Source organism: Calonectris borealis, chromosome 23 (assembly GCF_964195595.1).
Source record: "Calonectris borealis chromosome 23, bCalBor7.hap1.2, whole genome shotgun sequence".
NCBI lineage: Eukaryota > Metazoa > Chordata > Aves > Procellariiformes > Procellariidae > Calonectris > Calonectris borealis.
Window position 1 is genome coordinate 7462739 of NC_134334.1, and position 136243 is coordinate 7598981.

The 136243-nt window shown below is 53.2% G+C and overlaps 9 protein-coding genes across 12 annotated transcripts in view; 2 read left to right on the forward strand and 7 right to left on the reverse strand.

Annotated features, from left to right (window-relative positions):
• Positions 1 to 784: 784 nt before the first annotated feature.
• LOC142092214 (coiled-coil domain-containing protein 30-like) lies at positions 785 to 14012 on the forward strand. 4 transcript variants are annotated; one of them, XM_075171997.1, is made up of 13 exons: positions 785 to 1089; positions 1931 to 2748; positions 3787 to 4033; positions 5697 to 5870; positions 6199 to 6408; positions 7047 to 7204; positions 7741 to 7888; positions 8476 to 8597; positions 9690 to 9831; positions 10407 to 10543; positions 10829 to 10943; positions 12673 to 12740; positions 13466 to 14012. In XM_075171997.1, the coding sequence occupies exons 2-13, from the start codon at positions 2669 to 2671 to the stop codon at positions 13677 to 13679; spliced, it is 1815 nt and encodes a 604-aa protein (XP_075028098.1). In that variant the 5' UTR covers positions 785 to 1089; positions 1931 to 2668; the 3' UTR covers positions 13680 to 14012. The 4 variants fall into 4 exon arrangements, with proteins under 4 accessions (XP_075028098.1, XP_075028101.1, XP_075028100.1 ...); XM_075171998.1 differs by lacking the exon at positions 785 to 1089 and having other exon boundaries at positions 2711 to 2770; XM_075172000.1 differs by lacking the exons at positions 785 to 1089; positions 3787 to 4033 and having other exon boundaries at positions 2630 to 2748; positions 6269 to 6408.
• Positions 14013 to 20093: 6081 nt separating this feature from the next.
• LOC142092241 (uncharacterized) lies at positions 20094 to 23691 on the reverse strand. Its single transcript, XM_075172054.1, has 5 exons — positions 23530 to 23691; positions 22486 to 22698; positions 21903 to 22135; positions 21126 to 21250; positions 20094 to 20284 (listed from the first exon to the last, which is right to left on the reverse strand). Exons 2-5 carry the CDS (start codon positions 22696 to 22698, stop codon positions 20199 to 20201), a joined length of 657 nt encoding a protein of 218 aa, XP_075028155.1. The 5' UTR covers positions 23530 to 23691; the 3' UTR covers positions 20094 to 20198.
• A 17364-nt stretch (positions 23692 to 41055) lies between these two features.
• LOC142092218 (uncharacterized) lies at positions 41056 to 46741 on the reverse strand. The gene is made up of 7 exons (XM_075172009.1): positions 46461 to 46741; positions 45763 to 46242; positions 44649 to 44801; positions 43610 to 43822; positions 43027 to 43259; positions 42249 to 42373; positions 41056 to 41407 (listed from the first exon to the last, which is right to left on the reverse strand). The coding sequence occupies exons 1-7, from the start codon at positions 46608 to 46610 to the stop codon at positions 41286 to 41288; spliced, it is 1476 nt and encodes a 491-aa protein (XP_075028110.1). The 5' UTR covers positions 46611 to 46741; the 3' UTR covers positions 41056 to 41285.
• A 4880-nt stretch (positions 46742 to 51621) lies between these two features.
• On the reverse strand, positions 51622 to 57199 carry LOC142092221 (uncharacterized). Its single transcript, XM_075172012.1, has 7 exons — positions 57010 to 57199; positions 56312 to 56791; positions 55198 to 55350; positions 54156 to 54368; positions 53573 to 53805; positions 52795 to 52919; positions 51622 to 51953 (listed from the first exon to the last, which is right to left on the reverse strand). The coding sequence occupies exons 1-7, from the start codon at positions 57157 to 57159 to the stop codon at positions 51832 to 51834; spliced, it is 1476 nt and encodes a 491-aa protein (XP_075028113.1). The 5' UTR covers positions 57160 to 57199; the 3' UTR covers positions 51622 to 51831.
• Positions 57200 to 62198: 4999 nt separating this feature from the next.
• On the reverse strand, positions 62199 to 66033 carry LOC142092234 (uncharacterized). The gene is made up of 5 exons (XM_075172043.1): positions 65788 to 66033; positions 64744 to 64956; positions 64161 to 64393; positions 63383 to 63507; positions 62199 to 62550 (listed from the first exon to the last, which is right to left on the reverse strand). Exons 2-5 carry the CDS (start codon positions 64954 to 64956, stop codon positions 62429 to 62431), a joined length of 693 nt encoding a protein of 230 aa, XP_075028144.1. The 5' UTR covers positions 65788 to 66033; the 3' UTR covers positions 62199 to 62428.
• A 6670-nt stretch (positions 66034 to 72703) lies between these two features.
• Positions 72704 to 78389, reverse strand: LOC142092222 (coiled-coil domain-containing protein 144A-like). Its single transcript, XM_075172013.1, has 7 exons — positions 78109 to 78389; positions 77411 to 77890; positions 76297 to 76449; positions 75253 to 75465; positions 74675 to 74907; positions 73897 to 74021; positions 72704 to 73055 (listed from the first exon to the last, which is right to left on the reverse strand). Exons 1-7 carry the CDS (start codon positions 78256 to 78258, stop codon positions 72934 to 72936), a joined length of 1476 nt encoding a protein of 491 aa, XP_075028114.1. The 5' UTR covers positions 78259 to 78389; the 3' UTR covers positions 72704 to 72933.
• A 6083-nt stretch (positions 78390 to 84472) lies between these two features.
• LOC142092206 (coiled-coil domain-containing protein 30-like) lies at positions 84473 to 112041 on the reverse strand. The gene is made up of 18 exons (XM_075171965.1): positions 111809 to 112041; positions 107007 to 107160; positions 105216 to 105287; positions 104079 to 104194; positions 99228 to 99326; positions 98449 to 98589; positions 95736 to 95893; positions 94451 to 94697; positions 92614 to 92787; positions 92076 to 92285; positions 91280 to 91437; positions 90596 to 90743; positions 89887 to 90008; positions 88654 to 88795; positions 87942 to 88078; positions 87542 to 87656; positions 85743 to 85810; positions 84473 to 85019 (listed from the first exon to the last, which is right to left on the reverse strand). The coding sequence occupies exons 1-18, from the start codon at positions 111971 to 111973 to the stop codon at positions 84806 to 84808; spliced, it is 2640 nt and encodes an 879-aa protein (XP_075028066.1). The 5' UTR covers positions 111974 to 112041; the 3' UTR covers positions 84473 to 84805.
• Positions 112042 to 120362: 8321 nt separating this feature from the next.
• PPCS (phosphopantothenoylcysteine synthetase) lies at positions 120363 to 123517 on the reverse strand. Its single transcript, XM_075172041.1, has 3 exons — positions 123022 to 123517; positions 122046 to 122149; positions 120363 to 121019 (listed from the first exon to the last, which is right to left on the reverse strand). The coding sequence occupies exons 1-3, from the start codon at positions 123500 to 123502 to the stop codon at positions 120696 to 120698; spliced, it is 909 nt and encodes a 302-aa protein (XP_075028142.1). The 5' UTR covers positions 123503 to 123517; the 3' UTR covers positions 120363 to 120695.
• The window catches only part of ZMYND12 (zinc finger MYND-type containing 12), a gene marked incomplete at its 5' end in the record, with an annotated part of 14648 nt that continues 1909 nt past the window's right edge, over positions 123505 to 136243 (forward strand). Inside the window, 10 exon segments of the mRNA XM_075171911.1 lie at positions 123505 to 123534; positions 123536 to 123586; positions 123589 to 123680; positions 124811 to 124952; positions 129532 to 129703; positions 130683 to 130852; positions 132234 to 132356; positions 133226 to 133346; positions 134331 to 134476; positions 135659 to 135813. Of these exon segments, the coding sequence (XP_075028012.1) occupies positions 123505 to 123534; positions 123536 to 123586; positions 123589 to 123680; positions 124811 to 124952; positions 129532 to 129703; positions 130683 to 130852; positions 132234 to 132356; positions 133226 to 133346; positions 134331 to 134476; positions 135659 to 135778 (1167 nt within the window).

Here is a 136243-nt window from a genome sequence, read left to right on the forward strand (position 1 = left end):
GGCAGAAAGGAGGTTTTTTGTGAGGGCTGGGCATTGCCTTTTTCTTCCCGTTTCTTGAAGTTGTATCTTCTGCTTTAGACACAGGCAGCCGCTCGAGCCAAAATAGAAGAGATCAACACCACCAGTGCCTCTTGGAGAAAGCTGCTGGAGCAGAGGATCAGAACTCTGGAAGCGGAGCTGGAGAGAGCACGGAGCACGCAGGAGGCGAACGCGCTGCAACTGGCATGGGCGCAGGCGGAAATAAAAAGCTCCGAAAAGCGCTCCGTGGTGGACATGGAAATTAAAAGACACCTCACAAAGAAATTACAGAAGTAAGTCCAGACGTTTTCTTTCCCCCCCACGTAACACCACACGACCCTTTTCATCGCGGCTTTTCCATCCCACGTCCCTTTCTTGGCTCTGCTCAGCACGAGGTGTGCCCCTTCAAGACCGCGTACTTCCCAGAAGAGTACCCCTTGGGCTCGCCCATCACGGAGGCCTGTTTTCGGTTCTCTTTACTCACCCTGAAGGAGCAAAACTCGTCGGGCCTCTCTGGAGGATGTTTTAGTTCGTCTTCTTCTAACACTTCTCTGTAGCCATCTCCTCTTCCTGCATGCGTGGTGGAAAAGAGGAGCTTCACTTCTGCGGCTGTTATCCTCCAGCTTCGGACAGACACAGTGGGAAAGGCAGAGGGGACAGAAGAGGGGCCTGGGAGGCAAAAATCCTCTGTTCAGCTGCCGTTGTGACGGGGCATCTTCAGTCTGAGGTTACACTGGGAGGAGGGGAAGAGCCCGGGGTCCTCACCACCTTCTAGGAAAGGTCCCGCAAAGACGTAACAGCGACTGCTCGGCAGCCTGAGGAGCGGCGCATTTGCACGGCTCGGAAGTCTATGTGCATACGTCCGACAGCGTGCTGCCGCGCTTGGGGAACGTCTCTGTGCCAGCGGGAGCAACAGTCGTTCCTGCAGCTCCTGCATTTTCCACAGGGCTAACGAGATGCTAGCGGAAGCCAGAGCTAAGAGCGCTCCGGAGCAGCGGCGCAGGGTCTTCAGGCGCCAGGCAGAGAGTCTGAGCCGGAGCAGGGGACAGAGCGGACACCCATCGGGCTCCGGTAAGCGGCTCCAGATGTGATTCCCCAGCGGTCAGGTGGGTTCGGGATTACGGTTGGGTTTTGCCCGTGATGCTGAAATAGGGGAAGTCTTTTCCGTGTAACTCCTGGCCGGCGGAACTAGAGGAAGGAAGTTGCTTGCTTACCGTGCCCAGCACAAAGCAGGTCCTGTTAGGTGGCAACCCAAAAATCCACGTAGCCAGTTCTCCGGAGAAGAACTGAGCCTATTTCATGGCCATTGTTCCTCTGGAGTCCCCAGGTCCCAAGTCGCTGATTTGCTTCTGAGGCTTTGTCTGAATACGGTGGCTGTAGAAAGAAAGTGTTCTGGCAGGACGAGTCCTCTCTCTCTCCACCCGGGAAGGATGGGTCTGGGCTGTGCTGGGAGATTTCCTTGGCCTGGCCTCGGCAGAGCAGCTTGGCCTGATCAAAGACAGACGACCCCGTGCTTTGGTGGGGAGGCATGCAGAAGCTGGTGGAAAACCTTGTGCTCCACCGAAGCCTCTTTTGAACTCCCAAGGACAAGGGGGCACTTGAAGGCAAAGAGGTCTCGGGGGTCTCACGTGTAAGCCGGTGCCGTTTGTGAGGTGTGCGCGGGTTTATTTGTTGTGCGCAGCCTCTGGAATTTCCTTCTCGGGCTTTAGAAAGCTCGTTGCCTGATGGTCGAACGTGGAGAATCTTATTTCTTCCTTTGCGCGTGTCCCTTCCATCCTTTGTTTCCCCGGGTGGGCTTAAATCTCTCCAGATCTTTACAGTGTCCTGTCACAGTGACAGCTGTCCGTGGACTTCTTGGCTAGGTCTGCTGCAGAACTAACACTGGATCTTGCTTTTTCTCTCCCTGCCACAGATGAATGTAAAGCTGGATCTGCTGGCGATTCTTCCTGGACAACTCCTGCTCGTCCGCCAAATGTAAATAAAGCCCAGGATGTCCCCCCTTCGGAGCAGCACCGCCCAAGCACGATGCGTTGAGGGAGCAGTACTAAACTGGTGGAAAGCCTGGTGCCTTCCCTTCTTGCCCCTTTTATTTTCTTGGCATCTTCTCTTCATGTCTCAGGTTTTGGGTCTGCCATTGCCTGGCGTTAAGGCATTAAGTGACGTTGAAAGTGGAGAGCAGCCATCCGTAGAAAGTTGTTTTGGGTTGACTTGGATGGAGGATGCTCTCTGTGTGAGACAGCTGAATACATACCTTGTACTCTTCCCATTTTTCCAAGAATTGCTAGTTTTGTAAAGAAATATAGCACATGATATAAAGCCCTGAGAACTACAGATGGGCAACAGAAAGATGAAATCAAGCAAATAAATGTGATTTGGTGATAGTTTATACGCAGCTACGTCCCATGCAGAAAAAAGGATTTGCACGTGTATCTTCAAGGGTGAAGAACTACAATAATTTAGCTACAGAATCTCAAGCCATGTCTTGATGAAGCCCCCAGACTGCCTTGTACTGCTCAAAAGGTTTCCGTGAGACCAAAGAAAATCAAAGTTGTGGTGTCTTCTGACCTTACAGGTCTCTGAACTCCTACAAGAAAGAGAACAGATTAACAAACTCGAGCAGAAACATGAAGATCTATGTACAGATGAAAGGATGTATGAAGAACAGATGGCTAAAGTAGTATTTTTGGAAGAACAGATCAAAAACTTGAGGGATGAACAAGAACTGCTCTGGTAAACCTTAACAAAGCCTGTGGTACTTTCTGCTCCTTATCTTTGCTGACTAGTTTTTTAGTCTTTTAAAAATCCCCATAGGGCTGCTTCTGGCAAAAATGGGCACAGCAGCTTTGTGTTTTCCTTACCGGGTAATTGTCTCTCTGTAGAGATTTTGGTGAATAAGCATTTCCCTTAGTGACATCATGATCAGTCAGGAGTAAACCTTTTTTTTTCCTGCAGCTATTCCAGATTCTGAACGGCATAAATGAGAGCTGTCCTTAGGGAGGAGGCTGCTTCTCTTGGAGTGAGGAAGTATTTGGACGGTCCCAAAAAGCTCCCATCATGGGCTAGGGCTCCCTGGGGCTAAGTGCTCCAGCAGCTGGTGATATACATCCTGCTGTGGATTTTGGTTGTCCTTGGAGGCAGGTGTCAGCAGGCGTTGGGGTTGTAAACGAAGCTCTTACAGGTCCCCTGACTCCCTTTTTTCAGTAGAGCAATACAAATTTGGAGTTGGAGCATCCATGCCCAGGCTCTCATTAAGTAAAAGCTTGAATTAAATCCAGTGTAGTTACAGTTATCTCAATTACCTGGATAACTAGGTACTGAGGTAAAGTAAACCCGGGATAAGACAGGTAGGCTAGCTTATAGGGGCATACAGTTTGGATTGAGAGAAGTGAGACAGCTTGACTGAGAGCCCTGAGCCCCTTCTTCCATACGGTGGGGCGTTGTGCAAGTGCTTCTGCGCCGCTCGTGAGCGCAGACCAGCTCACGTGGCCCCACGCGAGTGCTTCCTTAGCCAGCAGTTAACCTACTCGTGAACGACTGAGAGCTGACCCTTTGGACACAGGTTTTTCTGTGGGTCAGTGTCCAGGGGGGACTGACCCTTGCCCAGAACTGCTAGATCCAGGATGAAATCCCCTTTGGAGCCTCCCGAGACACTTGAGCGTTGCCTTGAGGATTTCACTGGACTCTCGTATCCCAAGTTTTTCCCCTTCAGAGAGTGGTTTCCCTTGAATGTGTATAGTTATCTCTCTCCTTTACTATTTCTCCTTCAAGTTCTGAATTACTAGAAAGCAACAAGAAGAGGGAGGAGCTAGAAAAGCAGCTAAAAGAGAGCAATGAAGAAAAACGGTTGTTACTGGAAGAAATTGCCCAGCTAAAACAAGATATCCTGACTACCCGGGAGCAGGGCGACGGCATGCTTGAAGAGATTTTGAGGATGAATCAAGGCATGGCGCATAGAGAGAACAGGTTTCTCGTGTCGCAGAGCTCTGCAGGCAGTTTAGATGGGAGCGTTAAACAGGTATGGGCAGCTTTGCCATCCTCACTGTACTTTTTTTCACTAATTTAGTGGCAAAACCTAATTAAAGTGGACTGGAAGCCAGTCCTTGTAGTGTTAGCATGCTGGGGGAGATGAGAGGCTGACTGATTTGCTTGGGGAAAATGTTTGGAAATTAGGAATGTCATCATTTCCTTCCGTCATGTTTTTGGACATAGTGGGAACTTGGATAAACGGAATGACCGCCTTAGTACACATGAAAGAAATAAGTTATACAGTCCTTAAATGATGTTTTAAACCTTTGGGAGCTCTTTCTCAGCTCCTTTTTGGAGTGTGAGCAATAGAGCTGGCTTGCTATTCCCACAACAGTCTTGCTCTTGCTGTAGGCAGAAGCTGTTCCTCTTCCCGGCTCCTCTTCGGGGTTTTCTGCTCTTGCACTCCAGTGCTTGATCTTATCCCACAGCTGCTGCCCTGCAGCGGCAGCGCACAGGCAGCTGGGTTTTGCTGCAGCCGGTGTCTGGGTTACTGCTCTCCGATTGCTCTACCAGCTGGCGGGCAGGACCCCTATTTGTCACTAGGTTTAGCTGTGTTTTAAATGCAATTTGTTCACCTTTCTTACCGTGCGATATAAAAAAGAAGGGGAAGACCTGCTAGCCCTGCCAAAAGGGGAAGAAATGATGAAGGTACCCAGGACGGGGAGTCTGAGGAGGAGCAAGGATTATATGCAAGAGTTTGAAGAAAAGAGAGGACAGGGTGGCCTGTAGGCAGGAGTGGGAATGGAAAGGAGAGGATCAGAGTCGTGCTGATACCAAGCAGCAGCAAATTGTACAGTTAGAGCAGACCAAAGCAAGATACAAGGTGTAGAGGGGATGCTGAAAAGGATCCTGGTAGAAGCAGGTGGAGAAAAAAATCCACAAAACCTAACTGAGGACAAATGACATTGCCAGATCCCACAGTGCTGGATCGAGACTTCCCAGCTTGAGAATTTATCTGGGGATTTATCTGAGAAGGGAAGCTTGATCTTCAGTGGATTTCATCTGGTCCCAAGAACAGGGGGTGAAGACGCAAAGTGGGAATGCAGACCAACAGATGGCTGAAAGTGATGCTGGGAAGAAGGGTTTTGGTACACCAAACATGGAAAGAACTTTTGGTCTGTGTACAAGGCACTTGCAGGAAGATGGGTGAACCAAAGAGCTCAATTATCTTCTGAAAGCCATCATAGACCATTGGTGACCACCTCATGGTGTCCAGGCTGCTGTCACATTGTGCCAGCGTGTTCTGTACCGCTGCCAGGACTCGCTTTGTTCCTGCCACCTCTGGGAGTTGCGGCTGGCCGTGCTTAGTTGCCTTAGTGAGACTCTGGCACAAGAGTTAGGAGTAACCTAGGTGGTTTTGCTTTTGTTTGACAGGGATTTGTTCCCTCATCCAGGTTATTGCATCTTCTCCCTCGACCTCAAGAGTTGTATCGGCTTCTCTGAGGGGATGGACAGGGTAGGGAGCAGGACATAGTGTCGGGGCAGAAAAATCGCTTGCCTGGCTTTACCTGTCTTCCTACTTAAGGAAGGGGTAAATTAATTTAAATTCCTGTAAATCCTACTGGCATACCTCTACCTTTCTTAATTACCAGTCTTTATCTTTCCTTGAAGTTCATTTCCATTTAACCTTTGTCGTTTTACTGTTCCTGCAGAGTCTGTCCGACGAGAGATTCCAGCAGCAGGAGGAAAAAATGCAGCAATTGCGGCAGGACTTGCGTCGCGTTCAGAACTTGTGCAGCTCAGCCGAGAGGGAGCTGAGATACGAAAGGGAGAAGAACGTCGACTTACAAAAGCAAAACCTCTTGCTCCAACAAGAATGCACCAAGGTGGGAGCACAGCAGGGAGAACTGTTTAAAGACAGCATCACATCGTTTTACAAGCTATGGGAGGTCTGAGGTGCTGGATATCAACAGAACGGACCTCGTTTAGATTTGACTGTACAGTACCTGGGGCTCTCAAGCGTGCTCTGCCGCAGCTTCATGGAAATCGCACTGCCTCCAAATAAAGCTTTGAGCGTGCGCTGTACTTGCTCCCTGTATTTCTCTCTTATTCTTGTTCACTCTCTGGTAATCCTGTTGCCCCTTTCCTAATCAAGACATTTCAGGTGATACATGTTGAAGTGCAAACTTGATTTCTTTTTCTTTTGAAACTCAGGTCAAAGCTGAGCTGAAGCAAGCCCGGGCAAAACTCTCGGACACAACTGAAACATGCTCCTCTCTCTCAGCACAGTGGGAAAAAAGCCAGCAGAAGGTCAAAGAACTCGAACAAGAGCTCTCCAAGTGCTCCCAGGCTGACAAACTGCAGAGCAGTCTGCAAGAGAAACTTGCACAGGAGAAATCCAAAGTATGCGAAGCTCAAAAAAAGGTAACTCGCCAGCGTGAACTAAGTTAACAGGAGGTATGTTTTTAGCAGTTTTGTGCAGCTGTAGTTCAGAAAACAGAAGCACTAGCAGCTCATGAATCGGTTCCTGAAGTCCATTTTGCTAATCCATTTTGAGATCGCTTGGCTAAATATTTTGGAAAAATGTCTGTTATTAGTGGGAGCATAATCAAGGCAGTAGAAGCCAAATCTGATGGCTCAACTCCTGTCTCTAAAGCTCAGTATCTTCGAGAACACTGGTGGTAGGGCTGGCAGGCGCAGGGAGCCCAGATCACGTTCTTGCCGGGGAGATTTGCTGCTGTTTGCTATCTGGTAAATTGCAAAAGCTTGTGTTTTCCATGGCATCGATTCTGCCATGTTCCTGCACTGATCGTTGGATTTGGTTTTGAAGAGCGCAGGATCAAATTAGGTGCAAAAAGGATTGTTGCGAATTCAGGACACAGTATCTGATCCAAAATCTGGTAGCCGTTGGAAAGGTTTTACTTTTAATGGACTTTGACACAGAGACATGCAGAAGTACTTTTGAGTAGAAGCAAGCTAATCTTTCATTCCCTTAACTCCCTTGGATTCAGATACTGGCCTATAATTCAGAAAGTTTAATCCGTGTCCAATTTTTATCTGAGATTTCAAAACTCCAGCAAAAGCTAAAAGATTCCCAACACCAACTCCTGCTGGTAGAGGCCCGTGTTTCAGACAAGAAACTCCTGGAGGAGGAATTGAAGGAGGCTCGAGAAAATGAAGCCCGTGTGCAGCAAGAACTTCACGAGGAGCAGCTGAAAAGGTACCCAGAGCTGGGTAAGACCTGTTCTGCGTGCGGAGGGCAGGTGTGTGCCAGCAAATGCTGCTGTGCCAGCCTGCCCAGCTACCTCCTGCAGCTCCATGCCTGGCCCTCGGTGGCCTCGCAGTCATTGCACCCCTGGTTTCGCTTCCTATCTCTCCTTTTGACCTGCCAGTGTGCCTGGCAGAGGTCCACAGGATCCCCTCTTTGAGATTTAAAAGATTTTTGGAGTCTTCAGCTGCCTCAGAAGGTGCGTGGCCCCTCCTGCCAGCCCAGTGATTTGGTTTACCCTCTAGATGCCAGCACTCCCCTTTCTTGTGCAGCTGGGATTGATGATCCCAGATACATCATGCACCTTTTCACGTCCCACGGGGACAACCAGGACGTACTGATTTCTTTCTGCCCCCAGTGTTGCCCAGGGCGGGTGCAGAGCAGTGTGATGTTGTTTTTAGATCGCAGCCAGCCTTGAAAATTCACGGTGGCACATCACGGGCTGGTCTCCACGTCAGTGTCTCACTGTCACACCAACGTGCTTTTAGGAAGCTCCTGGAGCAGCAGGTGGAGGAGCTGCGGCAGCAGCTCCGGCATTCGCGGGAGACGGAGGCGTCGCTGGCCAAGATGCACAAGGAGCTGCAGGCCAAGACTCTGCACGTCCTAGAAGATGAGAGGAAAACTGACTCGTGCGAGGTGAGCTGCAGCACGGATGGGTCCTCGTCACCCAAGGGGGATGCTGTGCTGGTGGCTGACTCCAGAGCAGACCACTGAGCTCTAGGGGGAAATGGGACCGTGCCAGTGTGAAATCCGTGCCTGGGAACTGCTGAAATAGGGTCAAATCCAGCCAGGTGCTGAGCCCTTGCAGATCCCACTGATTTAAACAGGAGCTGGAGGAAAAGCACTATCCCATCCTGTGTAGGATTCCTGGGGATGCAGCTCTGAGGGCACAGGAGGAGGACTTGATGGCTTCTTCCCCACTCCCTTCCCCTTTTCTGGCAGAGCATGGAGCTTTTTGCAGGAAAATTTTGGCAGAGTCCGCTGTCTGGGAGGATGCATTACCTCTCTCTGCCCTGTTGAAGCCTACAGCAGCACAGACACCCACACCCCCCCTCTCTAAAGGGAGGAGGCAGTGGCCTTGGGGGGCAGAAGGGATGGATATTATCTGTAGTGGGCACCACTAGGATTTGTGACAGAGAAACATTGGAGACCAGACTGAAAGGAGGCAGAGGGACCCCTACAGCTGAGGACACGCACACAAATAAAAAATAGATGTTTTCCAGCACCTCCAGTGTCAGAAGGAGAACCAGAAGCTTTCAGAGCAACTTTCACTGCTGAAGGAGGAAAACAAAGCCCTTTACGAGGAAGGAGTCCGTCTCCTGAACCAGAAGGACCTGTGTGTCAGGTAATGACTGAAGCCGCAGGGGATATGTAAACACACAAAAACCTCCCCAGGAATTGCCGTTTATGTGACTGGCAGTGACACCGGATTTGACTGTTCTGTAGCCTTTCTCGTCTCTCCTGTTCAAGGCATTGAGCACGGAGAGATCTGCCTTAACCTGACAGCCCTGCGTGCATTTATGTTATGCATCGCACGTCTGCTGCCATGTTCTGCTTGGCAGCTGAAGGCAGCGCAGAAAACGAGGGGGTGCCTAGGGAGGGCTGCGGGTGCTGCTGTGTAGGGTCTGGCATTGGCAGAGATGCTCCACGGAGCTGCTCGTTGTACTTTTGATCTAATTTGAAGCACAGTAGCCTTTTTGTCATGAGTTTTAAGCAAACGTGGGCAGATGTCCTTTATATGGTAGAGATTTCTCTTTTTTTTTTGACATTATTTTCCCTTCTATCCCAACTGGATAAAAATAAACAAGAGCACTGCCTGAATGAGACAAGTTTGAGGGGAAGAGCAACGATCGCAAGTCTCAGTAGACAAAAATAATTAACCCCAGTGTCGCAGCTCTAAGAAGCGCCCACTGAAGTAGCTCTTTCTGCAACCTGTTTGCCTGACCCATGCTGTTTAGGATTCTTCTTTGTTTGCCTTTCTGCCCCCATACTTCCCCTTAACCACCCATGTCCCCACCCACCCAAACAGCTTGCTCCCATTTACCCCTTCCCTGTTACTTCCAGTTTCGGTGACGTTATAACCCTGTTTGGTATAAAGAGCTGAGAGGAGCGAGCACAAGGATTTGTAAAGCTGGGAATCAGTTTTGGGAATGCTTTGGGTCCCTTTCCCTCAATCGATTGCCATTTGGTTGACACTTAACAATATAACTTTTGCAACAAAAAAACCCCAAACTGATCAGTGAAAAAGACATAGCCCGGAAAGTCAGTGTGCTCATTCTGCCTTTAGCTGCGCAGCCAAAAGGAGCTGGGGAGATGGCTGAGGCTCCCAGTTCAGGCTTTGAAGAGCCTGAATAAATACAGGATATCTCCTGCCTTGCTCTTGACCCAGAACACAAAAGCATTTCACAGCCTGATATTTGTCTCTCTGCCTCCTCAGGAAATACAACGAAATGCAGCTCCGCCACAAAGACAAGATCCGCAGAGCCAAAGAGACCTTTATCCACGAGGTGAAGCAAAGGGACAGCAGGATTAAGCAGCTTGAAAATGAGCTCAGTGAGTCAAAGCTCCAAGTGGAAAAGGTGAGAGGATGCATCAAGGGCTTCTCCCACGAGGGAAGGCAGGGGAGCAGGCTCGGGTGTGTCTGCAGGAGCATCCCTTCTTCCAAAAAGAAACGCAGTTCAGGAAAAAAGGAAATGAGGTTTAGGAGTAGCTGGTTTCAGGCAACGGGATAGCACTGTTAAACACCCAGACAGTTGGAGCACGGAGAGCTCTGCCTGATGTGCTGCTCCTGCTCTCTGCGCAGGACTGACGCTGCCCTGGGAAACGGCTGCGTTGCCAAGGGCCACCGGCCCGTCCTTGTAGGAACAAAAAGCCAAAAGGAAATTCTTGGCTCAAGTTTGCCCTCGGGGGGAACCCGTGTCCTCAAATCCCATTCAGGAACTACCTAAGCTCCATCTTCTTTTGCCTCAGAAATATTACTGCTGGGAAGTGACTGAAAAGCTGCTTTTTGGGGTATGTTACCTCAAATAGTATATCACTTCTAGGAGTGAACATGCTTGGTGGTGACCTCTCTGGTAAAGCACTCTAAGGTTTACAGAGGACAGAGAAGAGCGAAGCATAACCGCTGGTTATTTCCTTCCGCAACACTGCTCAGGGGAAGGTGCTGATTGCACAGATCACTGCTGAGAATGAGAAATTACTCCAGGAAAGCAGACGGCTCCTCCAGAAGATCACTGACCAAGAGGAGACCCCTTGGAGCAACCGGTCTACGATTGCCACCCTGCAGAACAGGTAGGCACTCAGTGATGTCCACACCTCTTCCCAGCGCTTCTCTGGTTTTATGCCTATTTCTCTTAAGAAATCCAGAGGAAAACCTGAACTGTGCCCCAGTCACTAGTGCTGTGGCTTTTAATTGCTGTGGGATGTAATTAGCTCCTTTCCCCATCAAAGCTCTCAGCATGCAGCTGAAGGCTGTGGAGGCCAAAGGGTCCGAGGTTGAAAAAGAAGATGCCCTTTTGAAAACGTAGCGTGGCCGGAAGAAACATAACTTGTGCCTTGTATGTGTGATGTGTTTAGAGTGAAGATCCTGGACGAGGAGAACGTGCGGCTGCACGAGAGCAAACTCCAGCTCTCCGGCCACATGCCCACCTCGCAGCGCGTGCCGAGGAGCATCCACGCTCCCAACACGGAGGTGAGACTCTGAGAGGGCTTGGTCTCAGCAGACAGGTTGCAGGAGCTGATGACTCCTGTGAATGAATCACAGAATCATAGAATATGTCAAGTTGGAAGGGACCCATAAGGATCGAGTCCAACTCCCTGTTCCTCGCAGGACTTCCTAAAACTAAACCATATGACTAAGAGCATCGTCCAGGCGCTCCTTGAACTCTTGAATGAGGGTTGGTGCTTGTAGCTGCAGCTGAGGGTGCCGGAGAAGAGCTGAATCGATCCTTCGGTTGGGATGGAAAGGGGCACCAAACACACGGTAGATTGGAACCGCTCTGTCCGTGAGGAGGGACTTTGTGGGGAGCTGAAAGCTCAATGCAGTTGCCAGACCAGCCCCATCCCCAAGCTGCTGTGAGATGAGATCCTTTCCGCAAGGACAGAAATTTTACTTTGGCTCTTTGGGGGTGCTGATTGACAGCCGGCTGAACATGAGCCGGCAGTGTGCTCAGGTGGCCAAGAAGGCCAACGGCATCCTGGCCTGTGTCAGAAATAGCGTGGCCAGCAGGAGTAGGGAGGTGATCATGCCCCTGTACTGGGCACTGGTGAGGCCGCACCTCGAATCCTGTGTTCAGTTTTGGGCCCCTCACCACAAGAAGGACATTGAGGGGCTGGAGCGCGTCCAGAGAAGGGCAACGAAGCTGGTGAAGGGCCTGGAGCACAAGTCTGATGGGAAGCGGCTGAGGGAACTGGGGGTGTTTAGTCTGGAGAAGAGGAGGCTGAGGGGAGACCTCATCGCTCTACAACTCCCTGAAAGGAGGTTGTAGCGAGGTGGGGGTCGGTCTCTTCTGCCAAGTAACAGCGATAGGACGAGAGGAAATGGCCTCAAGTTGCGCCAAGGGAGGTTTAGATTGGACATTAGGAGAAATTTCTTTACTGAAAGAGTGGTCAGGCCTTGGAACAGGCTGCCCAGGGAAGGGGTTGAGTCCCCATCCCTGGAGGTATTTAAAAGACGTGTAGATGAGGCGCTTAGGAACATGGTGTAGAGAGCATGGTGGTGTTGGGTTGACGGTTGGACACGATGATCTTAGAGGTCTTTTCCAACCTGTATGATTCTATGATTCTATGATTCTATGATTTTGCAGATTTAGAGTCATTAAAAGACCTTAGTTTTAAAGTTAGCTCTAAAATTAGGAGAAATAACCCAGAGCAGTGTGGTTGGGAATGTTACTCCTGTAAGCCAAGAAACCTCAGAGGAAGCTGACCGATAATATTGACTACATTGAACTGAATGAAGATATGCCTTACCTAAAAATTCAGTTTCGGATTACCCAAGTTAATAAAGAACTTTGGGGGGAGAAATGGAGAAAAATCCAGGAAAATCAAAGATTGTGTTTCCACAACTCTTCAAATAAAGCAAGTGGATTTGGAAGTTTATTAGTACATTTTGAAATCTGGAGGGAACCCAATTGAGTTGGAAATGAGCTGTTGAGGATGGAAGTGGTGTTTGGGCTGGCAGAAAGAGCTGTTTGTGTGTTCCACTGTGTTTTATTTCTTTCTCTTTGTTTCACCTGGGCTAGTTAGGGGTTCTTTTAGTTTAAATTCAGACCCAAAGGACAAATCTATGATTAGTACCTCTGTGTGGCTGGAGTTCTTGGGGAGAACTGTCAGTGGAGTTGGGGGCACCTTGAAGACCAAGACTGTATGTTGAAATTCAGGGTCTGACATGCACCTTTGAAAGTCTCTGTTCCTCCTTCCAGGACTCGAAGAGTGTTAACTTCTCCGAACGCCAACTACAGAGTAAGGTGTTGCCATCTCCCCGTACCAGGTACTGTGGGGTAAAAGGAGGAGGCAGGGAATGCCTCTCTGCATGTGGTGAGGGAGAAGTTGAGCATTTTGGCTGCTGCACCCTGTGCTTTCACCTCCAAGGGTCTTTTTTTGTTGTTGTTGTTTCTTTTTGTCAGATTATAGGGAAAATGGTATTAAAAAGACTTTATGAAACTAATGGGATGGAGAAGTAAAATTTTCAAAATATGTTGGGGAACGCTGTGGGATTTAGAAATCAGCTTGGTGCCCAGAGTTTTGGAGGAGTGTCTTTACACAAGAGGTTATGAGGCTTAGAGGACCATGCTGCCTGGAGCTGTATGACCCACGTCCCAGGCTATGGGGCAGGAGGGAGCTTGAGCTCTTTCTCCACCTCTGTAGCCAGAAGCACCACAATCCGTGCCAAAACGGGCAAGGGGGAGGCAAAGAGACTCTGCAGCTCTGGTCTCTGCTTGCTGGAGACCCAGCCCAGCGGGCTTGCTTACAGCCTTCGGGTGCTGTGGAGGGTGACAGACCGTCTGTGGCAAATCAGAGTAGGTTCTGGGGTAGATGGGGGCTGTCAGCTACTTGGCTGGAGGAAGACTATCGGAGCTGTAGTCCAAGTGAAAGGCATTGACCGTAGCCCTGCACTGCCTCGCGGAGGTGTTGGGAGGAGCGTTGGGGCTGTGCAGGTGGCAGAGGGTCAGATGGAGTTTGCAGAATGATTTGAGAGAGGAAATTTGTTTTCAGCTTCCCATCACAAGAACCGCCAGACTCCCTCAGCACCCTGAAGGCCACGCAAGACACGAAGCCTGAAGGAGAAGCTGAAAGCCAAGACTCCTCCTTTTGCTTATCCCCCTCTCAACCTTCTGAGATCGGGTACTTAAATGTGGCTTCGCCTGGAGACACCACAGCCTCCCAGCTGCAGGAGGAGAGTCAGAGCATCAGCTCTGAGAACTTCTAAACGGGGAGAGATGTTTGTAAAATGCCAGCGGGACTGCAAGGTTTTGGGCTCCTGTTGCTGTGGGATGACAAGGACTGCAGGGGGAGAATTGCCAAATGGACTGACCTGGTGATTTCTGTGATATATTTCAACTAAATTATTCAACAGCTTTTTTAGAACTTACCCAACTGTAGATGTGTGTGTCTGTCATCCCAGATCCACCTGGAGGCTGGAAACCGTAGATAAATTCAGTAAAGTGGAAGAAGGGTGGGGTGAAGCGTTATCTTCCCCTGAACCCTAATTCCTTGTCCAGTCAAAACCTACAAGCTTTGTAAATAAAACTCAGAAAAGTTCCCTTCCGCACTCTGATCCCGACCGTTCCCTGCCATGTGCCCACTTTTCTCCGTTCCCCTCGGTCTGTGCACGTGAAGGGAGATGGAGGGGACGAGGGAAACGGAACAGGAGCATGGGTGGAGAAAAAAGGAGGAGATCTGAACATCCGGAGGAGGAAAGAGGGTAGATCTTAGAATCATAGAATCATAGAATCATACAGGTTGGAAAAGACCTCTAAGATCATCGAGTCCAACCGTCAACCCAACACCACCATGCCCACTACACCATGTCCCTAAGGGCCTCATCTACACGTCTTTTAAATACCTCCAGGGATGGTGACTCAACCCCTTCCCTGGGCAGCCTGTTCCAAGGCCTGACCACTCTTTCAGTAAAGAAATTTCTCCTCATGTCCAATCTAAACCTCCCTTGGCGCAACTTGAGGCCGTTTCCTCTTGTCCTGTCGCTGTTACTTGGGAGAAGAGACCGACCCCCACCTCGCTACAACCTCCTTTCAGGGAGTTGTAGAGCGATGAGGTCTCCCCTCAGCCTCCTCTTCTCCAGACTAAACACCCCCAGTTCCCTCAGCCGCTCCCCATCAGACTTGTGCTCCAGGCCCTTCACCAGCTTCGTTGCCCTCCTCTGGACGCGCTCCAGCACCTCCATGTCCTTCTTGTGGTGAGGGGCCCAAAACTGAACACAGTATTCGAGGTAAGCATCTTGAATGCTTACTAACAGTGATCGAGGGTCTATGAGGACGCTTGGGAAGCAGATCACGCAGAACAGGGGTGTGGAGGGGATCTGTGTATGCAGAGAGGGAAGCAGAGAGGATCAGTGTGAGCAGTGGGGAAGAGAAGGGATCTGAACGCACGTGAGTGGGTATGGAAGAGACCTGTGCGTACCGAGGAGGACGTGAGATGAATAGGAATCACGGTTTGCATGAGGGGGAACCAAGGAAATCTGAGTGCTCCGAGGAGGAAGGGGAGAGGGTCCTCAAAAATAATGAATCAGCCTGGAGGGCATCTGAGCGTGCCTGGAGGGGAACGGAGGGGATCTGAACTGGCACAGAGGGCCACGGTGGGGATAAGAGCGGTCCCCAGTGGGAAGAGAGCAGATCTCCCAAGGGAGGGAACAGAGGATCTCTGAGGAGAGTGAAGAGGATCTGAGCACACATCAGTTGAGGTTTATTCAAAGCCTACTTGGCTCCAATTGCAATTCCAAAAAAATATAATTTTTTTTTCCCAGTCTACCATGCTCTTTTGTATCTGTGCTGAAATCCAGTGTTAAAGATATTTGCTTGGAATTTGTCGTCTTGCTCTCCACTCAGGCTACACTTTATACCCATCTCAAAACAATTTTGAGCAACCTTTTCCGAAAGCACGTGGTCCCCTGCATTTAGACGTTCTCTGCTTGTGCGACTTGGGAGCAAGGGCTCCTGAAACTTAAGCTATCTTTGAGGGTTTTTTTATTTTCAACTTGATTTTCTTCACCCTTCAAGTCTCTTAATCTTGTTTCTCTGGAATCGTGTTTGTGTCTGCTCAGGTGAGGTTCAACAGTGCTTGTCCGTGACAATTTGGGTCTCCCTGTGGAGAGGGCATGGGTAGATGGGGGACAGCTCCCCAAAATGCCCCCCGTGAAACGGGCTCACTGTGACACCTTTTCTCTCCGCACGGCGCCCCAACCCGCGCTTCCCTGCGAGTCAGGGACGAGCCCAGGCGTGGGGGCTGCTCTCACCACCGCTTTGCAGCCGGGAGGAGAAGGCGGAGGCAGGCAGTGCCGTAGCGCCGGGGCTGTTCGGTGAGGTGGAGAGGAGTGAAGGAGCTCGGCCAGGAGGAGCTGCAACCATGGAGTGCTTCTCCTCTGCTTTCCTCCATGCGCTGTCTCCACACCTCAGGGATCTCACAAAGAAGGGTAAGTCCTGCCAGAAGGTCCCGTCCTCAAGACGGATCGCTATGAACTCGGAGACGCCTTCCCATCGTGGATGGAAGGACGTCCTTGTGCAAAGCCTTCTCATGTCTTTATTTCAAGTACAGACCTCTGTCCCCAGCACGGGAGGTCTTCTCATGGGGACACAGTTCAAACTCAGCTCTGCAGGTCAATTCCTGCATGGGTGATTTCAGGGGGAGGCGGTGGTGTAGGATGATGCCTGTATCTGCTGGCTGGGCAAGGTGGTGAGCTTATTGACTTCAAGCATGGCCCGTCTTCTTCTTCCCCAGAGATCGCAAACATTTGGGACAGCGTGTCGGAGTGCTACCGCCAAGAAGAACAAGGTGGGGCTGCTTTCCTCGTCCTCCCTCAGACCCATGTGTCCTGACCCCTCCCCCTGCCCTTTATTCCTCCCCCAGCTTAGAAAGCAGAAAAAATGCCCCAGAAGGACACTGCAGTGGAGAGCTTTGCCAGAGAGCAACTTTTGGGTGAACGGAGAGAAAAAGCAAAGCTTTAGATGAAGATGATGATGGGCTTTCTTCTTTGGAGTCTTCCCTAGCCCTGCTGGCAGGGTGTCATGACCAGGCAGAGAGCTCAGGGCTTTTCCCAGGGGTTGGCACTCCTCGGACCTTCTCGGGCTCCAGGTGGTGTGTCCTGCTTCTCCTTCACCTTGCGTGCCCTGGGAAGAGGGTGGGAGGGTGAAGAGGAGAGAGAGGGGGGAACAATCTGGAGGGCAAGGCTCTTCTCCAAAGCTTTCCAACGTTCCCCACCTTGTCCCTGGGGACCGCAGGGGTGGACAGGCCAAGGGTTAAGCCTTAGCATGCCCAGACAAGTCTTCACGCTGTTCTCCCATCAGAAAAACTCCAACTTCTGTTTCTTTCTCACCCTTGTTTGCAGACTACCAGACTAATGGGCATGGGCACCGTCTGCATCAGGGAAGAGGACTTCTGTAATGGGAACAAGGCAAGTTTCAAGGTCCAGAGACCCATGTTCCACCTGGACAAGCCAGTTCTGGTGGGGACCAAGCCCTGCTATGAGACCAGATCATGGCCTGCTAAGAAGAGACCTTTGGACCTCTGCTTCCCCCTTCCTCGTGATGGAGGGTTTCCCCTCCATCTCTGCCTTGATAGGGGCAGCAGTCTGCGTGGGGACAGGGTCCCCCAAAGACCGGCTGCTTGCTGCTGAATGGGGAGTCGGTGGGGTGGCAAGAGGGTTGGTGGGCTCTTGAAGGGTCCTTGTGCTGAAAGGTGATGTGAGACTGTCCCTCCTCTGCCAGGGCATCCGCACCCAGGCACCTTGCCTGGAGGGCCGTACCTGTCCCCTCCCAGGTCTCAGCCCCGAGCTGTGGAGCGGGGGGTGTCTCAGAGTCCACAGAAAGCCTCCAGGACCAGACCTGGTGGGCAGGAGGTCTCTGCCCTCCTCTCTATACATCCAACTGAACCGCTTTTGGTTTCTCCTTTAGCTCTGTGTAATGGAGCACTGAGACCTCAAAGAAAAGCAGGAGGCCATCCCCACAACGCTGTGTTCCTCCCAGAGATGCCAAATAAAGATGCCGGGGGCCTGCTGCCAGCTGGTAACAACGAACGAGGAGAAGGCTGAGGTACTCAACAACTTTTTTGCCTCAGTCTTCACTGGCAGCCTCTCGTCCCACACCTCTTGAGTGGATGGACCACAAGACAGGGACTGGGGGAGCAAAGTCCCTCCCACTGAAAGAGAAGATCAACTTTGAGACCACCTGAGGAACCTGAACATACGTAAGTCTATGGGACCTGACGGGATGCATCCCAGGGTTCTGAGGGAACGGGCTGATGTAGTTGCCAAGCCACTCTCCATGATATTTGAAGTCGTGGCAGTCAGGTGACGTCCCCGGTGACTGGAAAAAGGGAAACATTGGACCTGTTTTTGAAAAGGGTAGAAAGGAGGACCCTGGGAACTACCGACCTGTCAGCCTCACCTCTGTGCCCGGGAAGATCATGGAACAGATCCTCTTAGAAGCTGTGCTAAGGCACGTGGAGGACAGGGAGGTGATTTGAGACAGCCAGCCTGGCTTCACCAAGGGCATGTCCTGCCTGGCCAACCTAGTGGCCTTCTATGATGGAGCGACTATATCAGTGGACATGGGAAGAGCTATGGATGTCGTCTATCTGGACCTCTGTAAGGCCTTTGACATGGTCCCCCACAGCATCCTTCTCTCTAAAATCGAGAGGTATGGATTTGACGGGTGGACTGTCTGGTGGGTGAGGAATTGGTTGGATGGTCGCATCCAGAGAGTAGTGGTCAACGGCTCAATGTCCAGATGGAGATCAGTGACAACTGGTGTCCCTCAGGGGTCCATACTGGGACCAGTACTGTTAAATATCTTCATCAGTGACATGGACAGTGGGATCGAGTGCACCCTCAGCCAGTTTGCAGATGACACCAAGCTGAGTGGTGCGCACGACACGCCTGAGGGACGGGATGCCATCCAGAGGGACCTGGACAAGCTGGAGAAGTGGGTCTGTGTGGACCTCAGGAGGTTCAACAGGGCCAAGTGCAAGGTCCTGCACCGGGGTCGGGGCAACCCCCGGTACCAGCACAGCCTGGGGGATGAAGGGGTGGAGAGCAGCCCTGCCCAGAAGGACTTGGGGAACCGGTGGAGGAAAAGCTGGACATGAGCCGGCAATGTGCGCTCGCAGCCCAGAAGGCAACCGTGTCCTGGGCTGCCTCACCAGCAGTGTGGCCAGCAGGGCGAGGGAGGGGATTCTGCCCCTCCGCTCTGCTCCGGTGAGACCCCCCCTGCAGGGCTGCGTCCAGCTCGGGGGTCCTCAGCACAGGACAGACATGGACCTGTGGGAGCGGGTCCAGAGGAGGCCACAGAAGTGATCAGGGGATGGAACAGCTCTGCTGTGAGGACAGGCTGAGAGAGTTGGGGTTGTTCAGCCTGGAGAAGAGAAGGCTCCGGGGAGACCTTATTGCGGCCTTTCAGTACTTGAAGGGGCTTATGAGAAAGATGGGGACAGACTTTTTAGCAGGGCCTGTTGTGACAGGACAAGGGGGAATGGTTTTGAGCTAAAAGAGGGGAGATTCAGACTAGATGTAAGGAAGAAATTTTTTACACTGAGGTGTAAACCCTGGCACAGGTTGCCCAGAGAGGTGGTGGATGCCCCATCCCTGGGAACATTCCAGGTCAGGTTGGACGGGGCTCTGAGCAACCTGATCTGGTTGAAGATGTCCCTGCCCACGGCAGGGGGGTTGGACTAGATGGCCTTTGAAGGTCCCTTCCAACCCAAACATTCTATGAGTCTATGATTCTTTTCTCCCCTGCCAAGCCTGGACTTGGGAGGCTTCTACCCAACTGTTAAATTTCTGTTACCAGCCACATCAATTCACCAGCAAGCTGTTTCTTTCTTCCTTTCCCTGTTGCAGCAATGATGTCACTTTTGTAGAGTCTGTCCTTGTCAGGATTCACTTTTTGAAGTTCTTCAGGGTAAAACGGCCCCTCAATTGCTTCGTGATCATTAACCAGTGCACAGGTATCCGTCCTCTTCTCACAATTTCAACTACTCTGAATGTTTCGTTTGTCAACGTCTGTTCATAACCCTTCTCAAATCTCTCTTTCATTCTAGACACCCTGACACGGTCTCCCTTTTTGAGCAGAGGTGTGGAGTCTTTAAAAGACTGCCGTGCACGCTTCTCTAAACCCTTGATGAGTTTGAAGCGTTACGTCTGCAGGCCCGGCTCTGGTAGTGCTGCAGAAGCTCTGGTTATAGCTCTTTATGAACTCCGACAGCAAATAATGTAGCAAAAAGTGTAATGTGCTGTACAATACCTCCACATCTCTGTTCTGAGCATCCCGTTAAAATGCTCGATGACAGAGGCTTTTCCTTCATTATAAAATCTCTGTGAAACTCGATCAAACGTATGGATCAAAATCATAGCTGTAAATCCAGTTTGTATTTCAACCCAGGGAAAAGCTGCTTGGTTTTTTGAAAGCAAGCACGCCTTTCAAGCCTTTGCCTCCCCCAAACACCCCCATCCCAGCGAGAGCCCCTAGGGACCCCCACCCTGCCCTGGGACTGGGACTGGGCCCAGACACCCCCGGCCCGGCAGCAGTCTGCGGGCGGAGGGAATGGCCCAGCCCCAGCCCTGCGGCCGCCTGAGGAACAGCGATGGGAAACCACGCGAAGATCGGGGTAGACGAAGAATTTTCACAACTTTCGTGAGTATTTCATTCCAGTTTAATAATTTTTGTTCTAAGCATCATGATCGGGCGGTGTTGCCCTGGAAGGGGGGACATCCTGGACTTCATTTAATTTGGCGGACGAGCAGGAGAGAATCGCCAGGGAGAATCGTCCAGGAAGAATCGCCAGCAGATCCAGCTTTACATTCATCTGTGGCAGGGAGAGAAAAAGCAAGATCCAGTGTTAGTTCTGCAGCAGACCTAGCCAAGAAGTCCACGGACAGCTGTCACTGTGACAGGACACTGTAAAGATCTGGAGAGATTTAAGCCCACCCAGGGAAACAAAGGATGGAAGGGACACGCGCAAAGGAAGAAATAAGATTCTCCACGTTCGACCATCAGGCAACGAGCTTTCTAAAGCCCGAGAAGGAAATTCCAGAGGCTGCGCACAACAAATAAACCCGCGCACACCTCACAAACGGCACCGGCTTACACGTGAGACCCCCGAGACCTCTTTGCCTTCAAGTGCCCTCTTGTCCTTGGGAGTTCAAAAGAGGCTTCAGTGGAGCACAAGGTTTTCCACCAGCTTCTGCATGCCTCCCCACCAAAGCACGGGGTCGTCTGTCTTTGATCAGGCCAAGCTGCTCTGCCGAGGCCAGGCCAAGGAAATCTCCCAGCACAGCCCAGATCCATCCTTCCCGGGTGGAGAGAGAGAGGACTCGTCCTGCCAGAACACTTTCTTTCTACAGCCACCGTATTCAGACAAAGCCTCAGAAGCAAATCAGCGACTTGGGACCTGGGGACTCCAGAGGAACAATGGCCATGAAATAGGCTCAGTTCTTCTCCGGAGAACTGGCTACGTGGATTTTTGGGTTGCCACCTAACAGGACCTGCTTTGTGCTGGGCACGGTAAGCAAGCAACTTCCTTCCTCTAGTTCCGCCGGCCAGGAGTTACACGGAAAAGACTTCCGCTATTTCAGCATCACGGGCAAAACCCAACCGTAATCCCGAACCCACCTGACCGCTGGGGAATCACATCTGGAGCCGCTTACCGGAGCCCGATGGGTGTCCGCTCTGTCCCCTGCTCCGGCTCAGACTCTCTGCCTGGCGCCTGAAGACCCTGCGCCGCTGCTCCGGAGCGCTCTTAGCTCTGGCTTCCGCTAGCATCTCGTTAGCCCTGTGGAAAATGCAGGAGCTGCAGGAACGACTGTTGCTCCCGCTGGCACAGAGACGTTCCCCAAGCGCGGCAGCACGCTGTCGGACGTATGCACATAGACTTCCGAGCCGTGCAAATGCGCCGCTCCTCAGGCTGCCGAGCAGTCGCTGTTACGTCTTTGCGGGACCTTTCCTAGAAGGTGGTGAGGACCCCGGGCTCTTCCCCTCCTCCCAGTGTAACCTCAGACTGAAGATGCCCCGTCACAACGGCAGCTGAACAGAGGATTTTTGCCTCCCAGGCCCCTCTTCTGTCCCCTCTGCCTTTCCCACTGTGTCTGTCCGAAGCTGGAGGATAACAGCCGCAGAAGTGAAGCTCCTCTTTTCCACCACGCATGCAGGAAGAGGAGATGGCTACAGAGAAGTGTTAGAAGAAGACGAACTAAAACATCCTCCAGAGAGGCCCGACGAGTTTTGCTCCTTCAGGTGAGTAAAGAGAACCGAAAACAGGCCTCCGTGATGGGCGAGCCCAAGGGGTACTCTTCTGGGAAGTACGCGGTCTTGAAGGGGCACACCTCGTGCTGAGCAGAGCCAAGAAAGGGACGTGGGATGGAAAAGCCGCGATGAAAAGGGTCGTGTTGTGTTACGTGGGGGGGAAAGAAAACGTCTGGACTTACTTTTGTAATTTCTTTGTGAGGTGTCTTTTAATTTCCATGTCCACCACGGAGCGCTTTTCGGAGCTTTTTATTTCTGCCTGCGCCCATGCCAGTTGCAGCGCGTTCGCCTCCTGCGTGCTCCGTGCTCTCTCCAGCTCCGCTTCCAGAGTTCTGATCCTCTGCTCCAGCAGCTTTCTCCAAGAGGCACTGGTGGTGTTGATCTCTTCTATTTTGGCTCGAGCGGCTGCCTGTGTCTAAAGCAGAAGATACAACTTCAAGAAACGGGAAGAAAAAGGCAATGCCCAGCCCTCACAAAAAACCTCCTTTCTGCCATTTTTATAGGAAAGCTAGTATTAAACAGCCTGCAACGCTACACGGACAGGACGAGGACAAGGCTGCAGGTTTTTCCTGCTCACAGGTCCCACCGCACACACAGAAGCGCTCTGACGCAGCCTTTTGCAGCTCCCCCGCTCCCCGACAGGAAAGCCAAACCCACGGCGCTAACAGAGAGCGCCAGATGCCCCGGCAAAACACCCAAAAGCCACGACCACCACCGCAAATGAAGGCAACGCCGACTACAGATACAAATGGTCCCTAAACTGACCTGCAAAAGGAGGCTGTGATACTGCTCCTCTCTCGCGTCTTGCGCTCGCCGCTCGCACTCCTTCCCGTAAGGCGCTGCTGGGGTATGACCCGCCCCAGGAGTCGCCGAGCCATGTGGCAGAAGAGCCACCAGCCTTCTCAGCTCCTGATTCCTAGCTTCGAGCTGCAGAGACTTTTGGGACTCCAACTCCAGCTGCGCGGAGACTTCACACATCTGGATGCAGGGAAGAAACAATCCGTCTTAAGGAGAGGGCTCTCAGATCTCTGGGAAACTCAACCGAACGTAAGGATCGAGATCATAGCTGTAAGCCACCGAGTTTGTATTTCGACCCAGGGAAAAGCCGCTTGGATTTCGAAGGTCAGAACGCTTTCGGGCCCTTGCCGAAAAGACTGCTCCAGCTTCCATCCGTCCTCCTTTCCAAAGGGCACCGTGGCAAAGGCACTCGACTCCTTCTGCAGCATCACACAGCTTCCCTGCCCGGGAAGACGCGCTTTTGCATTTCGGCGCGTTCACCGCGTTTCGTTTCCCTTCCGTCGCGCTCCTGTTCTGCCCCGTTCCTTCTCGTACGCACCCCCCCGTGCTAATGCCTGGGGCGGAGGGCGTGGGGGGCAGAGACAAGAGGTTCAAGGCCTTAGAGGGAGGGTGAAGCCTGGCTTACGAGACAAAGGGAAGCCAAAGGTCTCTTTCCTTCCCCAAAAACACCCCTACCAGGGAGCTAGACACCATCTTTGCGCAGAGGCCGAGAGCAGAAAAACCTTGCAAAGAAAGCAGCCAAGCCCAAAGACATTTGGGAGCGCGCGGCTTGCGGTATCACATCATGGCCACAACTTTTGGACGGTGTCGGAACAGAAGCGAGGAGGCAGGGAGGAGAAAGGAGCTAAAAGCACCCTCTAGTCTGGAAAAGAGTTGTTAAAGACGTTGAAGCTCATAATGTCCTCAGAGAAACCTCTCCTGTATTTGTTCCCAGAATATGTTCTTCTCTTCTGGCCACTGAAGGAAAAGAACGGCTTCATATCTACTGACACGTTTACAGACTTCGTGTACCTTGGCCTTGGTCTTGTCCAAGTCCTCTTGCAAGCGGGAGTTCTCTTTCGTCAGGTAATCGCACTGGCGTGTAGAAGCTTTCAGTGAGGTTTCTGCTATAAAATGCTGCTTGAAAGCATCAGCGAGCTCTGCTTGCAGCTGTCCCACTGCTCTCTGGGGAGACAAGAAATGTCACCTCTTAGTGACGATGTCGGTATCCCAGCACATAAAGAAAGGCGAAGCATTATCCATCCCAGCTCCAGCCCCCCGAGCATCTTTGTGGCCTCCTCCGGACCCGCTCCAACAGGTCCGTGTCCTTCTGATGCCGTGGGCCCCGCAGCTGGACGTGGTGCTCCAGGGGGGGTCTCACCAGAGCCGAGCAGAGGGGCAGAATCCCCACCCTCCACCTGCTGCCACGCTGCGGGTGATGCAGCCCAGGATGCACTCGGCTTTCTGGGCTGCGAGCGCACGTTGCCGGCTCACGTCCAGCTTTTCATCCACCAGTGCCCCAAGTCCTTCTCGGCGGGGCTGCCCTCAAGCCACGCATCCCCCAGGCTGTGTCCGTGCTTGGGACTGCCCCCACCCCGGTGCAGCACCTTGCACTTGGCCTTGTTGCACCTCATGGCTTCCCACGGGCCCGCCTCTCCGGCCTGCCCAGGTCCCTCTGGATGGCACCCCTTCCCTCTCGGTATCAACCGCCCCGCTCAGCGTGGTGTCACCCGCAAACCTGCGGCGGGTGCGCTCGATCCCACCGTCCCTGTCCCCGACAAAGGTGTTAAATAACACTGGTCCCAGTACGGACCCCTGCGGGACACCACTCGTCACTGGTCTCCACCCAGACATCAGGCCCTTGACTGTAGCTCTTTGAGTGCCACCATCCAGCCAATTCCTTATCCACCGCGTGCTCCACCCGCCAAATCCATGTCTCCCCGTTTTAGAGACAAGGACGTTGGGCGGGACAGTACCAAATGCTTTGCACAAGTCCAGGTAGATGACGGTAGATACATACATATACGTACAGACGTATAAGCGTGTCTGAAGGCTTGCCGCAACCTTCTGCATTTCCAACAAAACCGGAACAAAACTGGTCACCTTTTTCTACTCTGTTGGCCTCGCACGTAAAGGCATCACTCACCATTTGTCCTTGGGCGCTCTTGTTCCGCGCGGCTTCCAGCTGCTGACGGAGTGAAAGGTTTTCACTTTGGAGCTGGGCCAGTTGTTCCTGCAGCCCTTCTGCCTTCTTGATGGCATCTTTCCTCGCTTGGTCTTTCTCAAGGTGTAGATCTTGCTGCTCCTTTGCCTGCCTCTGGGCCTGGCGTAACTCCCGTTCTGCCATTTCTAAAGCCAATGTTTTTTCCGTGAGGGCTTTTTTCAGTTGCTTCACTTCCTTTTCCAGCCCGCTGGCTTTTCTTTCGGCATCGCTCAGCTGCTGAGACAAGCGCTTGTTGGTGTCCACCACCCGAGACGTCTGCTCGTGCACACTAAGCCGTCGGTCACATTCGTTCAGAAAACTCTGCACCTCGATACTCTCCGACGTCTGTTGAGTTCCAGAGCTCAGGTGGGAAGGGGATGAATCGGACCCTGCCGTCGGTATTTGGGCTCTGACATCTTCTGCCTGTTCAAGTGAAAGAATAAAAATTGACAAAACTTAGGAAATCAGCTCAAAGCAGGAGACAGTGGCAGCACGTCCTATAACCAACCTGACGTCAGATTAGAAAAGAGTTGTCAACAACTCTGCGTTAGACGTTATTCATGGAAAAGTCTTATTTCGCGTTAGCGTGCGATATAATCCCAGAGCGGAGACTCCAGATTAAAACCCTGGGGTTTACGTACCTCCCCACCAGAGCTCTCGCTCGCCCTGACAGCTTCTCGACACAGCCCCTCCCGGCCCTGCGGCCGGAGCTCATCGCCACCGCTGCTCCCGGAGGCCGCGGGGCCCTCCCGCGCCCTCCTGCTCCGCAGGAACCGCCAAGCCCTCTTCATGGCACCGCCGCGCCGCGCCTCTCCCCGGGGAGCGGTGGCAGGCAGGGCTTGGCGGGCGCTGCCGGGGGCCGGCTGCGAACTGAGGAGCCGAGCCCCGAGGGGCGGCAGGGCACGGGCAGCTGCCTACGGGCCGAGCCACCACCAGCAGCACCGGCACCACAGCACCAGCTCCACCGGCAGCACCGGCACCACAGCACCAGCTCCACCGGCAGCACCGGCACCACAGCACCAGCTCCACCGGCAGCACCGGCACCACCAGCACCAGCTCCACCGGCAGCACCGGCACAGCACCAGCACCAGCAGCAACCACTAGCACCAGCACCACCAACACAGCACCAGCAGAACCAGCACAGCACCAGTTCAGCACCAGCACAGCACCAGCACTGCACCAGCAGCACCACCAGGTACTGTGTGTGCAAGGCCTGCGCCAGCGCCCCAGGTCTAGTGAACGTGTGCTGATGTCATGAATGGCTCAGTGACATCATAAGGTGGTGGGGGCTGGGTGGGGCCAGGGGCAGAGGCCGGCGGGGTGGTGGCTGGACGCCCCCATGTGCCTTTTTGTGCTCCCTGGGCTCTCGATGTGCATTTGGGGCACCCTGGACCCCGTGGTGTGCCCCTCTCTGCATCCCTGGAGCCCCGAGTGTCCCTTTGAGGGCACCCCAAGCCCCCGGTGTCCGTTTTGGGACGCCCCTAAGCCTTGATTTGCTTCCCGGAGTGCCCGGTCCCCCTGAGTGTGCTTTTTGCTGCACCCTGCACCCTGGGTGTGCCTGTTGGGTCTCCCCGCACCCCAGGGCAATCGGTGGGCCTTTTGGGGCACCCCTGGTCTCAGTGCATCCCGTGCCCCTCGGCATCCCTTTTGGCACGCCCTGGACCCCTTCCCGATCCCATCTGTCTTCTTTCGGGGGCATCCTGAACCCCTTGGTGTGCTTCCTGGGGGTTCCTGGAACCCTCCGTGTGGCTTTCAGGGTGCCCTGGACTCCTCCATGTACCTTTAGGGGCATCCTGGTCACCATGATGTGCCATTTGGGACAGCTCAGTGTTCCTTCTGGTGCACCCACAACCCCCTGGATGTGTCTTTTTGAGCACCCCAAGGCATCCTGGGGGCATCCTAGAATCATAGAATAGTTTGGGTTGGAAGGGACCTTTAAAGGCCATCTAGTCCCACCCCCTGCCATGGGGGAGATGGGGTGCAGGAAAAAGCACACCGAGGGGCCTGGAGATGCACCCAAAGGCACACCAAGGAGTTGGGGTAGCCCAAAACGCACACCGAGGGGCCTCGGGGGGCTCAGAAAGGCATCCTTAGGGGCTCCCAGCAGCCTGAGTCGCACACCGATTGCCCTGGAGAGCACTGAAACTCACACAGAGGGGACCGGGGCACCCGAAAGGCACAGCCAGGGCTCGCGGGAGCATCAAAAGGCAGACTGACACGTGCAGGGGAACCCCAAAAGGCTGACCAAGGGTCTCGGAGCACCCCAAAATGTACACGGAGGGGTCTGGGGCGGCCCTCTGGCAGACAGAGGGCTCCAGGGCGCACCAAAGGGCACACCGAGGGGTTTCGGGTGCACTGAAAGGCACGTTGAGGGGTGCGGGACATCTTCAACCAGATCAGGGTGCTCAGAGCCCCGTCCAACCTGACCTGGAACGTTCCCAGGGATGGGGCATCCACCACCTCTCTGGGCAACCTGTGCCAGGGTTTACACCTCAGTGTAAAAAATTTCTTCCTTACATCTAGTCTGAATCTCCCCTCTTTTAGCTCAAAACCATTCCCCCTTGTCCTGTCACAACAGGCCCTGCTAAAAAGTCTGTCCCCATCTTTCTCATAAGCCCCTTCAAGTACTGAAAGGCCGCAATAAGGTCTCCCCGGAGCCTTCTCTTCTCCAGGCTGAACAACCCCAACTCTCTCAGCCTGTCCTCACAGCAGAGCTGTTCCACCCCCTGATCACTTCTGTGGCCCCCTCTGGACCCGCTCCCACAGGTCCATGTCTGTCCTGTGCTGAGGACCCCCGAGCTGGACGCAGCTCTGCAGGGGGGGTCTCACCGGAGCAGAGCGGAGGGGCAGAATCCCCTCCCTCGCCCTGCTGGCCACGCTGCTGGTGATGCAGCCCAGGACACGGTTGCCTTCTGGGCTGCGAGCGCACATTGCCGGCTCATGTCCAGCTTTTCCTCCACCGGTTCCCCAAGTCCTTCTGGGCAGGGCTGCTCTCCACCCCTTCATCCCCCAGCCTGTGCTGGTACCGGGGGTTGCCCCGACCCAGGTGCAGGACCCTGTACTTGGCCCTGTTGAACCTCCTGAGGTTCACACTACCCACTTCTCCAGCTTGTCCAGGTCCCTCTGGATGGCATCCCGTCCCTCAGGCGTGTCGTGCGCACCACTCAGCTTGGTGTCATCTGCAAACTGGCTGAGGGTGCACTCGATCCCACTGTCCATGTCACTGATGAAGATATTTAACAGTACTGGTCCCAGTATGGACCCCTGAGGGACACCAGTTGTCACTGATCTCCATCTGGACATTGAGCCGTTGACCACTACTCTCTGGATGTGACCATCCAGCCAATTCCTTATCCAAAAGAAGGGTGGCAGATGTGAGTTTGTACATCACACTACCCAGCAATGCCAGAGCCTTTCCACAAAAACATAATAAAATCCTTGAACTTGACCATACTTGACCAGGGGAGGCCCCCGGAGCTCTCCGGTAATGAGAGGTGGAGCTGGTGGAAAAACAGGACCCACACAGCTGGAATGGCATCAGCAAAGACACCATGTCTGAAATAGCACTGCAGGGAAAGACACGGCAGTCTGCTTTGCAGAAAGGCTGCTATCCCTCCTTCTCCATCTTGACGGAATATAGGAATCATCCTCTTAACCCCCACAACAAAGCTCCAGCTCTCAACTCTCCACAGTGACAAGGAAAACAGAGCTCCAAATGGATGAAAAGTCTCACACTTCTTCTACGACTGGGGATCTGGCACACAGTTTGCGGGGTTCTCTGGAGGGTTTAAGTGTACCTCTACACAGATCTGGGGTATATACCAGGTTTTTGGAGACTTTGCTGTGTTCCGACTGGTGGTAATAACAAAATCCTGACAGTGATAAGCCACGCTACTTGCTGGTGAACTGAACCTCATACAGTTGGCCTTGGCCCATCGATCCAGCCTGTCTAGATCCTCTGTAGAGCTCTCCTACCCTCAAGCAGATCCCCTCGTCCAGATCGTTGATAAAGATATTAAACAGAACGGGCCCCAACACTGAGCCCTGGGGAACACCACTCCTGACCGGCCGCCAACTGGAGTCAACTCCATTCACCACAACTCTTTGGGCCCGGCCGTCCAGCCAGTTTTTTACCCAGTGAAGAGTTCGCCCACCCAAGCCATGAGCGGCCAGTTTCTGCAGGAGAACGCTGTGGGAAACGGCGTCAAAGGCTTTACTAAAGTCTAGGTGGACAACATCCACAGCATCTCTCTCACCACTGAGCAGGTCACCTTGTCATGGAAGGAGATCAGGAGAGTCAAGTGGGACCTGCCTTTCATGAACCCATGCTGACTGGGCCTGATCACCTGGTTGTCCTGTACGTGCTGTGTGATGGCACTCAAGATGATCTGCTCCGTAAGCTTCCCTGGCAGTGACGTCAGGCTGACAGGCCTGTAGCTCCCCAGATCCTCCTACCGGCCCTTCTTGTAGATGGGCGTCACATTTGCTAACCTCCGGTCAACTGGGACCTCCCCAGTTAGCCAGGACTGCTGATAAATTAAATCCAGTTGTACGCACTGCTCATCGCAATAATAACGGCCCGTTATTATCCACCTTTCCGTATTTACAGTGAACTGCAAAAGAGCAGCACACACTTCCTAGCAGATACTTAAATATATTTTCACTGTGTGCTACAATTTACCAACAAGCACTTCCTCAAACCAAGGCTCCTAGGAGACACGAGGCGTGGGGAAAACATCTTTGGTTTCCCTGCAGAAACCCTGAAGCAGGCTTTACCCCTGATGACAGCCCGTGACAGACCCAGGCACCCTTTTGTCCTGCTTCCAGGTGGATTGCTTCCTTACTCGCAACCGAAACCCGTTGGGTTTTGGACGTTTCAGATAAAAGCACAATCTCTTTGGGAAAAGGATCATGAACGACGTTGTCACCTGCAAAGTCCTGAAACAAATCTCTCCTGTATTTCCTCCCAGAACATTTTCTACTCTTGTAGCATTCAGAGCAGCAGAAAAGCCTCAGCTCTATGAACACAGAGACCGTGTCTGTGCAGCGTGGCGTTAGCCCCGTCTACCAGGGTGCTGGGGAGAACCCTGCCCGGTCGGGGGCGGACTCCTTGCCAAGGCCGTGTCCGTCCTTCCCCTCATCTCCCGCGCTTCCCAAGCAGCGGACGCAGCAGCCAGGGCCGGCAAACACCTCCCCGGGAAGCGCTTCTGTTGGCGAGGCTGCTCTAAGCGCCTCCGGGCCGGGCCGGCACAGGCCCCTGCCCTCGGGCCCCCTTGGCTGGCCTGGGAGGCCGTCTCCGCTCCGGAGGATCCTGTGTCCGCCTCCAAGCCCCGGCTCCCAGCATGCCCCGGGGCGAGGGCGGGGCCCCGGCTCCCAGCATGCCCCGGGGCGAGGGCGGGGCCCCGGCTCCCAGCATGCCCCGGGGCGAGGGCGGGGCCCCGGCTCCCAGCATGCCCCGGGGCGAGGGCGGGGCCCCGGCTCCCAGCATGCCCCGGGCCCCACACACGCACACTGACCCCCGGACACCCCCAGGCCGGGCCGGGCCCTCTTCCGGGCCGCTCTCCATGGCTCCCCCGCCCTGCCCAGGCCCCCCGCCCCGCAGGAGGGAGCAGCTCCGGGCAGGGCCGCGCTGCCCCGGCCCCAGGGAGAGCCCCCAGGTCCCCACCCCGCCCCGGTACCGGGACTGGGCCTCCCCCCGACACCCCCGGCCCGCAGCAGGCTGCGGGCGGAGGGAGGGGCCCTGCCCGCCCCCGTGGCCCGGCCCCCAGCACCGCTGCCGGGCTGAGCAGAGTCCCGCAGGCCTCGCCAGCCCCCCCGAGCCGGGACGGCACCTGCAGCCCCTCCAGCAGCCCTGAGACCCCCGTCGGGGGGGAGGCCGGGAAGGGGAGGTGTCCAAGGGCTTCGCCCTCCCCAGCCACTGAACCCTGCTGAGCCCGACGCGGTGGTGGCGCAGAGGGGACAGCGGTGGGAACGCACGGGAGTCGGCGTAGACAAAGAATTTCCACAAGCTTTCGTCAGTGCTTTCCACCAGTTTAGTACTGCTCCCTCAACGCATCGTGCTTGGGCGGTGCTGCCCCGAAGGGGGGACATCCTGGGCTTTATTTACATTTGGCGGACGAGCAGGAGTTGTACAGAAAGAATCGCCAGCAGATCCAGCTTTACATTCATCTGTGGCAGGGAGAGAAAAAGCAAGATCCAGTGTTAGTTCTGCAGCAGACCTAGCCAAGAAGTCCACGGACAGCTGTCACTGTGACAGGACACTGTAAAGATCTGGAGAGATTTAAGCCCACCCAGGGAAACAAAGGATGGAAGGGACACGCGCAAAGGAAGAAATAAGATTCTCCACGTTCGACCATCAGGCAACGAGCTTTCTAAAGCCCGAGAAGGAAATTCCAGAGGCTGCGCACAACAAATAAACCCGCGCACACCTCACAAACGGCACCGGCTTACACGTGAGACCCCCGAGACCTCAAGTGCCCTCTTGTCCTTGGGAGTTCAAAAGAGGCTTCGGTGGAGCACAAGGTTTTCCACCAGCTTCTGCATGCCTCCCCACCAAAGCACGGGGTCGTCTGTCTTTGATCAGGCCAAGCTGCTCTGCCGAGGCCAGGCCAAGGAAATCTCCCAGCACAGCCCAGATCCATCCTTCCCGGGTGGAGAGAGAGAGGACTCGTCCTGCCAGAACACTTTCTTTCTACAGCCACCGTATTCAGACAAAGCCTCAGAAGCAAATCAGCGACTTGGGACCTGGGGACTCCAGAGGAACAATGGCCATGAAATAGGCTCAGTTCTTCTCCGGAGAACTGGCTACGTGGATTTTTGGGTTGCCACCTAACAGGACCTGCTTTGTGCTGGGCAGGGGAAGCAAGCAACTTCCTTCCTCTAGTTCCGCCGGCCAGGAGTTACACGGAAAAGACTTCCACTATTTCAGCATCACGGGCAAAACCCAACCGTAATCCCGAACCCACCTGACCGCTGGGGAATCACATCTGGAGCCGCTTACCGGAGCCCGATGGGTGTCCGCTCTGTCCCCTGCTCCGGCTCAGACTCTCTGCCTGGCGCCTGAAGACCCTGCGCCGCTGCTCCGGAGCGCTCTTAGCTCTGGCTTCCGCTAGCATCTCGTTAGCCCTGTGGAAAATGCAGGAGCTGCAGGAACGACTGTTGCTCCCGCTGGCACAGAGACGTTCCCCAAGCGCGGCAGCACGCTGTCGGACGTATGCACATAGACTTCCGAGCCGTGCAAATGCGCCGCTCCTCAGGCTGCCGAGCAGTCGCTGTTACGTCTTTGCGGGACCTTTCCTAGAAGGTAGTGAGGACCCCGGGCTCTTCCCCTCCTCCCAGTGTAACCTCAGACTGAAGATGCCCCGTCACAACGGCAGCTGAACAGAGGATTTTTGCCTCCCAGGCCCCTGTTCTGTCCCCTCTGCCTTTCCCACTGTGTCTGTCCGAAGCTGGAGGATAACAGCCGCAGAAGTGAAGCTCCTCTTTTCCACCACGCATGCAGGAAGAGGAGATGGCTACAGAGAAGTGTTAGAAGAAGACGAACTAAAACATCCTCCAGAGAGGCCCGACGAGTTTTGCTCCTTCAGGGTGAGTAAAGAGAACCGAAAACAGGCCTCCGTGATGGGCGAGCCCAAGGGGTACTCTTCTGGGAAGTACGCGGTCTTGAAGGGGCACACCTCGTGCTGAGCAGAGCCAAGAAAGGGACGTGGGATGGAAAAGCCGCGATGAAAAGGGTCGTGTGGTGTTACGTGGGGGGGAAAGAAAACGTCTGGACTTACTTTTGTAATTTCTTTGTGAGGTGTCTTTTAATTTCCATGTCCACCACGGAGCGCTTTTCGGAGCTTTTTATTTCTGCCTGCGCCCATGCCAGTTGCAGCGCGTTCGCCTCCTGCGTGCTCCGTGCTCTCTCCAGCTCCGCTTCCAGAGTTCTGATCCTCTGCTCCAGCGGCTTTCTCCAAGAGGCACTGGTGGTGTTGATCTCTTCTATTTTGGCTCGAGCGGCTGCCTGTGTCTAAAGCAGAAGATACAACTTCAAGAAACGGGAAGAAAAAGGCAATGCCCAGCCCTCACAAAAAACCTCCTTTCTGCCATTTTTATAGGAAAGCTAGTATTAAACAGCCTGCAACGCTACACGGACAGGACGAGGACAAGGCTGCAGGTTTTTCCTGCTCACAGGTCCCACCGCACACACAGAAGCGCTCTGACGCAGCCTTTTGCAGCTCCCCCGCTCCCCGACAGGAAAGCCAAACCCACGGCGCTAACAGAGAGCGCCAGATGCCCCGGCAAAACACCCAAAAGCCACGACCACCACCGCAAATGAAGGCAACGCCGACTACAGATACAAATGGTCCCTAAACTGACCTGCAAAAGGAGGCTGTGATACTGCTCCTCTCTCACGTCTTGCGCTCGCCGCTCGCACTCCTTCCCGTAAGGCGCTGCTGGGGTATGACCCGCCCCAGGAATTGCCGAGCCACGTGGCAGAAGAGCCACCAGCCTTCTCAGCTCCTGATTCCTAGCTTCGAGCTGCAGAGACTTTTGGGACTCCAACTCCAGCTGCGCGGAGACTTCACACATCTGGATGCAGGGAAGAAACAATCCGTCTTAAGGAGAGGGCTCTCAGATCTCTGGGAAACTCAACCGAACGTAAGGATCGAGATCATAGCTGTAAGCCACCGAGTTTGTATTTCGACCCAGGGAAAAGCCGCTTGGATTTCGAAGGTCAGAACGCTTTCGGGCCCTTGCCGAAAAGACTGCTCCAGCTTCCATCCGTCCTCCTTTCCAAAGGGCACCGTGGCAAAGGCACTCGACTCCTTCTGCAGCATCACACAGCTTCCCTGCCCGGGAAGACGCGCTTTTGCATTTCGGCGCGTTCACCGCGTTTCGTTTCGCTTCCGTCGCGCTCCTGTTCTGCCCCGTTCCTTCTCGTACGCACCCCCCCGTGCTAATGCCTGGGGCGGAGGGCGTGGGGGGCAGAGACAAGAGGTTCAAGGCCTTAGAGGGAGGGTGAAGCCTGGCTTACGAGACAAAGGGAAGCCAAAGGTCTCTTTCCTTCCCCAAAAACACCCCTACCAGGGAGCTAGACACCATCTTTGCGCAGAGGCCGAGAGCAGAAAAACCTTGCAAAGAAAGCAGCCAAGCCCAAAGACATTTGGGAGCGCGCGGCTTGCGGTATCACATCATGGCCACAACTTTTGGACGGTGTCGGAACAGAAGCGAGGAGGCAGGGAGGAGAAAGGAGCTAAAAGCACCCTCTAGTCTGGAAAAGAGTTGTTAAAGACGTTGAAGCTCATAATGTCCTCAGAGAAACCTCTCCTGTATTTGTTCCCAGAATATGTTCTTCTCTTCTGGCCACTGAAGGAAAAGAACGGCTTCATATCTACTGACACGTTTACAGACTTCGTGTACCTTGGCCTTGGTCTTGTCCAAGTCCTCTTGCAAGCGGGAGTTCTCTTTCGTCAGGTAATCGCACTGGCGTGTAGAAGCTTTCAGTGAGGTTTCTGCTATAAAATGCTGCTTGAAAGCATCAGCGAGCTCTGCTTGCAGCTGTCCCACTGCTCTCTGGGGAGACAAGAAATGTCACCTCTTAGTGACGATGTCGGTATCCCAGCACATAAAGAAAGGCGAAGCATTATCCATCCCAGCTCCAGCCCCCCGAGCATCTTTGTGGCCTCCTCTGGACCCGCTCCAACAGGTCCGTGTCCTTCTGATGCCGTGGGCCCCGCAGCTGGACGTGGTGCTCCAGGGGGGGTCTCACCAGAGCCGAGCAGAGGGGCAGAATCCCCGCCCTCCACCTGCTGCCACGCTGCGGGTGATGCAGCCCAGGATGCACTCGGCTTTCTGGGCTGCGAGCGCACGTTGCCGGCTCACGTCCAGCTTTTCATCCACCAGTGCCCCAAGTCCTTCTCGGCGGGGCTGCCCTCAAGCCACGCATCCCCCAGGCTGTGTCCGTGCTTGGGACTGCCCCCACCCCGGTGCAGCACCTTGCACTTGGCCTTGTTGCACCTCATGGCTTCCCACGGGCCCGCCTCTCCGGCCTGCCCAGGTCCCTCTGGATGGCACCCCTTCCCTCTCGGTATCAACCGCCCCGCTCAGCGTGGTGTCACCCGCAAACCTGCGGCGGGTGCACTCGATCCCACCGTCCCTGTCCCCGACAAAGGTGTTAAATAACACTGGTCCCAGTACGGACCCCTGCGGGACACCACTCGTCACTGGTCTCCACCCAGACATCAGGCCCTTGACTGTAGCTCTTTGAGTGCCACCATCCAGCCAATTCCTTATCCACCGCGTGCTCCACCCGCCAAATCCATGTCTCCCCGTTTTAGAGACAAGGACGTTGGGCGGGACAGTACCAAATGCTTTGCACAAGTCCAGGTAGATGACGGTAGATACATACATATACCTACAGACGTATAAGCGTGTCTGAAGGCTTGCCGCAACCTTCTGCATTTCCAACAAAACCGGAACAAAACTGGTCACCTTTTTCTACTCTGTTGGCCTCGCACGTAAAGGCATCACTCACCATTTGTCCTTGGGCGCTCTTGTTCCGCGCGGCTTCCAGCTGCTGACGGAGAGAAAGGTTTTCACTTTGGAGCTGGGCCAGTTGTTCCTGCAGCCCTTCTGCCTTCTTGATGGCATCTTTCCTCGCTTGGTCTTTCTCAAGGTGTAGATCTTGCTGCTCCTTTGCCTGCCTCTGGGCCTGGCGTAACTCCCGTTCTGCCATTTCTAAAGCCAATGTTTTTTCCGTGAGGGCTTTTTTCAGTTGCTTCACTTCCTTTTCCAGCCCGCTGGCTTTTCTTTCGGCATCGCTCAGCTGCTGAGACAAGCGCTTGTTGGTGTCCACCACCCGAGACGTCTGCTCGTGCACAGTAAGCCGTCGGTCACATTCGTTCAGAAACCTCTGCACCTCGATACTCTCCGACGTCTGTTGACTTCCAGAGCTCAGGTGGGAAGGGGATGAATCGGACCCTGCCGTCGGTATTTGGGCTCTGACATCTTCTGCCTGTTCAAGTGAAAGAATAAAAATTGACAAAACTTAGGAAATCAGCTCAAAGCAGGAGACAGTGGCAGCACGTCCTATAACCAACCTGACGTCAGATTAGAAAAGAGTTGTCAACAACTCTGCGTTAGACGTTATTCATGGAAAAGTCTTATTTCGCGTTAGCGTGCGATATAATCCCAGAGCGAAGACTCCAGATTAAAACCCTGGGGTTTACGTACCTCCCCACCAGAGCTCTCGCTCGCCCTGACAGCTTCTCGACACAGCCCCTCCCGGCCCTGCGGCCGGAGCTCATCGCCACCGCTGCTCCCGCAGGCCGCAGGGCCCTCCCGCACCCTCCTGCTCCGCAGGAACCGCCAAGCCCTCTTCATGGCACCGCCGCGCCGCGCCTCTCCCCGGGGAGCGGTGGCAGGCAGGGCTTGGCGGGCGCTGCCGGGGGCCGGCTGCGAACTGAGGAGCCGAGCCCCGAGGGGCGGCAGGGCACGGGCAGCTGCCTACGGGCCGAGCCACCACCGGCAGCACCGGCACCACAGCACCAGCTCCACCGGCAGCACCGGCACCACAGCACCAGCTCCACCGGCAGCACCGGCACCACAGCACCAGCTCCACCGGCAGCACCGGCACCACCAGCACCAGCTCCACCGGCAGCACCGGCACAGCACCAGCACCAGCAGCAACCACTAGCACCAGCACCACCAACACAGCACCAGCAGAACCAGCACAGCACCAGTTCAGCACCAGCACAGCACCAGCACTGCACCAGCAGCACCACCAGGTACTGTGTGTGCAAGGCCTGCGCCAGCGCCCCAGGTCTAGTGAACGTGTGCTGATGTCATGAATGGCTCAGTGACATCATAAGGTGGTGGGGGCTGGGCGAGGCCGGGGCAGAGGCCGGCGGGGCGGTGGCTGGACGCCCCCATGTGCCTTTTTGTGCTCCCTGGGCTCTCGGTGTGCATTTGGGGCACCCTGGACCCCGTGATGTGCCCCTCTCTGCATCCCTGGAGCCCCGAGTGTCCCTTTGAGGGCACCCCAAGCCCCCGATGTCCGTTTTGGGACGCCCCTAAGCCTTGATTTGCTTCCCGGAGTGCCCGGTCCCCCTGAGTGTGCTTTTTGCTGCACCCTGCACCCTGGGTGTGCCTGTTGGGTCTCCCCGCACCCCAGGGCAATCGGTGGGCCTTTTGGGGCACCCCTGGTCTCAGTGCATCCCGTGCCCCTCGGCATCCCTTTTGGCACGCCCTGGACCCCTTCCCGATCCCATCTGTCTTCTTTCGGGGGCATCCTGAACCCCTTGGTGTGCTTCCTGGGGGTTCCTGGAACCCTCCGTGTGGCTTTCAGGGTGCCCTGGACTCCTCCATGTACCTTTAGGGGCATCCTGGTCACCATGATGTGCCATTTGGGACAGCTCAGTGTTCCTTCTGGTGCACCCACAACCCCCTGGATGTGTCTTTTTGAGCACCCCAAGGCATCCTGGGGGCATCCTAGAATCATAGAATAGTTTGGGTTGGAAGGGACCTTTAAAGGCCATCTAGTCCCACCCCCTGCCATGGGGGAGATGGGGTGCAGGAGAAAGCACACCGAGGGGCCTGGAGATGCACCCAAAGGCACACCAAGGAGTTGGGGTAGCCCAAAACGCACACCGAGGGGCCTCGGGGGGCTCAGAAAGGCATCCTTAGGGGCTCCCAGCAGCCTGAGTCGCACACCGATTGCCCTGGAGAGCACTGAAACTCACACAGAGGGGACCGGGGCACCCGAAAGGCACAGCCAGGGCTCGCGGGAGCATCAAAAGGCAGACTGACACGTGCAGGGGAACCCCAAAAGGCTGACCAAGGGTCTCGGAGCACCCCAAAATGTACACGGAGGGGTCTGGGGCGGCCCTCTGGCAGACAGAGGGCTCCAGGGCGCACCAAAGGGCACACTGAGGGGTTTCGGGTGCACTGAAAGGCACGTTGAGGGGTGCGGGACATCTTCAACCAGATCAGGGTGCTCAGAGCCCCGTCCAACCTGACCTGGAACGTTCCCAGGGATGGGGCATCCACCACCTCTCTGGGCAACCTGTGCCAGGGTTTACACCTCAGTGTAAAAAATTTCTTCCTTACATCTAGTCTGAATCTCCCCTCTTTTAGCTCAAAACCATTCCCCCTTGTCCTGTCACAACAGGCCCTGCTAAAAAGTCTGTCCCCATCTTTCTCATAAGCCCCTTCAAGTACTGAAAGGCCGCAATAAGGTTTCCCCGGAGCCTTCTCTTCTCCAGGCTGAACAACCCCAACTCTCTCAGCCTGTCCTCACAGCAGAGCTGTTCCACCCCCTGATCACTTCTGTGGCCCCCTCTGGCCCCGCTCCCACAGGTCCATGTCTGTCCTGTGCTGAGGACCCCCGAGCTGGATGCAGCTCTGCAGGGGGGGTCTCACCGGAGCAGAGCGGAGGGGCAGAATCCCCTCCCTCGCCCTGCTGGCCACGCTGCTGGTGATGCAGCCCAGGACACGGTTGCCTTCTGGGCTGCGAGCGCACATTGCCGGCTCATGTCCAGCTTTTCCTCCACCGGTTCCCCAAGTCCTTCTGGGCAGGGCTGCTCTCCACCCCTTCATCCCCCAGGCTGTGCTGGTACCGGGGGTTGCCCCGACCCCGGTGCAGGACCTTGCACTTGGCCCTGTTGAACCTCCTGAGGTTCACACTACCCACTTCTCCAGCTTGTCCAGGTCCCTCTGGATGGCATCCCGTCCCTCAGGCGTGTCGTGCGCACCACTCAGCTTGGTGTCATCTGCAAACTGGCTGAGGGTGCACTCGATCCCACTGTCCATGTCACTGATGAAGATATTAAACAGTACTGGTCCCAGTATGGACCCCTGAGGGACACCAGTTGTCACTGATCTCCATCTGGACATTGAGCCGTTGACCACTACTCTCTGGATGTAACCATCCAGCCAATTCCTTATCCAAAAGAAGGGTGGCAGATGTGAGTTTGTACATCACACTACCCAGCAATGCCAGAGCCTTTCCACAAAAACATAATAAAATCCTTGAACTTGACCATACTTGACCAGGGGAGGCCCCCGGAGCTCTCCGGTAATGAGAGGTGGAGCTGGTGGAAAAACAGGACCCACACAGCTGGAATGGCATCAGCAAAGACACCATGTCTGAAATAGCACTGCAGGGAAAGACACGGCAGTCTGCTTTGCAGAAAGGCTGCTATCCCTCCTTCTCCATCTTGACGGAATATAGGAATCATCCTCTTAACCCCCACAACACAGCTCCAGCTCTCATCTCTCCACAGTGACAAGGAAAACAGAGCTCCAAATGGATGAAAAGTCTCACACTTCTTCTACGACTGGGGATCTGGCACATAGTTTGCGGGGTTCTCTGGAGGGTTTAAGTGTACCTCTACACAGATCTGGGGTATATACCAGGTTTTTGGAGACTTTGCTGTGTTCCGACTGGTGGTAATAACAAAATCCTGACAGTGATAAGCCACGCTACTTGCTGGTGAACTGAACCTCATACAGTTGGCCTTGGCCCATTGATCCAGCCTGTCTAGATCCTCTGTAGAGCTTTCCTACCCTCAAGCAGATCCCCTCGTCCAGATCGTTGATAAAGATATTAAACAGAACGGGCCCCAACACTGAGCCCTGGGGAACACCACTCCTGACCGGCCGCCAACTGGAGTCAACTCCATTCACCACAGCTCTTTGGGCCCGGCCGTCCAGCCAGTTTTTTACCCAGTGAAGAGTTCGCCCACCCAAGCCATGAGCGGCCAGTTTCTGCAGGAGAACGCTGTGGGAAACGGCGTCAAAGGCTTTACTAAAGTCTAGGTGGACAACATCCACAGCATCTCTCTCACCACTGAGCAGGTCACCTTGTCATGGAAGGAGATCAGGAGAGTCAAGTGGGACCTGCCTTTCATGAACCCATGCTGACTGGGCCTGATCACCTGGTTGTCCTGTACGTGCTGTGTGATGGCACTCAAGATGATCTGCTCCGTAAGCTTCCCTGGCAGTGACGTCAGGCTGACAGGCCTGTAGCTCCCCAGATCCTCCTACCGGCCCTTCTTGTAGATGGGCGTCACATTTGCTAACCTCCGGTCAACTGGGACCTCCCCAGTTAGCCAGGACTGCTGATAAATTAAATCCAGTTGTACGCACTGCTCATCGCAATAATAACGGCCCGTTATTATCCACCTTTCCGTATTTACAGTGAACTGCAAAAGAGCAGCACACACTTCCTAGTAGATACTTAAATATATTTTCACTGTGTGCTACAATTTACCAACAAGCACTTCCTCAAACCAAGGCTCCTAGGAGACACGAGGCATGGGGAAAACATCTTTGGTTTCCCTGCAGAAACCCTGAAGCAGGCTTTACCCCTGATGACAGCCCGTGACAGACCCAGGCACCCTTTTGTCCTGCTTCCAGGTGGATTGCTTCCTTACTCGCAACCGAAACCCGTTGGGTTTTGGACGTTTCAGATAAAAGCACAATCTCTTTGGGAAAAGCATCATGAACGACGTTGTCACCTGCAAAGTCCTGAAACAAATCTCTCCTGTATTTCCTCCCAGAACATTTTCTACTCTTGTAGCATTCAGAGCAGCAGAAAAGCCTCAGCTCTATGAACACAGAGACCGTGTCTGTGCAGCGTGGCGTTAGCCCCGTCTACCAGGGTGCTGGGGAGAACCCTGCCCGGTCGGGGGCGGACTCCTTGCCAAGGCCGTGTCCGTCCTTCCCCTCATCTCCCGCGCTTCCCAAGCAGCGGACGCAGCAGCCAGGGCCGGCAAACACCTCCCCGGGAAGCGCTTCTGTTGGCGAGGCTGCTCTAAGCGCCTCCGGGCCGGGCCGGCACAGGCCCCTGCCCTCGGGCCCCCTTGGCTGGCCTGGGAGGCCGTCTCCGCTCCGGAGGATCCTGTGTCCGCCTCCAAGCCCCGGCTCCCAGCATGCCCCGGGGCGAGGGCGGGGCCCCGGCTCCCAGCATGCCCCGGGGCGAGGGCGGGGCCCCGGCTCCCAGCATGCCCCGGGGCGAGGGCGGGGCCCCGGCTCCCAGCATGCCCCGGGCCCCACACACGCACACTGACCCCCGGACACCCCCAGGCCGGGCCGGGCCCTCTTCCGGGCCGCTCTCCATGGCTCCCCCGCCCTGCCCAGGCCCCCCGCCCCGCAGGAGGGAGCAGCTCCGGGCAGGGCCGCGCTGCCCCGGCCCCAGGGAGAGCCCCCAGGTCCCCACCCCGCCCCGGTACCGGGACTGGGCCTCCCCCCGACACCCCCGGCCCGCAGCAGGCTGCGGGCGGAGGGAGGGGCCCTGCCCGCCCCCGTGGCCCGGCCCCCAGCACCGCTGCCGGGCTGAGCAGAGTCCCGCAGGCCTCGCCAGCCCCCCCGAGCCGGGACGGCACCTGCAGCCCCTCCAGCAGCCCTGAGACCCCCGTCGGGGGGGAGGCCGGGAAGGGGAGGTGTCCAAGGGCTTCGCTCTCCCCAGCCACTGAACCCTGCTGAGCCCGACGCGGTGGTGGCGCAGAGGGGACAGCGGTGGGAACGCACGGGAGTCGGCGTAGACAAAGAATTTCCACAAGCTTTCGTCAGTGCTTTCCACCAGTTTAGTACTGCTCCCTCAACGCATCGTGCTTGGGCGGTGCTGCCCCGAAGGGGGGACATCCTGGGCTTTATTTACATTTGGCGGACGAGCAGGAGTTGTCCAGGAAGAATCGCCAGCAGATCCAGCTTTACATTCATCTGTGGCAGGGAGAGAAAAAGCAAGATCCAGTGTTAGTTCTGCAGCAGACCTAGCCAAGAAGTCCACGGACAGCTGTCACTGTGACAGGACACTGTAAAGATCTGGAGAGATTTAAGCCCACCCGGGGAAACAAAGGATGGAAGGGACACGCGCAAAGGAAGAAATAAGATTCTCCACGTTCGACCATCAGGCAACGAGCTTTCTAAAGCCCGAGAAGGAAATTCCAGAGGCTGCGCACAACAAATAAACCCGCGCACACCTCACAAACGGCACCGGCTTACACGTGAGACCCCCGAGACCTCTTTGCCTTCAAGTGCCCCCTTGTCCTTGGGAGTTCAAAAGAGGCTTCGGTGGAGCACAAGGTTTTCCACCAGCTTCTGCATGCCTCCCCACCAAAGCACGGGGTCGTCTGTCTTTGATCAGGCCAAGCTGCTCTGCCGAGGCCAGGCCAAGGAAATCTCCCAGCACAGCCCAGATCCATCCTTCCCGGGTGGAGAGAGAGAGGACTCGTCCTGCCAGAACACTTTCTTTCTACAGCCACCGTATTCAGACAAAGCCTCAGAAGCAAATCAGCGACTTGGGACCTGGGGACTCCAGAGGAACAATGGCCATGAAATAGGCTCAGTTCTTCTCCGGAGAACTGGCTACGTGGATTTTTGGCTTGCCACCTAACAGGACCTGCTTTGTGCTGGGCAGGGTAAGCAAGCAACTTCCTTCCTCTAGTTCCGCCGGCCAGGAGTTACACGGAAAAGACTTCCACTATTTCAGCATCACGGGCAAAACCCAACCGTAATCCCGAACCCACCTGACCGCTGGGGAATCACATCTGGAGCCGCTTACCGGAGCCCGATGGGTGTCCGCTCTGTCCCCTGCTCCGGCTCAGACTCTCTGCCTGGCGCCTGAAGACCCTGCGCCGCTGCTCCGGAGCGCTCTTAGCTCTGGCTTCCGCTAGCATCTCGTTAGCCCTGTGGAAAATGCAGGAGCTGCAGGAACGACTGTTGCTCCCGCTGGCACAGAGACGTTCCCCAAGCGCGGCAGCACGCTGTCGGACGTATGCACATAGACTTCCGAGCCGTGCAAATGCGCCGCTCCTCAGGCTGCCGAGCAGTCGCTGTTACGTCTTTGCGGGACCTTTCCTAGAAGGTAGTGAGGACCCCGGGCTCTTCCCCTCCTCCCAGTGTAACCTCAGACTGAAGATGCCCCGTCACAACGGCAGCTGAACAGAGCATTTTTGCCTCCCAGGCCCCTGTTCTGTCCCCTCTGCCTTTCCCACTGTGTCTGTCCGAAGCTGGAGGATAACAGCCGCAGAAGTGAAGCTCCTCTTTTCCACCACGCATGCAGGAAGAGGAGGTGGCTACAGAGAAGTGTTAGAAGAAGACGAACTAAAACATCCTCCAGAGAGGCCCGATGAGTTTTGCTCCTTCAGGGTGAGTAAAGAGAACCGAAAACAGGCCTCCGTGATGGGCGAGCCCAAGGGGTACTCTTCTGGGAAGTACGCGGTCTTGAAGGGGCACACCTCGTGCTGAGCAGAGCCAAGAAAGGGACGTGGGATGGAAAAGCCGCGATGAAAAGGGTCGTGTGGTGTTACGTGGGGGGGAAAGAAAACGTCTGGACTTACTTTTGTAATTTCTTTGTGAGGTGTCTTTTAATTTCCATGTCCACCACGGAGCGCTTTTCGGAGCTTTTTATTTCTGCCTGCGCCCATGCCAGTTGCAGCGCGTTCGCCTCCTGCGTGCTCCGTGCTCTCTCCAGCTCCGCTTCCAGAGTTCTGATCCTCTGCTCCAGCAGCTTTCTCCAAGAGGCACTGGTGGTGTTGATCTCTTCTATTTTGGCTCGAGCGGCTGCCTGTGTCTAAAGCAGAAGATACAACTTCAAGAAACGGGAAGAAAAAGGCAATGCCCAGCCCTCACAAAAAACCTCCTTTCTGCCATTTTTATAGGAAAGCTAGTATTAAACAGCCTGCAACGCTACACGGACAGGACGAGGACAAGGCTGCAGGTTTTTCCTGCTCACAGGTCCCACCGCACACACAGAAGCGCTCTGACGCAGCCTTTTGCAGCTCCCCCGCTCCCCGACAGGAAAGCCAAACCCACGGCGCTAACAGAGAGCGCCAGATGCCCCGGCAAAACACCCAAAAGCCACGACCACCACCGCAAATGAAGGCAACGCCGACTACAGATACAAATGGTCCCTAAACTGACCTGCAAAAGGAGGCTGTGATACTGCTCCTCTCTCACGTCTTGCGCTCGCCGCTCGCACTCCTTCCCGTAAGGCGCTGCTGGGGTATGACCCGCCCCAGGAGTCGCCGAGCCATGTGGCAGAAGAGCCACCAGCCTTCTCAGCTCCTGATTCCTAGCTTCAAGCTGCAGAGACTTTTGGGACTCCAACTCCAGCTGCGCGGAGACTTCACACATCTGGATGCAGGGAAGAAACAATCCGTCTTAAGGAGAGGGCTCTCAGATCTCTGGGAAACTCAACCGAACGTAAGGATCGAGATCATAGCTGTAAGCCACCGAGTTTGTATTTCGACCCAGGGAAAAGCCGCTTGGATTTCGAAGGTCAGAACGCTTTCGGGCCCTTGCCGAAAAGACTGCTCCAGCTTCCATCCGTCCTCCTTTCCAAAGGGCACCGTGGCAAAGGCACTCGACTCCTTCTGCAGCATCACACAGCTTCCCTGCCCGGGAAGACGCGCTTTTGCATTTCGGCGCGTTCACCGCGTTTCGTTTCGCTTCCATCGCGCTCCTGTTCTGCCCCGTTCCTTCTCGTACGCGCCCCCCCGTGCTAATGCCTGGGGCGGAGGGCGTGGGGGGCAAAGAGGTTCAAGGCCTTAGAGGGAGGGTGAAGCCTGGCTTACGAGACAAAGGGAAGCCAAAGGTCTCTTTCCTTCCCCAAAAACACCCCTACCAGGGAGCTAGACACCATCTTTGCGCAGAGGCCGAGAGCAGAAAAACCTTGCAAAGAAAGCAGCCAAGCCCAAAGACATTTGGGAGCGCGCGGCTTGCGGTATCACATCATGGCCACAACTTTTGGACGGTGTCGGAACAGAAGCGAGGAGGCAGGGAGGAGAAAGGAGCTAAAAGCACCCTCTAGTCTGGAAAAGAGTTGTTAAAGACGTTGAAGCTCATAATGTCCTCAGAGAAACCTCTCCTGTATTTGTTCCCAGAATATGTTCTTCTCTTCTGGCCACTGAAGGAAAAGAACGGCTTCATATCTACTAACACGTTTACAGACTTCGTGTACCTTGGCCTTGGTCTTGTCCAAGTCCTCTTGCAAGCGGGAGTTCTCTTTCGTCAGGTAATCGCACTGGCGTGTAGAAGCTTTCAGTGAGGTTTCTGCTATAAAATGCTGCTTGAAAGCATCAGCGAGCTCTGCTTGCAGCTGTCCCACTGCTCTCTGGGGAGACAAGAAATGTCACCTCTTAGTGACGATGTCGGTATCCCAGCACATAAAGAAAGGCGAAGCATTATCCATCCCAGCTCCAGCCCCCCGAGCATCTTTGTGGCCTCCTCTGGACCCGCTCCAACAGGTCCGTGTCCTTCTGATGCCGTGGGCCCCGCAGCTGGACGTGGTGCTCCAGGGGGGGTCTCACCAGAGCCGAGCAGAGGGGCAGAATCCCCGCCCTCCACCTGCTGCCACGCTGCGGGTGATGCAGCCCAGGATGCACTCGGCTTTCTGGGCTGCGAGCGCACGTTGCCGGCTCACGTCCAGCTTTTCATCCACCAGTGCCCCAAGTCCTTCTCGGCGGGGCTGCCCTCAAGCCACGCATCCCCCAGGCTGTGTCCGTGCTTGGGACTGCCCCCACCCCGGTGCAGCACCTTGCACTTGGCCTTGTTGCACCTCATGGCTTCCCACGGGCCCGCCTCTCCGGCCTGCCCAGGTCCCTCTGGATGGCACCCCTTCCCTCTCGGTATCAACCGCCCCGCTCAGCGTGGTGTCACCCGCAAACCTGCGGCGGGTGCACTCGATCCCACCGTCCCTGTCCCCGACAAAGGTGTTAAATAACACTGGTCCCAGTACGGACCCCTGCGGGACACCACTCGTCACTGGTCTCCACCCAGACATCAGGCCCTTGACTGTAGCTCTTTGAGTGCCACCATCCAGCCAATTCCTTATCCACCGCGTGCTCCACCCGCCAAATCCATGTCTCCCCGTTTTAGAGACAAGGACGTTGGGCGGGACAGTACCAAATGCTTTGCACAAGTCCAGGTAGATGACGGTAGATACATACATATACGTACAGACGTATAAGCGTGTCTGAAGGCTTGCCGCAACCTTCTGCATTTCCAACAAAACCGGAACAAAACTGGTCACCTTTTTCTACTCTGTTGGCCTCGCACGTAAAGGCATCACTCACCATTTGTCCTTGGGCGCTCTTGTTCCGCGCGGCTTCCAGCTGCTGACGGAGAGAAAGGTTTTCACTTTGGAGCTGGGCCAGTTGTTCCTGCAGCCCTTCTGCCTTCTTGATGGCATCTTTCCTCGCTTGGTCTTTCTCAAGGTGTAGATCTTGCTGCTCCTTTGCCTGCCTCTGGGCCTGGCGTAACTCCCGTTCTGCCATTTCTAAAGCCAATGTTTTTTCCGTGAGGGCTTTTTTCAGTTGCTTCACTTCCTTTTCCAGCCCGCTGGCTTTTCTTTCGGCATCGCTCAGCTGCTGAGACAAGCGCTTGTTGGTGTCCACCACCCGAGACGTCTGCTCGTGCACAGTAAGCCGTCGGTCACATTCGTTCAGAAACCTCTGCACCTCGATACTCTCCGACGTCTGTTGACTTCCAGAGCTCAGGAGGGAAGGGGATGAATCGGACCCTGCCGTCGGTATTTGGGCTCTGACATCTTCTGCCTGTTCAAGTGAAAGAATAAAAATTGACAAAACTTAGGAAATCAGCTCAAAGCAGGAGACAGTGGCAGCACGTCCTATAACCAACCTGACGTCAGATTAGAAAAGAGTTGTCAACAACTCTGCGTTAGACGTTATTCATGGAAAAGTCTTATTTCGCGTTAGCGTGCGATATAATCCCAGAGCGGAGACTCCAGATTAAAACCCTGGGGTTTACGTACCTCCCCACCAGAGCTCTCGCTCGCCCTGACAGCTTCTCGACACAGCCCCTCCCGGCCCTGCGGCCGGAGCTCATCGCCACCGCTGCTCCCGGAGGCCGCGGGGCCCTCCCGCGCCCTCCTGCTCCGCAGGAACCGCCAAGCCCTCTTCATGGCACCGCCGCGCCGCGCCTCTCCCCGGGGAGCGGTGGCAGGCAGGGCTTGGCGGGCGCTGCCGGGGGCCGGCTGCGAACTGAGGAGCCGAGCCCCGAGGGGCGGCAGGGCACGGGCAGCTGCCTACGGGCCGAGCCACCACCAGCAGCACCGGCACCACAGCACCAGCTCCACCGGCAGCACCGGCACCACAGCACCAGCTCCACCGGCAGCACCGGCACCACAGCACCAGCTCCACCGGCAGCACCGGCACCACCAGCACCAGCTCCACCGGCAGCACCGGCACAGCACCAGCACCAGCAGCAACCACTAGCACCAGCACCACCAACACAGCACCAGCAGAACCAGCACAGCACCAGTTCAGCACCAGCACAGCACCAGCACTGCACCAGCAGCACCACCAGGTACTGTGTGTGCAAGGCCTGCGCCAGCGCCCCAGGTCTAGTGAACGTGTGCTGATGTCATGAATGGCTCAGTGACATCATAAGGTGGTGGGGGCTGAGTGGGGCCAGGGGCAGAGGCCGGCGGGGCGGTGGCTGGACGCCCCCATGTGCCTTTTTGTGCTCCCTGGGCTCTCGGTGTGCATTTGGGGCACCCTGGACCCCGTGGTGTGCCCCTCTCTGCATCCCTGGAGCCCCGAGTGTCCCTTTGAGGGCACCCCAAGCCCCTGGTGTCCGTTTTGGGACGCCCCTAAGCCTTGATTTGCTTCCCGGAGTGCCCGGTCCCCCTGAGTGTGCTTTTTGCTGCACCCTGCACCCTGGGTGTGCCTGTTGGGTCTCCCCGCACCCCAGGGCAATCGGTGGGCCTTTTGGGGCACCCCTGGTCTCAGTGCATCCCGTGCCCCTCGGCATCCCTTTTGGCACGCCCTGGACCCCTTCCCGATCCCATCTGTCTTCTTTCGGGGGCATCCTGAACCCCTTGGTGTGCTTCCTGGGGGTTCCTGGAACCCTCCGTGTGGCTTTCAGGGTGCCCTGGACTCCTCCATGTACCTTTAGGGGCATCCTGGTCACCATGATGTGCCATTTGGGACAGCTCAGTGTTCCTTCTGGTGCACCCACAACCCCCTGGATGTGTCTTTTTGAGCACCCCAAGGCATCCTGGGGGCATCCTAGAATCATAGAATAGTTTGGGTTGGAAGGGACCTTTAAAGGCCATCTAGTCCAACCCCCTGCCATGGGGGAGATGGGGTGCAGGAGAAAGCACACCGAGGGGCCTGGAGATGCACCCAAAGGCACACCAAGGAGTTGGGGTAGCCCAAAACGCACACCGAGGGGCCTCGGGGGGCTCAGAAAGGCATCCTTAGGGGCTCCCAGCAGCCTGAGTCGCACACCGATTGCCCTGGAGAGCACTGAAACTCACACAGAGGGGACCGGGGCACCCCGAAAGGCACAGCCAGGGCACGCGGGAGCATCAAAGGGCAGACTGACACGTGCAGGGGAACCCCAAAAGGCTGACCAAGGGTCTCGGAGCACCCCAAAATGTACACGGAGGGGTCTGGGGCGGCCCTCTGGCAGACAGAGGGCTCCAGGGCGCACCAAAGGGCACACCGAGGGGTTTCGGGTGCACTGAAAGGCACGTTGAGGGGTGCGGGACATCTTCAACCAGATCAGGGTGCTCAGAGCCCCGTCCAACCTGACCTGGAATGTTCCCAGGGATGGGGCATCCACCACCTCTCTGGGCAACCTGTGCCAGGGTTTACACCTCAGCGTAAAAAATTTCTTCCTTACATCTAGTCTGAATCTCCCCTCTTTTAGCTCAAAACCATTCCCCCTTGTCCTGTCACAACAGGCCCTGCTAAAAAGTCTGTCCCCATCTTTCTCATAAGCCCCTTCAGGTACTGAAAGGCCGCAATAAGGTCTCCCCGGAGCCTTCTCTTCTCCAGGCTGAACAACCCCAACTCTCTCAGCCTGTCCTCACAGCAGAGCTGTTCCACCCCCTGATCACTTCTGTGGCCCCCTCTGGACCCGCTCCCACAGGTCCATGTCTGTCCTGTGCTGAGGACCCCCGAGCTGGACGCAGCCCTGCAGGGGGGGTCTCACCGGAGCAGAGCGGAGGGGCAGAATCCCCTCCCTCGCCCTGCTGGCCACGCTGCTGGTGATGCAGCCCAGGACACGGTTGCCTTCTGGGCTGCGAGCGCACATTGCCGGCTCGTGTCCAGCTTTTCCTCCACCGGTTCCCCAAGTCCTTCTGGGCAGGGCTGCTCTCCACCCCTTCATCCCCCAGGCTGTGCTGGTACCGGGGGTTGCCCCGACCCCGGTGCAGGACCTTGCACTTGGCCCTGTTGAACCTCCTGAGGTCCACACTACCCACTTCTCCAGCTTGTCCAGGTCCCTCTGGATGGCATCCCGTCCCTCAGGCGTGTCGTGCGCACCACTCAGCTTGGTGTCATCTGAAAACTGGCTGAGGGTGCACTCGATCCCACTGTCCATGTCACTGATGAAGATATTAAACAGTACTGGTCCCAGTATGGACCCCTGAGGGACACCAGTTGTCACTGATCTCCATCTGGACATTGAGCCGTTGACCACTACTCTCTGGATGTAACCATCCAGCCAATTCCTTATCCAAAAGAAGGGTGGCAGATGTGAGTTTGTACATCACACTACCCAGCAATGCCAGAGCCTTTCCACAAAAACATAATAAAATCCTTGAACTTGACCATACTTGACCAGGGGAGGCCCCCGGAGCTCTCCGGTAATGAGAGGTGGAGCTGGTGGAAAAACAGGACCCACACAGCTGGAATGGCATCAGCAAAGACACCATGTCTGAAATAGCACTGCAGGGAAAGACACGGCAGTCTGCTTTGCAGAAAGGCTGCTATCCCTCCTTCTCCATCTTGACGGAATATAGGAATCATCCTCTTAACCCCCACAACAAAGCTCCAGCTCTCAACTCTCCACAGTGACAAGGAAAACAGAGCTCAAAATGGATGAAAAGTCTCACACTTCTTCTACGACTGGGGATCTGGCACACAGTTTGCGGGGTTCTCTGGAGGGTTTAAGTGTACCTCTACACAGATCTGGGGTATATACCAGGTTTTTGGAGACTTTGCTGTGTTCCGACTGGTGGTAATAACAAAATCCTGACAGTGATAAGCCACGCTACTTGCTGGTGAACTGAACCTCATACAGTTGGCCTTGGCCCATCGATCCAGCCTGTCTAGATCCTCTGTAGAGCTCTCCTACCCTCAAGCAGATCCCCTCGTCCAGATCGTTGATAAAGATATTAAACAGAACGGGCCCCAACACTGAGCCCTGGGGAACACCACTCCTGACCGGCCGCCAACTGGAGTCAACTCCATTCACCACAACTCTTTGGGCCCGGCCGTCCAGCCAGTTTTTTACCCAGTGAAGAGTTCGCCCACCCAAGCCATGAGCGGCCAGTTTCTGCAGGAGAACGCTGTGGGAAACGGCGTCAAAGGCTTTACTAAAGTCTAGGTGGACAACATCCACAGCATCTCTCTCACCACTGAGCAGGTCACCTTGTCATGGAAGGAGATCAGGAGAGTCAAGTGGGACCTGCCTTTCATGAACCCATGCTGACTGGGCCTGATCACCTGGTTGTCCTGTACGTGCTGTGTGATGGCACTCAAGATGATCTGCTCCGTAAGCTTCCCTGGCAGTGACGTCAGGCTGACAGGCCTGTAGCTCCCCAGATCCTCCTACCGGCCCTTCTTGTAGATGGGCGTCACATTTGCTAACCTCCGGTCAACTGGGACCTCCCCAGTTAGCCAGGACTGCTGATAAATTAAATCCAGTTGTACGCACTGCTCATCGCAATAATAACGGCCCGTTATTATCCACCTTTCCGTATTTACAGTGAACTGCAAAAGAGCAGCACACACTTCCTAGTAGATACTTAAATATATTTTCACTGTGTGCTACAATTTACCAACAAGCACTTCCTCAAACCAAGGCTCCTAGGAGACACGAGGCATGGGGAAAACATCTTTGGTTTCCCTGCAGAAACCCTGAAGCAGGCTTTACCCCTGATGACAGCCTGTGACAGACCCAGGCACCCTTTTGTCCTGCTTCCAGGTGGATTGCTTCCTTACTCGCAACCGAAACCCGTTGGGTTTTGGACGTTTCAGATAAAAGCACAATCTCTTTGGGAAAAGGATCATGAACGACGTTGTCACCTGCAAAGTCCTGAAACAAATCTCTCCTGTATTTCCTCCCAGAACATTTTCTACTCTTGTAGCATTCAGAGCAGCAGAAAAGCCTCAGCTCTATGAACACAGAGACCGTGTCTGTGCAGCGTGGCGTTAGCCCCGTCTACCAGGGTGCTGGGGAGAACCCTGCCCGGTCGGGGGCGGACTCCTTGCCAAGGCCGTGTCCGTCCTTCCCCTCATCTCCCGCGCTTCCCAAGCAGCGGACGCAGCAGCCAGGGCCGGCAAACACCTCCCCGGGAAGCGCTTCTGTTGGCGAGGCTGCTCTAAGCGCCTCCGGGCCGGGCCGGCACAGGCCCCTGCCCTCGGGCCCCCTTGGCTGGCCTGGGAGGCCGTCTCCGCTCCGGAGGATCCTGTGTCCGCCTCCAAGCCCCGGCTCCCAGCATGCCCCGGGGCGAGGGCGGGGCCCCGGCTCCCAGCATGCCCCGGGGCGAGGGCGGGGCCCCGGCTCCCAGCATGCCCCGGGGCGAGGGCGGGGCCCCGGCTCCCAGCATGCCCCGGGCCCCACACACGCACACTGACCCCCGGACACCCCCAGGCCGGGCCGGGCCCTCTTCCGGGCCGCTCTCCATGGCTCCCCCGCCCTGCCCAGGCCCCCCGCCCCGCAGGAGGGAGCAGCTCCGGGCAGGGCCGCGCTGCCCCGGCCCCAGGGAGAGCCCCCGGGATCCCCACCCCGCCCCGGTACCGGGACTGGGCCTCCCCCCGACACCCCCGGCCCGCAGCAGGCTGCGGGCGGAGGGAGGGGCCCTGCCCGCCCCCGTGGCCCGGCCCCCGGCACCGCTGCCGGGCTGAGCAGAGTCCCGCAGGCCTCGCCAGCCCCCCCGAGCTGGGACGGCACCTGCAGCCCCTCCAGCAGCCCTGAGACCCCCGTCGGGGGGGAGGCCGGGAAGGGGAGGTGTCCAAGGGCTTCGCTCTCCCCAGCCACTGAACCCTGCTGAGCCCGACGCGGTGGTGGCGCAGAGGGGACAGCGGTGGGAACGCACGGGAGTCGGCGTAGACAAAGAATTTCCACAAGCTTTCGTCAGTGCTTTCCACCAGTTTAGTACTGCTCCCTCAACGCATCGTGCTTGGGCGGTGCTGCCCCGAAGGGGGGACATCCTGGGCTTTATTTACATTTGGCGGACGAGCAGGAGTTGTCCAGGAAGAATCGCCAGCAGATCCAGCTTTACATTCATCTGTGGCAGGGAGAGAAAAAGCAAGATCCAGTGTTAGTTCTGCAGCAGACCTAGCCAAGAAGTCCACGGACAGCTGTCACTGTGACAGGACACTGTAAAGATCTGGAGAGATTTAAGCCCACCCAGGGAAACAAAGGATGGAAGGGACACGCGCAAAGGAAGAAATAAGATTCTCCACGTTCGACCATCAGGCAACGAGCTTTCTAAAGCCCGAGAAGGAAATTCCAGAGGCTGCGCACAACAAATAAACCCGCGCACACCTCACAAACGGCACCGGCTTACACGTGAGACCCCCGAGACCTCTTTGCCTTCAAGTGCCCCCTTGTCCTTGGGAGTTCAAAAGAGGCTTCGGGGGAGCACAAGGTTTTCCACCAGCTTCTGCATGCCTCCCCACCAAAGCACGGGGTCGTCTGTCTTTGATCAGGCCAAGCTGCTCTGCCGAGGCCAGGCCAAGGAAATCTCCCAGCACAGCCCAGATCCATCCTTCCCGGGTGGAGAGAGAGAGGACTCGTCCTGCCAGAACACTTTCTTTCTACAGCCACCGTATTCAGACAAAGCCTCAGAAGCAAATCAGCGACTTGGGACCTGGGGACTCCAGAGGAACAATGGCCATGAAATAGGCTCAGTTCTTCTCCGGAGAACTGGCTACGTGGATTTTTGGCTTGCCACCTAACAGGACCTGCTTTGTGCTGGGCAGGGTAAGCAAGCAACTTCCTTCCTCTAGTTCCGCTGGCCAGGAGTTACACGGAAAAGACTTCCACTATTTCAGCATCACGGGCAAAACCCAACCGTAATCCCGAACCCACCTGACCGCTGGGGAATCACATCTGGAGCCGCTTACCGGAGCCCGATGGGTGTCCGCTCTGTCCCCTGCTCCGGCTCAGACTCTCTGCCTGGCGCCTGAAGACCCTGCGCCGCTGCTCCGGAGCGCTCTTAGCTCTGGCTTCCGCTAGCATCTCGTTAGCCCTGTGGAAAACGCAGGAGCTGCAGGAACGACTGTTGCTCCCGCTGGCACAGAGACGTTCCCCAAGCGCGGCAGCACGCTGTCGGACGTATGCACATAGACTTCCGAGCCGTGCAAATGCGCCGCTCCTCAGGCTGCCGAGCAGTCGCTGTTACGTCTTTGCGGGACCTTTCCTAGAAGGTGGTGAGGACCCCGGGCTCTTCCCCTCCTCCCAGTGTAACCTCAGACTGAAGATGCCCCGTCACAACGGCAGCTGAACAGAGGATTTTTGCCTCCCAGGCCCCTCTTCTGTCCCCTCTGCCTTTCCCACTGTGTCTGTCCGAAGCTGGAGGATAACAGCCGCAGAAGTGAAGCTCCTCTTTTCCACCACGCATGCAGGAAGAGGAGATGGCTACAGAGAAGTGTTAGAAGAAGACGAACTAAAACATCCTCCAGAGAGGCCCGACGAGTTTTGCTCCTTCAGGGTGAGTAAAGAGAACCGAAAACAGGCCTCCGTGATGGGCGAGCCCAAGGGGTACTCTTCTGGGAAGTACGCGGTCTTGAAGGGGCACACCTCGTGCTGAGCAGAGCCAAGAAAGGGACGTGGGATGGAAAAGCCGCGATGAAAAGGGTCGTGTTGTGTTACGTGGGGGGGAAAGAAAACGTCTGGACTTACTTTTGTAATTTCTTTGTGAGGTGTCTTTTAATTTCCATGTCCACCACGGAGCGCTTTTCGGAGCTTTTTATTTCTGCCTGCGCCCATGCCAGTTGCAGCGCGTTCGCCTCCTGCGTGCTCCGTGCTCTCTCCAGCTCCGCTTCCAGAGTTCTGATCCTCTGCTCCAGCAGCTTTCTCCAAGAGGCACTGGTGGTGTTGATCTCTTCTATTTTGGCTCGAGCGGCTGCCTGTGTCTAAAGCAGAAGATACAACTTCAAGAAACGGGAAGAAAAAGGCAATGCCCAGCCCTCACAAAAAACCTCCTTTCTGCCATTTTTATAGGAAAGCTAGTATTAAACAGCCTGCAACGCTACACGGACAGGACGAGGACAAGGCTGCAGGTTTTTCCTGCTCACAGGTCCCACCGCACACACAGAAGCGCTCTGACGCAGCCTTTTGCAGCTCCCCCGCTCCCCGACAGGAAAGCCAAACCCACGGCGCTAACAGAGAGCGCCAGATGCCCCGGCAAAACACCCAAAAGCCACGACCACCACCGCAAATGAAGGCAACGCCGACTACAGATACAAATGGTCCCTAAACTGACCTGCAAAAGGAGGCTGTGATACTGCTCCTCTCTCACGTCTTGCGCTCGCCGCTCGCACTCCTTCCCGTAAGGCGCTGCTGGGGTATGACCCGCCCCAGGAATCGCCGAGCCACGTGGCAGAAGAGCCACCAGCCTTCTCAGCTCCTGATTCCTAGCTTCGAGCTGCAGAGACTTTTGGGACTCCAACTCCAGCTGCGCGGAGACTTCACACATCTGGATGCAGGGAAGAAACAATCCGTCTTAAGGAGAGGGCTCTCAGATCTCTGGGAAACTCAACCGAACGTAAGGATCGAGATCATAGCTGTAAGCCACCGAGTTTGTATTTCGACCCAGGGAAAAGCCGCTTGGATTTCGAAGGTCAGAACGCTTTCGGGCCCTTGCCGAAAAGACTGCTCCAGCTTCCATCCGTCCTCCTTTCCAAAGGGCACCGTGGCAAAGGCACTCGACTCCTTCTGCAGCATCACACATCCCCTGCCCGGGAAGACGCGCTTTTGCATTTCGGCGCGTTCACCGCGTTTCGTTTCGCTACCATCGCGCTCCTGTTCTGCCCCGTTCCTTCTCGTACGCACCCCCCCGTGCTAATGCCTGGGGCGGAGGGCGTGGGGGGCAGAGACAAGAGGTTCAAGGCCTTAGAGGGAGGGTGAAGCCTGGCTTACGAGACAAAGGGAAGCCAAAGGTCTCTTTCCTTCCCCAAAAACACCCCTACCAGGGAGCTAGACACCATCTTTGCGCAGAGGCCGAGAGCAGAAAAACCTTGCAAAGAAAGCAGCCAAGCCCAAAGACATTTGGGAGCGCGCGGCTTGCGGTATCACATCATGGCCACAACTTTTGGACGGTGTCGGAACAGAAGCGAGGAGGCAGGGAGGAGAAAGGAGCTAAAAGCACCCTCTAGTCTGGAAAAGAGTTGTTAAAGACGTTGAAGCTCATAATGTCCTCAGAGAAACCTCTCCTGTATTTGTTCCCAGAATATGTTCTTCTCTTCTGGCCACTGAAGGAAAAGAACGGCTTCATATCTACTGACACGTTTACAGACTTCGTGTACCTTGGCCTTGGTCTTGTCCAAGTCCTCTTGCAAGCGGGAGTTCTCTTTCGTCAGGTAATCGCACTGGCGTGTAGAAGCTTTCAGTGAGGTTTCTGCTATAAAATGCTGCTTGAAAGCATCAGCGAGCTCTGCTTGCAGCTGTCCCACTGCTCTCTGGGGAGACAAGAAATGTCACCTCTTAGTGACGATGTCGGTATCCCAGCACATAAAGAAAGGCGAAGCATTATCCATCCCAGCTCCAGCCCCCCGAGCATCTTTGTGGCCTCCTCTGGACCCGCTCCAACAGGTCCGTGTCCTTCTGATGCCGTGGGCCCCGCAGCTGGACGTGGTGCTCCAGGGGGGGTCTCACCAGAGCCGAGCAGAGGGGCAGAATCCCCGCCCTCCACCTGCTGCCACGCTGCGGGTGATGCAGCCCAGGATGCACTCGGCTTTCTGGGCTGCGAGCGCACGTTGCCGGCTCACGTCCAGCTTTTCATCCACCAGTGCCCCAAGTCCTTCTCGGCGGGGCTGCCCTCAAGCCACGCATCCCCCAGGCTGTGTCCGTGCTTGGGACTGCCCCCACCCCGGTGCAGCACCTTGCACTTGGCCTTGTTGCACCTCATGGCTTCCCACGGGCCCGCCTCTCCGGCCTGCCCAGGTCCCTCTGGATGGCACCCCTTCCCTCTCGGTATCAACCGCCCCGCTCAGCGTGGTGTCACCCGCAAACCTGCGGCGGGTGCACTCGATCCCACCGTCCCTGTCCCCGACAAAGGTGTTAAATAACACTGGTCCCAGTACGGACCCCTGCGGGACACCACTCGTCACTGGTCTCCACCCAGACATCAGGCCCTTGACTGTAGCTCTTTGAGTGCCACCATCCAGCCAATTCCTTATCCACCGCGTGCTCCACCCGCCAAATCCATGTCTCCCCGTTTTAGAGACAAGGACGTTGGGCGGGACAGTACCAAATGCTTTGCACAAGTCCAGGTAGATGACGGTAGATACATACATATACGTACAGACGTATAAGCGTGTCTGAAGGCTTGCCGCAACCTTCTGCATTTCCAACAAAACCGGAACAAAACTGGTCACCTTTTTCTACTCTGTTGGCCTCGCACGTAAAGGCATCACTCACCATTTGTCCTTGGGCGCTCTTGTTCCGCGCGTCTTCCAGCTGCTGACGGAGTGAAAGGTTTTCACTTTGGAGCTGGGCCAGTTGTTCCTGCAGCCCTTCTGCCTTCTTGATGGCATCTTTCCTCGCTTGGTCTTTCTCAAGGTGTAGATCTTGCTGCTCCTTTGCCTGCCTCTGGGCCTGGCGTAACTCCCGTTCTGCCATTTCTAAAGCCAATGTTTTTTCCGTGAGGGCTTTTTTCAGTTGCTCCACTTCCTTTTCCAGCCCGCTGGCTTTTCTTTCGGCATCGCTCAGCTGCTGAGACAAGCGCTTGTTGGTGTCCACCACCCGAGACGTCTGCTCGTGCACAGTAAGCCGTCGGTCACATTCGTTCAGAAACCTCTGCACCTCGATACTCTCCGACGTCTGTTGACTTCCAGAGCTCAGGTGGGAAGGGGATGAATCGGACCCTGCCGTCGGTATTTGGGCTCTGACATCTTCTGCCTGTTCAAGTGAAAGAATAAAAATTGACAAAACTTAGGAAATCAGCTCAAAGCAGGAGACAGTGGCAGCACGTCCTATAACCAACCTGACGTCAGATTAGAAAAGAGTTGTCAACAACTCTGCGTTAGACGTTATTCATGGAAAAGTCTTATTTCGCGTTAGCGTGCGATATAATCCCAGAGCGGAGACTCCAGATTAAAACCCTGGGGTTTACGTACCTCCCCACCAGAGCTCTCGCTCGCCCTGACAGCTTCTCGACACAGCCCCTCCCGGCCCTGCGGCCGGAGCTCATCGCCACCGCTGCTCCCGGAGGCCGCGGGGCCCTCCCGCGCCCTCCTGCTCCGCAGGAACCGCCAAGCCCTCTTCATGGCACCGCCGCGCCGCGCCTCTCCCCGGGGAGCGGTGGCAGGCAGGGCTTGGCGGGCGCTGCCGGGGGCCGGCTGCGAACTGAGGAGCCGAGCCTCGAGGGGCAGCAGGGCACGGGCAGCTGCCTACGGGCCGAGCCACCACCGGCAGCACCGGCACAGCACCAGCACCAGCTCCACCGGCAGCACCGGCACCACAGCACCAGCTCCACCGGCAGCACCGGCACCACAGCACCAGCTCCACCGGCAGCACCAGCACAGCACCAGCACCAGCAGCAACCACTAGCACCAGCACCACCAACACAGCACCAGCAGAACCAGCACAGCACCAGTTCAGCACCAGCACCACCAGCACAGCACCAGCACTGCACCAGCAGCACCACCAGGTACTGTGTGTGCAAGGCCTGCGCCAGCGCCTCAGGTCTAGTGAACGTGTGCTGATGTCATGAATGGCTCAGTGACATCATAAGGTGGTGGGGGCTGGGCGAGGCCGGGGCAGAGGCCGGCGGGGCGGTGGCTGGACGCCCCCATGTGCCTTTTTGTGCTCCCTGGGCTCTCGGTGTGCATTTGGGGCACCCTGGACCCCGTGGTGTGCCCCTCTCTGCATCCCTGGAGCCCCGAGTGTCCCTTTGAGGGCACCCCAAGCCCCCGGTGTCCGTTTTGGGACGCCCCTAAGCCTTGATTTGCTTCCCGGAGTGCCCGGTCCCCCTGAGTGTGCTTTTTGCTGCACCCTGCACCCTGGGTGTGCCTGTTGGGTCTCCCCGCACCCCAGGGCAATCGGTGGGCCTTTTGGGGCACCCCTGGTCTCAGTGCATCCCGTGTCCCTCGGCATCCCTTTTGGCACGCCCTGGACCCCTTCCCGATCCCATCTGTCTTCTTTCGGGGGCATCCTGAACCCCTTGGTGTGCTTCCTGGGGGTTCCTGGAACCCTCCGTGTGGCTTTCAGGGTGCCCTGGACTCCTCCATGTACCTTTAGGGGCATCCTGGTCACCATGATGTGCCATTTGGGACAGCTCAGTGTTCCTTCTGGTGCACCCACAACCCCCTGGATGTGTCTTTTTGAGCACCCCAAGGCATCCTGGGGGCATCCTAGAATCATAGAATAGTTTGGGTTGGAAGGGACCTTTAAAGGCCATCTAGTCCCACCCCCTGCCATGGGGGAGATGGGGTGCAGGAGAAAGCACACCGAGGGGCCTGGAGATGCACCCAAAGGCACACCAAGGAGTTGGGGTAGCCCAAAACGCACACCGAGGGGCCTCAGGGGGCTCAGAAAGGCATCCTTAGGGGCTCCCAGCAGCCTGAGTCGCACACCGATTGCCCTGGAGAGCACTGAAACTCACACAGAGGGGACCGGGGCACCCCGAAAGGCACAGCCAGGGCACGCAGGAGCATCAAAGGGCAGACTGACACGTGCAGGGGAACCCCAAAAGGCTGACCAAGGGTCTCGGAGCACCCCAAAATGTACACGGAGGGGTCTGGGGCGGCCCTCTGGCAGACAGAGGGCTCCAGGGCGCACCAAAGGGCACACCGAGGGGTTTCGGGTGCACTGAAAGGCACGTTGAGGGGTGCGGGACATCTTCAACCAGATCAGGGTGCTCAGAGCCCCGTCCAACCTGACCTGGAATGTTCCCAGGGATGGGGCATCCACCACCTCTCTGGGCAACCTGTGCCAGGGTTTACACCTCAGTGTAAAAAATTTCTTCCTTACATCTAGTCTGAATCTCCCCTCTTTTAGCTCAAAACCATTCCCCTTGTCCTGTCACAACAGGCCCTGCTAAAAAGTCTGTCCCCATCTTTCTCATAAGCCCCTTCAAGTACTGAAAGGCCGCAATAAGGTCTCCCCGGAGCCTTCTCTTCTCCAGGCTGAACAACCCCAACTCTCTCAGCCTGTCCTCACAGCAGAGCTGTTCCACCCCCTGATCACTTCTGTGGCCCCCTCTGGCCCCGCTCCCACAGGTCCATGTCTGTCCTGTGCTGAGGACCCCCGAGCTGGACGCAGCTCTGCAGGGGGGGTCTCACCAGAGCAGAGCGGAGGGGCAGAATCCCCTCCCTCGCCCTGCTGGCCACGCTGCTGGTGATGCAGCCCAGGACACGGTTGCCTTCTGGGCTGCGAGCGCACATTGCCGGCTCATGTCCAGCTTTTCCTCCACCGGTTCCCCAAGTCCTTCTGGGCAGAGCTGCTCTCCACCCCTTCATCCCCCAGGCTGTGCTGGTACCGGGGGTTGCCCCGACCCCGGTGCAGGACCTTGCACTTGGCCCTGTTGAACCTCCTGAGGTCCACACTACCCACTTCTCCAGCTTGTCCAGGTCCCTCTGGATGGCATCCCGTCCCTCAGGCGTGTCGTGCGCACCACTCAGCTTGGTGTCATCTGAAAACTGGCTGAGGGTGCACTCGATCCCACTGTCCATGTCACTGATGAAGATATTAAACAGTACTGGTCCCAGTATGGACCCCTGAGGGACACCAGTTGTCACTGATCTCCATCTGGACATTGAGCCGTTGACCACTACTCTCTGGATGTAACCATCCAGCCAATTCCTTATCCAAAAGAAGGGTGGCAGATGTGAGTTTGTACATCACACTACCCAGCAATGCCAGAGCCTTTCCACAAAAACATAATAAAATCCTTGAACTTGACCATACTTGACCAGGGGAGGCCCCCGGAGCTCTCCGGTAATGAGAGGTGGAGCTGGTGGAAAAACAGGACCCACACAGCTGGAATGGCATCAGCAAAGACACCATGTCTGAAATAGCACTGCAGGGAAAGACACGGCAGTCTGCTTTGCAGAAAGGCTGCTATCCCTCCTTCTCCATCTTGACGGAATATAGGAATCATCCTCTTAACCCCCACAACAAAGCTCCAGCTCTCAACTCTCCACAGTGACAAGGAAAACAGAGCTCCAAATGGATGAAAAGTCTCACACTTCTTCTACGACTGGGGATCTGGCACACAGTTTGCGGGGTTCTCTGGAGGGTTTAAGTGTACCTCTACACAGATCTGGGGTATATACCAGGTTTTTGGAGACTTTGCTGTGTTCCGACTGGTGGTAATAACAAAATCCTGACAGTGATAAGCCACGCTACTTGCTGGTGAACTGAACCTCATACAGTTGGCCTTGGCCCATCGATCCAGCCTGTCTAGATCCTCTGTAGAGCTCTCCTACCCTCAAGCAGATCCCCTCGTCCAGATCGTTGATAAAGATATTAAACAGAACGGGCCCCAACACTGAGCCCTGGGGAACACCACTCCTGACCGGCCGCCAACTGGAGTCAACTCCATTCACCACAACTCTTTGGGCCCGGCCGTCCAGCCAGTTTTTTACCCAGTGAAGAGTTCGCCCACCCAAGCCATGAGCGGCCAGTTTCTGCAGGAGAACGCTGTGGGAAACGGCGTCAAAGGCTTTACTAAAGTCTAGGTGGACAACATCCACAGCATCTCTCTCACCACTGAGCAGGTCACCTTGTCATGGAAGGAGATCAGGAGAGTCAAGTGGGACCTGCCTTTCATGAACCCATGCTGACTGGGCCTGATCACCTGGTTGTCCTGTACGTGCTGTGTGATGGCACTCAAGATGATCTGCTCCGTAAGCTTCCCTGGCAGTGACGTCAGGCTGACAGGCCTGTAGCTCCCCAGATCCTCCTACCGGCCCTTCTTGTAGATGGGCGTCACATTTGCTAACCTCCGGTCAACTGGGACCTCCCCAGTTAGCCAGGACTGCTGATAAATTAAATCCAGTTGTACGCACTGCTCATCGCAATAATAACGGCCCGTTATTATCCACCTTTCCGTATTTACAGTGAACTGCAAAAGAGCAGCACACACTTCCTAGCAGATACTTAAATATATTTTCACTGTGTGCTACAATTTACCAACAAGCACTTCCTCAAACCAAGGCTCCTAGGAGACACGAGGCGTGGGGAAAACATCTCTGGTTTCCCTGCAGAAACCCTGAAGCATGCTTTACCCCTGATGACAGCCCGTGACAGACCCAGGCACCCTTTTGTCCTGCTTCCAGGTGGATTGCTTCCTTACTCGCAACCGAAACCCGTTGGGTTTTGGACGTTTCAGATAAAAGCACAATCTCTTTGGGAAAAGGATCATGAACGACGTTGTCACCTGCAAAGTCCTGAAACAAATCTCTCCTGTATTTCCTCCCAGAACATCTTCTACTCTTGTAGCATTCAGAGCAGCAGAAAAGCCTCAGCTCTATGAACACAGAGACCGTGTCTGTGCAGCGTGGCGTTAGCCCCGTCTACCAGGGTGCTGGGGAGAACCCTGCCCGGTCGGGGGCGGACTCCTTGCCAAGGCCGTGTCCGTCCTTCCCCTCATCTCCCGCGCTTCCCAAGCAGCGGACGCAGCAGCCAGGGCCGGCAAACACCTCCCCGGGAAGCGCTTCTGTTGGCGAGGCTGCTCTAAGCGCCTCCGGGCCGGGCCGGCACAGGCCCCTGCCCTCGGGCCCCCTTGGCTGGCCTGGGAGGCCGTCTCCGCTCCGGAGGATCCTGTGTCCGCCTCCAAGCCCCGGCTCCCAGCATGCCCCGGGGCGAGGGCGGGGCCCCGGCTCCCAGCATGCCCCGGGGCGAGGGCAGGGCCCCGGCTCCCAGCATGCCCCGGGGCGAAGGCGGGGCCCCGGCTCCCAGCATGCTCCGGGGGAGGGCGGGGCCCCGGCTCCCAGCATGCCCCGGGGCGAGGGCGGGGCCCCGGCTCCCAGCATGCCCCGGGCCCCACACACGCACACTGACCCCCGGACACCCCCAGGCCAGGCCGGGCCCTCTTCCGGGCCGCTCTCCATGGCTCCCCCGCCCTGCCCAGGCCCCCCGCCCCGCAGGAGGGAGCAGCTCCGGGCAGGGCCGCGCTGCCCCGGCCCCAGGGAGAGCCCCCGGGATCCCCACCCCGCCCCGGTACCGGGACTGGGCCTCCCCCCGACACCCCCGGCCCGCAGCAGGCTGCGGGCGGAGGGAGGGGCCCTGCCCGCCCCCGTGGCCCGGCCCCCAGCACCGCTGCCGGGCTGAGCAGAGTCCCGCAGGCCTCGCCAGCCCCCCCGAGCCGGGACGGCACCTGCAGCCCCTCCAGCAGCCCTGAGACCCCCGTCGGGGGGGAGGCCGGGAAGGGGAGGTGTCCAAGGGCTTCGCTCTCCCCAGCCACTGAACCCTGCTGAGCCCGACGCGGTGGTGGCGCAGAGGGGACAGCGGTGGGAACGCACGGGAGTCGGCGTAGACAAAGAATTTCCACAAGCTTTCGTCAGTGCTTTCCACCAGTTTAGTACTGCTCCCTCAACGCATCGTGCTTGGGCGGTGCTGCCCCGAAGGGGGGACATCCTGGGCTTTATTTACATTTGGCGGACGAGCAGGAGTTGTCCAGGAAGAATCGCCAGCAGATCCAGCTTTACATTCATCTGTGGCAGGGAGAGAAAAAGCAAGATCCAGTGTTAGTTCTGCAGCAGACCTAGCCAAGAAGTCCACGGACAGCTGTCACTGTGACAGGACACTGTAAAGATCTGGAGAGATTTAAGCCCACCCAGGGAAACAAAGGATGGAAGGGACACGCGCAAAGGAAGAAATAAGATTCTCCACGTTCGACCATCAGGCAACGAGCTTTCTAAAGCCCGAGAAGGAAATTCCAGAGGCTGCGCACAACAAATAAACCCGCGCACACCTCACAAACGGCACCGGCTTACACGTGAGACCCCCGAGACCTCAAGTGCCCCCTTGTCCTTGGGAGTTCAAAAGAGGCTTCGGTGGAGCACAAGGTTTTCCACCAGCTTCTGCATGCCTCCCCACCAAAGCACGGGGTCGTCTGTCTTTGATCAGGCCAAGCTGCTCTGCCGAGGCCAGGCCAAGGAAATCTCCCAGCACAGCCCAGATCCATCCTTCCCGGGTGGAGAGAGAGAGGACTCGTCCTGCCAGAACACTTTCTTTCTACAGCCACCGTATTCAGACAAAGCCTCAGAAGCAAATCAGCGACTTGGGACCTGGGGACTCCAGAGGAACAATGGCCATGAAATAGGCTCAGTTCTTCTCCGGAGAACTGGCTACGTGGATTTTTGGGTTGCCACCTAACAGGACCTGCTTTGTGCTGGGCAGGGGAAGCAAGCAACTTCCTTCCTCTAGTTCCGCCGGCCAGGAGTTACACAGAAAAGACTTCCACTATTTCAGCATCACGGGCAAAACCCAACCGTAATCCCGAACCCACCTGACCGCTGGGGAATCACATCTGGAGCCGCTTACCGGAGCCCGATGGGTGTCCGCTCTGTCCCCTGCTCCGGCTCAGACTCTCTGCCTGGCGCCTGAAGACCCTGCGCCGCTGCTCCGGAGCGCTCTTAGCTCTGGCTTCCGCTAGCATCTCGTTAGCCCTGTGGAAAATGCAGGAGCTGCAGGAACGACTGTTGCTCCCGCTGGCACAGAGACGTTCCCCAAGCGCGGCAGCACGCTGTCGGACGTATGCACATAGACTTCCCAGCCGTGCAAATGCGCCGCTCCTCAGGCTGCCGAGCAGTCGCTGTTACGTCTTTGCGGGACCTTTCCTAGAAGGTGGTGAGGACCCCGGGCTCTTCCCCTCCTCCCAGTGTAACCTCAGACTGAAGACGCCCCGTCACAACGGCAGCTGAACAGAGGATTTTTGCCTCCCAGGCCCCTCTTCTGTCCCCTCTGCCTTTCCCACTGTGTCTGTCCGAAGCTGGAGGATAACAGCCGCAGAAGTGAAGCTCCTCTTTTCCACCACGCATGCAGGAAGAGGAGGTGGCTACAGAGAAGTGTTAGAAGAAGACAAACTAAAACATCCTCCAGAGAGGCCCGATGAGTTTTGCTCCTTCAGGGTGAGTAAAGAGAACCGAAAACAGGCCTCCGTGATGGGCGAGCCCAAGGGGTACTCTTCTGGGAAGTACGCGGTCTTGAAGGGGCACACCTCGTGCTGAGCAGAGCCAAGAAAGGGACGTGGGATGGAAAAGCCGCGATGAAAAGGGTCGTGTTGTGTTACGTGGGGGGGAAAGAAAACGTCTGGACTTACTTTTGTAATTTCTTTGTGAGGTGTCTTTTAATTTCCATGTCCACCACGGAGCACTTTTCGGAGCTTTTTATTTCCGCCTGCGCCCATGCCAGTTGCAGCGCGTTCGCCTCCTGCGTGCTCCGTGCTCTCTCCAGCTCCGCTTCCAGAGTTCTGATCCTCTGCTCCAGCAGCTTTCTCCAAGAGGCACTGGTGGTGTTGATCTCTTCTATTTTGGCTCGAGCGGCTGCCTGTGTCTAAAGCAGAAGATACAACTTCAAGAAACGGGAAGAAAAAGGCAATGCCCAGCCCTCACAAAAAACCTCCTTTCTGCCATTTTTATAGGAAAGCTAGTATTAAACAGCCTGCAACGCTACACGGACAGGACGAGGACAAGGCTGCAGGTTTTTCCTGCTCACAGGTCCCACCGCACACACAGAAGCGCTCTGACGCAGCCTTTTGCAGCTCCCCCGCTCCCCGACAGGAAAGCCAAACCCACGGCGCTAACAGAGAGCGCCAGATGCCCCGGCAAAACACCCAAAAGCCACGACCACCACCGCAAATGAAGGCAACGCCGACTACAGATACAAATGGTCCCTAAACTGACCTGCAAAAGGAGGCTGTGATACTGCTCCTCTCTCACGTCTTGCGCTCGCCGCTCGCACTCCTTCCCGTAAGGCGCTGCTGGGGTATGACCCGCCCCAGGAATCGCCGAGCCACGTGGCAGAAGAGCCACCAGCCTTCTCAGCTCCTGATTCCTAGCTTCGAGCTGCAGAGACTTTTGGGACTCCAACTCCAGCTGCGCGGAGACTTCACACATCTGGATGCAGGGAAGAAACAATCCGTCTTAAGGAGAGGGCTCTCAGATCTCTGGGAAACTCAACCGAACGTAAGGATCGAGATCAGAGCTGTAAGCCACCGAGTTTGTATTTCGACCCAGGGAAAAGCCGCTTGGATTTCGAAGGTCAGAACGCTTTCGGGCCCTTGCCGAAAAGACTGCTCCAGCTTCCATCCGTCCTCCTTTCCAAAGGGCACCGTGGCAAAGGCACTCGACTCCTTCTGCAGCATCACACAGCTTCCCTGCCCGGGAAGACGCGCTTTTGCATTTCGGCGCGTTCACCGCGTTTCGTTTCGCTTCCGTCGCGCTCCTGTTCTGCCCCGTTCCTTCTCGTACGCACCCCCCCGTGCTAATGCCTGGGGCGGAGGGCGTGGGGGGCAGAGACAAGAGGTTCAAGGCCTTAGAGGGAGGGTGAAGCCTGGCTTACGAGACAAAGGGAAGCCAAAGGTCTCTTTCCTTCCCCAAAAACACCCCTACCAGGGAGCTAGACACCATCTTTGCGCAGAGGCCGAGAGCAGAAAAACCTTGCAAAGAAAGCAGCCAAGCCCAAAGACATTTGGGAGCGCGCGGCTTGCGGTATCACATCATGGCCACAACTTTTGGACGGTGTCGGAACAGAAGCGAGGAGGCAGGGAGGAGAAAGGAGCGAAAAGCACCCTCTAGTCTGGAAAAGAGTTGTTAAAGACGTTGAAGCTCATAATGTCCTCAGAGAAACCTCTCCTGTATTTGTTCCCAGAATATGTTCTTCTCTTCTGGCCACTGAAGGAAAAGAACGGCTTCATATCTACTGACACGTTTACAGACTTCGTGTACCTTGGCCTTGGTCTTGTCCAAGTCCTCTTGCAAGCGGGAGTTCTCTTTCGTCAGGTAATCGCACTGGCGTGTAGAAGCTTTCAGTGAGGTTTCTGCTATAAAATGCTGCTTGAAAGCATCAGCGAGCTCTGCTTGCAGCTGTCCCACTGCTCTCTGGGGAGACAAGAAATGTCACCTCTTAGTGACGATGTCGGTATCCCAGCACATAAAGAAAGGCGAAGCATTATCCATCCCAGCTCCAGCCCCCCGAGCATCTTTGTGGCCTCCTCCGGACCCGCTCCAACAGGTCCGTGTCCTTCTGATGCCGTGGGCCCCGCAGCTGGACGTGGTGCTCCAGGGGGGGTCTCACCAGAGCCGAGCAGAGGGGCAGAATCCCCGCCCTCCACCTGCTGCCACGCTGCGGGTGATGCAGCCCAGGATGCACTCGGCTTTCTGGGCTGCGAGCGCACGTTGCCGGCTCACGTCCAGCTTTTCATCCACCAGTGCCCCAAGTCCTTCTCGGCGGGGCTGCCCTCAAGCCACGCATCCCCCAGGCTGTGTCCGTGCTTGGGACTGCCCCCACCCCGGTGCAGCACCTTGCACTTGGCCTTGTTGCACCTCATGGCTTCCCACGGGCCCGCCTCTCCGGCCTGCCCAGGTCCCTCTGGATGGCACCCCTTCCCTCTCGGTATCAACCGCCCCGCTCAGCGTGGTGTCACCCGCAAACCTGCGGCGGGTGCGCTCGATCCCACCGTCCCTGTCCCCGACAAAGGTGTTAAATAACACTGGTCCCAGTACGGACCCCTGCGGGACACCACTCGTCACTGGTCTCCACCCAGACATCAGGCCCTTGACTGTAGCTCTTTGAGTGCCACCATCCAGCCAATTCCTTATCCACCGCGTGCTCCACCCGCCAAATCCATGTCTCCCCGTTTTAGAGACAAGGACGTTGGGCGGGACAGTACCAAATGCTTTGCACAAGTCCAGGTAGATGACGGTAGATACATACATATACGTACAGACGTATAAGCGTGTCTGAAGGCTTGCCGCAACCTTCTGCATTTCCAACAAAACCGGAACAAAACTGGTCACCTTTTTCTACTCTGTTGGCCTCGCACGTAAAGGCATCACTCACCATTTGTCCTTGGGCGCTCTTGTTCCGCGCGGCTTCCAGCTGCTGACGGAGAGAAAGGTTTTCACTTTGGAGCTGGGCCAGTTGTTCCTGCAGCCCTTCTGCCTTCTTGATGGCATCTTTCCTCGCTTGGTCTTTCTCAAGGTGTAGATCTTGCTGCTCCTTTGCCTGCCTCTGGGCCTGGCGTAACTCCCGTTCTGCCATTTCTAAAGCCAATGTTTTTTCCGTGAGGGCTTTTTTCAGTTGCTTCACTTCCTTTTCCAGCCCACTGGCTTTTCTTTCGGCATCGCTCAGCTGCTGAGACAAGCGCTTGTTGGTGTCCACCACCCGAGACGTCTGCTCGTGCACACTAAGCCGTCGGTCACATTCGTTCAGAAACCTCTGCACCTCGATACTCTCCGATGTCTGTTGACTTCCAGAGCTCAGGAGGGAAGGGGATGAATCGGACCCTGCCGTCGGTATTTGGGCTCTGACATCTTCTGCCTGTTCAAGTGAAAGAATAAAAATTGACAAAACTTAGGAAATCAGCTCAAAGCAGGAGACAGTGGCAGCACGTCCTATAACCAACCTGACGTCAGATTAGAAAAGAGTTGTCAACAACTCTGCGTTAGACGTTATTCATGGAAAAGTCTTATTTCGCGTTAGCGTGCGATATAATCCCAGAGCGAAGGCTCCAGATTAAAACCCTGGGGTTTACGTACCTCCCCACCAGAGCTCTCGCTCGCCCTGACAGCTTCTCGACACAGCCCCTCCCGGCCCTGCGGCCGGAGCTCATCGCCACCGCTGCTCCCGGAGGCCGCGGGGCCCTCCCGCGCCCTCCTGCTCCGCAGGAACCGCCAAGCCCTCTTCATGGCACCGCCGCGCCGCGCCTCTCCCCGGGGAGCGGTGGCAGGCAGGGCTTGGCGGGCGCTGCCGGGGCCCGGCTGCGAACTGAGGAGCCGAGCCTCGAGGGGCGGCAGGGCACGGGCAGCTGCCTACGGGCCGAGCCACCACCGGCAGCACCGGCACCACAGCACCAGCTCCACCGGCAGCACCGGCACCACAGCACCAGCTCCACCGGCAGCACCAGCACCACAGCACCAGCTCCACCGGCAGCACCGGCACCACCAGCACCAGCTCCACCGGCAGCACCGGCACAGCACCAGCACCAGCAGCAACCACTAGCACCAGCACCACCAACACAGCACCAGCAGAACCAGCACAGCACCAGTTCAGCACCAGCACAGCACCAGCACTGCACCAGCAGCACCACCAGGTACTGTGTGTGCAAGGCCTGCGCCAGCGCCCCAGGTCTAGTGAACGTGTGCTGATGTCATGAATGGCTCAGTGACATCATAAGGTGGTGGGGGCTGGGTGGGGCCAGGGGCAGAGGCCGGCGGGGCGGTGGCTGGACGCCCCCATGTGCCTTTTTGTGCTCCCTGGGCTCTCGATGTGCATTTGGGGCACCCTGGACCCCGTGGTGTGCCCCTCTCTGCATCCCTGGAGCCCCGAGTGTCCCTTTGAGGGCACCCCAAGCCCCGGGTGTCCGTTTTGGGACGGCCCTAAGCCTTGATTTGCTTCCCGGAGTGCCCGGTCCCCCTGAGTGTGCTTTTTGCTGCACCCTGCACCCTGGGTGTGCCTGTTGGGTCTCCCCGCACCCCAGGGCAATCGGTGGGCCTTTTGGGGCACCCCTGGTCTCAGTGCATCCCGTGCCCCTCGGCATCCCTTTTGGCACGCCCTGGACCCCTTCCCGATCCCATCTGTCTTCTTTCGGGGGCATCCTGAACCCCTTGGTGTGCTTCCTGGGGGTTCCTGGAACCCTCCGTGTGGCTTTCAGGGTGCCCTGGACTCCTCCATGTACCTTTAGGGGCATCCTAGTCACCATGATGTGCCATTTGGGACAGCTCAGTGTTCCTTCTGGTGCACCCACAACCCCCTGGATGTGTCTTTTTGAGCACCCCAAGGCATCCTGGGGGCATCCTAGAATCATAGAATAGTTTGGGTTGGAAGGGACCTTTAAAGGCCATCTAGTCCAACCCCCTGCCATGGGGGAGATGGGGTGCAGGAGAAAGCACACCGAGGGGCCTGGAGATGCACCCAAAGGCACACCAAGGAGTTGGGGTAGCCCAAAACGCACACCGAGGGGCCTCGGGGGGCTCAGAAAGGCATCCTTAGGGGCTCCCAGCAGCCTGAGTCGCACACCGATTGCCCTGGAGAGCACTGAAACTCACACAGAGGGGACCGGGGCACCCGAAAGGCACAGCCAGGGCTCGCGGGAGCATCAAAAGGCAGACTGACACGTGCAGGGGAACCCCAAAAGGCTGACCAAGGGTCTCGGAGCACCCCAAAATGTACACGGAGGGGTCTGGGGCGGCCCTCTGGCAGACAGAGGGCTCCAGGGCGCACCAAAGGGCACACCGAGGGGTTTCGGGTGCACTGAAAGGCACGTTGAGGGGTGCGGGACATCTTCAACCAGATCAGGGTGCTCAGAGCCCCGTCCAACCTGACCTGGAATGTTCCCAGGGATGGGGCATCCACCACCTCTCTGGGCAACCTGTGCCAGGGTTTACACCTCAGTGTAAAAAATTTCTTCCTTACATCTAGTCTGAATCTCCCCTCTTTTAGCTCAAAACCATTCCCCCTTGTCCTGTCACAACAGGCCCTGCTAAAAAGTCTGTCCCCATCTTTCTCATAAGCCCCTTCAAGTACTGAAAGGCTGCAATAAGGTCTCCCCAGAGCCTTCTCTTCTCCAGGCTGAACAACCCCAACTCTCTCAGCCTGTCCTCACAGCAGAGCTGTTCCACCCCCTGATCACTTCTGTGGCCTCCTCTGGCCCCGCTCCAGCAGGTCCATGTCTGTCCTGTGCTGAGGACCCCCGAGCTGGACGCAGCCCTGCAGGGGGGGTCTCACCGGAGCAGAGCAGAGGGGCAGAATCCCCTCCCTCGCCCTGCTGGCCACGCTGCGGGTGATGCAGCCCAGGACACGGTTGCCTTCTGGGCTGCGAGCGCACATTGCCGGCTCGTGTCCAGCTTTTCCTCCACCGGTTCCCCAAGTCCTTCTGGGCAGGGCTGCTCTCCACCCCTTCATCCCCCAGGCTGTGCTGGTACCGGGGGTTGCCCCGACCCCGGTGCAGGACCTTGCACTTGGCCCTGTTGAACCTCCTGAGGTTCACACTACCCACTTCTCCAGCTTGTCCAGGTCCCTCTGGATGGCATCCCGTCCCTCAGGCGTGTCGTGCGCACCACTCAGCTTGGTGTCATCTGAAAACTGGCTGAGGGTGCACTCGATCCCACTGTCCATGTCACTGATGAAGATATTAAACAGTACTGGTCCCAGTATGGACCCCTGAGGGACACCAGTTGTCACTGATCTCCATCTGGACATTGAGCCGTTGACCACTACTCTCTGGATGTAACCATCCAGCCAATTCCTTATCCAAAAGAAGGGTGGCAGATGTGAGTTTGTACATCACACTACCCAGCAATGCCAGAGCCTTTCCACAAAAACATAATAAAATCCTTGAACTTGACCATACTTGACCAGGGGAGGCCCCCGGAGCTCTCCGGTAATGAGAGGTGGAGCTGGTGGAAAAACAGGACCCACACAGCTGGAATGGCATCAGCAAAGACACCATGTCTGAAATAGCACTGCAGGGAAAGACACGGCAGTCTGCTTTGCAGAAAGGCTGCTATCCCTCCTTCTCCATCTTGACGGAATATAGGAATCATCCTCTTAACCCCCACAACAAAGCTCCAGCTCTCAACTCTCCACAGTGACAAGGAAAACAGAGCTCCAAATGGATGAAAAGTCTCGCACTTCTTCTACGACTGGGGATCTGGCACACAGTTTGCGGGGTTCTCTGGAGGGTTTAAGTGTACCTCTACACAGATCTGGGGTATATACCAGGTTTTTGGAGACTTTGCTGTGTTCCGACTGGTGGTAATAACAAAATCCTGACAGTGATAAGCCACGCTACTTGCTGGTGAACTGAACCTCATACAGTTGGCCTTGGCCCATCGATCCAGCCTGTCTAGATCCTCTGTAGAGCTTTCCTACCCTCAAGCAGATCCCCTCGTCCAGATCGTTGATAAAGATATTAAACAGAACGGGCCCCAACACTGAGCCCTGGGGAACACCACTCCTGACCGGCCGCCAACTGGAGTCAACTCCATTCACCACAACTCTTTGGGCCCGGCCGTCCAGCCAGTTTTTTACCCAGTGAAGAGTTCGCCCACCCAAGCCATGAGCGGCCAGTTTCTGCAGGAGAACGCTGTGGGAAACGGCGTCAAAGGCTTTACTAAAGTCTAGGTGGACAACATCCACAGCATCTCTCTCACCACTGAGCAGGTCACCTTGTCATGGAAGGAGATCAGGAGAGTCAAGTGGGACCTGCCTTTCATGAACCCATGCTGACTGGGCCTGATCACCTGGTTGTCCTGTACGTGCTGTGTGATGGCACTCAAGATGATCTGCTCCGTAACCTTCCCTGGCAGTGACGTCAGGCTGACAGGCCTGTAGCTCCCCAGATCCTCCTACCGGCCCTTCTTGTAGATGGGCGTCACATTTGCTAACCTCCGGTCAACTGGGACCTCCCCAGTTAGCCAGGACTGCTGATAAATTAAATCCAGTTGTACGCACTGCTCATCGCAATAATAACGGCCCGTTATTATCCACCTTTCCGTATTTACAGTGAACTGCAAAAGAGCAGCACACACTTCCTAGTAGATACTTAAATATATTTTCACTGTGTGCTACAATTTACCAACAAGCACTTCCTCAAACCAAGGCTCCTAGGAGACACGAGGCATGGGGAAAACATCTTTGGTTTCCCTGCAGAAACCCTGAAGCATGCTTTACCCCTGATGACAGCCCGTGACAGACCCAGGCACCCTTTTGTCCTGCTTCCAGGTGGATTGCTTCCTTACTCGCAACCGAAACCCGTTGGGTTTTGGACGTTTCAGATAAAAGCACAATCTCTTTGGGAAAAGGATCATGAACGACGTTGTCACCTGCAAAGTCCTGAAACAAATCTCTCCTGTATTTCCTCCCAGAACATCTTCTACTCTTGTAGCATTCAGAGCAGCAGAAAAGCCTCAGCTCTATGAACACAGAGACCGTGTCTGTGCAGCGTGGCGTTAGCCCCGTCTACCAGGGTGCTGGGGAGAACCCTGCCCGGTCGGGGGCGGACTCCTTGCCAAGGCCGTGTCCGTCCTTCCCCTCATCTCCCGCGCTTCCCAAGCAGCGGACGCAGCAGCCAGGGCCGGCAAACACCTCCCCGGGAAGCGCTTCTGTTGGCGAGGCTGCTCTAAGCGCCTCCGGGCCGGGCCGGCACAGGCCCCTGCCCTCGGGCCCCCTTGGCTGGCCTGGGAGGCCGTCTCCGCTCCGGAGGATCCTGTGTCCGCCTCCAAGCCCCGGCTCCCAGCATGCCCCGGGGCGAGGGCGGGGCCCCGGCTCCCAGCATGCCCCGGGGCGAGGGCGGGGCCCCGGCTCCCAGCATGCCCTGGGCCCCACACACGCACACTGACCCCCGGACACCCCCAGGCCGGGCTGGGCCCTCTTCCGGGCCGCTCTCCATGGCTCCCCCGCCCTGCCCAGGCCCCCCGCCCCGCAGGAGGGAGCAGCTCCGGGCAGGGCCGCGCTGCCCCGGCCCCAGGGAGAGCCCCCGGGATCCCCACCCCGCCCCGGTACCGGGACTGGGCCTCCCCCCGACACCCCCGGCCCGCAGCAGGCTGCGGGCGGAGGGAGGGGCCCTGCCCGCCCCCGTGGCCCGGCCCCCAGCACCGCTGCCGGGCTGAGCAGAGTCCCGCAGGCCTCGCCAGCCCCCCCGAGCCGGGACGGCACCTGCAGCCCCTCCAGCAGCCCTGAGACCCCCGTCGGGGGGGCGGCCGGGAAGGGGAGGTGTCCAAGGGCTTCGCTGTCCCCAGCCACTGAACCCTGCTGAGCCCGACGCGGTGGTGGCGCAGAGGGGACAGCGGTGGGAACGCACGGGAGTCGGCGTAGACAAAGAATTTCCACAAGCTTTCGTCAGTGCTTTCCACCAGTTTAGTACTGCTCCCTCAACGCATCGTGCTTGGGCGGTGCTGCCCCGAAGGGGGGACATCCTGGGCTTTATTTACATTTGGCGGACGAGCAGGAGTTCTCCAGGAAGAATCGCCAGCAGATCCAGCTTTACATTCATCTGTGGCAGGGAGAGAAAAAGCAAGATCCAGTGTTAGTTCTGCAGCAGACCTAGCCAAGAAGTCCACGGACAGCTGTCACTGTGACAGGACACTGTAAAGATCTGGAGAGATTTAAGCCCACCCAGGGAAACAAAGGATGGAAGGGACACGCGCAAAGGAAGAAATAAGATTCTCCACGTTCGACCATCAGGCAACGAGCTTTCTAAAGCCCGAGAAGGAAATTCCAGAGGCTGCGCACAACAAATAAACCCGCGCACACCTCACAAACGGCACCGGCTTACACGTGAGACCCCCGAGACCTCTTTGCCTTCAAGTGCCCCCTTGTCCTTGGGAGTTCAAAAGAGGCTTCGGGGGAGCACAAGGTTTTCCACCAGCTTCTGCATGCCTCCCCACCAAAGCATGGGGTCGTCTGTCTTTGATCAGGCCAAGCTGCTCTGCCGAGGCCAGGCCAAGGAAATCTCCCAGCACAGCCCAGATCCATCCTTCCCGGGTGGAGAGAGAGAGGACTCGTCCTGCCAGAACACTTTCTTTCTACAGCCACCGTATTCAGACAAAGCCTCAGAAGCAAATCAGCGACTTGGGACCTGGGGACTCCAGAGGAACAATGGCCATGAAATAGGCTCAGTTCTTCTCCGGAGAACTGGCTACGTGGATTTTTGGGTTGCCACCTAACAGGACCTGCTTTGTGCTGGGCAGGGTAAGCAAGCAACTTCCTTCCTCTAGTTCCGCCGGCCAGGAGTTACACGGAAAAGACTTCCACTATTTCAGCATCACGGGCAAAACCCAACCGTAATCCCGAACCCACCTGACCGCTGGGGAATCACATCTGGAGCCGCTTACCGGAGCCCGATGGGTGTCCGCTCTGTCCCCTGCTCCGGCTCAGACTCTCTGCCTGGCGCCTGAAGACCCTGCGCCGCTGCTCCGGAGCGCTCTTAGCTCTGGCTTCTGCTAGCATCTCGTTAGCCCTGTGGAAAATGCAGGAGCTGCAGGAACGACTGTTGCTCCCGCTGGCACAGAGACGTTCCCCAAGCGCGGCAGCACGCTGTCGGACGTATGCACATAGACTTCCGAGCCGTGCAAATGCGCCGCTCCTCAGGCTGCCGAGCAGTCGCTGTTACGTCTTTGCGGGACCTTTCCTAGAAGGTAGTGAGGACCCCGGGCTCTTCCCCTCCTCCCAGTGTAACCTCAGACTGAAGACGCCCCGTCACAACGGCAGCTGAACAGAGGATTTTTGCCTCCCAGGCCCCTCTTCTGTCCCCTCTGCCTTTCCCACTGTGTCTGTCCGAAGCTGGAGGATAACAGCCGCAGAAGTGAAGCTCCTCTTTTCCACCACGCATGCAGGAAGAGGAGATGGCTACAGAGAAGTGTTAGAAGAAGACGAACTAAAACATCCTCCAGAGAGGCCCGATGAGTTTTGCTCCTTCAGGGTGAGTAAAGAGAACCGAAAACAGGCCTCCGTGATGGGCGAGCCCAAGGGGTACTCTTCTGGGAAGTACGCGGTCTTGAAGGGGCACACCTCGTGCTGAGCAGAGCCAAGAAAGGGACGTGGGATGGAAAAGCCGCGATGAAAAGGGTCGTGTGGTGTTACGTGGGGGGGAAAGAAAACGTCTGGACTTACTTTTGTAATTTCTTTGTGAGGTGTCTTTTAATTTCCATGTCCACCACGGAGCGCTTTTCGGAGCTTTTTATTTCTGCCTGCGCCCATGCCAGTTGCAGCGCGTTCGCCTCCTGCGTGCTCCGTGCTCTCTCCAGCTCCGCTTCCAGAGTTCTGATCCTCTGCTCCAGCAGCTTTCTCCAAGAGGCACTGGTGGTGTTGATCTCTTCTATTTTGGCTCGAGCGGCTGCCTGTGTCTAAAGCAGAAGATACAACTTCAAGAAACGGGAAGAAAAAGGCAATGCCCAGCCCTCACAAAAAACCTCCTTTCTGCCATTTTTATAGGAAAGCTAGTATTAAACAGCCTGCAACGCTACACGGACAGGACGAGGACAAGGCTGCAGGTTTTTCCTGCTCACAGGTCCCACCGCACACACAGAAGCGCTCTGACGCAGCCTTTTGCAGCTCCCCCGCTCCCCGACAGGAAAGCCAAACCCACTAACAGAGAGCGCCAGATGCCCCGGCAAAACACCCAAAAGCCACGACCACCACCGCAAATGAAGGCAACGCCGACTACAGATACAAATGGTCCCTAAACTGACCTGCAAAAGGAGGCTGTGATACTGCTCCTCTCTCACGTCTTGCGCTCGCCGCTCGCACTCCTTCCCGTAAGGCGCTGCTGGGGTATGACCCGCCCCAGGAGTCGCCGAGCCATGTGGCAGAAGAGCCACCAGCCTTCTCAGCTCCTGATTCCTAGCTTCGAGCTGCAGAGACTTTTGGGACTCCAACTCCAGCTGCGCGGAGACTTCACACATCTGGATGCAGGGAAGAAACAATCCGTCTTAAGGAGAGGGCTCTCAGATCTCTGGGAAACTCAACCGAACGTAAGGATCGAGATCATAGCTGTAAGCCACCGAGTTTGTATTTCGACCCAGGGAAAAGCCGCTTGGATTTCGAAGGTCAGAACGCTTTCGGGCCCTTGCCGAAAAGACTGCTCCAGCTTCCATCCGTCCTCCTTTCCAAAGGGCACCGTGGCAAAGGCACTCGACTCCTTCTGCAGCATCACACAGCTTCCCTGCCCGGGAAGACGCGCTTTTGCATTTCGGCGCGTTCACCGCATTTCGTTTCGCTTCCATCGCGCTCCTGTTCTGCCCCGTTCCTTCTCGTACGCACCCCCCCGTGCTAATGCCTGGGGCGGAGGGCGTGGGGGGCAGAGACAAGAGGTTCAAGGCCTTAGAGGGAGGGTGAAGCCTGGCTTACGAGACAAAGGGAAGCCAAAGGTCTCTTTCCTTCCCCAAAAACACCCCTACCAGGGAGCTAGACACCATCTTTGCGCAGAGGCCGAGAGCAGAAAAACCTTGCAAAGAAAGCAGCCAAGCCCAGAGACATTTGGGAGCGCGCGGCTTGCGGTATCACATCATGGCCACAACTTTTGGACGGTGTCGGAACAGAAGCGAGGAGGCAGGGAGGAGAAAGGAGCTAAAAGCACCCTCTAGTCTGGAAAAGAGTTGTTAAAGACGTTGAAGCTCATAATGTCCTCAGAGAAACCTCTCCTGTATTTGTTCCCAGAATATGTTCTTCTCTTCTGGCCACTGAAGGAAAAGAACGGCTTCATATCTACTGACACGTTTACAGACTTCGTGTACCTTGGCCTTGGTCTTGTCCAAGTCCTCTTGCAAGCGGGAGTTCTCTTTCGTCAGGTAATCGCACTGGCGTGTAGAAGCTTTCAGTGAGGTTTCTGCTATAAAATGCTGCTTGAAAGCATCAGCGAGCTCTGCTTGCAGCTGTCCCACTGCTCTCTGGGGAGACAAGAAATGTCACCTCTTAGTGACGATGTCGGTATCCCAGCACATAAAGAAAGGCGAAGCATTATCCATCCCAGCTCCAGCCCCCCGAGCATCTTTGTGGCCTCCTCTGGACCCGCTCCAACAGGTCCGTGTCCTTCTGATGCCGTGGGCCCCGCAGCTGGACGTGGTGCTCCAGGGGGGGTCTCACCAGAGCCGAGCAGAGGGGCAGAATCCCCGCCCTCCACCTGCTGCCACGCTGCGGGTGATGCAGCCCAGGATGCACTCGGCTTTCTGGGCTGCGAGCGCACGTTGCCGGCTCACGTCCAGCTTTTCATCCACCAGTGCCCCAAGTCCTTCTCGGCGGGGCTGCCCTCAAGCCACGCATCCCCCAGGCTGTGTCCGTGCTTGGGACTGCCCCCACCCCGGTGCAGCACCTTGCACTTGGCCTTGTTGCACCTCATGGCTTCCCACGGGCCCGCCTCTCCGGCCTGCCCAGGTCCCTCTGGATGGCACCCCTTCCCTCTCGGTATCAACCGCCCCGCTCAGCGTGGTGTCACCCGCAAACCTGCGGCGGGTGCACTCGATCCCACCGTCCCTGTCCCCGACAAAGGTGTTAAATAACACTGGTCCCAGTACGGACCCCTGCGGGACACCACTCGTCACTGGTCTCCACCCAGACATCAGGCCCTTGACTGTAGCTCTTTGAGTGCCACCATCCAGCCAATTCCTTATCCACCGCGTGCTCCACCCGCCAAATCCATGTCTCCCCGTTTTAGAGACAAGGACGTTGGGCGGGACAGTATCAAATGCTTTGCACAAGTCCAGGTAGATGACGGTAGATACATACATATACGTACAGACGTATAAGCGTGTCTGAAGGCTTGCCGCAACCTTCTGCATTTCCAACAAAACCGGAACAAAACTGGTCACCTTTTTCTACTCTGTTGGCCTCGCACGTAAAGGCATCACTCACCATTTGTCCTTGGGCGCTCTTGTTCCGCGCGTCTTCCAGCTGCTGACGGAGAGAAAGGTTTTCACTTTGGAGCTGGGCCAGTTGTTCCTGCAGCCCTTCTGCCTTCTTGATGGCATCTTTCCTCGCTTGGTCTTTCTCAAGGTGTAGATCTTGCTGCTCCTTTGCCTGCCTCTGGGCCTGGCGTAACTCCCGTTCTGCCATTTCTAAAGCCAATGTTTTTTCCGTGAGGGCTTTTTTCAGTTGCTTCACTTCCTTTTCCAGCCCGCTGGCTTTTCTTTCGGCATCGCTCAGCTGCTGAGACAAGCGCTTGTTGGTGTCCACCACCCGAGACGTCTGCTCGTGCACAGTAAGCCGTCGGTCACATTCGTTCAGAAACCTCTGCACCTCGATACTCTCCGATGTCTGTTGACTTCCAGAGCTCAGGTGGGAAGGGGATGAATCGGACCCTGCCGTCGGTATTTGGGCTCTGACATCTTCTGCCTGTTCAAGTGAAAGAATAAAAATTGACAAAACTTAGGAAATCAGCTCAAAGCAGGAGACAGTGGCAGCACGTCCTATAACCAACCTGACGTCAGATTAGAAAAGAGTTGTCAACAACTCTGCGTTAGACGTTATTCATGGAAAAGTCTTATTTCGCGTTAGCGTGCGATATAATCCCAGAGCGGAGACTCCAGATTAAAACCCTGGGGTTTACGTACCTCCCCACCAGAGCTCTCGCTCGCCCTGACAGCTTCTCGACACAGCCCCTCCCGGCCCTGCGGCCGGAGCTCATCGCCACCGCTGCTCCCGGAGGCCGCGGGGCCCTCCCGCGCCCTCCTGCTCCGCAGGAACCGCCAAGCCCTCTTCATGGCACCGCCGCGCCGCGCCTCTCCCCGGGGAGCGGTGGCAGGCAGGGCTTGGCGGGCGCTGCCGGGGGCCGGCTGCGAACTGAGGAGCCGAGCCCCGAGGGGCGGCAGGGCACGGGCAGCTGCCTACGGGCCGAGCCACCACCGGCAGCACCGGCACCACAGCACCAGCTCCACCGGCAGCACCGGCACCACAGCACCAGCTCCACCGGCAGCACCGGCACCACAGCACCAGCTCCACCGGCAGCACCGGCACCACAGCACCAGCTCCACCGGCAGCACCGGCACCACCAGCACCAGCTCCACCGGCAGCACCGGCACAGCACCAGCACCAGCAGCAACCACTAGCACCAGCACCACCAACACAGCACCAGCAGAACCAGCACAGCACCAGTTCAGCACCACCACAGCACCAGCACTGCACCAGCAGCACCACCAGGTACTGTGTGTGCAAGGCCTGCGCCAGCGCCCCAGGTCTAGTGAACGTGTGCTGATGTCATGAATGGCTCAGTGACATCATAAGGTGGTGGGGGCTGAGTGGGGCCAGGGGCAGAGGCCGGCGGGGTGGTGGCTGGACGCCCCCATGTGCCTTTTTGTGCTCCCTGGGCTCTCGGTGTGCATTTGGGGCACCCTGGACCCCGTGATGTGCCCCTCTCTGCATCCCTGGAGCCCCGAGTGTCCCTTTGAGGGCACCCCAAGCCCCTGGTGTCCGTTTTGGGACGGCCCTAAGCCTTGATTTGCTTCCCGGAGTGCCCGGTCCCCCTGAGTGTGCTTTTCGCTGCACCCTGCACCCTGGGTGTGCCTGTTGGGTCTCCCCGCACCCCAGGGCAATCGGTGGGCCTTTTGGGGCACCCCTGGTCTCAGTGCATCCCGTGCCCCTCGGCATCCCTTTTGGCACGCCCTGGACCCCTTCCCGATCCCATCTGTCTTCTTTCGGGGGCATCCTGAACCCCTTGGTGTGCTTCCTCGGGGTTCCTGGAACCCTCCGTGTGGCTTTCAGGGTGCCCTGGACTCCTCCATGTACCTTTAGGGGCATCCTGGTCACCATGATGTGCCATTTGGGACAGCTCAGTGTTCCTTCTGGTGCACCCACAACCCCCTGGATGTGTCTTTTTGAGCACCCCAAGGCATCCTGGGGGCATCCTAGAATCATAGAATAGTTTGGGTTGGAAGGGACCTTTAAAGGCCATCTAGTCCCACCCCCTGCCATGGGGGAGATGGGGTGCAGGAGAAAGCACACCGAGGGGCCTGGAGATGCACCCAAAGGCACACCAAGGAGTTGGGGTAGCCCAAAACGCACACCGAGGGGCCTCGGGGGGCTCAGAAAGGCATCCTTAGGGGCTCCCAGCAGCCTGAGTCGCACACCGATTGCCCTGGAGAGCACTGAAACTCACACAGAGGGGACCGGGGCACCCGAAAGGCACAGCCAGGGCTCGCGGGAGCATCAAAAGGCAGACTGACACGTGCAGAGGAACCCCAAAAGGCAGACTGACTTGGGTCTCGGAGCACCCCAAAATGTACACGGAGGGGTCTGGGGCGGCCCTCTGGCAGACAGAGGGCTCCAGGGCGCACCAAAGGGCACACCGAGGGGTTTCGGGTGCACTGAAAGGCACGTTGAGGGGTGCGGGACATCTTCAACCAGATCAGGGTGCTCAGAGCCCCGTCCAACCTGACCTGGAATGTTCCCAGGGATGGGGCATCCACCACCTCTCTGGGCAACCTGTGCCAGGGTTTACACCTCAGTGTAAAAAATTTCTTCCTTACATCTAGTCTGAATCTCCCCTCTTTTAGCTCAAAACCATTCCCCCTTGTCCTGTCACAACAGGCCCTGCTAAAAAGTCTGTCCCCATCTTTCTCATAAGCCCCTTCAAGTACTGAAAGGCCGCAATAAGGTCTCCCCAGAGCCTTCTCTTCTCCAGGCTGAACAACCCCAACTCTCTCAGCCTGTCCTCACAGCAGAGCTGTTCCACCCCCTGATCACTTCTGTGGCCTCCTCTGGACCCGCTCCCACAGGTCCATGTCTGTCCTGTGCTGAGGACCCCCGAGCTGGACGCAGCTCTGCAGGGGGGGTCTCACCGGAGCAGAGCAGAGGGGCAGAATCCCCTCCCTCGCCCTGCTGGCCACGCTGCTGGTGATGCAGCCCAGGACACGGTTGCCTTCTGGGCTGCGAGCGCACATTGCCGGCTCATGTCCAGCTTTTCCTCCACCGGTTCCCCAAGTCCTTCTGGGCAGGGCTGCTCTCCACCCCTTCATCCCCCAGGCTGTGCTGGTACCGGGGGTTGCCCCGACCCCGGTGCAGGACCTTGCACTTGGCCCTGTTGAACCTCCTGAGGTTCACACTACCCACTTCTCCAGCTTGTCCAGGTCCCTCTGGATGGCATCCCGTCCCTCAGGCGTGTCGTGCGCACCACTCAGCTTGGTGTCATCTGCAAACTGGCTGAGGGTGCACTCGATCCCACTGTCCATGTCACTGATGAAGATATTAAACAGTACTGGTCCCAGTATGGACCCCTGAGGGACACCACTTGTCACTGATCTCCATCTGGACATTGAGCCGTTGACCACTACTCTCTGGATGCGACCATCCAACCAATTCCTCACCCACCAGACAGTCCACCCATCAAATCCATACCTCTCAATTTTAGAGAGAAGGATGCTGTGGGGGACCATGTCAAAGGCCTTACAGAGGTCCAGATAGACGACATCCATAGCTCTTCCCATGTCCACTGATATAGTCGCTCCATCATAGAAGGCCACTAGGTTGGCCAGGCAGGACATGCCCTTGGTGAAGCCAGGCTGGCTGTCTCAAATCACCTCCCTGTCCTCCACGTGCCTTAGCACAGCTTCTAAGAGGATCTGTTCCATGATCTTCCCGGGCACAGAGGTGAGGCTGACAGGTCGGTAGTTCCCAGGGTCCATCCTTTCTACCCTTTTCAAAAACAGGTCCAATGTTTCCCTTTTTCCAGTCACCGGGGACGTCACCTGACTGCCACGACTTCAAATATCATGGAGAGTGGCTTGGCAACTACATCAGCCCGTTCCCTCAGAACCCTGGGATGCATCCCGTCAGGTCCCATAGACTTACGTATGTTCAGGTTCCTCAGGTGGTCTCAAAGTTGATCTTCTCTTTCAGTGGGAGGGACTTTGCTCCCCCAGTCCCTGTCTTGTGGTCCATCCACTCAAGAGGTGTGGGACGAGAGGCTGCCAGTGAAGACTGAGGCAAAAAAGTTGTTGAGTACCTCAGCCTTCTCCTCGTTCGTTGTTACCAGCTGGCAGCAGGCCCCCGGCATCTTTATTTGGCATCTCCGGGAGGAACACAGCGTTGTGGGGATGGCCTCCTGCTTTTCTTTGAGGTCTCAGTGCTCCATTACACAGAGCTAAAGGAGAAACCAAAAGCGGTTCAGTTGGATGTATAGAGAGGAGGGCAGAGACCTCCTGCCCACCAGGTCTGGTCCTGGAGGCTTTCTGTGGACTCTGAGACACCCCCCGCTCCACAGCTCGGGGCTGAGACCTGGGAGGGGACAGGTACGGCCCTCCAGGCAAGGTGCCTGGGTGCGGATGCCCTGGCAGAGGAGGGACAGTCTCACATCACCTTTCAGCACAAGGACCCTTCAAGAGCCCACCAACCCTCTTGCCACCCCACCGACTCCCCATTCAGCAGCAAGCAGCCGGTCTTTGGGGGACCCTGTCCCCACGCAGACTGCTGCCCCTGTCAAGGCAGAGATGGAGGGGAAACCCTCCATCACGAGGAAGGGGGAAGCAGAGGTCCAAAGGTCTCTTCTTAGCAGGCCATGATCTGGTCTCATAGCAGGGCTTGGTCCCCACCAGAACTGGCTTGTCCAGGTGGAACATGGGTCTCTGGACCTTGAAACTTGCCTTGTTCCCATTACAGAAGTCCTCTTCCCTGATGCAGACGGTGCCCATGCCCATTAGTCTGGTAGTCTGCAAACAAGGGTGAGAAAGAAACAGAAGTTGGAGTTTTTCTGATGGGAGAACAGCGTGAAGACTTGTCTGGGCATGCTAAGGCTTAACCCTTGGCCTGTCCACCCCTGCGGTCCCCAGGGACAAGGTGGGGAACGTTGGAAGGCTTTGGAGAAGAGCCTTGCCCTCCAGATTGTTCCCCCCTCTCTCTCCTCTTCACCCTCCCACCCTCTTCCCAGGGCACGCAAGGTGAAGGAGAAGCAGGACACACCACCTGGAGCCCGAGAAGGTCCGAGGAGTGCCAACCCCTGGGAAAAGCCCTGAGCTCTCTGCCTGGTCATGACACCCTGCCAGCAGGGCTAGGGAAGACTCCAAAGAAGAAAGCCCATCATCATCTTCATCTAAAGCTTTGCTTTTTCTCTCCGTTCACCCAAAAGTTGCTCTCTGGCAAAGCTCTCCACTGCAGTATCCTTCTGGGGCATTTTTTCTGCTTTCTAAGCTGGGGGAGGAATAAAGGGCAGGGGGAGGGGTCAGGACACATCAGGGTCTGAGGGAGGACGAGGAAAGCAGCCCCACCTTGTTCTTCTTGGCGGCAGCACTCCGACACGCTGTCCCAAATGTTTGCGATCTCTGGGGAAGAAGAAGACGGGCCATGCTTGAAGTCAATAAGCTCACCACCTTGCCCAGCCAGCAGATACAGGCATCATCCTACACCACCGCCTCCCCCTGAAATCACCCATGCAGGAATTGACCTGCAGAGCTGAGTTTGAACTGTGTCCCCATGAGAAGACCTCCCGTGCTGGGGACAGAGGTCTGTACTTGAAATAAAGACATGAGAAGGCTTTGCACAAGGACATCCTTCCATCCACGATGGGAAGGCGTCTCCGAGTTCATAGCGATCCGTCTTGAGGACGGGACCTTCTGGCAGGACTTACCCTTCTTTGTGAGATCCCTGAGGTGTGGAGACAGCGCATGGAGGAAAGCAGAGGAGAAGCACTCCATGGTTGCAGCTCCTCCTGGCCGAGCTCCTTCACTCCTCTCCACCTCACCGAACAGCCCCGGCGCTACGGCACTGCCTGCCTCCGCCTTCTCCTCCCGGCTGCAAAGCGGTGGTGAGAGCAGCCCCCACGCCTGGGCTCGTCCCTGACTCGCAGGGAAGCGCGGGTTGGGGCGCCGTGCGGAGAGAAAAGGTGTCACAGTGAGCCCGTTTCACGGGGGGCATTTTGGGGAGCTGTCCCCCATCTACCCACTGCCCTCTCCACAGGGAGACCCAAAGAGTCACGGACAAGCACTGTTGAACCTCACCTGAGCAGACACAAACACGATTCCAGAGAAACAAGATTAAGAGACTTGAAGGGTGAAGAAAATCAAGTTGAAAATAAAAAAACCCTCAAAGATAGCTTAAGTTTCAGGAGCCCTTGCTCCCAAGTCGCACAAGCAGAGAACGTCTAAATGCAGGGGACCACGTGCTTTCGGAAAAGGTTGCTCAAAATTGTTTTGAGATGGGTATAAAGTGTAGCCTGAGTGGAGAGCAAGACGACAAATTCCAAGCAAATATCTTTAACACTGGATTTCAGCACAGATACAAAAGAGCATGGTAGACTGGGAAAAAAAAATTATATTTTTTTGGAATTGCAATTGGAGCCAAGTAGGCTTTGAATAAACCTCAACTGATGTGTGCTCAGATCCTCTTCACTCTCCTCAGAGATCCTCTGTTCCCTCCCTTGGGAGATCTGCTCTCTTCCCACTGGGGACCGCTCTTATCCCCACCGTGGCCCTCTGTGCCTGTTCAGATCCCCTCCGTTCCCCTCCAGGCACGCTCAGATGCCCTCCAGGCTGATTCATTATTTTTGAGGACCCTCTCCCCTTCCTCCTCGGAGCACTCAGATTTCCTTGGTTCCCCCTCATGCAAACCGTGATTCCTATTCATCTCACGTCCTCCTCGGTACGCACAGGTCTCTTCCATACCCACTCACGTGCGTTCAGATCCCTTCTCTTCCCCACTGCTCACACTGATCCTCTCTGCTTCCCTCTCTGCATACACAGATCCCCTCCACACCCCTGTTCTGCGTGATCTGCTTCCCAAGCGTCCTCATAGACCCTCGATCACTGTTAGTAAGCATTCAAGATCTACCCTCTTTCCTCCTCCGGATGTTCAGATCTCCTCCTTTTTTCTCCACCCATGCTCCTGTTCCGTTTCCCTCGTCCCCTCCATCTCCCTTCACGTGCACAGACCGAGGGGAACGGAGAAAAGTGGGCACATGGCAGGGAACGGTCGGGATCAGAGTGCGGAAGGGAACTTTTCTGAGTTTTATTTACAAAGCTTGTAGGTTTTGACTGGACAAGGAATTAGGGTTCAGGGGAAGATAACGCTTCACCCCACCCTTCTTCCACTTTACTGAATTTATCTACGGTTTCCAGCCTCCAGGTGGATCTGGGATGACAGACACACACATCTACAGTTGGGTAAGTTCTAAAAAAGCTGTTGAATAATTTAGTTGAAATATATCACAGAAATCACCAGGTCAGTCCATTTGGCAATTCTCCCCCTGCAGTCCTTGTCATCCCACAGCAACAGGAGCCCAAAACCTTGCAGTCCCGCTGGCATTTTACAAACATCTCTCCCCGTTTAGAAGTTCTCAGAGCTGATGCTCTGACTCTCCTCCTGCAGCTGGGAGGCTGTGGTGTCTCCAGGCGAAGCCACATTTAAGTACCCGATCTCAGAAGGTTGAGAGGGGGATAAGCAAAAGGAGGAGTCTTGGCTTTCAGCTTCTCCTTCAGGCTTCGTGTCTTGCGTGGCCTTCAGGGTGCTGAGGGAGTCTGGCGGTTCTCGTGATGGGAAGCTGAAAACAAATTTCCTCTCTCAAATCATTCTGCAAACTCCATCTGACCCTCTGCCACCTGCACAGCCCCAACGCTCCTCCCAACACCTCCGCGAGGCAGTGCAGGGCTACGGTCAATGCCTTTCACTTGGACTACAGCTCCGATAGTCTTCCTCCAGCCAAGTAGCTGACAGCCCCCATCTACCCCAGAACCTACTCTGATTTGCCAGAGACGGTCTGTCACCCTCCACAGCACCCGAAGGCTGTAAGCAAGCCCGCTGGGCTGGGTCTCCAGCAAGCAGAGACCAGAGCTGCAGAGTCTCTTTGCCTCCCCCTTGCCCGTTTTGGCACGGATTGTGGTGCTTCTGGCTACAGAGGTGGAGAAAGAGCTCAAGCTCCCTCCTGCCCCATAGCCTGGGACGTGGGTCATACAGCTCCAGGCAGCATGGTCCTCTAAGCCTCATAACCTCTTGTGTAAAGACACTCCTCCAAAACTCGGGGCACCAAGCTGATTTCTAAATCCCACAGCGTTCCCCAACATATTTTGAAAATTTTACTTCTCCATCCCATTACTTTCATAAAGTCTTTTTAATACCATTTTCCCTATAATCTGACAAAAAGAAACAACAAAAAAAAAAAGACCCTTGGAGGTGAAAGCACAGGGTGCAGCAGCCAAAATGCTCAACTTCTCCCTCACCACATGCAGAGAGGCATTCCCTGCCTCCTCCTTTTACCCCACAGTACCTGGTACGGGGAGATGGCAACACCTTACTCTGTAGTTGGCGTTCGGAGAAGTTAACACTCTTCGAGTCCTGGAAGGAGGAACAGAGACTTTCAAAGGTGCATGTCAGACCCTGAATTTCAACATACAGTCTTGGTCTTCAAGGTGCCCCCAACTCCACTGACAGTTCTCCCCAAGAACTCCAGCCACACAGAGGTACTAATCATAGATTTGTCCTTTGGGTCTGAATTTAAACTAAAAGAACCCCTAACTAGCCCAGGTGAAACAAAGAGAAAGAAATAAAACACAGTGGAACACACAAACAGCTCTTTCTGCCAGCCCAAACACCACTTCCATCCTCAACAGCTCATTTCCAACTCAATTGGGTTCCCTCCAAATTTCAAAATGTACTAATAAACTTCCAAATCCACTTGCTTTATTTGAAGAGTTGTGGAAACACAATCTTTGATTTTCCTGGATTTTTCTCCATTTCTCCCCCCAAAGTTCTTTATTAACTTGGGTAATCCGAAACTGAATTTTTAGGTAAGGCATATCTTCATTCAGTTCAATGTAGTCAATATTATCGGTCAGCTTCCTCTGAGGTTTCTTGGCTTACAGGAGTAACATTCCCAACCACACTGCTCTGGGTTATTTCTCCTAATTTTAGAGCTAACTTTAAAACTAAGGTCTTTTAACGACTCTAAATCTGCAAAATCATAGAATCATAGAATCATAGAATCATACAGGTTGGAAAAGACCTCTAAGATCATCGTGTCCAACCGTCAACCCAACACCACCATGCTCTCTACACCATGTCCCTAAGCGCCTCATCTACACGTCTTTTAAATACCTCCAGGGATGGGGACTCAACCCCTTCCCTGGGCAGCCTGTGCCAAGGCCTGACCACTCTTTCAGTAAAGAAATTTCTCCTAATGTTCAATCTAAACCTCCCTTGGCGCAACTTGAGGCCATTTCCTCTCGTCCTGTCGCTGTTACTTGGCAGAAGAGACCGACCCCCACCTCGCCACAACCTCCTTTCAGGTAGTTGTAGAGCGCGATGAGGTCTCCCCTCAGCCTCCTCTTCTCCAGGCTGAACACCCCCAGTTCCCTCAGCCGCTCCCCATCAGACTTGTGCTCCAGGCCCTTCACCAGCTCCGTTGCCCTTCTCTGGACGCGCTCCAGCACCTCCATGTCCTTCTTGTGGTGAGGGGCCCAAAACTGAACACAGGATTCGAGGTGCGGCCTCACCAGTGCCCAGTACAGGGGCACGATCACCTCCCTACTCCTGCTGGCCACGCTATTTCTGACACAGGCCAGGATGCCGTTGGCCTTCTTGGCCACCTGGGCACACTGCCGGCTCATGTTCAGCCGGCTGTCATCCAGCACCCCCAAAGAGCCAAAGTAAAATTTCTGTCCTTGCGGAAAGGATCTCATCTCACAGCAGCTTGGGGATGGGGCTGGTCTGGCAACTGCATTGAGCTTTCAGCTCCCCACAAAGTCCCTCCTCACGGACAGAGCGGTTCCAATCTACTGTGTGTTTGGTGCCCCTTTCCATCCCAACCGAAGGATCGATTCAGCTCTTCTCCGGCACCCTCAGCTGCAGCTACAAGCACCAACCCTCATTCAAGAGTTCAAGGAGCGCCTGGACGATGCTCTTAGTCATATGGTTTAGTTTTAGGAAGTCCTGCGAGGAACAGGGAGTTGGACTCGATCCTTATGGGTCCCTTCCAACTTGACATATTCTATGATTCTGTGATTCATTCACAGGAGTCATCAGCTCCTGCAACCTGTCTGCTGAGACCAAGCCCTCTCAGAGTCTCACCTCCGTGTTGGGAGCGTGGGTGCTCCTCGGCACGCGCTGCGAGGTGGGCATGTGGCCGGAGAGCTGGAGTTTGCTCTCGTGCAGCCGCACATTCTCCTCGTCCAGGATCTTCACTCTAAACACATCACACATACAAGGCACAAGTTATTTTTCTTCCGGCCACGCTACGTTTTCAAAAGGGCATCTTCTTTTTCAACCTCGGACCCTTTGGCCTCCGCAGCCTTCAGCTGCATGCTGAGAGCTTTGATGGGGAAAGGAGCTAATTACATCCCACAGCAATTAAAAGCCACAGCACTAGTGACTGGGGCACAGTTCAGGTTTTCCTCTGGGTTTCTTAAGAGAAATAGGCATAAAACCAGAGAAGCGCTGGGAAGAGGTGTGGACATCACTGAGTGCCTACCTGTTCTGCAGGGTGGCAATCGTAGACCGGTTGCTCCAAGGGGTCTCCTCTTGGTCAGTGATCTTCTGGAGGAGCCGTCGTCTTTCCTGGAGTAATTTCTCATTCTCAGCAGTGATCTGTGCAATCAGCACCTTCCCCTGAGCAGTGTTGCGGAAGGAAATAACCAGCGGTTATGCTTCGCTCTTCTCTGTCCTCTGTAAACCTTAGAGTGCTTTACCAGAGGGGTCACCACCAAGCATGTTCACTCCTAGAAGTGATATACTATTTGAGGTAACATACCCCAAAAAGCAGCTTTTCAGTCACTTCCCAGCAGTAATATTTCTGAGGCAAAAGAAGATGGAGCTTAGGTAGTTCCTGAATGGGATTTGAGGACACGGGTTCCCCCCGAGGGCAAACTTGAGCCAAGAATTTCCTTTTGGCTTTTTGTTCCTACAAGGACGGGCCGGTGGCCCTTGGCAACGCAGCCGTTTCCCAGGGCAGCGTCAGTCCTGCGCAGAGAGCAGGAGCAGCACATCAGGCAGAGCTCTCCGTGCTCCAACTGTCTGGGTGTTTAACAGTGCTATCCCGTTGCCTGAAACCAGCTACTCCTAAACCTCATTTCCTTTTTTCCTGAACTGCGTTTCTTTTTGGAAGAAGGGATGCTCCTGCAGACACACCCGAGCCTGCTCCCCTGCCTTCCCTCGTGGGAGAAGCCCTTGATGCATCCTCTCACCTTTTCCACTTGGAGCTTTGACTCACTGAGCTCATTTTCAAGCTGCTTAATCCTGTTGTCCCTTTGCTTCACCTCGTGGATAAAGGTCTCTTTGGCTCTGCGGATCTTGTCTTTGTGGCGGAGCTGCATTTCGTTGTATTTCCTGAGGAGGCAGAGAGACAAATATCAGGCTGTGAAATGCTTTTGTGTTCTGGGTCAAGAGCAAGGCAGGAGATATCCTGTATTTATTCAGGCTCTTCAAAGCCTGAACTGGGAGCCTCAGCCATCTCCCCAGCTCCTTTTGGCTGCGCAGCTAAAGGCAGAATGAGCACACTGACTTTCCGGGCTATGTCTTTTCACTGATCAGTTTGGGGTTTTTTTGTTGCAAAAGTTATATTGTTAAGTGTCAACCAAATGGCAATCGATTGAGGGAAAGGGACCCAAAGCATTCCCAAAACTGATTCCCAGCTTTACAAATGCTTGTGCTCGCTCCTCTCAGCTCTTTATACCAAACAGGGTTATAACGTCACCGAAACTGGAAGTAACAGGGAAGGGGTAAATGGGAGCAAGCTGTTTGGGTGGGTGGGGACATGGGTGGTTAAGGGGAAGTATGGGGGCAGAAAGGCAAACAAAGAAGAATCCTAAACAGCACGGGTCAGGCAAACAGGTTGCAGAAAGAGCTACTTCAGTGGGCGCTTCTTAGAGCTGCGACACTGGGGTTAATTATTTTTGTCTACTGAGACTTGCGATCGTTGCTCTTCCCCTCAAACTTGTCTCATTCAGGCAGTGCTCTTGTTTATTTTTATCCAGTTGGGATAGAAGGGAAAATAATGTCAAAAAAAAAAGAGAAATCTCTACCATATAAAGGACATCTGCCCACGTTTGCTTAAAACTCATGACAAAAAGGCTACTGTGCTTCAAATTAGATCAAAAGTACAACGAGCAGCTCCGTGGAGCATCTCTGCCAATGCCAGACCCTACACAGCAGCACCCGCAGCCCTCCCTAGGCACCCCCTCGTTTTCTGCGCTGCCTTCAGCTGCCAAGCAGAACATGGCAGCAGACGTGCGATGCATAACATAAATGCACGCAGGGCTGTCAGGTTAAGGCAGATCTCTCCGTGCTCAATGCCTTGAACAGGAGAGACGAGAAAGGCTACAGAACAGTCAAATCCGGTGTCACTGCCAGTCACATAAACGGCAATTCCTGGGGAGGTTTTTGTGTGTTTACATATCCCCTGCGGCTTCAGTCATTACCTGACACACAGGTCCTTCTGGTTCAGGAGACGGACTCCTTCCTCGTAAAGGGCTTTGTTTTCCTCCTTCAGCAGTGAAAGTTGCTCTGAAAGCTTCTGGTTCTCCTTCTGACACTGGAGGTGCTGGAAAACATCTATTTTTTATTTGTGCGCGTGTCCTCAGCTGTAGGGGTCCCTCTGCCTCCTTTCAGTCTGGTCTCCAATGTTTCTCTGTCACAAATCCTAGTGGTGCCCACTACAGATAATATCCATCCCTTCTGCCCCCCAAGGCCACTGCCTCCTCCCTTTAGAGAGGGGGGGTGTGGGTGTCTGTGCTGCTGTAGGCTTCAACAGGGCAGAGAGAGGTAATGCATCCTCCCAGACAGCGGACTCTGCCAAAATTTTCCTGCAAAAAGCTCCATGCTCTGCCAGAAAAGGGGAAGGGAGTGGGGAAGAAGCCATCAAGTCCTCCTCCTGTGCCCTCAGAGCTGCATCCCCAGGAAGCCTACACAGGATGGGATAGTGCTTTTCCTCCAGCTCCTGTTTAAATCAGTGGGATCTGCAAGGGCTCAGCACCTGGCTGGATTTGACCCTATTTCAGCAGTTCCCAGGCACGGATTTCACACTGGCATGGTCCCGTTTCCCCCTAGAGCTCAGTGGTCTGCTCTGGAGTCAGCCACCAGCACAGCATCCCCCTTGGGTGACGAGGACCCATCCGTGCTGCAGCTCACCTCGCACGAGTCAGTTTTCCTCTCATCTTCTAGGACGTGCAGAGTCTTGGCCTGCAGCTCCTCGTGCATCTTGGCCAGCGATGCCTCCGTCTCCCGCGAATGCCGGAGCTGCTGCCGCAGCTCCTCCACCTGCTGCTCCAGGAGCTTCCTAAAAGCACGTTGGTGTGACAGTGAGACACTGACGTGGAGACCAGCCCGTGATGTGCCACCGTGAATTTTCAAGGCTGGCTGCGATCTAAAAACAACATCACACTGCTCTGCACCCGCCCTGGGCAACACTGGGGGCAGAAAGAAATCAGTACGTCCTGGTTGTCCCCGTGGGACGTGAAAAGGTGCATGATGTATCTGGGATCATCAATCCCAGCTGCACAAGAAAGGGGAGTGCTGGCATCTAGAGGGTAAACCAAATCACTGGGCTGGCAGGAGGGGCCACGCACCTTCTGAGGCAGCTGAAGACTCCAAAAATCTTTTAAATCTCAAAGAGGGGATCCTGTGGACCTCTGCCAGGCACACTGGCAGGTCAAAAGGAGAGATAGGAAGCGAAACCAGGGGTGCAATGACTGCGAGGCCACCGAGGGCCAGGCATGGAGCTGCAGGAGGTAGCTGGGCAGGCTGGCACAGCAGCATTTGCTGGCACACACCTGCCCTCCGCACGCAGAACAGGTCTTACCCAGCTCTGGGTACCTTTTCAGCTGCTCCTCGTGAAGTTCTTGCTGCACACGGGCTTCATTTTCTCGAGCCTCCTTCAATTCCTCCTCCAGGAGTTTCTTGTCTGAAACACGGGCCTCTACCAGCAGGAGTTGGTGTTGGGAATCTTTTAGCTTTTGCTGGAGTTTTGAAATCTCAGATAAAAATTGGACACGGATTAAACTTTCTGAATTATAGGCCAGTATCTGAATCCAAGGGAGTTAAGGGCATGAAAGATTAGCTTGCTTCTACTCAAAAGTACTTCTGCATGTCTCTGTGTCAAAGTCCATTAAAAGTAAAACCTTTCCAACGGCTACCAGATTTTGGATCAGATACTGTGTCCTGAATTCGCAACAATCCTTTTTGCACCTAATTTGATCCTGCGCTCTTCAAAACCAAATCCAACGATCAGTGCAGGAACGTGGCAGAATCGATGCCATGGAAAACACAAGCTTTTGCAATTTACCAGATAGCAAACAGCAGCAAATCTCCCCGGCAAGAACGTGATCTGGGCTCCCTGCGCCTGCCAGCCCTACCACCAGTGTTCTCGAAGATACTGAGCTTTAGAGACAGGAGTTGAGCCATCAGATTTGGCTTCTACTGCCTTGATTATGCTCCCACTAATAACAGACATTTTTCCAAAATATTTAGCCAAGTGATCTCAAAATGGATTAGCAAAATGGACTTCAGGAACCGATTCATGAGCTGCTAGTGCTTCTGTTTTCTGAACTACAGCTGCACAAAACTGCTAAAAACATACCTCCTGTTAACTTAGTTCACGCTGGCGAGTTACCTTTTTTTGAGCTTCGCATACTTTGGATTTCTCCTGTGCAAGTTTCTCTTGCAGACTGCTCTGCAGTTTGTCAGCCTGGGAGCACTTGGAGAGCTCTTGTTCGAGTTCTTTGACCTTCTGCTGGCTTTTTTCCCACTGTGCTGAGAGAGAGGAGCATGTTTCAGTTGTGTCCGAGAGTTTTGCCCGGGCTTGCTTCAGCTCAGCTTTGACCTGAGTTTCAAAAGAAAAAGAAATCAAGTTTGCACTTCAACATGTATCACCTGAAATGTCTTGATTAGGAAAGGGGCAACAGGATTACCAGAGAGTGAACAAGAATAAGAGAGAAATACAGGGAGCAAGTACAGCGCACGCTCAAAGCTTTATTTGGAGGCAGTGCGATTTCCATGAAGCTGCGGCAGAGCACGCTTGAGAGCCCCAGGTACTGTACAGTCAAATCTAAACGAGGTCCGTTCTGTTGATATCCAGCACCTCAGACCTCCCATAGCTTGTAAAACGATGTGATGCTGTCTTTAAACAGTTCTCCCTGCTGTGCTCCCACCTTGGTGCATTCTTGTTGGAGCAAGAGGTTTTGCTTTTGTAAGTCGACGTTCTTCTCCCTTTCGTATCTCAGCTCCCTCTCGGCTGAGCTGCACAAGTTCTGAACGCGACGCAAGTCCTGCCGCAATTGCTGCATTTTTTCCTCCTGCTGCTGGAATCTCTCGTCGGACAGACTCTGCAGGAACAGTAAAACGACAAAGGTTAAATGGAAATGAACTTCAAGGAAAGATAAAGACTGGTAATTAAGAAAGGTAGAGGTATGCCAGTAGGATTTACAGGAATTTAAATTAATTTACCCCTTCCTTAAGTAGGAAGACAGGTAAAGCCAGGCAAGCGATTTTTCTGCCCCGACACTATGTCCTGCTCCCTACCCTGTCCATCCCCTCAGAGAAGCCGATACAACTCTTGAGGTCGAGGGAGAAGATGCAATAACCTGGATGAGGGAACAAATCCCTGTCAAACAAAAGCAAAACCACCTAGGTTACTCCTAACTCTTGTGCCAGAGTCTCACTAAGGCAACTAAGCACGGCCAGCCGCAACTCCCAGAGGTGGCAGGAACAAAGCGAGTCCTGGCAGCGGTACAGAACACGCTGGCACAATGTGACAGCAGCCTGGACACCGTGAGGTGGTCACCAATGGTCTATGATGGCTTTCAGAAGATAATTGAGCTCTTTGGTTCACCCATCTTCCTGCAAGTGCCTTGTACACAGACCAAAAGTTCTTTCCATGTTTGGTGTACCAAAACCCTTCTTCCCAGCATCACTTTCAGCCATCTGTTGGTCTGCATTCCCACTTTGCGTCTTCACCCCCTGTTCTTGGGACCAGATGAAATCCACTGAAGATCAAGCTTCCCTTCTCAGATAAATCCCCAGATAAATTCTCAAGCTGGGAAGTCTCGATCCAGCACTGTGGGATCTGGCAATGTCATTTGTCCTCTAGATCAGTTAGGTTTTGTGGATTTTTTTCTCCACCTGCTTCTACCAGGATCCTTTTCAGCATCCCCTCTACACCTTGTATCTTGCTTTGGTCTGCTCTAACTGTACAATTTGCTGCTTCTTGGTATCAGCACGACTCTGATCCTCTCCTTTCCATTCCCACTCCTGCCTACAGGCCACCCTGTCCTCTCTTTTCTTCAAATTCTTGCATATAATCCTTGCTCCTCCTCAGACTCCCCGTCCTGGGTACCTTCATCATTTCTTCCCCTTTTGGCAGGGCTAGCAGGTCTTCCCCTTCTTTTTTATATCGCACGGTAAGAAAGGTGAACAAATTGCATTTAAAACACAGCTAAACCTAGTGACAAATAGGGGTCCTGCCCGCCAGCTGGTAGAGCAATCGGAGAGCAGTAACCGAGACACCGGCTGCAGCAAAACCCAGCTGCCTGTGCGCTGCCGGGCAGCAGCTGTGGGATAAGATCAAGCACTGGAGTGCAAGAGCAGAAAATCCCGAAGAGGAGCCGGGAAGAGGAACAGCTTCTGCCTACAGCAAGAGCAAGACTGTTGTGGGAATAGCAAGCCAGCTCTATTGCTCACACTCCAAAAAGGAGCTGAGAAAGAGCTCCCAAAGGTTTAAAACATCATTTAAGGACTGTATAACTTATTTCTTTCATGTGTACTAAGGCGGTCATTCCGTTTATCCAAGTTCCCACTATGTCCAAAAACATGACGGAAGGAAATGATGACATTCCTAATTTTCAAACATTTTCCCTAAGCAAATCAGTCAGCCTCTCATCTCCCCCAGCATGCTAACACTACAAGGACTGGCTTCCAGTCCACTTTAATTAGGTTTTGCCACTAAATTAGTGAAAAAAAGTACAGTGAGGATGGCAAAGCTGCCCATACCTGTTTAACGCTCCCATCTAAACTGCCTGCAGAGCTCTGCGACACGAGAAACCTGTTCTCTCTATGCGCCATGCCTTGATTCATCCTCAAAATCTCTTCAAGCATGCCGTCGCCCTGCTCCCGGGTAGTCAGGATATCTTGTTTTAGCCGGGCAATTTCTTCCAGTAACAACCGTTTTTCTTCATTGCTCTCTTTTAGCTGCTTTTCTAGCTCCTCCCTCTTCTTGTTGCTTTCTAGTAATTCAGAACTTGAAGGAGAAATAGTAAAGGAGAGAGATAACTATACACATTCAAGGGAAACCACTCTCTGAAGGGGAAAAACTTGGGATACGAGAGTCCAGTGAAATCCTCAAGGCAACGCTCAAGTGTCTCGGGAGGCTCCAAAGGGGATTTCATCCTGGATCTAGCAGTTCTGGGCAAGGGTCAGTCCCCCCTGGACACTGACCCACAGAAAAACCTGTGTCCAAAGGGTCAGCTCTCAGTCGTTCACGAGTAGGTTAACTGCTGGCTAAGGAAGCACTCGCGTGGGGCCACGTGAGCTGGTCTGCGCTCACGAGCGGCGCAGAAGCACTTGCACAACGCCCCACCGTATGGAAGAAGGGGCTCAGGGCTCTCAGTCAAGCTGTCTCACTTCTCTCAATCCAAACTGTATGCCCCTATAAGCTAGCCTACCTGTCTTATCCCGGGTTTACTTTACCTCAGTACCTAGTTATCCAGGTAATTGAGATAACTGTAACTACACTGGATTTAATTCAAGCTTTTACTTAATAATGAGAGCCTGGGCATGGATGCTCCAACTCCAAATTTGTATTGCTCTACTGAAAAAAGGGAGTCAGGGGACCTGTAAGAGCTTCGTTTACAACCCCAACGCCTGCTGACACCTGCCTCCAAGGACAACCAAAATCCACAGCAGGATGTATATCACCAGCTGCTGGAGCACTTAGCCCCAGGGAGCCCTAGCCCATGATGGGAGCTTTTTGGGACCGTCCAAATACTTCCTCACTCCAAGAGAAGCCTCCTCCCTAAGGACAGCTCTCATTTATGCCGTTCAGAATCTGGAATAGCTGCAGGAAAAAAAAAGGTTTACTCCTGACTGATCATGATGTCACTAAGGGAAATGCTTATTCACCAAAATCTCTACAGAGAGACAATTACCCGGTAAGGAAAACACAAAGCTGCTGTGCCCATTTTTGCCAGAAGCAGCCCTATGGGGATTTTTAAAAGACTAAAAAACTAGTCAGCAAAGATAAGGAGCAGAAAGTACCACAGGCTTTGTTAAGGTTTACCAGAGCAGTTCTTGTTCATCCCTCAAGTTTTTGATCTGTTCTTCCAAAAATACTATTTTAGCCATCTGTTCTTCATACATCCTTTCATCTGTACATAGATCTTCATGTTTCTGCTCGCGTTTGTTAATCTGTTCTCTTTCTTGTAGGAGTTCAGAGACCTGTAAGGTCAGAAGACACCACAACTTTGATTTTCTTTGGTCTCATGGAAACCTTTTGAGCAGTACAAGGCAGTCTGGGGGCTTCATCAAGACATGGCTTGAGATTCTGTAGCTAAATTATTGTAGTTCTTCACCCTTGAAGATACACGTGCAAATCCTTTTTTCTGCATGGGACGTAGCTGCGTGTAAACTATCACCAAATCACATTTATTTGCTTGATTTCATCTTTCTGTTGCCCCTCTGTAGTTCTCAGGGCTTTATATCATGTGCTATATTTCTTTACAAAACTAGCAATTCTTGGAAAAATGGGAAGAGTACAAGGTATGTATTCAGCTGTCTCACACAGAGAGCATCCTCCATCCAAGTCAACCCAAAACAACTTTCTACAGATGGCTGCTCTCCACTTTCAACGTCACTTAATGCCTTAACACCAGGCAATGGCAGACCCAAAACCTGAGACATGAAGAGAAGATGCCAAGAAAATAAAAGGGGCAAGAAGGGAAGGCACCAGAGTGCATAAGGACACAGGAACTCCCAGACTGGATCGGAACCAGAATCTGCCTAGTCTAATAGCCCCTGCTAAGCAGCAGCGAAACCAAATGCTTCAAAGAAAAATGCTATTAAGGCCACTAAATGCTAGCAATGACTTTGATTCCTAAAGCTTTTTCATCAATAGCTCTTCCTGAGCTAGCACTAACATTTCAATTCCAGGTCATCTACACCGAGAAGAATTTATTTATATTTGAGCAATATACACTAGCAGTTTCTGTCTGCATCAGACACCAGAACAACAGGGGTTTCTTTACATTTCTCACCTCTGTACCTAACAAAGTGTTATCTTTTTGTAGCTTCTCATGGGATACATTAATGAGACATTAATGAGACATTAATTGCTGATGTTCTTTGGAGACTTGGGAAGTTATTACAATGGTTTGTAAACTCTGATTTTTGAGTTGGGCAACCCCTGGTGAGGAAACAACAGGAGTTGGCGGATATAACACACCCCTAACTACAAGCTCAGAGAAAGCTTTCTCCTCTCAAATGTCCAAAAACCTCTTAAAAACAAGAAGAGAGTTCCAAACAAATGCAAAGAGCTCTTTGTATAGCATCAGTTCATAGCACATGAACCCATTTGTGAAGTCAGGAATCCCACCAAACACATGCAAAGTTCTCTATTTTAAAGACTGTTACAGCTGTCCAGTCTAAAAGAGGTCATTGGATTTCGTCTCATGATGCCTTTGATGGAAAAATAGTCCTCTCCTTAGGCAAAACCACCGGCCAACTGGTGGCTGAATTACAACCAAACTTACAGGGATGTATGATTTTGATTAAAAGGTCCCTGGACCATGAGTAGATTGAACTATTGGGATGCAAAGGTTAAAGAGTGACTCTTCCTGTTTTCCCCATCATCCCCCAAATCAGACAATTTCTTTTCATATGTGTATTCATAGACTGACTTAGCCCCTTCCTAAACTGCTCTTCTGAAAGGCTTGGTCTGCATCCCGAGCTTTTACAATGTGAATTTGTTGCTTAACAGCACTACAAAAGTCCTGTCCTCTAGATGCCACTGTTCCTCCAGTAAGGCCCTTGTGTATATGCAGTTGCGCCAACCGTTCAGGACTTTCATTGTTTTTTACTTACGTTCAAGGAAGTGATACAGTTTAAGGCCTCTCAGAGCACTAAAAAATGGGTTTTGTAATAGATGTAAAGACCCCCTTTTGCCAGTCTCCCTCAGGTCCCCCTTGTCTGCCTGATCCAGGCCACAGATCTGCAGCTCTCCTAAATTTTTAGCCTGATTTTCAGCCCCTATCCTGCCTATGTCTGCACCAGCCCTTGTGCAATTTGCTGGCATCACGCACTCTCCCTCCTCTATGGCCCAACTGGAAGACAAGAGCACCAGCAACTCTCCCAGCAGAGATAAACCTGCCAGAAGCCTACCTAGCAGTTAAATCACCTCAAGTGAAGTGTACTGAGGTAAGGTAACAAAAAGCAGCGCCAGGATCCCAACAAGCTGCTCATATAGACTTCTCTAACTCTTAGGTGTTCTGACTTCTTATCATGTCATATTCTGGTTAAGAAAGATACCATTAACATTAAAGGGTGCTCATGTTAAACAGATGCAGAATTAGCCAGTTGACTGACCTCAGAAAAGCAATCGCTGCTAACGGGTAACCGCAACGTTGCTCGCAGGGAGGTCTTGGCACAAATCTACAAGTACCCTGCCGCGTTGTGACACGGAGATGGTCACCAAATAACACAAAATACCTAAGTCTGAAAACTTCCACTCTACCCTCTAGAGAAGGGGGCTTTTGGCTACAAACTTTGAATTACTGTTTTGTTATTAGAAAGAAAAAATAAATTACGGAGTAGAGACAGTTCCAGTAAAGCAGATGGATTTAAAACCATCTACCAAAGAAGCTTTGAAACGGGCTGGAATAGAGAAATGCATCAGGAGAAGTCAAGCAACACATTTGGGGGGCAACTGGGGATGTTTTATGGAGTCACAAAAGGCAACTGCCTCCTGCAGGGAGTCCCACTGTAGGAGCTATACGTACCTGGCTGCCCAATACCTTCTTCTCAGCCTTCAGATCTTCTCGTAACAGTTCAAGCTCAGATGCAAGTTGCTTCCTCCGTTCTCTCCGCTCTCCCAGCTGACTTCCCAACTTTTCTATCGTTTCCTGACAGCTTTCCAGCATCTGGAACAAGCAAGATTAAGCATCACTTCCACGACATCATTTATTTTAGCAAAAGAGAAACAAATTGCAGAAAATGTGTCTTCTAGAAAAACAAGGCTGGGAAAAAGTGGTTCTCAAAAGTTGCCAGCAGGATTCCCGCACCTTATACCCAGGGCTGGCTGGACATCTCTGAAGGCCTGGAGCCACCGCCTGACCCAAGACACCTTGGGCAGGTCATCTCCCACATATAATAAGCTCCGTCTGGCTTAGATACCTGGCAGATCCAAATGTCTGGCTGGCAAGTAACAAATCGACAGCAAAGTCAGCCCAAAACCAGCTGGGAAACAGCCTTGTAAACGTACCTACGCACTATCTAGGTTTCACTAAACCCTAAACAGGAGTCAAGCACCTTTACATGTGTAAACCCTTCACCCTCACCGGGGAGTCAACAAGCTGCGCAGCAAGACAATAAGAGAGATGAGTTATCAGGAAGATAATATTGGCATGTTAGCTGCTTTCCTCCAAAGACATCCATCTGTCTTGCATGAGCCCATCAGGGCTACCATCCTCAGAAGATGGTGACAAAGAGCATTCACAGGAGATGCTCATTTAATACATTTCTAAACAAAACAATTTATTTCCCGAGGAAATCCTCTTACCTCTTTTATCTCTTGCGCTCCAGACGATGCCTGCTCTTCCTCACTCATCTCAGTTTTATTCTTCTGCGCTTCACGTAACTCTGTCTCTAAACTTGTGATCTTAACATAGACAAGCCACAAGTTAAAACCAAACCAGTGCTCCCAACTGGTACTAAATGCACAACTACTACTAAATTGCTCCTTGTGCAGCTGTTACAGAATAAGCCCCATGTTTGGAAGCGAGGAGTAGGAGGGGACATGGACAGCCGCCAGCGTGGGCTAGCTCCAGCTCACATCTTTCATCCTGCTGCTTCAAAGGGTGAAGGAGCCATCCAAGGCCACGTCAGAAAATGAAAGAACCCTGCTCCACAAAAGGAGAGAAACAACCCAGACATGCGGTGAAAATTCAAAGCGTCCACAGCTTGTGGGCCTTCTACATGCTGCTCTCCCAACATGGAGGACCCCACGAGACCCTGATTTATATCACGGGCCATCCTCCTTTCCCATGCCGTTGCAGTGCTCACTTCCCCACAGCTGATCTCATCCAAGCAGATGTTGGACCTGGTCCACCAGGACTTGTCCTGGGCCCAAAGGAGGTTGTAACTCCCTCCTGCAAGGCTCTAAGGACTCTCGACTTGAGCCAGCAAAACGCCGACCTCTGTGCTTCTCCTGGCAAGCAAGAGTTTGTCTGGATGAGTGCTCGCTCCACGTTTGTACACACACCCCCAAGGGGTCTACCCTTGTGGGAGATCTCGTGGGAACAATTATTAGTCCCGCAGTTTTAAAGGGCTTACAGGAGGTAGGAGCAGTCCAGCTTCTCCTCCTGATTATGGTTCCTGCAGACCTTTTTGCAAAATCCAAGTCCTGGCACTCACAGCCCAGCTCTGCTCCACTGCCAGCCAGCACAGCACTCAGCAGCCTTTCCTTTCAGCTCCTTAAGCTCGGAAAAAAGTTTGTGCTGGTTTTCTTATTTCTAAACCGCCAAGCTGGCCTCCCCAACTGCCCCAGCTGGGCTTTCATGGAACAAGGCTGCAGAGTGAGCAGGGACGCTGGAGGGAGATGAAGTCCAGCTGCAGATGAAATCTGTACACAGCACACACCGTACCCATACAAGCAACATCCATCGCCCCACTCATACAGATGAGTGTACGGTGAAGCATAGAAGATGCCTTACGCCTTTCTCACGCTCCTTTCTTTGCACTTATTCAGAGATCATTTTTCATTCCTTTCCAATGGGAAGCCAAAGCCAAAGAAGTGCCAAGTCTCTGCCAATCCCAGTCCATTTAAAGTGATTACAAAGCAGCATGTCAAAGCCCAGGAGCTTTGCTTCCACTGACAGGCACAAGATGGCTCTCTTGAAGCTCCCAGCAGGGAATGACCTCTAATAGAGTAAAGCTGCCGTGATACTGTTTTTTAAGACAGATGATGTTACCCAATGTGGGCGTTAAAAGGAAATCGGTGGGGTGAAACACCCAGGCCTCTTACAGAAGAGCTACAGGGCAATAAACCCTCCGCCTCTTGCATGACTAGATGATAGTTTGGAGTTCAACAGGACATTAGAGCTGTGGAAGAGATCTCAAAAGCACAATAAACCTCCTCCTCCCACCCCCGAGCCATGAAGTTTGTGGGCCTTTGGTCATGAAGTTGATACCCAGCTATGCATTTCCATCATTTTGCTTATTTTTCCTCCAAGCCGCTAACTTCTAAGCATTTAAGTTGCGCACATAAGTCCCAAGCCAACGGCAGAACAATACTCACATTGTATCCTGGTGTCCTCGTTCCAAGTCAGTGGCCTAATCAGCCAAGATTTTTGTAGCCGTGCCAAAACAGAAAAGACCTCCAAGTCCTTCTCACATGGGGCAGCCTGGCAAACACCCAGCAGCGCTGCTTTCTCCAGGCTCCAGCGCACCTGCCTTCGTGCAGTCCTTCCCTCATTACCTCCAAGGCACCCAAAAGCCCCTTGGAGATGAAGGTGCAGCTCTGCAGCCCTCCACCTGAGCAGACACTGGATTTAGCTGAGGTTTAACCCACCTCCTCTTCCATTCCACAATCTGCCTGTCTCTCCTCCGCTGCCCTGCGTGCCTCTTTTCTGTCTCTTTTTCAGCTACAGCGGCTGCCAAGCTCATGCCAGCCGAAATGCCTTGCCATCTCCTTGGCTACTCGGTGCTCCCCGCTGACTTCACCCTGTGTCCCCCAAAGCGGGGCTCCCAGGGATCTGTTTTAACAATGCACTGAGCAAAGAAGGGATTTCTCCAAACTGGAAATGCATCTTGTTTGATTTGTGGAGGGTTGTGTTTATTCTACTTTAGAAAGTGGGAAACATTTTAGTGTGTGCTGAACAAACCCTGATTTAAACAAAAGCACAGTCACGGTGGACAGACCTTTTGCCGTTCCCATCGGAGAGGCTGCCCTTGGCTCCTCAGCTACACGCTTAGAAACATGATGTCTGCTGGCATCCTTCATTAAGATATTTGAACATGCCTTCAGTCCGTTTTTAGAGACTTTTCTGTATTTAGAGACTTTTCCCTCACAGCCAGAGGCTACTAACAAGCGGAGGGGTAGGCAGATGACAACCACTATTTCCGAGGACACTTTTTGGTCTTTGCTGTTATCGATAGGATCAATATAATATTATTATTAGCAGGTAACGGTGCACATCACACAGTCGCTTACTCACGCGCACACTCACTCTTGGCTACCAGTGGGAGGAACAGCTGGGAGGCCAAACCCAGCCATGTACTGGGAAGCGCAGGGTCGTACCGCAGTGGCTTCTGGATGGGTGTCCATGAAGTCCTGCAGAGAATGTCACCTTCACCAGATGTAATCCTGTACTCTTCAAGTGTGCCCAGCACACACGGATGCCACCTGAGCCTCACGCAGTCGATGCCAGGGACCTTGCACAGGTTCAGCGGACCACCGGTGTCCCAGGTTTAGCACTTTTTGCAGATTTAACAGCACGGCTACTCTCTGGAGCTATCAGCCGTTGCAAAGCTTTCACACACCTTCTCAGCACGTGTTTTTCCTTTCTTCAGCCTCGTGCTATGCCTCCATCCACACCCACAAGCACCTGCTGAGCCCACTCACGGGGATTCACGCCACACAGACACCGGACCCTGCACGGTTAAGGCTCAATACTGCAACGGGTGCAGCGCACAGCGGGACGAGGTCAGTGTCCCACAGACCACCAAACCAGGGCCAGCTGGCCAGCCTGCTCCTCACCCGGCTGTTCGTAACTCACAGGCAGAAAAAAAGACTTCAGGATGCAGAACTCCTGTGGCTCATAATAAAGTACGCTTTCAGCTTCTACAAATGAAAAATTGTGGTTTTCTAACTTCTATGCCAATAGTATACCTCATTCCTAAGGAATAAAGGTAATTTGCTTTTAGCTTAACAACATGGTTGGTTGGAAGTGATTTCAGTCTAGCTACATTTTTTTTCTGTACAGAGAAAACCATACCTTACATGTATCTGTATATTTTTTGTATATATATATATTTCTTTTTTATACATATTTAAAAAAAAAAAATACACACACACACACACGTGTGTATGTATACATAGTGACTGAAAGAAGCAACGTCCTAACACAAAGCAAACGTTATTTAGAATAAAAAAAAGTAAACCGAGGAATATAAATTAAATAATAGACCTAGACCTGCAGACTCAGAAACAGACTGTCCCGTAAATCCAAGGTTTGAGATTAGATACGCTTAGACGCTATGCTAAGGAAGAACCAGCAACTTTTTTAAATGCAAGGAACAGAACTACATACTAAAATGTTTAAATCCTCAAATGTGAATAAATTATATTAAAGAAAGTAAGTCTTCGATATTATTGTAAAGAGATGGGCATGGTATTCTCAGAGATACTTATATTAATTTTAAAATACTCATTTTAATCCAAGAGACCCCCAAGACAGCTGCTGAGCTATCTGTGCTGGGATGGCATGAGTAATTATAGACTGCTGGCAACCAATTATAGGCTGCTGAAGGACTGATATAAAGAGTTTGAGAGTTAAGAACAGAAACAGAATTTGTGCCAAATGACACATTTTAATGGGAAACAGACTGTTATGTTAATTCACTACTGGCAATCTCAGTAAGGAACTATCTTGTTGATAGAGATTACTGCATTTAGAGAGTCCTAAATTTATTACGCCAAACATTAAACTAATGGTAATGGCATTCACTTAAGAAAGCCCACACAAAATGACAAGGAATAAGTTTATCTTCTACTGAGCAAATCAACGTAGCCACATTAAAAAGCCAAAGAGGCTGAGAGGTATCAAAACATGAGCAGAAATTTAGAATTGTTTAAAAAATAGCTGGTATTGGCTTTTAGACTAAACTTACTCACTGTCTTTAATAACAGTCCCCAAGAAAAGGTAGAAATGTTGCTTACTCTATTTACCCACTTGATTTTGCGCAAACATTGACTAGTAACAGAAAGCATCAAGCTGATCCTGTACACAGGGCACAGGAAAACATGTATTTCAGGGCTCTGTGCTGCCAGCCCTAAAGCACACACTCAGTTTGAGCACGCGCAGCCCCCTCTGTATTTGGTGAAGTATCGAACTCTTCCTGCGCTGAAGGATGCTACGAGAGCTGAATTTTTTTCAGGGATGCAGTAACAGCAGCTGCTTTAAAACTCTTTGGTTATTTATTCTGTCTGTTTGCCCAAGTTTATTACTCCATGAGCCATGAAACACCAGAACCGCAACTCTAGAAAGACTCACTATAGAAACGAGGGTAAATAGAGAGGCAGGGCAGGTTAAGGAGTAGGGCTGAATGTCAGGAGCCAGCCCAGGCTACGCAGCGGCTCGTTGGTGCCACGGCAGACCGGGAGATCGAGCAGCAGGAGATGGGTACTCACCAGATTGAGGAACGCTTCTCTTTCCAAGTCGAGCGTTTGGACCCGTGCTCGCAGCGCCAGAATTTCCTTGTCCAGACTGCTGTTGTGCTCCATGGCCTTCTGTAGCTCAGTCCTGTCTGTACAGGACAGAAAAATCTGGTCACCAACGCCGGTTTGGCCCTTGACCTCCACCAAGCTCAGAGGGGGGCTGTCACATGTGTAAGATTTCCGAAATTGCATTGCCCTTATGCACAGGTGTATGTGTGCGACAGCACAGAGGGGAGTTCCCCGTACATATGGGAACACGTTCTCTTACTCGCATAGTAGAGGTTTATGTTTCTGGAGATCCAGGTTCAACAGCAGTGCTATGTTTATTATAGGAGCACAGTCTCTCCATAGTTATTCCAGGGATTCAGTTTACCTCTAGATCATGGAAGGTGCCTCCCCTCAGATATTTAGGTATGAGTTTCACAAACAACTAGGGTAAGCTTTGAAAAACTAAACCAGCCATATTTCTTATTTACATCATAAAATTCATAATTTGCTACAAGCAGAAACACAGGCACAGTTAATGTATCAGTGTTGTGCTAGCATTAATATTTATGAAATGGCCAGTACAGTAAAGATTACGGTTGTATACCAACCCTTCAAGCCTGAATCAATAAACATATGCAACCATCACACCAATTAATGCAGACTATCTAGTATTTCAAGTGCAAGAAATAGGAAAAGATGTTTGTATTAGGAGCAGACTGACAGAAATGTGTCCGTATATACACTGGTAACCTAATCCTAAGCAAAACTAGTGAGAAGACAGTTTTCCTTACAAAAAAGGTGCACAGAGATTTTTCCCTTTTCAGCTTAACGCTGGGCACAGGAAATTTCAGCCTAAATTTGACTTTTATTCAGGCAAAAATAAAAACATCTTTTTTCTTGGTCCCAATCTGGCAAAAAAAAACCCCACAACTCCAAACCCCTGTTTCAAACAAGGATTCTGATATTGGATTTTTGATATTGGATTTTCAGTTTTGTAATTTAAAATAAAAGGCAAGGAACACCTCCTACCAAAATGTTCATTTTGCTGAAAAGCCTGTTTACCACTACAGAAAGCCTTGATAAAATTCCAGATCTTCTCTGCTTGTAAATAGCATGACTTACCACTCTCTCTCCATTCGTTCACCCCTTCTTCCCGGCTCTCAGGTGCTTGCAGGGCTGACCACGAGGCCGATTCTACAAGGACAATAAAGAGACAGTTTTGCTGTGGCAGTCCATTTGTATGCTTCTGACCACAAAACTCTGCAACATTTTTAATGCACTTTGTTGAATACAGAGTTGAAGGAAAACTAAAGAACAAAATTAAAGCAGCAGACAGCTAGGCACACAATTTAAAATCTCCAATCACCATCACCAAAGACCCAATAACTGGGCTACAAACTGGCCAGGAGCAATCTTGTATTTTCTCTTCAATGCAAGCAAGCAGCTGCAAGTTATCATTGAACCAAAATACACTGTTTAAGCAGAGTTTTACTAAAGATCAGAGATTTCATTTTAGGTTTTTATTAGAAAATCAATTCATTTATAGAACAGTTGGCTCTGAACCCCGTCGGGAGGAGAAGGCATGCAGATATACATCCATCGGGGAAGTCACTAAGATGTTATAACACTAATTTTGCATACTAATACTCGCAGCATAATAAACCACACAGACATAACAAGCATTAAACCCTTACTCACAGTTTGGAAAGCCTTATATTCATTTGATACTTAAGAAAATTATAAACCACAGATTTCCCCAGTCAGGCTACGCTCCACCGAGAGGAGCTGCACGCTGCAGCCCATGCGTGGGGGAGCAGCAGTACTGTTTGGAGGCTGCAACACCACGCTCACTCCATCCCCAGGGACGCATGTGTATCAATCGATACACAAAGCAGATGCCCGCAGAGTGTTCACTTCCCTGCCTTTGATTAAAAGGCTGTAAACAATGGTTTTGGAGGCTGGCTAGAAGGTTTAGCTAGGTCCGAGTGTTGCGCGTGAGCGGCAAGGTCAGCATCAGGACCTGCAATTCATACATAAACCCTACCCAGGTAGTACCAGTCTCCTTAAGTGAGTCAGTCTCTGCAAAGGCACACGGGGCAGGAACTGTTCTCTCATCACATTTTGCTGTTCTCCATTGACATTCCGCATCACACATTTTTACTTACAATGTAAGTAACGCAGAGAAAAGGCATCCAGAAACGAGCCTTTTGCTCAGGAAATCTCCTGTAAGAGGTAGCAGTGAAGCACCTGGCTTTAGGAGCCACTCCAATACGAGTTTTATCAAGCAGTTTGATTTCCCTCCAGAAAACTGTTTATTTTTACAGTCAGTATTTAAAAAAAAAAAAATCTAATACTTAAGGGTTGGTCAACAACAGTTATTTCAATAAGGTGGTTAAGCAAATATTAGCAGTGATAAGAATCTAACCAGTCATTTCAAGACTGCTGATAAGCTCCGGTTATGAGCGCTTGTTAACAGCTCCTAACAAGGCAGCGTCTGAAGAACCTGGAGATGAGTGGTGCAGCTGTGCTAACACTGTACATGGTATTTTAGCTGCTCTGTTTCTGGACCAAGTCGTCATTTCCTCTCCATCCCCGCCTAGGGCATGAATTTCTCCCTGTGTATGAGCCAGGGAGAGGAAGTCAGTCAAGACCCTGCTGCTGTAGTCACAGATCAGATAACCCCAAGTCTCAGCTTTCCCCACTCAGAATTAATTGATTTGTGACTGTTAACAACTGCATTCAGATCTCCTAGGTACCAGGTTAACATCTGACACTGATTTTTCCACTTTACAAGCAGAGAGGACACAGGACAGCCTTCCTCCAACTCCCCTGGGTGAGAAGTCCAAAGCTTACACTAACCAGGGGTGGGCTAAGCGCAGGCCAGTAATTAGTGGCCAGAAGAGAAGTGCTTACCTATTTTGCTCTGCTCCTTTCTTTGTGCATCCAGCTCATCTGTCAACCTCCGGATCTCTTCCTGGGCCATCATCAGCCTTTGTGTGGCCTCATCCAGATCTCGTTCAACTCTTGCACGCGATGCTTGTTCCCTCTCCAGCTCCTCCCTGTAGGACTGAAACACAAGGGCTAATGCTCCAACGGAAACGAGATAACCCTCCCAGTGATGTGACCGAGGCAAGTCCCCCCTCCGCACGACTCCTGACCTGCCAGAACAAGGGTGGCAACACAAACAGAAAGCAGGTGAGCTCGGGGAAGCCACTGCAGAGGCAGGAGACCGACACGCAGTGGATAACCCTCTTCGCCATGGACACATGCAAAAACAGAGGTGTTGAACAGCATGGTGTGGCTGTTTCCCTACACAGGGCTCTGTGTTTCCCTCCCTGAGAAAGCACCATTAATCACGATGCATTTTCAAACACATAATATATGAGGTTTTCCAAGCAGAGGGCTCCACCACACCCTGTGAGAGTTTGCTCCAAGGACAAGTCAATTCTGCACGTTTGTGGTCCCATGGCCGTTGTGAGAGCTAGCCCCAGGCCAGCCTGGCACTGCTAACCTCCTCTTCCACAGCTAGAGTGCAGGAGCCAGAGACCGCTCCCACTGACCTGTGATTCTGCAGAAAAGTCATTTCAGCTGATATAAAAAGCTGAAATGCACTCACCCCCTCAACTTTGGTCCACTCATCTCCAACGACATTTCTTTGTGGCTACCTTTAAAGGCACGTGAGTGCTTACAAGCCAGCCCTGACCCAAAGCTGATGAGATGTTAACCCTGGCTCTCAGCAGAAGGAATTAACTCGTGCGTAGCACCAGGCTGCTGTGGTGGCACAGCCTGAAGTTCAGAGTTCACTCACATCCCATCAGCTAAAAACAATAAAAAACCTCACAGCATGCTTAAGAACAGACCCACTGCTTGAAATCTCAACTATGTGCCACGTCATCAGCAAGAAAACGTGCAAATTTATTTTGCCTTATTCATTGTCTCTCCAGTAAGCCACGTCGATTCATGCTGTTGTTGGAGTTTGTCTTCTAATGTCTGATGAATGTGATCAAACTCATCCTTGCACAGAAAGAGATTTTAATAAATCAACACCACCAGAAAGCATGCTGCCATGTATCCCTCGACACCACTGTGTAGGATTTTCTGTTTCAGCATATCTTGATTAGAAGGGGTTTTGTAATCATACCTTATATTTGAAGAGAACGTTTCAACCAGAGTTACCCCAAATCCTTGTGAAAATCCCTCAGTTGTCTCACCTAGTACTGGGAACTCTGCGGGTTCACTACTTTTTTTTAAAACCTGTGATCTCCTTGGCATCTTCCTTGTAGAGCCTGTGGGCTCAGCTTTGCCCAAAGAAATATATTGGTGCTGAGTATGCTTGACTCACTTTATCACTGGGTTACTTGCCCATGTCCCTCTCTTTTGAGCCACTTATCAAGTCAACAGATTCCTGCTCCCTGCAGCCTGCACACATGAACCAGCATCAAGGATTTGCTAATGCTCAGGAAGCTGGTTGTCATTAATATCTTGCATCTTGGCTCTAGAGAGGTAAGCACGCTTGTACATGCCATGCCTTCTACCAGAGCTCAGAAAGCATTTCCCCACGTATATCTTTGAGATGACTACACAAAGACGCATGTTTGTACCCTCGCTTTTTTCATTAGGCAGGATGCATCAAAAAAATCAATTACGCTTGAGCAGTCTACCTAAAAGCTGCATTCATTTCTGTAACAGACAGGAACGTATCTGGACCTCCAGTCTAAGAGTGAAGCAAGTACGTGACAGGTCATTTGAGAATAAGAAAGGCTACACGTTCCAGTAAACAGAGTAACAAGAGCAATTAGCCTATTAACCTGTAACACTGCTGTGACTCTAATGATTCTGTAAAACAAGTGTGATGCTACCCCAAACAATGCAGTGCTTAATCAACAGTTTCTAGTTCACAGGCATGGACAGCAATGACATCATCTGGGGAGAAAAAACAGTCCGCTTTAGAGAAACTGTTTTCCTGGAACATGTGTCTTTCACCTGGTTTTAAAAACACAGGAAGAAAGGTTCCCAGTATAAGAACTGCAGAGAAGTTGTGTTTGATTAGCAACAAGGAGCATTAAAGCTTATAATGTGTTTTGATCACGCGAGAAGACATTTTCTTTTAATAAGTCTCACTCCTCTAAAGAGCTGCATGAAAAGTGGGTAAAAGTCAGGTAGTTACAGGCCTAGGGGACTCTGGCACCACGCACCAGGAGGAATTCGAGTAAACTCCACATTGTTCTTCACACATAGACAGCCTATATTATCTTGTACATCATGTACAAGACTTTGCCTTGGCTCTGTCCTTCACCCAGCCCAGCTGCAACAACACTCTCTCCTTCTTTATCCAGCATTCAAGACCAGTCTTGTTACAGAAACATGTTCATTACAGGATCATTAGAAAGAACGGTCCTGAGAGGGGACTGCTAGAAGTCAGCTGCATCCTCAGAAGGACAAGCTCCGTGCAAGAAGGTTTGAATTCAACACCAAACTTGCAGGCATCTGCATCCTTCATTTGCCCCGGCCCTACTTCCCTTACTCAGCCGTGGCACTGAAGGAAGAGCAAATCCGGTCACACCTGGTAAATGCTCGGTAGCAGATGTGGTTAACTGGCATTTCACTGGAAGGTTACAGCTCTGCTTCCCCTTTGTAACTGCAGTGGGGTTTCTATTACACCGCTTCGTAGGAAAAAATGCAAACATTTGTATCAAGTGACAGGCATTCACGGGTAGATTATTCAGGATTTGCAGAGAGGCATTTTCTATCCAAGAGTGGGAAACAGCGCATCAGGGAAGTTTCTCTGCCTCACTGCAAAACAGGTTCTTTGATTCCGAGATGGATATTTACCTCTGAAGGTGTTATTGTACCGTGGATGAATCCCAAATGATACCCGACCCTACAACAGTTAGGCAGACTAGGACTCTCCAGCCAGAAAGGGATGCTCTTGAGGTCGGTAAAATACCAAGTGGCACAGAAAAGGCAGATAAAAAGGCAATTGTTCACTGCCTCTTCATACAAGAGCTGGAGAGCGTCAAACAAAGCCAGGAGATGGTAGGTTGAAACAAAGGAACTTCATGCGACAGTAACTGAACTGTGAAAGTCCTTGCTACAAGATGCTGAGGATGTAAGAAAACTGCATGGGTTTAACAAGCAAGCAAATTCACGGAAGAGAAAAATTAATCAAGGACCACTAGACACAACGATAGCACCTCTGGTTCAGACACTGCATGCCGCTGGAGGCAAGGGGAGCATTTCTGATGAACTGTCATGACATATTTGCCCTCCTATGTCACTGTCTTCTGAGGTTTTGCGTTTGGCTTCTGGTCAGATGACACAACACAGCCCAAACCAAGCCGAGCTGTGCAGCGGGTGTGCTGAGCCTCCCTCCTCCAGTGAACTCACCCAGAAAAGGCCAAGAAGCTTTTCAACTCTAAACCAGTTTTATCAGAACGAAAAACTAGAAACTTAAAACTGTAGAAAGTTCAAGGTAGCAACAGAAGATGAGACAGAAGCGAAACGGTCTGTCTACAAGTTTTCCACCTACTTGTGCCTCAGCAGGCGGCCCTTGCTTCCAGCCAAGTCCAACTTTGGAGGTCACCAAACCCTGCCGGTCCCCTCTGTCCCCGGGGGGGCCTTCCTGTGAATCCTGGCTGGCTGCTCTTTGCAGGGGCTGCAGCTCCTGGCCCTCTCGTGTGCCCCTGGTAGCCTGGAGCCTTCTCCCCTAAGGGTGGGGTCCCCGGGCAGGAGCAACCCTTCTCTCTCCAGAGGGAAACCTGGCCTGGCCACTTCTGAAGTGGCAGAAGGAGATTGGGAAAAAGAAGAAAAACTTAACGCTCTGTATCACAAATACCGCAGGGCTAAATAGGCTCTAGACCTGGCCCAGTGCAACAATTTTTATACTCCTGTACATCCAACAGCCATTGCTGTCAGAACTAAGTGATGGATGAGGCCAGCAAGCACAGCAATGCAGGAGAAACAACCAGCCAGCAGCTCCTGGGTTCCAGTTCTGTGAAGTGGCCATATTGAGGAGTAGGTGGAAATCGGTGGCCTTGGTGGGAGGGAGATCTCCCTAACTGAGATGATCGGTCACAGTCTCTACAACATGCAGTAGCTGCTGCTCCTCCACCATTTGTCAGCGTTTTTCATCTTGACCTCAGAAAGCAAAAAATCAAGACACGCACGGTCCTCTCTAACCTGCCAATCATCAAGTCATGCCGTGAAGTTTATTTACTGAATTCAGTTTGTAAGTAGAGGTTTGCTCAACTTCCATCCGCTAGCTCAGCAGCTAGAAGACAAGGGAAGTGTTTTAACCTCACCTTAAGTATAGGGAAGGTTTTTTCCCTAAATTAATGATTTTCAGGGGAACTCAGTCATCTGAAATTAAATACCGGATCATCAGGAAAACTGGATTAGTAGAAAGTCACTACTACCCAACGAAGATCCTCAGACCAACTATATCAAACTCTTCAACACTTGCTCTGTTAAAATTAATCCTATTCACTATCCCTATGCAAGATGCGGGAGCAAATCAAGTGCAAATATACAAGCGTGAAAACTAACAAAGAAATCAACTTCAGCAAATATACAAGCGTGAAAACTAACAAAGAAATCAACTAAACATCAACTTCCTCATAGACAGGAGGAATATTTTTACTTAAAAAAAATATCTCAAAGACAACCTTTTCCCCAGCGTGCTTTCAGTCAGCGTGAGCCGCTAAAGCAGGCGGTACCTGAAGCTGTGCCGCACACGGCCTGTCTATGTAGCTGTGCGAATTCAACTTCTGATCTGCGAACTCCAGTTTCTCCAGCAGCGTCGTTCTTTCTACCAGTAAGCAAGCAATCTGTTCGCTGGCATTAGTGTGAGCTATTTCGGACAAGCCTTTCTGTTCCGGCATCTCTTCGACCGCCTTCAGCTGGGCTTCTGCAAGACAAGGCTTTCTGTGAGGAGAGGAACAAGTGAAGCCCGATTCCTTCCAGATCTGCGTCCTAGTTCCTCTGAACATTCCCCACCACAACAGCCCTGGAGCTCACCAACAGCTCATAAAATATGAGTCTCTTCTCCTGCTTCCCACCGCTCTCTCTGCCTCCTATCCCCTGTTCTTATCTCAGCCCTATTCCCACTGTCCCCATGTTTCTGATTTGTCCCAACGCTTCTGCTCACATCCACTACTCTGCCTGCCAAGCAAGTGATAGGACCTACTACATCTAGACTGAGTTCTCCTGCCTTGCTTTAGTGGGAGAGTTATTGCAACCATTTTCCTCTACCCAGCAGCTAAGTTTCACCAACCTGATTATCCCCAACCCTTTTACCCCTTAATACAGTTTGGTGGAAATTAAACAACGGATTAAAACGGCATTGAGAGAAACGAGATGGACAGGCAAACACATGAACATTTTCTTTGGAAGAAGAGACACAAAATATCGTATCACTCATATAAGCAGAACATCAGATTTTCCTAAGGATCGTCTGGCAGGGAGGTGGATCCGAATAGCTTGTTTTTCCCCATGCACGGTGATGCACAGCAGCACCTGGTGCATTGCGCGCAGCCCGTGGTGGAGATCGAGCTGTTGGATCCCGTGTGATATGGTAGGAGAGCACGGCGAGGAACCAACAAGGGCCTGAAGAGGTTGGAGAAACAGCACCCCGTGAGCACAAAGGGACTCGAAGTACTTAAAACATGACTTCAGAAATCACTCCCTGAACAGCGTTCCTGACCCATTCCTCCAAAACCAGCTACAAACCCAGGCTAAGGACTGATTCTGGTAACACAGACCTGTTGTTTGAAGGTCTCTTGTAGGATTAAAGGAGCGAAAAATCCTTGTAGAATTAAACTGTCAATTCTTCACCGTTTGTCCCAAAATTATAGCTAGGAAGACTCTGTTCTGGCCTCCAAGGCAAAGAGATGACAAGGACGTTTGCCAAAGAAGTTAGTTTATGGCTAGGCACCGTTGTGTTTGTGCAACAAACAGTTGCTAAAAAGAGCCCCTTGTTTGCATGGTTGGAAATTTATCTGCCAGAAGAATATGAGGAACCTTTGGTCTCCCACGTGGTCAGGGCAGCAATGCCTGCACTGGATCCAATAGCTCATTAAGCTAAGGAAAGGTTTTTCAAAACCTCCCTATGTAATTCATATTAAAAAGAAAACCAACAAACCCTTCTCCCAGTTTCTAGCCCAAACCAGATTCTAAAGGTTTCCAAGTGTTGTAGGATGGGAACTGGGGGGAGAGTTGTGGGGTTTGTATGGAGGAAGGAGGGATATTCACGCTCTTTCACTGCTTAGGGAGCTAGAGTTAGACATCTGAAGTTAAGCAGAGCAAATATCCCTTATACTCTTACACCGGATACGTACACAGCTCTGGACAAGTCTGTTCCTCGCTTCCATACACTGGATTTAACAGGCGACCCGGTGCAATCACATCCTCAGGCTCAAATCAATCACATGTTTCCACTCTGCACTTTGCAGCCAGCTCTATCCAGCACTATGGATGGAAAACACCCTGCGGTTTCCCGTTTGCCTTCCCCTGTGGTTACAAATTACAGCTTGTTCAATGAAGAGGTCAAATGTGGCTGACTTGCAGCTTTCCTCCGTGAAGCAGAGCAAAATATTGTGTTTTGTAGTTTAAAAATAGCTGACCGCTTGCTCCATATGCATTACGAAGAGCCCACAGCTCACACTCAACAGAAAAATCCCCCTTGCCTTCAACTTGCCTTGCAGTTTCCTCCCAGTTTTGCCAAATCCCATCTAAAATAAGCTGAAAGCTGCTCTGCTTTATGGCCAAAAACGGGACAACCATCTCCCTTTAGGACCAATGCTCTGAACTCATATGATGGCTCCTACACTGACAGTTTCACTTGCAAGTACCTCCCCTACATCTAAGCAGTATAGTTTGGGGTAACAAGACCTAGACATTTTCCACAAGCTGAAGAGGAAGAGGATTTGGGAGGATGAGGGGAGTCTGGGGCACACAGCACAGATCACATGCTTGTAAAAACCCACTAATTTCTTACGAGTGTCTCAAACACCTTCCCTACCACATCCAACATGTCCTATTTGAGAAGAGCAAACACCTCGTACAAGCAATGTTACACCACTGCATTGGTGCTGTTCCTACCAGCCCGTATCTCCTGCACCACCTCTGCACTCGCTTCTTTGGAAGCCAGTTTTATATTTGCAAAGGTGTCTTACCCCAGGAAGTTTCTCAGAGATAAGCAGTTCACCAGTATCCTCACACCCATGACAGAAGCTGCATCCGCTCGTCCACGCTAGGTACATTTAAGCAGTACAGCTGTTAAAATAACCAAGCTCAGGCCACGACTATTCTTTTTGTTTCACTTTTTAAACAAATCAAGGCAAGGCCCCAACAGCATTGTGTTTTACTGCCACTACATTTGTTTTTGAGAGAGGCTTTTGGTAATGTAGCGCACGAGTTATCGATCTGCCCTCCAAAAACACCGAGGCGTATTCGACAAGAACCATCGGAAATGGATTATGAACTGCCTCGAGGAAAGGAAAAATTTCACTCTGGGCAGAGGTACCAAATGAGGTAAAGCTCGGATCGATAGCCCAACATAAAACCAGCAGTGGCTGCTCTCTGCAGTAACCCTTCGAGCCCGTTCCAGCCAAGAAGTAAACGTGTAAGCAGAAACTTACTTTTTATCATCAGAAACAGCTTTTAGCAGATCGAATTGCTCCCAGCGATCCTCAGACCAAGCAGAGCTTCCGATCTGTTTGGCTGCTTTTGGAAGAGGGAGCGTGCTCAGTCCTGAGAGCCCACTCAAGTGATCTCCTGCATTTACCCGAGTCTTTGCCTCTTCCCTTTCCCGGTCTCTCAGCTCCCCAAAGCTGGGACTCCCAAATGTCACTACAAGCAAGATCAGGACAGATCCTGTCCACTTGCACCTCACCGTTCGCAGGTCAGGCCCCTCCTTTGTACCACAGGCTTGAACCAGCCTCTGTCCTCAACTGCCCTTTCCCATCCGAACTTGTTATCGTTTCAAGCCTCCCAAAAGCTCCCTACCACCATCCTCTGTCCTTGCCTTGCCCACATTTTTGTTTAACAATCCCAGTAGACTGGGGTCGTCTTTTCCACAACACCCTTCTCCAGCCCCTAACTTATCCCTAACTAAAGACAACCAGCTGCCCTACAAAAATAAAAGGGGGAGTAAGACCCAGAGGACAACCAACTTCTGGTTCAAGACCTTCAGCCTGCCCTACACCCCACAGGGCTCAGGAGGCATCTCTGGGTTGGTTTGCCCAAGCTCTGATGAAAAGCAGAGGCCCAGGGAATAGACACAGCGATGCAGCATCAAACCCTGCAGCAGAGGTACATTAGAGACCCGGAGCAGGCAAAGGCCTGACAGAAGACTTTGAGAAACTGCAGCAGCTAAAGCACAAGCACATCCATTCACCTCTGCCAGAGATGGCCAGTGGGGTTTTTTTGTGAAGAGGCTGACCTGCGAAGCAAAAGGCCAGTCCCTCAAGAAAACGATCTACAAGCATCCCAAAACACATCAGGGCTGGCATCCCTCACTGCAGAGGACAGCCTGGTGGAAATGGCTTCATCCACTGCCCAGATCACTAAGTTGTCAACGCGTATCGCAGGACCGCTGCTAATACCATCAGTAAGACTTAAAAACCAAAGTCTGACAGTGATATCCCAAAGTAAACTTCTCCAGAAAGCTGCACAGTAACACCGTATGGCATCGCAGAACCCCAAAAACCCCTCGGGGCCGGCTTGCTCGCAATTAGCAACCCACCAGGGTAATGGACATGGGTCTCTGTTTCCATTCAAGTGTTAATCATTGCTCAACAGCCACAAGAATCCTTAAAAAAAAAAAATATGGAGAAAGTCCAAAGGAGCAGAGCCACTACAAGGAAATAAATGCAAAGCCAGCTTTTGGGACATTTTTGTCCTTCGCCTGCCACCTCGTGGGGAAGAGGAGAGAAGAACCAGTAATAAAGTTTTCTGCCACTGCGATGCTCCCAAAGGCTCATTAGTCATTTAAACCCTTGCGTACCAGCATTTTCAATGCTAAACGATGGTTTTATGTGCCCAGAGGAACCAGATTTTCAGGCAGTGCTTAAGCACACCCATCTTTGAAAAGCCTCTCCATCGGATGTGCTCCCTGAAACCCGCAGGCTGGCCAAAACTGAACAGAGACTCAAAACTGCAATCCATTTCCCAAAATTCCCGTATTTGCCTCCCCAGATAAAGTGTGCATAACAAAAACTGTTCAAGCTATGCTATCACCCCCAATTTTACCTTAAGCCCAGGATAATACACACGACAGAAAGAGGAGTTAATGATATCAGTGTGCTATTAGCAGTACTCCAAGTACAACAGAAGACTAGGAAGACTGAAGAAAATCAAGAACTAAACCCAGCAAAATATATTTGCCCTTACTGGAAGTGATTCCAGGGTTTGAGAAAGCAAATCATTTGAAGTGAAATGTAAGTGAAATAATTTGTTTTAAACAAAAGGACTGTACTAAAATAAGCACACAGGACAAGTTTTGAATCACCATCACAAACATACCACCGTCCTTCAAAGTTGTTTTAAAAAACATGGACTTTGTCTAAACCAAAGCCAATGGCAAATTCACTGACTTCAGTGGGAACACAGCTAGGGAACTCAGTTACCCAAGGAGTCACTGGCAAATAATTTAGAGTTGGAAAACAAACAGCACCATCAATTCTGTTCTTCAAACAGCCTCTGGAAGATGCTTAGTGCAACAACGGAGCCACATGAAGTGAGAAACTGCCCGATTCACTGAATAAATGCAGTAAAAGCAGACAAGAATCTCTAAGTGAATTGCAAATCAGTTCTAATATTTCATTAACACTTCTGCCAACCTCCCAAACATACCACACTGGTCTAGCAGAACTCACTGAGAAACGCTGTTCTGCTCTCAAAGAAGATTTAAACCAGCTCTGCTGAAAGACCCGTACACCACTACCCGTTAATGCATCTCCTTGGACCGTGTTTCGGAGGGAAAGGATTACCCTGCTGCAGCTGCGTCAGCTCAAGCCTGAGCTGTTCATTTTCTTTTTCATATCTGGTGGTGATAGCATCCTGTTTCTCCATCACGTTATGGACGTGACCCACAAGGCTTTCCACCTAGAAATAAAGAAAACATGGCTATACCCAAGCGTGTTTACCAACGTCTCACCAGCGAGTTGTTGGCGGAAATAGCTTTTAATCCCCCAATATTTACAGGATAACCTCAAACATTTGTACGACACTACTTCTTTGTGCCTTTGGGACATCTGGGGATGTTAAAAAGTTGACTGAAAGGTCTGGAAGGCGGGAGGGGATTGAGGCACGAAGGTGCTGGGATGCAGGGGACTCTCGACACCGGCTCTGTGGGAGATGCTGGGCTCGCCGGGTGCTTTTCGGTGCCCCAAGGTGAGGAACCGGGCCGCACACCCGGGAGTTCTTGAGGGCAGGAGGGAAGCAGCTTTTGGCTGTAAACACCCGCGAACCTGCTGCTGCAAAACGAGGGGGAAACGGGCGTGCTTGGGCCCGGACGGGTTAAAAACCGAAGGGGCAGCTCTGGCCCCTTCTCCCGGCCCTTACATCTCTTATCTTGGCCCGCCGCCGCTCCAGGTCGCCGACCCGGGCCTCGGCGCGTCGCAGCAGCCGCCAGGCCAGGCCCAGCTGCTCCTCGGCCGGGGCGGCGGGGTCGGCGCCCTCCGCCCGCAGCCAGCGGCGGACGGTCTCTGCCGGTACCGGGGGCTCCGCCTGCGAGGGAACCGAGAGGAGCCATGAGCAAGGGGGGCCCGGCGGACCCACACACCCCGCCCCGGCCCGGGCACCCACCGGGGCGGCGGCGGCCGCCTCCATGCGGCGCAGGCCTGGGCCGCGGTCCCCCCCCTCCCGGCGCCATGGCAACGGGGGGCACCGAGCGCCCCGCCTCTCAGGCTGACGGGAAGGCCACGCCCCTCCGTCCATTGGGACACGCCCCCTCCCCGGCAGAGCCGCGGGAGCAGCGATGGTCCCTGCGCTCCTTCAGGTGACCAAGGGAGGAGAAATGTCCCCCTCCTGGCCATAAAACCGGTGGCATTCAGGGCTTCCCGGTCTTCGCCTGCGCTCCCTTTAAGGCCAGTGCTTCAAGTCCATTGCACAATCAAAGGATCGACCGAAACGCTTCTGCTGGCTGCAAAAACGAAGCAAAACAGGCTGAAGGTTTTTCTGGTTTTCGTCTAAGCCCCAAGTGAAGCTGCTGGAGACAAAGGGCTTCCCTCGAGGTAGAGCAAGCATGAAGCCGAGATGGAGAAACTGCAAGGGACAAAGTAGGCTTCGTCCTGCAGAGCCAACTCGCCAGCACTGCGCGAGAGGATGGCAGAGAAAGGAAAAGACCAAGACGTGGAGAAGAGGGACATGGCCGTGCACAGCGAGGACCTTCGACTGAGCAGAGTCTGGGATCCTCAGAAAGCAAAGTACAGACAGTCCTGGACCCGCAGGAGCCGCTTCCTACTTATAGTACCACAACCAGCACCCCCAAACGAGAAGGGCTGGTGCCCAACACTGCCGGCACTAGAGGCATTAGTGGGATGGGAGCTCTCGAGGTCTTAGTTCAACCTCCCGCTCGAAACAGGACCGTCACCGACACTGGATTGGGATGGCTGTGGCTTAGTTTGAGTTCTGAAAGTCTTCCCAACCTGGGCTTCACCACCCTCCTGAAGGAGGAGGAGCAGACATCACGCAGGGAAGCCCACAGCCGTGTTCCCGAGTCGAACGATGCAGCCTCTCGAGACTCCTGCAGAGTCCGAGGTGGGCGATGCCCGAGTTTTCTCCTCGAAAAGTTGAGAAGATTTCTCTCCTTCACAATCACCTTCCAGAGAAAGACCAGAATACTCCAAAGACAGTGTTTGTTGCACTTCTCCCACCCCTTCTTCTAACAGTCCTGCAAGGGCACATTCAATTTACACAAGTTTATATTCTCATCATTGCCAGCCCACCCCTGCTTTAAGTGCAAGACTCCAAATAAAGACAGCGGAAACCCCTGAACTAGCAGGACTCGAGGTTCACATTGATTACGTACTGGAAGATGAAGACAGGCAGCTCTCGGAGCTCATGAGCACGTACAACACGTGTGCAGGACATTCCACCATCCTCTCCTTCCCTATTTGCGAGTCTCCGACAGGCGCGTCCCACATCTATGGACGGTCTCCGCTTCAGTTCTCTCTCCACCTTCTGCAAGTATCGGTCCCGGCCACGTAGAAATTGTTAGTTCCTTCTCCTGACTCAGTTACTAGCTGGATCTCAGCACTCCTGACTAATCTGGACTGTTTCTCCCGTCACTAAACATATCCTCCCTGCACACCATAAGAGTCCTTCAGCGTTCAGTGCTCCCTGCTGATCCGCTGAGCCCATCCTCACGCTCTTTTCTTGCCCTTCTGGGTTTCTTATCCTCATTTTATGAGCAGGCTTAATTTTCAGGTAATTGGTGTCATTACAAAAGTTACTTCTTGAATGCTCGGTGGTTTTTAAATAGAGCAGAGTCTCACCTCTGGAGAGGCTTCACTGTGAGAACTGCATTCTTGTGCGTCATTGTCTTTCTTTATAGACTTCCACTGAATTTATTTCAAGGAAAGCATGTAAACAGACACACAATGGACAGCCGTAGAGCCACAGTTAAGTTTTTTTACCACAGAATTACACTTCGCTTTTTGTAAACATGAGGAATACATGCTTAGAAGTTGGTAATCCTTTAGATTTAGAAAAACAAAAGGAATGTCCCGGTTCTAACTGGCTCCCATTTTAACTCCATCCAAACAGCCAAGAAGCAGTTCTCCTCCCGAGGCTGATCACTGCTATCCCATCCGTTTTCACCTCCCCACCCTCACTGCCTCCTCCTCCTCCTCCAACCTCTTGTCCCCAAGCCACGCTCAGAGACCACTGCTTGTGCTCCGTGCCACGCGTCTCCTTGCCTTTATCCCCCCGCAGCAACCTACTAACACCCACGATGGAAGGAAAACCTTTGTGAAACAGCTGCGCTAGGGACACTACGACAGTACCTATCTTTTGAGCCCTGTTTCTGAGCCGAGTTCTTGAAGCATAGATCCACTGGATCTCCCCCGGAGCAACAGATGCTCTCTCCAAAGTCGTTACCTCATTGCTCCTTCATCCCTTGCCACACTTGTTTTGCCGTCCACTTTCAATAGCAGCCGATTGCCAGCTCTGTCGCTCCACTCCCGTCATAAAAACAGAACATCTTATTCTCTGCAAAGCACCATGCCTTCCATCCAACAATTCGAAAAGAAACTTTGAAGAGGCAGATTCAGGAAAATCTTTTATATACAGACATATATACCATTTCTCCACCTCCCGGTTCTCCCAGCCCATGGGACAGAAATAAAGCAATATATCCTTTCCTTCTTTAGACACCAGAACAAATATTATCCTTTGGAATGTTTTCACTTCAGTGTATTTTTCTTTTTCAAAGCAAGCAACAATAACCATTACCAAGCTGTAGAAACGTTACACGGTTTTGGACGGCAGCCTTTCCCACAGTGTTTCACTGAGGATTGTTTTATTTACCTGGGATAGAGAATCGCTCCAGTTCCACTCCCTCTCTAGTACAATTTCACTTGTTTCATTCAGAGCCGGTCCTCAGACTTTCTTCTCTATAAATGTGGTATGTTGGCCCTGAAGATAGCTCACTATTTTTTCCTCTATTTCCATGCCTTGCGCTATTTCCTCATCAGAAAGAGATAACGGAGTCTGTGAGTCTTTGGTTACAATAATAACAGAGGTTCTCCGGGACTCCAGGATATTTGCTACCACCACCTGGTGACGATATTTCTCCAGAGCCTGCCGCGATTTATCAATTAAGATCAACGGATCTGTCTCCAGCTTAAAGGAAATAACAAATGCCTCTGGGGCCCATTCTTTGACGAGAGGAGAAAGCATTTTTGGCACCATCTTCATTGTGATCTACATTGGGGAAAGACAGCAGAGAAAAGTTTCAGTAAAAACATTATGATGCACATTAATTAAGAGGCCGGGGGAGGGGCTAGGGAAATTCCAGCTTCGTTTCACATGATTTTTACACTGGGAAGTTTTCCAAGGCAGTATTTCGTCAGATCTCACCAAACAAGGTTAAAATGTCACTGGCATGCCCTGTAAAACTAAATTAAATTATCAGTCTGGTATTAATAATAAGGAGGGTGTTCTTAAGCGATAAAGCAGGCCCACAGTAACTGCACAGACATTTTGTTATTTAAGAGCTAAAACCCACTCCAGGAATACATACACAAGCAGAGGAAGGTAAAAAAAGAATTACAACTGCAAAAATCTGAGTTTTCAGCTCTCCAAAATCCAGGCATCTTGTCAAATCTTAATCCTTCTTTCTAGCAAGACTTTAAGGCACATAAAGCATAAATACGCCAAAGCATGGGGAAAAAAAGTAGAGTATTTGTTCTCCAGCTTCTTAACCTCTGGGTCTGCCACTGGGAATCAGGCAGGGTCTCATTTTTTGTACACTAAAGAGAAAGAATTAAGCCCAGCAACTTGTTAAAAGCTAATTAAACTAAACAAATTTGGTATTTGTTATATACAGAGCTCTAGATCCACCTGCTCTCATAGCTGAAAGGGATCTGGGCATGAGACACATGCTACACTTTTGGGCTGTTGTCAGCGTTAAGCAGAAAGAAGGCAACACAAGTACTCCAGCAGCAACTATTCTTCAGCTATCCGAGATCCACCATCTACTCATCTCCATGCTGTAAGCATGTACAGCTTTAAAGGGATATTTCCATGGGATTCTGCTCCCGCAGAAATGCGCCCTCCCATTCCCAGAAGAAACGCAGGCTTTTTCAGCCAGCGAGCCGTTGCTCTGCAGCCTTTCCCGGGTCTTATTCATAGCCAGTCCCCAGGCAGCCGTGACCCCGCTGGGAGAGTCAGGATGTCTGGAGGAGAGGAGGGGGCGGCAGAGGGGGGCCATGCCCAGGGGTGCCTCACCTGCAGGGGCCCCTCCGAGGACTGGATCTTGTGCTCGGGCATCTCCGAGGCAGGGATGTAGAAATCCGACACGGCGGCTGCCAGGTAAAACATGACGCTGGATCCTGCGAGAAGCACAACTGCAGTCAGCCACCGCCGCCAGCATGTACCGAGCAGCCTGGCCCTCTTACCCCAGGGACGCCCGGGGTGGAGCAGAGCCAGTTGGGCCCCCCTCACACCAACTAGGGGAGCGCAGGGACCCCCTCTGAGACCCCCCATCACCTACCAGCATTGTCCTGAGCAGGGCAGCGCTGACCCCAAAGACTGGGGTCCCCTCAGACACGCTGCCACCCACTGGGGCCACCTCGTCCCCTCACACCAAGCCCCCAGGGATGACCCAGACCCTCATGGCGGGGTGCTGGAGCCCCCATGTCCCCTCACATCAGAGCTCCACAGTCACTGGGGCCACCTTGTCCTCTCATGCCTGGGCCCCGCAGCCACCTTGTCCCCTCATGCCAGGGACACCCCCCACCCCCTCCCGAGATCATCCTGTCCCCTCACACTGGGGACCGCCCACCCCCTGGGAGACCACCCCGTCCCCTGACGCCGGGGACCCCCTCCACGGGAGGCCGCCCCGTCCCCTCACGCCGGGGACCCCCTCCACGGGAGGCCGCCCCGTCCCCTCACGCCGGGGACTCCCCACTCCGGGGCCTCCTCGTTCCCTCACGACAGCGACCCCCCACCCCAGGGGGCCGCCCTATCCCATCACGACAGGGACCCCCCCACACCCCGAGGGGCCGCCCCGTCCCCTCACGCCAGGGACCCCCCACCCCGGGGGGCCGCCCCGTCCCCTCACGCCGGTCCCCTTCCCTCACGCCAGGGACCCCCCACCCCAGGGGACCGCCCCGTCCCCTCACGCCGGCCCCCTCCCCTCACGCCGGGGACCCCCCACCCCAGGGGACCGCCCCGTCCCCTCACGCCGGCCCCCTCCCCGCACCGAAGGGCGCCAGGGCGCGGGCAGCGGCTCGCAGCAGCGCCAGGTACTCGTCGAGCCCGGTGAACTCGATGGCCAGCAGCGCCCCGGCCTCGGTAGCGCGGCGGTACTCGCGGAGGGCGGGCAGCAAGGCGGGGAGAGCGGCGGGGTCGGCGGTCACGCCGGGCGGCGACCCGGGGGTGAGGCGGAGGGCGTCGAGCAGGGCGGGCCCGGGCGGCGGGAGCGCTCTGGCCCAGGGGAAGGCGGAGCGGGCCCGGTGCAGGAAGCAGACGCCGTAGCCGGACTTCACCAGCCGCTCGGCCGAGGCGGCGCCGCGCCGCCCGCTGCTGAAGTTCTCCAGGAAGCGGACGGCGCGCGCCTCCAGCGGCACCTGCGTCCCCCCCGACGTCACCAGCGCCACGCGCCGCCCGCGCGCCGCCTGCCCCGCCGCCCAGGCCCGCACGCGCGCCTCCGCCGCCGCTTCATCCGCGCCGCCCGCCGCCATGCCCGCCCCGCCCCGCCCCTTCCGCCGGAAGTGGGCCGCCCCTCCTCTAGCCGGAAGCGTCGCCTTGGTAACGCGGCGGCGGCACGCACGGAGGGGCGCTGGAGGGGTCCCGCCGCTGCGAGCTGTGCGGGGCGGCGGCGCGGGTCCGCTGCGGCCGCTGCCGCCTCACGTACTACTGGTGAGAGCCCTGCTGGCTGCGGGGGACGGGGGCAGGCCCCGGGTGAGGACCGAGAGGAAGCCCGGGAGGCAGGGACGAGGCGCAGGGCGCGGGGAGAATGCCCGGGACGAGGTGCAGGAGGCAGGAACAGGCCCTGGACAGGCCAAGAGGCAGGGAGAAAGCCCGGAACAAGGCTCAGGACACGGGGAGAAGGCCCAGGAGGCAGCAACAGCCCCGGGACAGGGCAAGAGGCAGGGACTAGCCCCACGGCAAGGCTCAGGACACACAGAGAAGGCACAGGATAAAGCGCAGGAGGCAGGAACAGGCCCAGGACAAGGCTCAGGCCCAGGAGAAGGCCCGGGACGAGGCCCAGGAGGCAGTGCCAGGCCTAGGGCACAGGGACAGACCCAGGACAAGGACTGGGACACAGGGACAGGGCAAGAGGCAGGGACTAGCACCGGGATGAGGCTCAGGACACAGGGACAAGCCCCAGGACAAGGCGTAGGACTCGGGGATGAAGCCCAGGAGGCAGGGACAAGGCCTGGGACAAAGCTCAGGAGGCAGGGATGAGGCCCGGGAGGGAGCCAGGGAGAAGGCCCGGGACGAAGCTCAGCAGGCAGGGTAGCAGGAACTGGAGCGGGCATGCTCAGCAATGGCTCAGCTGGAGCATTCTCCTTGCTTCCAATGGTCCCGCATCAAATAGAGAGCAGCGCAGCAGGCTTTCTAGACGTTTACACAAATATCTTCACTTAAACAGAGTCCTCAGTGAAGTCATACGTTAACTATATATTTCATTGGTTTCACAGTGGCTTGGAGTTTGTTTGGCTTTGGGGTTTTTTTTTGTGTGCTGCAGCGTTGAAAGCCAGGCATTTGCTCAAACCTAACTCTGTCAGGAATTTTGTGAGGGATTTAAATAAGGTTTTAACATACAGAATCATGTTCACTTGGCAGAACATGTGTTTGCTTGGCAGAGCACTGTGCTTCCGTTTGGAAATATCAAGTGTATGTTAGGTACAGTGTGAGCAGACTAAGGACTGATGGCTATTGTGAGTAATTCTTGCGGTGAAAGTCCAGAAGTTGCAACAGGCGATAATCTTTCCTTACATCATTTCCAAGCAAACAAAAATATCGTTCTTCCCTTATTTTGTTAGTGATGTAGGTCATCAAAAAGCTGACTGGGTTAGTATCCACGAGCGAATATGCCAGCTGCTGATTCCAATCCGTACGTCCCTCCCTTTTCTCCTTTCTGAAAAAGAAAGAAAACATGGCACGGAACAGCTGGTGAAGAGGCAGGTATGTACAAGAAAAACGAATACCACTTCAAAGTGCTGCCAGTGGGATTTAATTAGATCTCTTCTTCCTATACTTTGATGTACGTAGCATTGGGAGGGCATCTCATTGGTTGATCGGTACTTAGTTGCAGAGCTTTAATGTTTTCTTTTAAACAAAAGCTTTATAATAAGGGGAGTGGGAGCATCCTCTCTCCGAATCTACGAGCCTCTTGCCTTTTTTGCAGTCCTTATACGAAGTCCTGAGCTTCCTCAGGCAGCGGCAATCCTGGATCTCCCGCCTCCCGGTTAGTCCGGGATCCAGCTGAGTTTTGCTTCTTACGGGGTGTCCTCATCCTTCGCTGATGAGAGGGATTCCCCTTTCTCCAAGCAAGGGGGCAAAGAAATAAAGTCCCCTCCCTTTGTTTACCTGGCCAATTTTAAACGCCCTTTCCCACTAAGTACGGTCTTTTATCTCTGCTTTTTGGCCTCGTGGGCGGTGCAGATGTGCAGCTCCTTTCCAGCCCGCGTGGTTTTGAACTCTTTTTTTTGTTTGTTTATGGGGTAGCAGGATCTGCTTTTCCACAATGTTGATAAAATAAAATAACCCACCCAAATACATCTGCTACTTAAAATCTTGCCCATAAAAATAAATTATCCTTCTATCGTTGCATAACTCCTAATCACAGAATAACAGGACAACAGAACAGCTGAAAGGGAGCTGGTAACAATCAAACGGTGCCACTGAGAAGAACGTTAATCTTCTGGGCTTTACATCATGTATTATTTTTCAGGTTGTTTCTGGGCCAGGTGCTAGTACTTTGGTGACTGGCTCGTTGCTGCGGTCTTTCTTGGGAGCATCCAGAAATAGAAAGTCTAAAAGGGGTAGAACCTGCTTAGACAAAAGTCCTGCTTGATGGAAGCTTGTGACAGGCTTCAGGCAGCAGATTCCTTTAGGCTTTGTAGGAATTAGGCGCCAACAACCCGGTTTGGTTTTGAAAATCCCATCTGTTTGAAAATCACAGGCAAGATTGTTGACCAAAGAAGGTGTGTTAGAGCAGTATGTCCCAGAAGCCTCAGGAAAAATGCAAAAGCTCCTTTGTTCCAGATTACGTTTAAGTTGACCTTTTATAAAGTCTGCAAAGAAAAAAAGTTTAAATTGGTCTTATTGCAGGTGGTGGCAGGGTTTTTTTGCATCCTTAACTGCTTAAAGCTTTTCCAAGAAACTTTACCTACATATTGAACACTGATGTTGAAAGCATCTGTTATTACATTTGATTTGATTTGATTTGATAGCAACTAAAATTGTGCTATATACATTACAAAAGACCACGTGACCCTCAGATCAAGGAAGTACTCCTTGATTAGCTGGAAGCTAATCATTTGTTTTTATTAGGTTCCAGGGGAAGACAGCAGGAAGACGGGGCTGATGGAAAAGGCAGAGTCACTCCTCTTGATTGCAGTGCACACCTAGGTTAGCAGGGGCAGCTGCAAACCTCGAGCCGAGGCTTGGAAATGACTTTATGGGGAAAGTCACAGAGAGCAGACTCCGATTTTTTTTCCAAGTAAAGATTTTTATAGGATCTTCAACCCTATTACATTTGTTCTTTGACCTTTGTCTCCAGACTATTTAAATAAAACAGATTCTGGGAACGGTACGTGCAGGGACACTTGGTCTTCCTTCTCTCCTAAGAAAGGAGTGGAAAAAGCGGAAACATCTTGTTTGTTACCTGCTTGCTTTCACAGCAAGACTGCAGCTCCTAGCCCACAAATGAAGTCTGCCTTTACGTACAGCAAGGTATAGGGTAGGCAACGTTGTGCCTAGACTGGCTGACAAGTGTTGGAAGAGTGGTGTGGAGAGAGTGAGATTATTTACTGCCCTGTCTTGGTGGCTTCGTCACGTTTCTATTCACAGAGCCAACAAAATACTTTAAAAAAGGCCTTTGGAGCTCAGGGAAAAGCTACGTAGTGTCATGACGATCGGAGAAAAAACCTTCTGCTCAAAGGCAGTGCACAGGTTTATTATTTTTTGAACATTTCTGCTGTACTTCGCAAACTCCTGCACGGTGTTTGTTTAGAAAACAGCTCGAGCCTCAGTCAGGACACAGGAAAGCTTGTGCACATCAAAATGCCCTGTGGCTTAAGGGAAGGTGCACGAAGCTGAGAGCCAGGAGGTTATGAGTTTCATACCTCGTCTGTTCTCCAAAGCTTTGTTGATAGAAATCTGCTTTTGTCAACATAGCCGGGGGGGTGCCTGCAGACAGTACCTCCAAACTGACAAAACTCCAAGTTTCTGTTTGTAGAATAGCCTCACCTGCCTGCGTGATGTCAGCTTAGCGCAGCCTCTGGGTACGGGAAAAGATCCATGCCTCAGCCAGCTACAGCAGTCCTCCAGCACCGATGCTAGCCCCACCGACTGCAGGTTTCAACTCAAACTGACTGGAAGCCTGCCTTCCTCCTTAAACCATCGTTTTTTCAAGCGCCGCCATCATTTTTGGTGCCCGTGAGTGAGTAAATGAATGTGGCGCTGAACCCCAAGTGTGTTCCCAACCCCCTGCGCCCACCTGGAGCAGAGCTGGGGTCCTCAGCCTCCTCAAACCCCAATTGGGGGAAAACTGCGTGGGGGCATCTTCAGAGAAACCTCTGTAATTGCAACACACATGAAAAGAGCCCAAAGTGTGCAGGTCCGGGGGCGTGGGGCTACGGGCAAGATAAAAAACAGTGCAGGGCCAAAGCTAACGATCCCCCCAAGGCGTGTAACTGCGCAGTCTTAAATATTCAGTGCTGCAGGGCTTCTGTTGTCTCTTGCCCTTTCTTCTCCTGGGAGCTGTGCAAGAGTCTAACCCTTAGCTTGTCATCACTGCAGATGTTTTAAGATAGCTTACATCATGGGAAGCAGCGATGATCCTATTGACAAGGAGTAAAAAAAGAATGATGCTGATCTCCAACACCTCCCCAGATGACAATCTGCTCGATACCCACGCACCAAAGCCCGTGCCAGTTGCAACAGAGAAAGAGTGGCATGGACAGAAAAGGCAGCCTGATAAATAACAGCTTTTATTGTTCCTTGCCCTGAGCATGTGCTGACTTTCTCCTGGGCACCGCGTGCTCCCCCAACACGGCTTGGTTTTGGTGCGTGCCTTTTTCACTCTCTGTATGCTGATAGCTCAGGGGCTAGAGAGGGGATGAGCGCTGTGTTTCCCAGCTCTTGGCTCTCCTTGCTGTAGCAGGGTGCTATCTCTCTAGGGTGTGTTCTTCGAAGCTCTCATTTATCCAGAAAGGATGTCCCTTCATCTCAGCCAGGATCTCCAGGAAACACTCGCGGGCTGTCTTTGAGGTTCCCTATTCCTGTGCTGTTCCTTCACCCATGGCATCTCTCTCTGCCTCTCTCTAAGCACTTACAGCTCAGCAAAATGCCAAAGCCTGGCCTCCGAAAGGACTGGGATTTGGTTTTTCTGCCCTCTGCTCAGCCACAGCTGTAAAACAGAAGGCAACGAAGAGGTAAAACGGTATTTTCTGCCGGCGCTCGCTGCACAGGCCTGCCCGTGCCTCCTAGCAAGAGAAGAGCGAGTGCCTTGCTGACTTACCATGGCAGCACTGCTAGGCACACCAGCAACAAGATTTCATTCCAGCAGCTTTCCCGCTGCACCACTTGTGTGAAAAGCCGACGCAGAAGTGTTGGGAGTTGGCAACAATTACGCTGAAAGCAAAGAGAAACAGATAAATAAGCATCCTGGCTCTTTTTTGCTGGCATCCCTCAGCACGGGGTAAGGGCACAACATCTACAGTTGCCGTAGAGCTCTTGGCAATGAACAGGCATTCAAACGGGGATATGTTTATGGAGCTGGTGAATAGATCACATGCTGCAAAGGGTGAAAAGACCAAATGCGGTGTGGACTGCTAGAAGCAGCAAAAGGCAGGAAGCAACTATACGTACGGGAAACATTATGGAGTCTGACAACAAACAGAAATCCTGCGGAAGCTGCTTGACCACCAAACCCGGCTTGGGTAATGGATAAACGGGAGTATAAGTGCATTAGGGTGTTCTGATTTTGACCGGCTTTCCAGACTCCGCACCCAAAATACCAGGCCCAGGAGAGGGTGGGAGGAAGCTGCAGCACCATGTGAGGAGCTCTCTCCTCGCTTCCAGACGGTGTCTCCTGCAGCTGGAGGTGTGCCATGCTGGCACCAGCTTGGCAAACCACACGCTCCGCTGCCTGCTATGAGTCACCGTTATTACCGTCAGCAAAACCCCGCCGTAGCCCCTTTGTCTAATCTTTTCTATGGTCTTGTGATGATCATTTTCTGTGCTTCACAGCTTTTACTGCTGCAGCCTTATTAGCCCTTTTTTGTAGGCGTAAAGGATTCTTCGTCTCATAAGACACCACATGACCTAAGAGGATGTCCAAAGCTGTTCCTGCTAGAAGTAGGAATGAAAGCTAGGCTCTAATATGAGAGCTTTAACTTCCATCCATTAATTACAGACACAAACAACATTACAATCACTCTTTTACAGTTTGCAAACTTGAATGTAAAAAGAGACCATGCGTTTTATTTCTCCTTATCCTTTGCTCACTCTGTCCCATTACTACGTTTCCCTGCAGAAATACATCATCGATCTCGCGTACGGCACAGCCCAGGAGTTTGTTTTGGATGGAAAGCATAAAGAAGCGCTACCTGCAGCTTTGCATGCACTGCGTTTCAGTACTGAAGTGTACGGCTCAAATTCTGTGCAATTGGTGCCTGCTTATCTCCTCTTGGCTGAGGCCTCCACTGGTAAGTATTGTCTAAATAGTAACGTTGGCAAGGGCAAGACCTCCCGTGGGTCAGGTTTCTGGTTTCCTTTTACCATTTATCAGGGAAGGACCAGCTCTGCGTTTCAACATTGTGCCTCTACCCTGCCCTGCCTCAAGGGCATTTCAGAGAGATTTGAGAAGTCGCACCCCACCCCCCCTTTTTCTGTGTGGGTCTGGGGAAAAGAATCACTCTTCGGTGATGAGAGATCAATGAAAGCAAATGAAATGTTTTCTCCATCTCTACCCATTCCCACAAGAGAAACAGTATGAAAATCCATTCTTTGCCTCTGTGGCTTTGTATGACTCTCAAAAGCGTTAAATTCCCGAGGGTGGTTGGTTGTGCTCTTATCTCAGGGAACCAGCAAACATTTCTGAGGCCGTTGCATCAGAGGAGTGCCTCAGTTCATTCACAAAAGCGCACTCTGCCTGAAGAGGAGCTTTTTCTCATTGACTGTATGCTTTATAAAAGATGTCAAATTAGGACTCTGCATGTGGAGAACTGCTCTCCTGCAGCTGCAGACGTAAAGGACTGAGAAATCACTGTAAATCACTGCCATTACCGGAGTACACACAATGCTCTGCTGGCAGAACTGAGCTCTCTCAAGGATTGTCGTAAATGGTGTGGCGAGAGAAGGGAAAAAAAACCCCATGAGTAATTCTAGTGTGATAATACAGGAGTCATTAGTGGCCGCCTGTAGCTAACCTGTTTTGAACGCGTGTCTCAGAGATATTGAATGCAATACACAGTTTCTGGCTTCTTTTGTAGTTCTAAGCACTCAGCCTGTCTGTAAATTAGATTCTGAATACCTGCTCGACTAAGGAGCACTCGGGAGAGAAGTGGGGAATCCACAAACTAGCTCTCCGTATCAAACTACAGCAAAGGATTAAGGGGCAGTATTCGCTCATTTTCTAAATTAAAAAATGCTCTTTATCCTGCTTATTTCTACGTGTCATTTCAGGTGCTGGCCGTCTTCCGGAGGCATCTAAGTATCTCTCCCAAGCTCAGTGGATTGTCCTCAGAACTCCAGACTGCAGTGTTGCTCTTCAGTATAAATTACATCGTAGCCTGGGACTTCTCTGTGCTGCTGAAGGAAACTTTGAACAGGCTTTATATCACCTGGCAAATGATGTAAGCCAACTCAAATACAGAAACGCTTCAATTTTTCTTCCTTCTCTAACACTTCCAGATCGGTATGAAAACCGCAGCAGACAGACTTGTAATCCTGATTTTAGCTACCGAGAGGATACATGTTATGAACACCTGAGCTGTCTAGATCTAAGACACCTGTGTATCCATGTGCTACCAAAGCTGTGTTTTACCAGTTACCCTTATTCCCTTGAAGTGACATATACCTTGTCTTTACTGCATCTGCTTATAAATTTATCTGTCAGCTTGGTTATGGTCCTGAGATGAACAGACTTTCCTACCCCAAACTGGTATAGTTGCCTTTTATTCCACAGATACGTTACTTTATAGTTTGGCTGTCATTTTCCTCAGTACTTTTCTGTCAGACAGCGGTTCTCTGTCAGCCGTCATTTAATGAATGCCTTATTTAACTATTTAAATGTCTGGTTCAACAGCATTTTCCCCAATTCAATCTTTTTAGCCACTAGAGCAGTCTGTCAGATTTGAAGTGGTTGTTGCCAGCTGTGCTCCTGAGGATGCTTTGCCTGTCATTTGATCCCTCAAAGGCAGATGAATTCCACGACATCCTATTTATGTCCCGTGTAGACTAAATTTATCCAGTGCAGAGTGACGTATACCCTCTACTGTTGAACTTGATAGTAGCTTTGTGTGGGCGTAAATGATGACATACGGCTGAGGAGAATTAGATCCTTTAAAATATATACAACCCTGTCTTTGCTTAGTCTGTAAATCTTTTGGGAGAGATTCTCAGCTGTGCCACTGTTTTTTTAGGTACCCTGAATCTGGTGCCTGAAAGGGTGTCAGGTAATAGTTTTTCTGCTATTAGCAAGTCGCTGGTCTACGTCAGAGCAGCCCAAGACCTGCCTGAACTTTGGCTGCGTGTCTGAGATCTGCTGAGAGTCACACGCCGGCTCAGAATAGCTGGAATGCACCACTGCCTTCCCACTCCCCTGGCTTTGGCTGGGGCTTCGGGGGGAGAAACAGGCGCCGTGGGCAGGACTGGAGAGCTGAAAAGCGGCAGCAGGTTGTGCGTTTGAAGATGTGAGGCGTACGGGTTGCACAGTGAGAGGAGGAGATGTGGGAAACCTGCCCCGTGCTTCAACGGGGTAACACGTTGATGAGGTTCCTCTGCCCCAGCGAGCAGGGGATTTGGGGGTGTTGCATTACTTTGCATAAAACCCAAAATACAGCTTTTTTAGACCACATTTTACGGTCATAATCAGGTATAACTAACCCGATAGTGACGCAGAAAAAAACTGAACACTTGCAATATCATTAATCCATAATGAAAAATTTCCCAGGTTTGATATGAATGTTAAACTTCTGCTTTTTTTTTTTTTTTTTTTTTAAATATTGATTTCAGATTTACCTTGCTAGTTCTACGTTTGGACTAAAATCTATTGAGACCTCTGGAGGGTATTTCCACATGGCTAATGTTTTCTTTCGCCAGAACAAAATGGACATAGCAAACTCACTCTATGCTGAGGTTAGTAAAACCAAAGGTTCATCCTCTATATATTTCTCAGGTTTTTTCTGTGCTCTTTCCAATGTTTTTCCTGTTTCGGACTGCCTTTAATAGGATGGTGACCATATCAAGTGCCAGCGTTGCCTTTTAGAATCAATCTCGAAAACCCTTTTCATACTTAAATATTTCTCTGAGTTAAAACCAGGAGAGAGAAATTCTGTATTTGGTTAAAAATTGTTATTCAAGTTGTCTTCAATTTGGGCAGCCAAACCTTGTTAAAAAATAGCTTTGCTACCGAATACCCCACGCCAGAGGTTAAAGAGAGTCCCACAAGTAGAGAAGGTCTCCACGGAGTTTCCATAGCCAAGGAAGAGTCGCTGAGCAGCAACGGGATACAAACGAGCCACGTAAAATTTATGCTGAGAATCGATGAAAAGTCACGCTGATAAAGGATTGTCAGAACAGAATGATCAAGCAAGGGAAGTAACAATTACCTAATCACTCTAATAACTGGAAAAAATGAGCTTTCATTTGTTTAGCTTGATTTTCTGTGGAAACGAGGCTTTGGCAGCTCTGCAATCTGCCTCCGTTCCCCTTGCAAACTTCAACCAAATTTGCTTTTGGTTAACAATTTAGTTAGATTTATTCAAGTTTGATGAAAATGAATAGTCAGATGGAGAAGTGAGTTTCCAACTAAGGCTGCTGCTGGGAGATGAGCGGTCAAATCTCTACGTGAAACATCCAGCTTGGCAGCAGCCAGCTCACTAACCAGCAGGCACTCCGGTTATTGTGGTAGGGACGTGCATTGCAGGACACATTGTTTATAGAACAACTAGTTGCTAAATACCGTGTATTCATACGAGTGAAATAATTCATTTGCTTCCTGATAGGTAACCGACATCTGGCATGCCTTTTTGGTGAAGTCAGTTCAAGCGCAGGAGCAAATTCTCAAGTCACGACCGGAAATGTCTCCGTTCACCGAGGACAAGGAAGTCAGCGAAGACCATATGAGTAAGCACCGCTATTACGCAGAACCGTTTGGAAGACGGGATTTTAAAGAATCCATACATCCCACTGTTCGTATCTGCGGCGTTGGGTTTTGCGTGGCATTTCTGTAGACCCAATTTAATCGGAATCACAGGTATTTCTGATGTTGATCCTCAGTGGATTGTGCTGGATGAAACAAACGGGGCCACTTTAGGAATGAGGGTGTTCAAGTGGAAGCACAGCCTTGCCCTTTTTATTTACGTGCTCCTTTTCACAGCGCCCTTGGCAGTGACTGTAACGATACAAGATTTTGCCTTTCAAGATCCGATTCCACTTCACCATTCTCATTTCTCTGCAGCTCCTTTGTCTCCATTTAATTATGTGGAAGTGACATTTCATCTCACTTAGGCAGGTTTACAGCTCTGTCTTTTGAAGCAGTAGGACACGATGGAATAGCGTGTACTGATAATTGGATGTAATAATCTGGAGAATACTCTGGGGAGAGAAGCTGGGGAATCTCTCACTAGGATATAAAGGTGCATAAAGCATTAGGAACTACGCTAGTGTGCATGGTACTACTCTACGCTCCACTGAAGTCAGGCTGGGCTCTGGTCCTTCTCTTCTTTCTACCGTGTATGCTAATAAGAACATTGTCAGAAAAGAGAAATGTTTCTGTAAATCCTTTTACCTGGCATTGTCTCCATCCAGTAGGAACCACACCAAGACAGGGCTGCACGATACCATCTTCGGTTATGACAGGAGCATGAAAGTTGCTCTTTTCATGCAGCTGTTGTGACTCCACATCCTTACTAAAGGCTAATCAACACAATTACTGACTGGATGAAAAGATATCTGTTAATGGGTATGGAATTTGCATGGAGCTGGGATACCGCGTTGATGCTTGTAGCAGAAATGCTTTGATGTCTAGAAGAGATAATTGGATGGTTTTGAATACATTATCTTGCATGCATACATACATCCAACAAGATTCTTTCGTTCTCGATGCAGCTGAAGCCCAGCAAGCAGAAGCAATCCGAGTACTGAATGCGGTATTAGATATCAGAGAACGGGCACCAAAGCAACAACCTGGGGAAACCGCCAGAGTTTTGCATGCTCTTGCCATGCTTTATTACCTGATCATGGATTTGTCAAAGGTGAGTTTCGTCTGGTGAGAGGGTCCGGGAGGGTTGCCTCACTCTGTTTCGGTGCTCGCCCCATCTCATGAAGCCGGTTGCCTGGGTTCACCTGGCACCTCTCCTGAGTCCACAGCAGCCGTGCAGCGCTGGGTGACCGAGGACAAAGCTGCCTCAGCAGCTCTGCATGAAGCCAGCTCGCGATCTGCGCTCTGCCAAGGCTGATAAAGCTCCCTGGATCTGTTTTGCTCTCTGCCAGGCCTTCCACAGTGGATCCTGTAGTTATCCACGTTTTCTGGGTTCGCCCTTTATCTGGGATATCCTGGCAGTGTCGCTGCCTGTCACAGGCTGCGTTTAGACATCAGGTCAGACGTTATGCAGCGAGCAAGACATGGGCCTTGCACGTGTCTCTCCTTGAGCCAGACTCCCTGTAATTACCATTACATTAATGTAGGCTCACTCTATTGGACCTCGTGATTCAGTTTTGAATTTGCACCCCTGTATTTTTATGGCTAAAAATCTCAGATGCGACTGCTAACTTCAGAGTGCCCAATTCTCTGCCTTAAAAATCGTTGATTTTGAGGAAGTGCTGAGCGGTAAACATCTGGAAATCAGGCCTCTTTGTTCAGACTAAGTGCTCAAAAGCCCGAGTTTCTTCTGCCTGTGTTTTGGAGGGTGAAAATACAGATTACTAATGGTCTCTTCATTGTATCAGAGAAAGCCGTAATGATGTGAGTCAGTGTTTGGAAGACACAAAGAAACAAATGCAAATGAGAAAAAAGGCACAGCTTTATAATTGTGAGAATGTCTAAACCCTGGAAGACCTCCCAAGGGAAATGAGGGGTTTAGTTCAGACTGAGTCAATACAGCTGCTTTTTTCCTGAAATAGCTTTGGGAACGTTCAGAGGAGCTGCTGTATTAGACGGGAGGTAATGATCTCCAGCGCGGGGGGCTGGGGTTAGTAATCTCATCTGTCTGCACCACTGGATCCTAAATATGAGATCTGTTGGCAGCTTTACTCTCTCCTGTAAAGCAGCTTGTGCAGGTCACCCTCTGAAGCAGGCGGCTGAGTGGCTGGAGCCTGGATCTGCTCCAGTGCAGCTATTCCGATGAGCCTCTGCAGGTATTTTAACTACCTCTTGAGAAAAGCCAAATTCCTGACAATTACCTCGTCTTTTCTGTTTCTCTTCTGTTTCGTTCCAGGCTCGTGAGGTGGGGATGAAAGCCTTTGACCTGGTGAAACAACTGCCCCAACGCGAGTCTCTAGAAGCCATCGGTCATTTGTTAAAGTTGATTAACAACAAGCCTTCCTACACAAAATAAAGAACTCTTTCTACCAGAGCTGGGTGTTTGGCTAGGTTATCTGTTTGACTAGGTTGCTGAAAACAAAAAGCATTACAAGCTGTAGGTCCTTTCTGCTGCTGTCATCTTTCCAGATGTGTCCCTTTCTGTCTCAAGGCATTTGAAAATTAAACTTTTTGGTATAAGTTCATTTTCACGTGCTGATCAACCTCTGTAGTGGAGTAACAGCGTGAGGGTAGGAAACAAAAGCATCACCAACACGCGATGCATAAATCATTGTCTAATGATTTATGAATAAGCAAACAGCTTCTTACGTCCTCACGTCGTCTGTCCAGAAGCTAAGACCAGCTGAGATGTGTTTGTTACCCATTTCCTCAATTTGCCTTTCCGTTGGATGAGGGAGATACCAGGGAGGGGTGCGGGAGGGACACGGGGAAGGTCTTGGCTGCATACCTAACTTGGCTGGTTGACACCTGCTCCTCAGGA

What these genes read in the sequence shown, in the direction of transcription:
- LOC142092234 (XM_075172043.1), bottom strand. Translation starts at nt 64,956, where the DNA reads ATGTGTGAAGTCTCCGCGCAGCTGGAGTTGGAGTCCCAAAAGTCTCTG. An exon ending in ATCACAGCCTCCTTTTGCAG is followed by an intron (nt 64,394 to 64,743) that starts GTCAGTTTAGGG and finishes CTTCTGCTTTAG; the next exon opens with ACACAGGCAGCCGCTCGAGC. An exon ending in CGGACACCCATCGGGCTCCG is followed by an intron (nt 62,551 to 63,382) that starts GTAAGCGGCTCC and finishes TCCCTGCCACAG; the next exon opens with ATGAATGTAAAGCTGGATCT.
- PPCS (XM_075172041.1), bottom strand. Translation starts at nt 123,502, where the DNA reads ATGGCGGCGGGCGGCGCGGATGAAGCGGCGGCGGAGGCGCGCGTGCGG. An exon ending in CCGCGCCCTGGCGCCCTTCG is followed by an intron (nt 122,150 to 123,021) that starts GTGCGGGGAGGG and finishes TGCTTCTCGCAG; the next exon opens with GATCCAGCGTCATGTTTTAC. An exon ending in CCTCGGAGGGGCCCCTGCAG is followed by an intron (nt 121,020 to 122,045) that starts GTGAGGCACCCC and finishes TCCCCAATGTAG; the next exon opens with ATCACAATGAAGATGGTGCC.
- LOC142092221 (XM_075172012.1), bottom strand. Translation starts at nt 57,159, where the DNA reads ATGAAGAGGGCTTGGCGGTTCCTGCGGAGCAGGAGGGCGCGGGAGGGC. An exon ending in GCGAGAGCTCTGGTGGGGAG is followed by an intron (nt 56,792 to 57,009) that starts GTACGTAAACCC and finishes TCACTTGAACAG; the next exon opens with GCAGAAGATGTCAGAGCCCA. An exon ending in ATCACAGCCTCCTTTTGCAG is followed by an intron (nt 53,806 to 54,155) that starts GTCAGTTTAGGG and finishes CTTCTGCTTTAG; the next exon opens with ACACAGGCAGCCGCTCGAGC.
- LOC142092206 (XM_075171965.1), bottom strand. Translation starts at nt 111,973, where the DNA reads ATGCCGGAACAGAAAGGCTTGTCCGAAATAGCTCACACTAATGCCAGC. An exon ending in GATGAACAAGAACTGCTCTG is followed by an intron (nt 94,698 to 95,735) that starts GTAAACCTTAAC and finishes TTCTCCTTCAAG; the next exon opens with TTCTGAATTACTAGAAAGCA. An exon ending in TCCAACAAGAATGCACCAAG is followed by an intron (nt 92,286 to 92,613) that starts GTGGGAGCACAG and finishes TTTGAAACTCAG; the next exon opens with GTCAAAGCTGAGCTGAAGCA.
- LOC142092222 (XM_075172013.1), bottom strand. Translation starts at nt 78,258, where the DNA reads ATGAAGAGGGCTTGGCGGTTCCTGCGGAGCAGGAGGGCGCGGGAGGGC. An exon ending in GCGAGAGCTCTGGTGGGGAG is followed by an intron (nt 77,891 to 78,108) that starts GTACGTAAACCC and finishes TCACTTGAACAG; the next exon opens with GCAGAAGATGTCAGAGCCCA. An exon ending in TGGACAAGACCAAGGCCAAG is followed by an intron (nt 75,466 to 76,296) that starts GTACACGAAGTC and finishes CCCTGCATCCAG; the next exon opens with ATGTGTGAAGTCTCCGCGCA.
- LOC142092241 (XM_075172054.1), bottom strand. Translation starts at nt 22,698, where the DNA reads ATGTGTGAAGTCTCCGCGCAGCTGGAGTTGGAGTCCCAAAAGTCTCTG. An exon ending in ATCACAGCCTCCTTTTGCAG is followed by an intron (nt 22,136 to 22,485) that starts GTCAGTTTAGGG and finishes CTTCTGCTTTAG; the next exon opens with ACACAGGCAGCCGCTCGAGC. An exon ending in CGGACACCCATCGGGCTCCG is followed by an intron (nt 20,285 to 21,125) that starts GTAAGCGGCTCC and finishes TCCCTGCCACAG; the next exon opens with ATGAATGTAAAGCTGGATCT.
- LOC142092218 (XM_075172009.1), bottom strand. Translation starts at nt 46,610, where the DNA reads ATGAAGAGGGCTTGGCGGTTCCTGCGGAGCAGGAGGGCGCGGGAGGGC. An exon ending in AGAGCGCCCAAGGACAAATG is followed by an intron (nt 44,802 to 45,762) that starts GTGAGTGATGCC and finishes TTGTCTCCCCAG; the next exon opens with AGAGCAGTGGGACAGCTGCA. An exon ending in CGGACACCCATCGGGCTCCG is followed by an intron (nt 41,408 to 42,248) that starts GTAAGCGGCTCC and finishes TCCCTGCCACAG; the next exon opens with ATGAATGTAAAGCTGGATCT.
- LOC142092214 (XM_075171997.1), top strand. Translation starts at nt 2,669, where the DNA reads ATGTATGAAGAACAGATGGCTAAAGTAGTATTTTTGGAAGAACAGATC. An exon ending in TAGATGGGAGCGTTAAACAG is followed by an intron (nt 4,034 to 5,696) that starts GTATGGGCAGCT and finishes CTGTTCCTGCAG; the next exon opens with AGTCTGTCCGACGAGAGATT. An exon ending in GGAAAACTGACTCGTGCGAG is followed by an intron (nt 7,889 to 8,475) that starts GTGAGCTGCAGC and finishes GATGTTTTCCAG; the next exon opens with CACCTCCAGTGTCAGAAGGA.